We start from the raw sequence: 144179 nt of genomic DNA, 5'->3' as shown, positions 1-144179 counted from the left end.
CTGGAGGCTGGCGGAGGCCGCTGGCGTTGCTGGGCGGCATGACGACAAACACCCCATTGCTGGCGGGAGCTGCGGACATGGTGCTCGGAGGGCCTGGGAGACAAAGGCTCAGACGATGCCGCGGCTGCTTACACATTCGCATAGGGCCTTTTAGTTTCTCAACAACATGCCTGGGTAGCCCTGCTCACTGCAGTCCAGGAGCACGGCGCCCAAATCCCTGATTGTCGTGGGGCAGCTTTACGCGGAGCAGTGAGGGATGTCCTAGATCAAGGGCCTCTATTGGAACTCACCTGCCATCTCCTGTCCCTCAGCCCTTCTGAGGAGCTGGTGTCGTAATGCCCTGGGGTCATTTCTGGCTGTGGAGGCTTTCTCTTTGGTCACTCAAACAATTCTATTAACGTAGCCGAGAAATGCATGGATTATGGGAGCGCCGTGTGTGGCTGGCGCGAGCAAACACCTTGGGGAAAGGCACCCAGTTAGCAGAAGATGAGCTGACTAGGACAGAGAAGAAGGACGAATGAATCTGCCAGATCAGACAGTTAATGGGTTCAGTGCAGGCTGTGGAGATGGAAGTCAGCATTTGAATGCTGGCCCCTCTTGCTACTGTGAGATACGGGACAAGACGCCCACCTCCCCTTGCCTCAGTTTCCTTACTTATGAACTGGGGATAATGACACTGCTACCAATCTCATAGGGCCTGGCGTGAATTAGATCAAGAGAAGACACACGAACTTGATAAAAGCCAGTCTTCAGAGTGTGATTTGTTCTAATGCTACTTGCCTAAAAAGTTTTCTTAAAAGTAATGTGTATAAACCAGTCACGACGAGCAGTTCATTTTTTAACTGTTTAACAGTGCATGTCCCCCTGAGCTCCGACAGCTGTCATACCTGCTTCTCGGGGGAGAGTCAGCTCGCAGACCACGCAGCAAATTCTCTGTGGGTCTGCAGAGCCTCTCAGCCGACCAGGGCTCGAGCCCCCCTGTTCTGGGGAGACGATGCTCACAACACGCATGTCTTCCGGGGAGCCCCCGAGCCATTTATTTGTGTTGTGTCTGACCTACATCGGAGGATAGAGTGTTGGACTTGCTGCAAAGAAACAGAGCCAAGAGCACCCACAGGCTGTTACGCAAGTTTTCTACACCCAGGACTCAGCTGCGGGAACACAGGGTAAAAATGGGATGGTGTTTAGGGGGTGATAGACAGCATCTGTCATTTTGAAGGGCTTCCTAACATGGCTCCCCACAGCCTGGGAGGAGTGACAACGTGCAGGGCGGAGGACGGATCTGCACACGGATTATGCTAGGACTTCCCCATAAAGCGCCCACTCTGTTGGGGCTCTCATTTCTAGAAACTCACACAAAATGATTATTCCTAGACGTGAAAACAGCTTGGAACAGGAGCGGCAAACTTCGTCTGTGAGGAGTCAGGTAGTAGGTATTGGGTTCTTCTGTGGCAACTACGAGCCCTCGATAGCAGCTCGAGGCAGACACAGGTAACACCCCCAGGGCGTACCGCTGTGCCTGTCCGGCTGCGGTTACAGAGACAACACGCGGGCTGGATCGGATCCTCGGGCTGTCGTTCGCTGACCCTGTTCTTAGAACACTGCCTGGCATGGAGCTCGGCATAGGAAATGCTCAGTAAATCTTGCCTTAGAGCCTCAGATATTGTTTATACTGATTGTTGGCTGCAGTTTCAGGCAGAGTGTGAAACGGCACTGAGCCAGTCTACGTTCCCATAAAACAAGGATGATGATGGCTGTGCACTTGCCTCAGTTTTAGGGCGAGGTTGAAATGGGAACATGGATGAGAAAGTCCTGGAAGCTGGCCAAGTGCTGTGGGAGTGTTGGGGGTCCCTTTAGGGTTCCAGTTTCAAAGCAATGTTGGTATGATCCCATCTCATCATGAACTTCTCTGGAACTTTCTAAACAAGTTCACAGTGACTGAGTCCCACCCTGCTTCATGCTGCCAGGTACCAGGTTAACAAGGGCTTATAATAGACTTTTTCTTTTCTTTCTTTTTTTTTTTTGAGGACTTTCTCTTTTCCAGGCACTTCAAATATGTTATTTCTTATCCTCACAAGGATGCTTTAATAATTGCTGAAGGTTTATTTTATGGATGAGACAAACGAGGCTCTGAGCAGCCGAGGGATTGCTTGGGGTGACATGGCTGCTAGTTGGTGGAGCCAGGGTTCAAGTCCAGGTTAGCCCATCTCCAAAGCCTGCCTGGGTCCCCCTGTTGCCGCCCCAGGGGTTGCTATTTGCCCATTGTTCCAGCTCTTACATTCTGGGTGCCTTAACATTTGCGATGGACACTTGACTTGTTTTTGCTAAATAAATGTGATTGGAAGGAAATACACAGCTTCTGGGTGGAGGTAGTTAGTTGTCAGAGAACCCAGACAACACAATGATCTTTTTCTCTTTGTCCCAGTGACTCGCAATGTCCTAGACGGAGGCTGCTCCGTCCGCCTGGGTCCCTGAGTGAGGACGATGTGGAGAAGAGCTCCCAGGGCGCATGAACACGAGGAGGAGATTAACCTTCACCGTGTTAAGTCACAGAGCTGTTTGTGACGGCAGCATAACCTAGCTGCTCCTGACTGTGACACTCCCCAAAAACGATGTAAATAGGGGTCGGACACAAGAGTCCGTGTCCTCAAGGAGCCTAGAGGCTAACGGGGGAGCAAGAGAAGTTTGCCATTCAGTCCGACAGACGACTACTGAGCATCTCTGAGGAGCACCAAGTGTAGGGGCTGAGAATACAGAAGCGAATTAAGACCCACGTCGCGCCCTCCCCGCCCCTCACCAGGGGGAGCAGGGCCAGTGCTGGGAGAGGTCTGCAGAGCGAGGGGGAGGGATCTGACCCCGACTGGGGATCTCAGGGATGTCCCCAAGGAGGACATGGACCTAAGACAGGGGTCCTCGGAGGCGCTGCTTCTCTACTGTCACCTCCCTCACCCCAGGCCAATTGCTGTTCTCTTTCTCTGCTTCAGTCTCCTCGTCCCCACGCCTTGGCCTCCCCCGCCCTGCCAGGCATGTTTGGGAAGCAGACAGAGTTGCTGAGGACACTGCCAATGACGTTGTGGCCCGAAAGCCCAAGGCGACGGGAGAGGGAGTGAGATAGCAGGAAGACGGGGAGTTTGGGCAGAGGAGGACCCCCTGCCCCACAGGTCCTTGCCGAGTGGGCTGTGAACCCCGGATACTGAAGCCCTCTTCTTGCTCTAAGGGAGAGACAGGACAGGGCTATTAGCTGTACTTACAGATGAGGAAACAGTTTCAGAAAGGGTGAGGGTGTCTCCAATGGTCCCACAGCACCTCAGTGGAAGAACTGGGCTGCGTCCTGGACTCCTGCCTCCCGGGAGGAGGAGGGGGAGTGCTGACTTTAAGGACCTCACTCACTCTTGGGTTTGAACCCTGCCTTTGTCAGAGGGAGCGGGCCAGCGCTTGTGCCCCACTCCTGGGAGTAAGGGTTCTAAAACACTCGGAGTCAGCAGAACAGCACTGAATGTGTCTGCCGACTTTCCACCTCCTCCGGGAAGTTCATTTAAAGAGATCACTGGTGCCCTCACCGGCATCCAGAAAGAATATGTAACACCCGAGAGGGAAGAGGGACAGAATTTTAGAGTAAAAGGACAAAGGATTTCAATGGAACAAGTGTAACATGGAGAAAACCTCACTGCCTTGCCTGTAGAGCTGTCACTTCGCAGGGGGATGGGTGGAAACTGCCCGACACCCAGGGCAGGTTGTGGCGAGTTGCTGAGCCTTCCCTGGGGTCCATCCTGGATGTGGAGCAGCCCTGGAGGGGAGCGGTTGGAATTCGCAACATCTCTCCCGGGCAGGAGGTGAAAACGCACTGAAACCGAGACCTCGCTCTCCTCCCGAGAAGAGAAAACACCTATAAAAATAGGCTCTCTGCTGCTAAGGCGGGCTGGGCGGCAGCCCTGAGCACGACAGTGTGACATAGCTCCTGAGACCCACAATCTCCCCTCTCCACCCACCCCGGCAGCCAAGACAGCACCATGGCACCCTCGGGCCGGGACCACCCCTCTGTCGCATTCTGGGGGCCATTTGGCCCATGCCGCCGGCTCTGTGACACTCGGAAAGCAAACTCTTTTTTTCCTTACCAACCAATCAGCTAAACACTAAGGCATGTGAGCCAGAGTCAGGCAGGTGGGAAAGGTGGGAAGTCATGGTCCCCTGCCTCCAAGAGTTTATAGGGCACCCACCGGCAGACTAGCTGTGACAGACGCAGAAGGCACCCAGACACCAAGATAGGCATGGCCGAATGAGCAAGGGTGGTGCTGGCTCCTCATATGCACAGCGCTTTACAGTTTGTAAAGAACTGTCATCTGTATGGGAACCATGGACCTTACAACAGCCCTGTGAAGCAGGTGTTATTCAGCCCATTTTGCAGACCAGTAAAGTGAGGGTTAGAAATAGCAGTGTGGATCCTAAAACTTGTATGGAACCACAAAAGACCCCCAATAGCCAAAGCAATTCAGAAAAAGTAAAACAAAGCCAGAGGCATCACGATTTTTGATTTCAAGCTGTATTACAAAGCTGTAATCATTAAGACGGTATGGTACTGGCACAAAAACAGACACCTAGATCAATGGAACAGAATAGAAGACCCAGAAATGGACCCTCAATTAAATGGTCAACTAATCTTCGACAAAGCAGGAAAGAACATCCAATGGAAAAAAGACAGTCTCTTCGACACATGATGTTGGGACAACCAGACGGTGACATGCAGAAGAATGAAACTGAACCACTTTCTTACACCATACACAAAAATAAATGCGAAACGGATCAACGACCTAAATGTGAGATAGGAAACCATCAAAATCCTAGGGGAGAACACAGAAACCTCTTTGACTTTGGCGGCAGCAACTTCTTATTAGATATGTTGCTGGAAGCAATGGAAGCAAAAGCAAAAATGAACTATTGGGACTTCATCAAGATAAAAATCTTCTGACAGCAAAGGAAACAATCAACAAAACTAAAAGGCGGCCTATGGCATGGAGAAGATATTTGCAAACAACATATCTGATAAAGGGTTAGTATCCAAAATCTATAAAGAACTTACCAAACTCAACACCTGAAAAAGAAATAATCCAGTTAAGAAATGGGCAGAAGCCATGAACAGATACTTCTCCGAAGAAGACATAGAGATGCCAACAGTCACAGGAAGAGGTGCTCAACATCACAGGCATCAGGGAAACGCAAATCAAAACTGTGATGAGACAGCACCTCACACCTGTCAGAAAGGCTCAAATTAACAACACAAGAAACAACAGGTGTTGGCGAGGATGTGGAGAAAGGGGAACCCTCTTACGCTGTTGGAGGGAATGCAAACTGGTGCAGCCCCTCTGGAGAACAGTTTGGAATTTCCTCAAAAAGTTAAAAATAGAGCTACCCTAAGATCCAGCAATTGCAGCACTAGGTATTTACCCAAAGGATACACAAATACAGATTCAAAGGGGTACTATGGAGAGAGCCCAAATGTCCACTGACTGATGATAAAGAAGATGTGGGGTGTGTGTGTGTGTGTGTGTGTGTGTGTGTGTGTATACACATCCTGCGTCAGGCTTCTTGCTCAGCAGGGAGTCTGCTTGCGGATTCTCTCCCTCTGACCCTCCCCCCTCTCTAAAACAAATAAATCTTAAAAAAACCCAACAAAACAGAGGTCTCTGCTGAGATGATGCTAGGGTGAGCTATGCCACCAATGGGCTGGGGTGAGGGGGGACTTGCAAAGCAGGGGGCTGAGGACCTACTACGTAATTTGACACCCTCATCTGCAGGGTGGGGCGTGGAGATTGAGAGAGGGTTTGGGAGGGAACATTTAGAGGGATCTGGGCACTGTGCGTGTAAGGGAGGGGACACATCGCTATTTGTGAGTCAAGACAGAGAGCTGGCTTCAGGGAGGCTTGGAGAGACTGACAGGCATCCCCTGCATTTTGGACCCGAGGGTGGAGCTGTGGGGTTTCCCAGGAGATGGGGGTGTCTCCATAGATCCCGTAGGAGCCCTCTGCAGAGAGTGGGTCTGAGCACTGGCGACCTCAAGGAGGGTGAAAGCAGCTTCCTGGGGCAGGGGTCAGGTGCCTGTCTCCCTGCCCTCGCACCTCCTTCCCATTAACCAGAAACCGAGTTACACAGCTGGGGGGAGGCTGGAGGAGGGGAAACTGGCGGGCCAACCAGGGGAGGCCCACCAAATCCCTTGTTCCCTGCCCTGTGCTGGGCTGAGCACCAGTGTCCCCTAAATCTCGCCGTGACTTGACACAGGATTGGCCGCTCGGGTGAGTGAACTGGGGCTGCTCCTCTTGCCTGAGAGCCTCCGGGAAAGCCCTGATCCCCCCGCCCCACCCCGCCATAGTCGCTGTGAGTTTAAAAGAGAGAGTGCCCACCTAGCGCCTGGCACGGTGCCGGGCACACAGGCCATGCCGTCCAGCTTCCGCTGCTGTTAACAACCTTTCGAGGTGGGTACTATCATTCTTCCCATCTTGCTGGTCGGGAAACTGAGCTCAGAGACATTAAGTGAGGTCAAGTCACTTGGGGCAAGTCACTTATTCTTCAAGAGTCTCAGCTTCCCTGCCTGTAAAATGGGGCAGAGGGGTGGTCCCAGTGGGTCCCTAAATCCCCTGCCAGCTCTTGGACTCTGCTGCTCTGGAGCTTGAGGTGAGGTGAACTGTGTGCCCTTCCTGGGGGCTGTTTCCCAGGACCCTCCTGGACACGCAGGGGCACAGTGGCTCAGCACACTCCCTGTCAGCAGGGGACTTGCCCAGGGTCGCACGGTCAGGATGAGGCACAGAGCTGGGACACAAACCCAGGTCCTCTGACTCCACCCTTTGCTCTTCCCTTAACTTCCCACAGCCCCTCTGATCTGGGGTCACACTGTTGGGACAAAGGGGCTGCCCTGGATGGCTTCAGTGAGCTCCAGGGCACTGACTGCACTGGCTTCCCTGGGCTGACCGAGGTCCCCCAGTCTTTGACTGCGCTAACTCATGGACCTCATGCTGGGCTGAGCCCCCAGCAGCCAGGACTTGTCTTGTGAGCATCTCAGGGCATCATCTTTATTCACAAGGAGCCAGAAGCAGGTTTGCTCATTCACAGTTGGAACAGTGTGGGGAGGTGTTACCAGCTGGAGGAGAGAGGCTCTAAGGAGGAGGTCTTGGATAAAGTGTGCAGGATCACATCGGGGGTGGGGGTGGGGGTGGGGGGGCTGCACAACCAGGAGGAGGCAGCTTTGCTTCGTGGTTAAGATCATGGGTCCCAGGGTTAGCCTGGGAAGAATGCACCTGATCACTCTATGAGCTTAATCAGCGGCATGACCTTGGGCAAGTTGCTTAACCTTTCTGGGTCTCAGTTTCCCCATCTGTCAAATGGGTGGCTCTGATGTTGGTGGCACGTGAGGTGCTATAGGCCTTCAGGGATGCCCCGTCCACTTGCCCTGTCTACCAGCCATGCTTCCTGACCCCGACACTATGGACCAGGCAGGAATGTGCTCCTTCTAAGTCTCACCCTGTGACACTGAGCTGCCAGGAACCTGTCCCGGATCCTCCAATCCCAGCCCTCCAGGGCGGCTCAGACCTGCCCCACTGGTCTGCAAAGGATGCCAACAGACGCACAACACACGATGGAGGGGGGCAGGCCTCCCTCCCCGCTCGTCATACCCTCCAGCCTGGCCTATGCCCACTGCTTGGTCCCTCAGCAGGGTTCCACTCTGCTCTGCTGCCCACACCTCCCTGAGGTCCTGCGGGCCAGGGCAGCCCCTTCCCCTTGCTGGGCCTCCCTTTCCCCATCTATGAATGGGGGTCCAGACAATATTTTCCCCTCAACCCCTTTCCGGCTCAGTATCCCTGCACACCTGTCTCTTTCCCTTGGAGAAGCAAAAGGGCAAGGTGCCTACATCTGGGACGGAATCACCTTTCTGCCCCTACTTGGGGTCGGGGTCTGGGCAGAAAGGAAGACTCCGTTTCCCTGGGAGGATGATTAGGGTCCCAGGATCTCTAGAGGATACCGAGTCATCCCAGACTAGCTTTGCGGAGAGAAGACAGACGCCCCTCCTTCTCCCACCACTGGTGGGTTCTGAGCCGGCAGGTGCCTCTCAGTGGGTGGTCCTGGGAGCTGTCCTCCCCGCTCTTAGTGCCAGGTGGGGCGAGACCCCCAAGCCCCAGCATTCTTGGCCCAGTGGCCTCGTCCTCCATCCCTGCCGGATCCGATGCCCCTGTCCCCTGTCCCAGCACGCCCCAGGGACTGGAAGGGCAGTGGGTACTCACCGGGCTGCCTCTGCCGCTGTGCCCGTGCCGCCTGCTCCCCGCTGCCTCTGCTCGCCCACAGCTGCCTCCCCTGAGTTCACACATATTCATGTGAAAGCCTTCCTATTCGTGTGGGGCTTGGAAATCCACTCTGCAGGAGCGGCTGCCTCTGGGAAGTTCGCGAGCCCCTCCTGGCTCTGAGGCCTCCACCCACCTGGCCCAGCCGAGGGGCTGAGGCAGACGCTGGTGGAATTGCCCAGGAGAGCACTGAGCTCCTTCCTTCAGCACACAGAAGGGGAAACCGAGGCCCAGAGAAGCAAGTGGCCTGCTGGGGTCCCACCGTTAAGCACCAGAGCTGCGAGCGGAGTCCGCACTGGCCTTTGCCTCCCTGCGGCAGAGGGACGCTCTGACGGTGACCAGGAGGCTGCCTGACTTCCTCCCACTGATCTTGCCCCACATTAGAGGAGAGGGGCCCGGTGCACAGCTTTCCAACGGCGGGCAGCACGTGTGTGAGTGTAGGAGTGAGTGTGTGTGCAGGTGTGGGCTTGGAAGTGTGAGTGTGAGGCCATGTGCGTGCGTGCGTGCCGGTGAGAGAACAGTGGATGTGTGTGAGGGTGCGTATGTGTGAGTATGTCAGAAGCATGTGTGTGAACGTGTGTGAGTGTGAGCACGCGTGGCATGCATGAGGGTATGTGTGCGAGTGTGAGCGCATGTGATGTGTGCGTGTGAACGGGCAGAAGTGACTGCATTTGAATGTGGGTGTGAGTGCGGGAATGGATGGGTGCGTGAGTGGGTGTGAGTGTCCGTGGATGTATGTGAGCACCTGTGAGTGTGTTAGAGTGTGTATGTGCACGAACGGTGGTATTCAAGTAGCACACGCACAGACCACCCGTGCCTCCGTGTCCAGATTCAGGTTTGCACCACTACCAGCTCGGAGGCCTCTGCCAGGGCAGGAGGACGACACGGGACTTGCGGGCTCAGGCAGGCACAGGAGGTGGTTGGAGGGGCCCAGGCGGCGCCAGCTCTTGTCTAAACCAGCGACAGACCAGTGAAAAATGGCCCCAGTTCTCTACCCCTTCATGCACCCACGGTGATTCTAGATCTGGAGTCTGTGTCCCCAGGCCCTTGAGTCTGGGCTGCCTGGGGACATCGTTTGCCAGCAGAATGAGGCAGAAGCACCCTGGTGCCGGGTCTGACCTGAGGCCTCAGGAGGCCTTGGCTGCTTCTGTTCTGTCCTGGAAATCCGCAATGGACACAGAATGTGTCCAGGCTAGCCTGCTGGAGGACCAGACACGCTGTCCCCACCGAGGGCCCGTGCGCGTGAGACACGGTGTCGCCGAGGCAGGCAGGGCCATCTCGCTGACCCTCCACTGAACGCAAACGCACGCGGGAGTCCGGCCAAGCCCAGGTCTGATGAGAACTGCCCAGCCGACCCGAGTCCCGGAGCAAAGTCCGTGCTCCTTGTGATCCGCCCCTGACGTTTCAGCGCTGTTTGTAGGGCAGTCCTGTTGTGAGGGCAGCGGACTGAAGCCATCTGTGCCTGTTCCTGTCTCACATCAGCGACCAGAGGCCAGGGACCGAGCAAGCTGACCCTCTGAGAACTAGGAACAGCAGGGAAAATGGCAAGTCCAGGCTGAGCCGGCCGAAGCCGCAGCCAGTCCTTTCCCACGGCTCCCTGCTGTCACCCCTGCTGCCCACCTGTTTCCCTTCCTGACTGGGCCGCTCTGGACAGACCACAGTGATTCCTGTCCTTGCCTTTCCTTTCTCAAATGCTCGATTCTGTTAGTTGCCAGTTTTTAGAACAGTGGGTGCGGCTTTTGGCAACCTCTAACAGGTGACCGGTTTTTAAAAATATCTCGATGAGGCCACGAGTTTCCGCTCAGCTGAAATTGTTTTGTGAAGCTGATTGCTTTGTCCTTATCCTTGATGAGCAAACTGTGCCTTTCCTGGCCCGTGGGAGCCCCTTCAAACCGGCTCCAGCGTCCTTCTGAGCTGGGCCCCGTGGCCCCTGGAGGTTTCCTCTTTCCGGCACACTGTGCTCCTACACTAGGTCTGTTCTCCGAGGAGCCCGGCTTCTTTTTAGCAGGAAATACTTAGCGACTGCAACCTGGGCATCAGGCATATTCATCAAAACGAGTTCTTACTGTTTCTAGTGCATATTGAGAGGAAAGAGCTGTTTTTTCTTTTTAGAAGGAGAAAAATAAAATACGCTTTTGTATTTCTAATTCAAAATTTGTTTAATATTAGAAGACAGGCTCCTTTTGAGTATTTATGCTTTCCCAGTGTTGAACCCCATTTTGGGGGTGTATAGTTGTATGTAATGGGATCACATGTGTGCATTCCTGTCCCCGTCACCACGGTCAGGACACAGAACTGTCCCACTGCCAGGAAGAAGCTCCTGCATGTTGCCCTTTACCCCTCACAGCCTCTTTCTCACCCTAACCCCTGACAACCACTTATCTCTTCTCCATCTGCAGTCTCGTCACTTCCAGAGCGTCATAGAAAGGGACTCCTATAGGATGCACCCCTTCGGATGGGCTTTTCCCATTCATGATATGCATTCGAGACCCAAGTTGTGCGTGTCCGTGGCTTGCCCCTTTCCCTTGCTGGGAGGTATTCCATGGGACGGACATGCCACAGAAACTCCAGGGTTCCTCCGAGGGGGCACATGTGCATCGTTTCCGGTTTTTGGTTCTTCCAAATAGAGCTGCTATGAACGTGTGTGTACAGGTGTGAAAGTAGGATAAATACCCAGGAGAGAGATGGCCGAGACACAGAGTAAGCGTCCGTGTAACTTTGGGATAATGGAACAGACTGTTTTCTGGAGGGTCAGTGCCCTTTACATTCCCGCCAGCGAGGCGTGGCATTTCCAGGGGCTCGGCCCCGACATCCTGCACCTGGGCCTGCATCCCAGCGCTGTGTTCAGTAGCGGAGGGTGGGGCTGGTCTTTGATGGTAAACGACTTCTGGCAGCCTTTGGACTGGCCCTGGGGGGTGTCCTTTACAGAGTTTTATTGGCCTCTTACCTGGGCAAAGTCTAATCTTGTTGCTTCTGCCTTCATTGCCCTGGCATCTATTGACTCCTGGTTGCCAATTTAAATTTATGAGACATGAAATGTATACTTGAGGGCCCCTGGGTGGCTCAGTCGGTTTAATGTCTGCCTTCGGCTTAGGTCATGATCCCAGGGTCCTGGGATGGAGCCCCGCAGTGGGCTCTCTGATCTGCAGGGAGCCTGCTTCTCCCTCTCCCTCTGCTGGTCCCTGACAAATACATACATAAAATCTTTAAAAAAAGTGTGCTTGACTGTAGCCTCACCTGGGTGGGAAGTGGGGGGAAGAGGTGGCCAAAGGGAATGTGAGGGACTTGGGCCTATGGGAGGCTTTGGCAGGAAATAGACGGGCTGGGACTGGGTCTTAGCCAGCACTCTGTACTCAACTCCAAAGGGCCACCCTTTTACCTTCCAGGTGATAACTCAGGGGAGTGTCTTACCGGAATTTCTACTCACACATAGTTCATTTTCGGGCGGAGCTTCTCAACAGAGGTGTCTGAGGATGGCGTGGGCGGCCTTTGGAGACACCCGCATAACAGACACCACCATATAAAGTGCTCAAAATGAGAAGGAAAAATCATTTGAGAAGATTCTGTTGAGCATTCTCAAACTTGACTGAGTATCAGAATCACCTGGCAACCTTGCTAAAACACAGACTGCTTGGCCCTGCCCTCAGAGTGCCTAATTAAGCAGGTCTGGGGTAGGGCCAATAGGCTCCCGGGGGATGCCGATATTACACATATAGGGGCAATGATGGAGGGTATTCAAGCATCAAATGGAGGTTATCTTCAAGTTCTTGGCCACCTCCGGAATGGTATGCTCCTATAAGCTTTTGAGGACAATATTACTGAAATTTGGGTTTTCTCCTGAAGCTTTTTCTGATGCCAGCCTTCCCATTCCAGTAAATGGCTGTTCACCCTGTTACTTAAGGGAGAAACCTTGGCATTGCCCTCAATTTCCCCGTCTTCCTCCACCACCCCACACAGTGCATGAACCCTAGAGATCTCCCTGCCAAGCCATGTCTCAAACCCGCTTCTGGTCTCCACTGTCACTACCTAGTCCGGGCATTCAGTGGATTGTTAATGGGAACCTATCTCCCCGTGCACTTCCCCTAACTGTGGTCATGTGCTTACAGCTCCCATCTTAACTGATTTCATTGGAAGAGTCTAATTACTAAGGGCAAGAGAAGGTAAGTGGGTCGTAGCCAAATCTTTCCCACCGTGAGTGAATAGCTTGGAACATCGTGATTCCGGTACACAAAGGACAATAACTGTATCATCATCACCACCACCACCATCGTCGTCATCATCTATCTCTAGGGTCAGCACACTTCTCTGCCAAGGACCAGATGGCAAGTATTTTAGGCTTTTCAGGCTGTATGGTCTCTGTCCTGCTACTGAACCCTGCTGTTGTAGCACAGAAGCCACCAGGAAACAAATGGGCCCGGCCGTGTTTCAATAAAACTTTATTTACAAAAACAAGTGGTGGGCAAGATATGGCCGGCCCACCAGCCTTAGTTTGCCAGCCCCTGTCCTGGAGTATCACTAAATCTCCTCTGGGGCCCCCTGCTTCCTGCCTTCACCCTTCTCCTGTCCCTTCCCTACAAAGCAGACAGAATGATCTTTCAAACTGTAAACTGCATTACATCACTCTCCTGCATAAAGCCACCAAATGACTTTTAGCCCTAGAATAAAATCCAACGCCCTCTGTGGCCCCTGCCTGCTTTTCCAGCCCCTTCTTGAGACAGTCTCCATCTCCCTCACTAGATTCCAGCTGCACTGGCTTTCTTTCCAGTTCCCTGGACACTCCAAGCTCTTTCCCACATGGATGGCTTTGCACGGCTTCTTCACTCTGCCTCGTTTGTTTTTTACTGCATTTTCTGTGTGGCTAGTTATTCTTATTCTTCACATCTTCTTTTTAGAGGGGTCTTCCATTCAGAAACTCTGCCCTCTTCCCCTTCACTTTCATCACTTAACTGATCCTGTGACTCGCCTGTCACGCACTCAGGCATGAGCTCTCCAGGACGGCAGGAACTGCATCTGCTCCGATCACCACCGTGCACCCAGCACCTGGCATACAATAGGTACTTCCTATCACTGGATGATTGAGTGAGCCGGTATGTAAAGGATTCTTTTCTGGAAGCAAGAGGATACTTTTCATTCTAGGAAGTGTTCAGTGACAGCTGCTATGTGGTAAGTCTTATCCTGAGCCTGGCAAGAGAGCTAGGAGCTGTTGAAGATGGGTCTGTACCCAGGAAGACCGACTCCGTATGAAGGCTGTAAACTGTGGGCAGTAGGAGTCCTGGGAAGGAAAAGTCAGGGAAGTATGGGTTATAGCATGACACTGGGGCCGGGGTCCTGGGAAACAGGTCTTTCCTCGACACGACACACCTACTGACATTGTAATGCCCCTTCCAAAGGCTGAGCATCCCTCCCGAATGGAATGTCCCAAAGTTCTTAGGGAGGTCGGAGGAGGTGTAAGTGGTGCAAGTGTGAAGTCGCTACTGGCACACATAGCCACACTTCTATTTCTTTTTCAAGTATAACACAAAAATCAGATTTTTTTTCAGTCAAGATCCCTCAAGGTTAAACCCTGAACATCATCACTGCCAGGTCACATCGTACACTTCCCTCTTGCTCCACCACAGGCCTGCTTTTCCTTGGATGCTTCTGGCCATGGGAACCTAAGACAGCTTCCCTGTGGAAGTGGCAATCGAACTTGCCAATGGGGGAGATGGGGGCAGGCATATCAACTAGGAAATAGAATGACCTTTTTCATAAGAAATCCCCAACTGGGGAATGATGAACTGTGGGACTCAAGGCCTGACTGGAAAGCAGTATAAACACTTTATACCACTTTCATGCACTGATCGGCATATTTGAATCTCCATCTCCCTTGAGATTTGAATCTCAGGTTCCCAGGAGATGAGCTTGAGTACCTGGGCTGAGAAAAGGGGCTGAGGGCAGTGCCATATTGGAGAGCAATGCTCAAGGCCGAAGAGGAGAGAGAGGAACTCATCCAGGAGAATGAGGAGGGCATCTGGAGAAGCTGGTGCAGAACTAGCCTACTGTTGTTTTTTTTTTAAAGATTTTATTTATTCATTTGACAGAGAGAGAGAGAGAGCCAGTGAGAGAGGGAACACAAGCAGGGGGAGTGGGAGAGGAAGAAGCAGGCTTCCAGCAGAGGAGCCTGACGTGGGGCTCGATCCCATAACGCCGGGATCATGCCCTGAGCCGAAGGCAGACGCTCAACGACTGAGCCACCCAGGCGCCCCAGAACTAGCCTACTGTTTTAAGGAGACAGTGGTTTGTTGGGTTAAATCCTACAGAGGTCAAGTAAGATAAGGATGGAAACAGGAGGGTATTGGTGATTTGGGGGACAGCAAAATCGTCATTGGATAGGGGAGTTGGGGGAGAAAGCCAGGAGTGTGGTGGCAGCTCAGGAGGCAGGTACAGTGTCTCTGACTGTAATCACCCTATTTTCCTCTGATGTGTCCCTGCTTCCGCAAAGAGCCTTGGACGGGCCATCTGGGTTCTGGTTCCAGTCCTGCTTGGGCTCCTGGCTGTGATGGTGCTAAACCTCCAAGGTCTTTTCCAGCGTCTATGCCCCACTGTTTCGGGGAGGCTGGGAGTGAGCGGAGTCGTGCAGATGACCAGCTTGTGCAATGGTGCAGAGCAAGGACAAACCTTGCTGCCCACAGGAGGCCGTGAGCTGTCACTTCGGGCTGGTGAAGGGGCCATCTGGAACGAGCGGTCTAGCACCCAGGACTGATAGGGCAGGTGGTGGGATAGGAAAGGAACTCTGTTCCAACAAGCCCCCGAGTGATTTCAGGTGGCAAGGCAGTGGCAGGTGCCACCTATCCAGTGAAGCACCAGGTGTGCAAGAAGATGCACTCTCCAAGATGACCTGCACTGTGGGAGGTGAGACCCATCAGGAGTGTCTGCGCTAACTCACAGGTTGGAGAAGTCGGGAAGGAGACTGTGAGAACCAAGTGGGAGATCATAGTCGAGGGTTTGAGTTCTGTGGAGTGAGAAGGTATGGAATCAGATGGAGCAGTGAGACGCAGCAGGAAGGAAGAGGGTGGAAGGAAGGTCAGACTTGCTCTGCCCATCCAGACCTTCGAGAGTGGTCCAACCAGGTCAGTCCCTTTTGCGGAGCCCAATGGACTAACATCTCAGCTTACAGAACAGATGGGTGAAGGGCTGGTCTGAAGCCAGGATATGACATGCCCCATATTACATTTTTATTGTCCATGATTTCTTTCCTAAGACCTGTTCAGTTCTAGCAAATGAAAACCCACCCGCGGTCTTGGAGCCTCAGCCATTCCTGAGTTGTTGGTGCGCGTCCATAGGACCCCCGGTCAGAGAAGATGCAGGTGCAGGAGATGGAACTCTAAACTGCAAGCCATTTAGAAGAAACTTTCTGGATAAAGTCAGAGGCTAAAAATATTTCCAAGATGTTCCAATCATATTCTGTATTTAGCGACAACAACAGCAACAACAATCCTTGCAGGGCTTCTGTAGCAAAGGGAAATTTCATGGCAAGTGGATGCCAGAGATCACTGCTGTTATCTGCAGGGATACAACCTTTTCAAAGCCAACTGCCGTTATGTGTAACTATTTAAATTACTGTGGGTAGATCTAGAAGTTACAGATATTGTCATTTCTCTTTGAATTAGTCTCTATTCTTTTATGAATAAAGATATGTTAGCCTCATAACTCTGGGAGGTACCTTGTCTGAAGACAACGTTTATTCACAAGTACTGCTGCGTCAGTGGTAACAGCATATAAAAGGATTAATCATGGTAGTGGATGACTCACTCTTTTCCCAAGATCTCTCCAACAGTGTGGTTCCTTATGGCACTAAAAAACCCTCTTTAACGCCCCACTCAAATGTTGCTTCCTCAACCAGCCTTGTTCTCTGCTTTCCCCATCACTGCCAGAATAAATCACGGCCCTCTTTGTTCTCTCTCTGTGAGTCCCCACATTCTGCCCCGTGTGAGAGAAGATTGCTTGCGTAATTGTTCTGTGAGGCCAGAAGCTCCTTGAGGTCAGGAACTTTGTTTGTGTTCCCCAATGTTAACCTTTCTTGAACATATCAAATGTTCAGTACATATTTAATCAATGAATGAATGATTGAAAGAATGAGCACTGGGTGTTATACGCAACTAACGAATCATTGAACGCTACATCAAAAACTAAAGATGTACTATATGTTGGTTAAATGAGCTTAATAAAAGCAAAGCAAAACAAAACAAAACAAAAAAACCAGCCAAAAAAAAAAAAAAAAAAGACAGAATGAAGGTTGGGTTATCTAGACATTGGCTCTTCCAACCCATGAGCTCACACAGGTAAGCACACAAGGCCCCAGGCGTGAATGTCCTAGGGAGGATCTCTTTGTTAAAAACCACTTTAAATTTCTGCCTCCTTTTTAAAAGAGGAACCGCACAATTTACCATGCTGAACTGAATGAAGTCAGGATGCATGCAGTTAGAGAAACATTTCCCTTAGATTGTCAAGCAAGGGGGATCCTGGGTTTCAGAAGCCCAGAAAGGGGAGGTCTTCTTTTGGTCTCTTTGAAAGATGCTTCTAGAAGCTTTGGCTTTGCTTATCTGGAGTCCTGAACCTCGTTGGAATAAGTTGGTGGCAAGTTCACTGGTTCTGGGATGACCCCTGGGTTTGCCACACAGACATTCGGGGGGACCACGCCCACCTGGGAAACACGGGTGCACGGGAGGTGCACTAGTAAGGGTACAAGTAGGACCAGCCAGGCATGGAGGCCTTTACACCCTGCGAGACTTCTCCCGCTCCTGAGAAGGAAAGGAAGCATGGAGACCCCTCTAGTTTCCACCCTCTTTGGGGCATCTTCCCACCCACGGAGGAGCCCCTGGACTCACGTAGTTGTGTGGACAGCAGACCAGTTGACAGCCAAAGTGGGGAGATGCGCATGCCATACAGAACTCTGGGAGGCAGAAGACGAGCAGCACGCCGGAAGTAGCCAGGCCAGGGGGCTGCAACCAGAGAGGGCGGGACGGCAGGGGTGCTGGTCCAGGCGTCCGAGGTCTGGCTCCGAGTGTGGCTCTGCAGTGGACTGTCTCTATGACTTTGAGGAAGTCCCCCAACCTTGTCTTACCGGGTTTTTGTGAGGGTCAAGTAGGTTTGCAAAAGAATTGTTACTTTTTTAACGACTCTTTTTTTAAATACTAACATTTTTTTATTATATTATGTTAGTCACCATACAGTGAATTGTTACTTTAACACTTGCTGCGGGTACGCCTCCAAGGGGAAGGGTAGTCATCCTTTAGGAAAACATCTTGATCACGTGATTGGGAATGAGAGGATGGGCTGCCGGGCAGATGGAGGGACCGAGTCTACAAGGACTTGTCTGTAGCTCCACTCACTTGTCAGTGCCAGAGTCGCGAGTCTCATGTGGCTGTTGGGCGTTTGGGAGGTGGCTAGTCCCAAAGCGAGATGTGCATGATGCATGCCGGATTTCAAAGACCGAGTACCCCAGATTATCAAACTGATAATTTTTTTTACACGGATTACATGTTGAAATGAGATTTTGGATATATTGGGTTAAATAAAATATATTATTAAAATCAATTTCACTTGTTTCTTTTTCTTTTTTTTTTTTAAAGTGGTGACTAGAAAATTTAAAATCAGACATGCAACTCACATTATATTTCTATTGGTCAGCACAGGTTGGTACATTATGGTCCATGGGCCAAATCCTGGCTGCAGCCTATTTTTGTAAATAAAGCTTTATCAGAACACAGCCATGCTCATTGCTTATGTATTTTCGATGGCTGCTTTCCCACTACAGGATAGGTTGAGTAGTTGCAACAGAAACCAGAGGGACTGCAAAGCCTTGAATATTTATTTTCTGGCCATTTACAGAAAACCTTTGCTGACCCCTTCTCCATAGTCACAGGCAGGAAGGTGAGAATGTGAGCAGGGGTGCAGCTGGAGGCAGCTGTGTGTTATAATTGCATTTAATTCTGCCAATAACGTCAAAAGGTAGGTACTGTTTTATAAAGGTAGAAACTAAGAAAAGTCACATGCTTAAAGTAACACAGCAGTAAAGCTATAGGTCAGGGACTTTACACACTGTTCTGATTCTTTCCTACAGTGCTGGGTGAAGAAGCTTGGTTTTGGGCCTTCTAACAATTTTGTAAACCTAGCTAAATCAGAACTCAGAGGAGCATTGGTTCAGAGGGGTACTCACCACACCCCGATAGATAGAATTGGCATAAGTGGGGGCAAGACTCATATCCATGATGAAGAGTATGATTCCAACCGCAGAACAGATTGCACTGACGATGGTCAAGCCCAAGCTGCCATTCAGCTGAAGAAGACACAGAGGGTCAGGGTGGGAGAGGGAAATTATTGTGGCTGAGATGAACAGAGATTCAACAAGTGCTTCTTAATGTGAATCCCTAGAACCTTTGTTCTGTAGCAAGGAAAGAGGTGTTCTGTGCAAAAAAGTGTGCGGGTAAATCAACTTTGAGAAAAAGCTGGGCTGAACAAAGTTAAATAGGTCTTTGCTATACGACTTGTCAGAGCCTTTCACAAGGATTATGGATCTTCCAGAGAGAAGACTACTAAATAGAGGTTTCCCCAAGTTTACCTACTCATCTTCACAGAGTATCTTATGGGACAAGTGTCCCTAGGACGAATCTTCGGGAAACACTCAATCAACCTGCTTATCCCATATGAGATAGGTAGGAAGCGCTGCCCCTGTGTCTTGGGGTATGACAAGCTCTGATCCTCCATGATTCTGGGCCATGTGCAGAAAGACTGTGCAGAATTTTGAGCTTCCTTTTGGAGATTTTCCAATAGATCTCATGTGATATAGGGACCTGGCCATCCTGAGGCCCTTCACCTTAGACAACCTGCTTGTGAGAGAAACAAAGGTACTTTCTTCGTCTATTGCTAGGGAATCTTGTTCATGTGATTGGCAGAGCTCACCTGGTTGGAGTCCTTAGGGAAGCAGGTGGCTTCCCTGCAGAACTGGCTGGAGGCCTGCTCTGTGTGCCACAGGCACTGTCAATAACTGCTCTGCTGGAGTGGAGCCTGGGCCCCCAGGAGCTTTGTGTCTCCTCCTGTAGGCACCTCTTAGGGACACTGTTCTGACTCTGCCTTAACTCAGGTGGCTGCATTGCCCTTCCCTCCCCAGAATCCTCTGGACTCCTTCCTACCATGACTCTGGCCAGGTGCACGTGGTCCTGCATGTGAGTATGAGTGAGCGCGTGTGTCAGCGCCCCGCGTCTGGTTAGATGTACGTGCACGGGTGAGGGAGGGGTTGTGTGCTAACCCTCTTTTCCCCAGAGAGTGTCTCCTATAGGTCTCTGCTGGCAGAACCTGTGTCAGGAGGTGACTTACCAGGCAAGAAGACTTTGGCTGATTTTCTGCTGACACTGAGAGGGATCCTGAAACGATGAACTGACACAGAAGAGAGGGGATTTAGAAAGAGGCCCCCGGTTAGGGTCCCATCTTCCAGCTTCCAAGATTCTGGTCACACACATTCTCTCATACACACTAGGTTCCTGTGCTGGGGCCTCCAAGTCAACATGGGAGGAAGGAAGGAAGGAAGGAAGGAAGGAAGGGAGGGAGGGAGGGAGGGAGGAAGGAAGGGAGGGTAAAAGGGAGGGAAAGAAAAGAGGAAGGAAAGGGGAGGTAGAAGCAGACTGCCTGCTGAGGAGGGAGCCCAATGTGGGGCTAGATCCCAGGATGCTGAGATCATGACCTGAGCTGAAGGCAGACGCTTAACCGACTGACCCACCCAGGCACCCCCAGACCCTATGTTCCTAATCTTTACCCCACACACCCTCCCACTCAGGGTAGATGCATGTGCCATGGGGGGGGGAAATGGTTTATAGTGAAAAGTTACTCTAGCTTCCTATGCCTTTAAAGGGAATGGTACTTTTTCCTATATATGGAAAAATAAATCTCATTCTTACACCCTTCTGTTTATAGAGATGGGGAGGGAAGGGAACAATGGGCTGGCCTTCTGAGGTCCCTTTGGGTCCTTTTAAGGTGCCAAAGGAGATAGGCCTTTGTTTTGGAAGAGGACATTAATGATCTTTAGGAAATACATAGTCCTGGAGTCAAAAAGGCAACCAAGAACAAAACTGCCCTGCAGATATAAAGGAGGGGGTGTGGTCATGAGAGCTGATCAACCTGGTAGAAGGGAAGATACCAGGGCAATTGTCAGGCCCTTAAAAGTACTCAGTAGCATCATTGCTCAATAGCAAGCCATTCTGTGGCCATGGTGTTAGCCTCTCCATTGCCCCAAACTCCATTAAAGTGGGTTTTACAGACGCAAGGCTGGGGGAGAGGAATAGGGGCTGAGTTCCAAGTCTGGGTCCATGCAAAGCAGAGAGCGGACCACAGCCTCAGAAAATGAGACCCAGATGGATACAAGAAAGAGCAGGTACTCAGAGAAAGATCCTCCAAAGAACATGAGCCCTGCCATTTTGCAGGTGTTGTGTGGGTATGAGGGTGGGGGATAACACTAGGCGATTTTATTTAAATGTCATGGCATAAGGGCGGACTTTGCTTATCTAGGTTCCTCTAGAGTTTTGCAATTTGTGAGAAAAGTTGCATTTGAATCATAGATAGGTGCGTGAGTCCAGAGACAAAGACTGTGTAATAGCAGAGAGGAAAAGGAGGTGGGAGGGAGGACAGGGAAGAGAAGGAAGGAGTATGTGTGTGTGTGTGTGTGTGTGTGTGTGTGTGTAGCTGAGAGGATGCTAGGGAGAACGCAAAAGAATCAAAAAGGCAGTAAATTGGGGGCACCTGGGTGGCACAGCGGTTAAGCGTCTGCCTTCGGCTCAGGGTGTGATCCCGGCGTTCTGGGATCGAGCCCCACATCAGGCTCTTCTGCTAGGAGCCTGCTTCTTCCTCTCCCACTCCCCCTGCTTGTGTTCCCTCTCTCGCTGGCTGTCTTTATCTTTGTCGAATAAATAAATAAAATCTTAAAAAAAAAAGGCAGTAAATTGGAGAAGAGAAAGGATCTGTGGTTTTTAACCTTTTATGGAGTCACAGATCACTCCGAGAATCTATGAAAGCTATGGACTTTTCCAGGAAAACGAATACACATCTATCATACCAAATATTTTGCCAAAATGGGGACTCTGAAACCCATCTGTGGACCCCAGGTTGCGTGCCCGTTGCTTAATGACTGTTCTGTGTCTGGGCAGCTACTCTCAACCATTGGTGGAAGTGTTCTCCTGGAGCTTAGGCCGTGGGCATATGTTGAACAACACTTGAAGGCTATTACCAATATACCTTTTTACACATCGGCATTGTCGTATGAACTGGAAAAAGGGGCCACCCCTGGGTTGATGAGTGAGAAGAGAGTTCCCTGACCTGTGGGGTGAGCCAATTAGAAAATGTGCCCCCTCTGGTGAATGGCACCTTGTAGGGCTCTCACTTGGTGTTATGGCTGAATTGTGTCCCCTCAAAATTCATCTTTTGAAGTCCTAACCCCCCAGTACCTCAGAATGTGACTCTATTTGGAGATGGGGCCTTTAAAGAGGTGACTAAGTCTCAGTGAGATCATTAGGGTGGCCCTAATCCAACATGACTGGTGTCCTTATGGGAAGAGGGGATTGGGACACAGACACATTGAGACCATGTGAAGACACAGGGAGAAGGCGGCCATCTGCAAGCCAAGGAGAGAGGCCTCAGAAGAAACAACCCTGGTGACACCTTGATCTTGGACTTTCAGCCTCCGAACGGTGAGAGAATGCATTTACGTTGGGTAGGCCACCTAGTCTGTGCTGTTTGTCGCAGCAGACCTAGCAAACTAACATGCCTGGTAAGCAAGCCCTGGGTGGGATTCACACCCCGCGTATTCCCTTAGCTGGGAACCTGCTGCAGGGTGCAAGCCACACAACCTGACAAGGTGGCCCTGAGTGTGCTGGCACTTTCTGAGAACTCGCTTGTGGGGTGGGGTGACTCACATGACTTACCCAGATGCCTCCCCAGAAGGGAAAGCCTCCATAGAGTGAGACAGCTATATAGTTCCCGGAGAGGACGGTGGCCATGATGGAACCGAGGCCGATGTGTATCAGGCCAAAATCAGGATCTGGATGCCCTGTCAGGAGAGCCACAAGCTGAAGCCTTTGTTTCTGAGGCTGGATCCTGCCTCCCCTTTGTGCCTCCTTTTTATTTGAATAAATCTTTTGTGTTCCTGGTCTAAAAAGTAATATGAAAATATAAAAATGAAATGAAAACTTCCCACAGTTACCTTCTACTCAGAGAAAGCATCCCACTTACATTTTGATGTATAACCTTCCATTATTCTTTTCAAGTGTATGTATCAATAACACAAGATGGTTCTGGGAGGGAGAGGGAGAGGGAAGATGGAAAAGTGGGGGACCTGTGTTTCATCTCCTGTGAATTCAGCTAGACATCTATCGAATCATTCTGAACCTGTGAATTCGACCTGAGATCTAAGAAAAGAATTGCTTCAATTCTACAAATAGAAAAGCGACCACTTTTTGCAAGGTAGGAGGTGCAGAGAAGTGAATCTGAGGGGATCTACCAGAAGATAAACCACGGGAGGAGGAAGCCTGTGTAAACTGGATATGGGAAAGCGATATTGCAGTGGAACACAGAATCAGAACTTTTAGAAGTCTGCTTCTGTGAGGGACATCCCTGCCTGAAAGGTGCTCAAGTGACAAAGCAGGGCAGCATCCGAGGTGGGACAGTGTGGTCTCAGGATCCCCAGGGTCACAGAAAGAGTGGGGGTACCTGAGTGTGGCAGAGTTCCCAAGCATTGCAGCGGGAAGCTGGCTACAATCAGCGAGGCCCCGAATGGCCTCTCAGCTCGTGTTGCCATAAACCTCGAACCACGGCCTGATTGGGCAACTGCTCTCCACGCCTGGGCCCAGAAAGCAGCAGGGCCCCAGTGAGACGCCCTCCCTCCCCTAGGAGGATTGGTGCAGGTGTGCTCTGCAGGAGTCTATGGAGCTTGGCACACACAAAAGGGCCTGACTGTTTTTCACTGAGGTTGCCCCGAAGAGTGAGGCAGTGATCGTTCAGCTTCAGGGCTGGAGATTGGGGCACTGCCACTTTTACTTTTTTTTTCATCCTCTAAAGCAGCATGAAAAACCTTCAGGGAACAAAAGCCACATAGAGCAACCTCAAGCAGCTTACACTGAGCCCGGGCCCCTGGCAAGGGGTGGTGCAACTCTGCCCAGGTGAAGACGCCTGAGAGTCAGTGCACAGGCCCCGCCCCCAGAACACCAGCAGGATCTCCGGGGAATACCAAGTTTATGGAACACACAGAACGGAAAAACTCCTGTGCTAGGGGAGAATAGTATATAAAATTTGAGGGTTTTTTTCCCTCATGAGTCTTTAGTCTTTCAGTTTAAAATGTTCTTTTTCTTTTGGCCTGTTTTCTTTTTCAACTAGATTCTAATTCTATCGACTCTTTGTTTTTAAGTCTTTAATTTTCATTTCTACATTTACATTTTATAGATATATTCTTCATTTTTGGCTTTCTTTCACTGTATTCAATTTTATTTTTGTATATATATAAGTTTTGCTTTCTTTACAATTTTGGGATTTAGTGTCTTCTAACAGACCAACATACACCCAGGACCAAGTAGATCACCCTGTTTTGTCCAGCTGTGAGATTATATTCTCTCCTCCCCTTTTTTCTTTTCTTTTTTGGTTTCTGACCTCTATGTCTAGTGTGTATTTCACTGGGGTCATGGTTGATATTTTTAATTTTGTTCCCTTGTTCATCTATTCTTCTCTGGACAAATTCCTACAGGGAGAAATTCACAATAACAGAAAGAACCGGAGGTAATACTCTGCCACAAAAGAAAAGATTGGCATTATTCCCTGCGTATTTTCAGACCACAATGCTTCGAAATTTGAATTCAATCACAAGAGGAAATTTAGAAGGAACGCACATATTTGGAGGTTAAAGAGCATCCTACTAAAGAATGAATGGGTCAACCAGGAAATTAAAGAATTAAAAAAATTCATGGAAACAAATGGAAATGAAAACACAATTGTTCAAAACCTTTGGGATGCAGCAAAGGCAGTCCTAAGAGGGAAGTATATAGCAATGCAAGTCTTTCTCAAGAAATTAGAAAAGTCTTAAATACACAAGCTAATCTTACACCTAAAGGAGCTGGAGAAAGAACAGCAAAGAAAGCCTAAACCAAGCAGGAGAATAGAAATAATAAAGATAAGAGCAGAAATCAATGAAATAGAAACCAAAAGAACAGTGGATCAGATCAATGAAACTAGAAGCTGATTCTTTGAAAGAATTAATAAGATCAATAAACCCATAGCCAGACTTATCAAAAAGAAAAGAGAAAGGACCCAAATTAATAAAATCATGAATGAAAGAGGAGAGATCGCGACCAACACCAAGGAAATACAAACAATTATAAGAACATACTATGAGCAACTACATGCCAACAAATTAGGCAATCTGGAAGAAATGGATGAATTCCTAGAAACCTATAAACTACCAAAACTGAAACAGGAAGAAATAGAAAACCTGAACAGACCCATAAGAAGTAAAGAAATTGAGTCAGTAATCAAAACTCTCCCACCATACAAGAGTCCAGGGGTGGAAGTCTTCCTAGGGGAATTCTACCAAATATTTAAAGAATAACTAATACCTATTCTTCTGAAGCTGTTTGAAAACATAGAAATGGAAGGAAAACTTCCAAACTCATTCTATGGGGCCAACATTACCTTGATCCCTAAACAAAACCCCCCTAAAAAGGATAATTACAGACCAATATCCCTGATGAACATGGATGCCAAAATTCTCACCAAGATACTAGCCGATAGGATCCAGCAGTGCTTTAAAAGGATTATTCACCACGACCAAGTGGGATTTATTCCTGGGCTGCAAGGCTGGTTCAACATCTGCATATCAATCAACGTGATACATCACATTAAGAAAAGAAAGGACAAGAACCATACGATCCTCTCGATGCAGAAAAAGCATTTGACAAAATATAGCATCCTTTCTTGATTAAAACTCTCCACAGTGTAGGCATAGGGGGAACATACCTCAATAACAAAAAAGCCATCTATGAAAAGCCCACAGAAAATATCTTCCTCAATGGGGAAAAACTGAGAGTTTCTCCCCTAAGGTCAGGAACAGGACAGGGATGCCCATTCTCACCACTATTGTTCAACATAGTACTAGAAGTCCCAACCTCAGCAATCAGACAACAAAAAGAAATAAAACATATTTGAATTGACAAAGAAGAAGTCAATCACTCTGCTTTATGTGGAAAACCCAAAAGACTCCACCCCAGAATTGCTAGAACTCATACAGGAATTCAGCAAAGTCACAGGATATAAAATCAATGCACAGAAGTCAGCTGCACTTCTATACACTAACAATGTGACTAAAGAAAGAGAAATTAAGGAATCAATCCAATTTATAGTTGTACCACAGACCATAAGATACCTAGGAATAAACCAAACCAAAGAGGTAAAGGATCTATAGTCTAGAAACTATAGAACACTTAGGAAAGAAAATGAGGAAGACACAAAGAGATGGAAAAACATTCCACGCTCATGGATTGGAAGAATAAACATTGTTAAAATGTCTATGCTACCCAGAGCAATCTACACTTTCAATGCCATCCCTATCAAAATACCATCGACATTTTTCACAGAGCTGGAGCAAACAATCCTAAAATTTGTATGGAAACGGAAAAGACCCCCAATAGCCAGGGGAATGTTGAAAAAGAAAACCAAAGCTGGTGGCAACACAATGACAGACTTCAAGCTGTATTACGAAGCTGTGATCCTCAGTTATATAACATCCAGTGCTTATCAGAACACGTGTCCTCCTTAATACCCTCACCCATTTACCCCAACTAAGGAATCGTTGAACACTACATCAAAAACTAATGATGTACTATATGTTGGCTAATTGAACATAATAATAAAAAATAAAAAATTGAAAAAAACCAAACCTAACCAAACAAAACACAAAGCTGTAATCCTCAAGACAGTATGGTACTGGCACAAAAACAGACACACAGATCAATGCAACAGAATAGAGAACCCGGAAATGGGCCCTCAACTCTGTGGTCAACTAATCTTTGACAAAGCAGGAAAGAATATTTAGTGGAAAAAGGATAGTCTCTTTAACAGATGGTGCTGGGAAAATTGGACAGCCACACGTAGAAGAATGAAACTGGACCATTTTGTTACACCACACACAAAAATAAACTCAAAATGGATGAAAGACCTAAATGTGAGACAGGAATCCATCAAAATCCTAGAGGAGAACACGGACAGCAACCTCTTTGACCTTGCCCACAGCAACTTCTTGCTAGACACCTCTCCAAAGGCAAGGGAAACAAAAGCAAAAGCAAACTATTGGGACTTCATTAAAATAAAAAGCTTCTGCACAGCTAAGGAAACAGTCAAAAAACTAAAAGGCAACCTACTGAATGGGAGGAGACATTTGCAAATGACATATCAGATAAAGGGCTAGCATCCAAGATCTATAAGGAACTTCTCAAACCCAACACCCAAAATACCAAATAATCCTGTCAAGAAATGGGCAGAAGACATGAGCAGACATTTCTTCAAAGAAGACATCCAAATGGCCAATAGAGACATGAAAAAATGTGCCACGTCACTTGGCGTCAGGGAAATACAAATTGAAACCACAATGAGATACCACCTCTCACTGGTCAGAAAGGCTAAAATTAATACGTCAGGAGATGACAGATGTTGGCGAGGATGTGGAGAAGGGGGAACCCTTCTACATTGTTGGTGGGAATGCAAGCTGGTACAGCCACTCTGGAAAACAGTATGGAGTTTCCTCAAGAAGTTAAAAATAGAACTACTGTATGACCCAGTAATAGCCCTACTAGGTTTTTACCCCAAAGATACAAATGTAGTGATCTGAAGGGGCACTTGCACCCCAATGTTTAAAGCAGCAATGTTCACAATAGCCAAACTATGGAAACAGCCCAGATGTCCATCGACACATGAATGGATAAAGAAGATATGTTATATACACACACACACGCACACACACACGCACACACACACAATGGACTATTACTCAGCCATCAGAAAGGATGAAATCTTACCATTTGCACTGAAGTGGATGGAACTGCAGGGTATCATGTTGAGCGAAATAAGTCAATCAGAGAAAGACAATTATCATATGGTTTCACTTGTATGAGGAATATCAGAAACAGCACAGACGATCATAGGGGAAGGGAGGGAAAAAAGGAATGGGAAGTCATCAGAAAGGAAGATAAACCATGAGAGACTCTTAACTATAGGAAAGAAACTGAGGGCTGCTGGAGGGGAGGTGGGTGGGGGGATGGGGCAACTGGGCGACAGGCATTAAGGAGGGTACGTGATGTGATGAGCACTGGGTGTTATACGTAACTGATGTATTATTGAACTCTACGTCTGAAACTAATGATGTTGACTAATTGAATTAAAAAAAATAAATGGGGGATGAAATGGCCACTGGGGTGGGATGGAACACAAGCTGGTTCTGTATATTTAACTTAATATTTTATCAGGTACACATCCCCATGGTATTAAGTGTTCTTCAAACACATTTTTAAAGGCTGCCTGATTCCATCATGTGATGTTTTGTGGAGTAGTTGGAACAGAGATACTGAACAGCTAAGATTGTTTTTGTGTTTTCATATTATAAATAATACTGTAATGAACATGCTTGTGGATAAATCTTTGTGTTCATCTATTATTTCTTTAGCATATTTTTATGGATTGAATTGTGTCTGCCCCTTCCCCACCAAATTAACATATTGAAATTCTAAGCCCCAGTACCTGATAATCTGACCTTATTTGGAAATAGGGTTGTTTCAGTTGTAATTAGGTACTAGAGGTATTACCGGAGTAGGGAGGGTCCCTAATCCTATATGACACTGTCCCTTCAAAAGAATGACATGAAGAGACACACAAGCACACAGGGGAATTCCATGTGTACCAAGATTGGGGTTGTGCTGCCACAAGACAAGGAGATACCAGAAGTTGGAAGAAAGGCCTGGAACAGACCTTCCCCTAGTGCCTTCACCGGGAGCACGGCCTTGCGGACAACTTCATTGTGAACTTTTGGCCTCCAGAACTGTGAGATAATTTCTGTTGTTGTAAAGCCACCCAGTTTGTGGTACTTTGTTATGACAGTCCTAGGAAACTAACACAGATATACTCTTGCACAAAGGGTATGTATACATATACATAGATGTATTAGGTATGTGTATATACACGTGTTATATGCACAAACATGGCAGCAAATGCAAATGTATTATTTCCTTAAATTTGTACAAATGGTAACAGACTGTGCACAGTGTCTGCCCCTCTTTTCTTCTTTCCATCAAAGATATGTCTTGGGCTATGTCCATAGCATCACACAAAGATACCTTGTTCTCTTTAGAGCTGTCCTACATTCTGTCCTTGGAAAAATACATTGATTTAGCCAGTATTATATGGGTGGGTACTTTGTTTCCATTCTGTTGTCATCACAAAGCCTGCTGCAGTAAATAAGCTCGTATACATCACAGTTCTCGTGTGCACAGGCCTATCGGCAGGACAGAGGCTCAGAAATGGAATTAGTGGGTTTTTGCAAATTTGAAAGATACAAATTGCCCTCCTTACAGTCTGGATGCAATGACACTCCCATGAGCATTAAGTCGGGGTGGAGCTAGGATCTGAGCTTAGGCTGTCTGGGTCGGAATCTGTGATTGTCATCTTTCAGCGATGCAATGGAATGGGTCTCTCTTGGTCCTGTCCAGGACAGCCTGTCAGGGGAAAACCACCGTGAACTGTTATTTCGTTGGTTGTCTAAGATGCTTTTTCCCCCTAATGGCCAAAGATTCCATTCAAGCACGCTGGGTTTAGACTCCACCTTGAAGTTTGGTATGCCCCCTTTTTTCCAGAGGCCACATGGATCAACATGGACACTGGCGACAGGACCAACATTCAAAACAGATGAACGTAGAGGAAGGGAAGGAAAAATAAAGTCAGATGAAAAAAGAGAGGGAGACAAACCATAAGAGGTGCTTAACTCTAGGGAACAAACTGAGGGTCGCTGGAGGGGAGTGGTGGGGGAAGGGATAGTTGGGTGATGGGCATTAAGGGGGCAGGTGATGTCATGAGCACTGGGTGTGATATGCAACTGGTGAATCTCTAAACTCTACTCCTGAAACTAATAATACAGCATATGTTAACTAAATTGAATTTAAATAAAGAATAAAAAAATGTAACCCCATGCCCTTTACCTCTCACCCTCCCCCCATTCAGTCTCCCCTTGACACCCCCACCCCCAACCGTTAATCTACTTTCTCTTTGTGTGGACTTATCTATTCTGATGATTTAATTTAAATAGAATAAAAAAAAAGGACCAACATTCAAGTTTACCACTTTTTTTTGGTTGTTGTTGCTGCTTTTCTTCCTCTTTCTTTAAATGCCTAAGGCGGAAGATAAAAGGCCCCCTACCGAGACCCTGGTGATGTTGCACAGCTGAGATTTCTGGTGGTCCTGATTTGGCAAGGCTGGGTCAGCTCCAACCCTGCTCGCTGGATTTGGAGTTGCTGTATTTCCAAGGTCCCCCCCCTCCCCCCGCCCCGTCTGACTCCAGCCAGTGACCCCTGGCCTGCAGAGTGAAAGCTCCCTTACCCCCAAGGCTTTGCCTTCCTTCAAGGCTCTCCGGACAGGTTGCTCACTCACAGATGGCTTCAAACCCGGTGGGTTCACAGGAAGTTGGTGTACTTGGGGCTGGTTGCTTGGATACAGGGCCACCTGACACATGCCTTCTTGGGTCGCAGGATAGCTGTTGTGGGGTGCCACTACAAACACGGAATTGTCCAGGGGTCCTGCTGGATCCATCGGATTCATGGTGCTAAAACACAAAAGTGATAGACTCATCTCTCCCATAGGCACTGATGTTTACATGGAGAAAGGACTTCTGCCTCCAGTAGCTCATTTGAGCATCTTAACCACTTATGCATTTATTAATCCCATTTTAGAGATACTGTCATGTACCAGTTATGGGACACTTATGAAGTGCCAGGCAGTCAGTGCTTTACAAACACATCTCCTTTCATCTTCACACCGGACCAGCTTTACAGGTGAGAAAACAAAGGCTCGAAGAAGCTAAACTCTGCCAGAAGGCAAAGTCTGTGTCTTTCTCATTTTTGAATCCCTCAGAGTGCTTAGCATGGTACTTTGCATATAGTAATACCATCTGATTACAGAACTTCAGATATGGAAAAGCTCTTGGGGTGCATTGAGTCCGGTTCTCTCAATTTCTAGAAAACGAAGCAGAGGCTGGGAGAGTGGACATGAATTCCTCCAGGTCCCAGTCACATAAATACTAGTTGAATGGAGATCACCCTCCTCAGGAGAAGCCTGGTCGCTAGTGCAGGGTATATTCACTGGGTGTCCAATCTTCTAGGCTACTGATGAATTCTGACCCAGTTTTTAAAATTTTTATTTTTTGGAGCAGACACTTAAAAAGTTTGTACAATAAACCCTGCCACGTGCTCCACCCCATACCCAGATTCATCATGTCTCATTTGGCAGAAAAATCTTACCACCCTCCCTCTATTATTCATAGAAAACATTACACTGTACATACTCACTTTGCTCTGCCAGCGACTAAGGCTTTCTTGCTCCTGTTCCCAATTCTTTGTTGTAGGTAACCTGATTTCCTGAAAGAATGAACAAACTAGGCTCGGTTGGCTGATATGTTCAGAAAGATCCAAAGTCCTTTTCGCTTTTCTCCTAGGTGCAGGCCAGGTCACCAACTGCTTAGAGCTCAGTTTCCCCACCTATATTTGCTTCCTGTTTTGGCCAAGGAGCCAATTAAATGCAACTCAACTGGGCAAGTGTTTAATGGCATCTATGTGGAGAAGAAAGGGTTGTGCTTGATGCTCTGGGAGACACGGAATGAACCGGGCACTCTGGGGTAATGTAGATGGCTGTAGCACAAGACAGGATGATATAAATGCTGCAGTTAGAGAAACAAGGGGCCCCAAAGAAGAAGAGAAACTGATTTACTGGATTTGAAGAAAACAGGGAAGACTTTGAACAGAAGGTGGAATTTTGAAATCAAAAAACTGCAGGAGAAAAAGAGAGTCAGAGCATGTGAAGTGAGTGTTGCAATGAACTTAAGTCTATTTTTATCTATGCCAGAGCCTATAGAAAATCAGAAAGCACCTGTGATGTATCCAGGTGTATTTCATGTGAATTGCACAGGCAAAATGAAAAGGAACTGCTGCAGGAGGCGGTGAGTATCTTGATGGACTAGCCCATCACATTCACCTTTGTATTCCTACTGGCATATAATAGGCATTCAACGAGGCTTTTTGAATGAACAAATGAAGTCCGTGAGATGGCTAGAACTCTGTAAAATAGTCAACAGAAAGGACATTATTGCAGGCAGAGGGTATGGAGGGCAAAGGATGGAGGAGAGAGGTGGAGGACATATTTTGGGTATGGCTGAGAGTGGCAGAGCATTTTGTGGGAGAAGGGCTTTGAAAGTTATAAGGAGGAAAAGCCGATCTGCATGTCTTTTCCCATTTTTCTATCAGATTTCTGGACCTTTGTCTTTCAATTTTCAAGAGTCCTTTATATATTAGGGATATTAGCGAAAACACTAATGTGAAAAGATATGTGCACTTTTACGTTTACTGTAGCATTATTTTACAATAGCCAAACTATGGATGCAGCCCAGTTGTCCGTCCATAGGTGGATGGATGAAGATGTGGTATATATATGCAATGGAATATTACTCATAAAAAGGAATGAAATCTTGCCATTTGCAACAACGTGGATAGGATCTAGGGGTATAAATACTAAGTGAAATAAGTCAGTCAGAGAAAGACAAATACTATATGATTTCACTCACATGTGCAATTTAAGAAAGAAAACAAAGGAACGAATACAAATATAGAGAACTAGTGGTTGCCAGAAGGGAAGCAGCTCCGGGGTGGGGGGTGGGTGGGTGAAACAGGTGAAGGGGATGAAGAGTATACTCATCATCATGAGCACTAAGTAATGTATAGAATTGTTGAATCACTATCTTGTATACCTGAAACTAGTATAGAATTATATTAAGTATATTTATATTAAGTATACTGGAATTAAAAAAATAAAAAGATGAAAGATTCAGTCTCCTTACACTGATCCTACCCATTCTGGGTATGCTGATGGCTTATGTGTATCTTTGTTCATACTTTTGTGCCTTGTTGTACCATATGGGGTCTCAAAAGAAAACAAAAGGCAATCTTAAAGTGTTTAATTGTGTATTAATGAAGGGACTACTTACAGAAGTGCGGGCAGAGTTATGGGAGCCAAAGAGAATGCTGACGCAATCGGGAAGCTGTTGGTGTAGCAGTTCACCACCTTGAATGCCATTCTCATTTGGAAACACCCTTGCAAAACACCCAGCAGGGATGCTTAACCAGATAAACATCATTTGGCCTCCCGTGGCCCACTCAAGTGGACACATAAAATTCACCACCACAGATGGCAGTAATATGAACCAATTTGAGAACAACCTTTGTTATTTTTTAAAAATAATTAAACGAAATTAAATTAGCTCCCTGTACTTCATGTGTTTTTTCCAATTCGATGATTCATTTTATGTTAAATATGTCTTAGATCTCTTCTGTGACATGTTTGCATGAGACAGTTAGAAATGTAGGCTGATACAGGTGTGTCCTACTGGTGGCTTAAACGCCACAGGTGGCCTGGCCTTTTCTTCTATTATTTCACGTGGTCAGTCACTCTTCGTGAAGTCCCAAGTAAAACAAAGTACATGGCGGCTCCATTCCTGGGAACTTTGACATAGGATAAAGCCTGAAAGGTATTAAGTTCTGGGCTTAGATAATTATAAATAAGTTTATCTTCTTCATGAATGTCTGGTGGGACATTCAAAAGCCATGAGAGACAATTCATCATTGTCTGGGACTGTCTTGAACACGACAGACAATCTGGCATTCCTGGATATCTTTTCTAAATGTTTTTATTGACTTGTCATCTCCTTCACTCACTGTGACAAAAAATGACATGCTCAAAATTTTGCAGAAATCCCACTATGGGATGGTACTTCCTTGGCCCAAGATGGCTATGGTGTGCCTTTCCCAGGATGAGGGAAGCATGCCCACAGGCAGGAACTAACATTATGACATGCAGCAAAACACTTCTGAAAGTCTATCCTAGGTTTGGACTACCCTTTTCTGTTAATAGTAATCGAGGCACACGCTTTATAGGAAGATGCTAAGGGAAGATTATAAAACTGCAGAAACTCGTGAATGCTTTCAACAGTGCACGCCATCCAGGATCAGTGCGGGCAGAAAAGCATGCAAATGGAGTTAAAAAAAACAAACAAACCAGAGTGTGAGCAGAACGTGAGCTAAAATGAGGCTCTGCCCTCACCCTTACTAACTTGAGATAGGTGGCAAACACTACACTTAAATTCTTCCCACATGAAATGTTAATGAGCAGGCCTGGTGGCTGCTGATTCGGAGGTCACCAACGTATTCCCCATTTTTTAGGAATACCTATTTATGTGAGGGGAGAACTCACGAAAGGGCGGAGAATCGTGACCATGCAAGGTGGTGCGAAGGCCGGGCAGTGGGGCCCGGAAAGGGCACTCAGATTCATACGTTAGAATCCATGAGGATTTCTTAGAGTGAGTGGAGGCCACTGGATGGGACTCCCATTTTAGTGTTTCAGTTCTGGTTATTAAAACATCCTCATTTAAACTCTTAAGTCTCTGAATCGATGATTTTAAACCTTCAATTTCACATCTGAGTCCAAGTTTGCCCTCTGCCCTAAGGAAGATGGGCCAGTCTTTTGGCTCCGATGGCTTGTAGGATGGTTGCTGGGAAGGCTGAGGACCACCCTTTCCCCCATCTCATTTTTCTATTTGTAGTGGGCACCCAGGAGATACTGAACCATGGCTGCTCATGGAGAGGTGACCGTCTTTCCTACTTCCTATGCATATAGTCCCACGTCAGGATATGGTCCTCTTTCTGGAGGTTCTATCTTCAATCTAGGTGGATACATGAAGGCTTCTACTGTCTACAATAACAAGGCATTCAGTTCTGAGCAGCTCTTTTAGGGGGAGGTGGCCTCTCTTGCAGCTTGTCTTCACCTTCTTGCTGACGTCAGCGGCAGCGTTTTATGGAAGGGCTTTGATAGGTATTGTTCTCCATGCTGCAGCAACTGTCGGGAGATCTGGGGCTTCTGGTCTCCTCTCTCTCCAGGGTCTCCATGCTGGGGGGCCTGCCGGCAAGTGGTGGAGTCCTTTCTGCCTTTGCCTTTGAACTCAGGGTCTGGCCCATGGCCCTCGGCTTGCTTACGTAGGTGTGCCTTTCCTTAACATGGCTGACTCTGGCCCCAGGCGTTCTGGAACAGCTCAGCCAATCCCATCCAGGTCTCAAAGACTCTCAGCAGGGAAAGGGATTCTTCCTGTGGACACCCACAAACCTTACAGCTGCCTCTCTGCTCCCTCAGCTTCACAGAGTAGAGCCCTGCAAATGCCACACTCCTACTGTGGGATGCCTAGGTGAGGGTGTTCCTAACCCTAACACCCTCTAGGGAGTGGGGGCAATATAGTGCTCACTACAGTGAAAAGGCACCTGTGCTAGTTTTCTAGGCTAGTGTAACAAAGCACCACAAAGCCAGTGGCTTAGAACAACAGAAATTTATTGTCTCCTTCTTCTGGAGGCCAGACATCCAAAAACAGGACGTCGACAGGGTCGTGCTCCCCCTGAAACCTTTAGGAAAGGATCCATCCTTGCCTCTTCCTCACTTCTGGTGATTTCCAGCCATTTGGCATTTCTGGGTTTGTAGATGCAGACATCACTCCAATCCTCTTATTTTCTCATGATGTTTCCCCGAATCTTCACACTGTCTTCCCGGTGTGTATGCGTGCCTCTGTGTCCTAATTTCCCCTTTCCCTAAGGACACCAGTCATTAGAATAGGACCCACCCTGATGGTCTCATTTTAACTTGATTACCTCTACAAAGACCCCATTTCTGAATAAGGTCACATTCCGAAGTACTGGGGACTGGGACTCCAACCTATCTTTTTGGGGGGCACAATGTGGCCCACAACAGCACACCCCAGCAAGCTCTCCAGTGGTTTTTTGGACTTAGAATGTTGGGCACATCTTCTGCTTTCACAGGAGGACTTTTGTCACTAATTCTTAGAAAACAAAAATTCCATCCAGCCTCCTATATCATTGTGCAACAGATATAATAATAAGAGCTAATAAATGACAAATAATAATAATGTATTGAGGGAGTAGCATGAACTAGGAGCTCTTCTAAGTCCTTTAATGATGTATTATCATTTAGTATTTGCATCTACTCTGTGGGCTAGGTACTATTATTTCTGCTTTACAGGTGAGGAAATCAAAGCACAGTGAAATCACGAGTCTTGCAGTTGCTACATTGACGTCATGCCTGCCTCCGAAGTCAGAGTGTTTCCTTCTCTCGGATGAAGGAGTCCGTTCACTCAGGCTGATCTCCTCCACCCGGAGATAAAGTGGGCTGTATTCAGCCTTTACTTTCCCATGTCCCCTGGATGGGCTGTATTCGTCTGTGTTAACTCAGATTGTTTTTAAGAAGGGTGAAATCAACCTTCAAATCGCATCCTTTATTGAAGTAGGGAGAAGGTATACCAGAAAAGACTTCATTAGCATGTCTTTTCCATGAGGCCTCTTGAAAAAAATTACAGTTCTTCACTAATTCAGTTTACGTTTTGTTCATGACTGGAGTCGCTCTGGTTCTTTGACTGGAGACCCTGGATTCCGACAGTGAAGGACCTGTGGTGAATGGGTGAGAGCACACTGGTCACCATTGTATCAGAAAATAAGAGCCTCGCCCTGAGTCACTGAGTCAAAACAAGACAAAACAACAGCGACCACAAACAAACACATATGTAAACCTGGAATGTGACCAGGTGAAGCCACCACTCAGTCCTGGGGGAGAGGCAGAGGTGCAAGAGACCTCTGGCCCATCGGCGTTTCGATGAATTACAACCACCGCATTAAACTAAAATACTCCTCTTCAGAAAATGACTTTGACATTCAGCTGTCCTGTGGTGAGTGCTAAGACTCTTCTTGGGTCCTCTACTTCATATTCTAGGTCAGAAGGAGAAAGAGCCGAACAACCCATGGAGGGGAGAACTGTCTGGCTTAGACTACCGGATTTGGGGAGTCCCTGCAGAAGGCATTCTAATGGGAACAGCCTTTGTGAGGAGATGAAGAGAGGTGAACAGAATAGGCATCGTGAGGTAGCGTTAGGTTACTACTGACCTTCGACCGTCCATCAGAAGGAGGGTCATCTGCTTTCAGACATGGTTGACTGAGGGTAATTGAAACCTTAGAAAATGAAACAAAAAAAATAAAATAAGGGGGGAACTACTGTATATAGCCATAAAGTTTGACCAAGAAACCCTGTTGCTAGAAACCCTTTAGTAGCACCCCGGTACTTACAGGCTAAATTCCAAATTCTTTAGTAGGGTGGATGAGCCCCACTAGGATCTGGCCTCAGTTTGCCTCTCCAGCTTCATTTTCCTTCACTTTCCTCTAAATACTATCCTACAGGAATTCTGCAAACCTGCCCTGCCGGCTCCAGGCAGAGTTTTAGGCTGACTACCCATATGCAGGTTTTGTGGGGGATTTAATGGCCTATTTTGGAAGAACTTAGACAAACTCCATAGGTAAGGAGATAGGATTGTCATTACAATCAACCTCCTTCCATCACTATTTAGTGATTGTTCCCATCCTTTATTCTATTCGTGTAGTGTATTATATCGATGGATTTTTTCCAATTAAAAAACTGTGTTAAAATACACATAATATTGATCATTTTAACAATTTTTAAACACCCAGTTCAGTGGTAGTAAATACACATATGATGTTGTGTGACCATCACCACCACATCCATCTTCATAGTTCTTTACATCTTGTAAAACTGAAACGCTAGACCCGTTAAACAGTGACTCCCTACTCCCACATCTCCAGCCCCTGGCAACCCTCATTCTCTTTTCTGTCTCTAGGATTTTGACCACTCTAACTCTCTCACATGGAATGGAATCGCAGTGTTTGCCTTTTTGTGATGGCTTTATTTCATTTCGCATGATGTCCTCAAGGTTTATCTGTGCTGTTGCATATGTCAGATTTTTCTTCCTTTTTAAGGCTAATATTCTATTGTATGGCTATACCACCTTTTGCTTATCCATTCATCTATTGATGGACACTTGGCTTGCCACATTTTAGCTATTGTGAATAAAGCCACTATAAACATGGGTGTACAAATACTCTTTGAGACCCTGCTTTCAATTCTTCAGTCCTTTTGAGGAACAACCATATTGTTTTCCATAGCAGCTGTACCATTTTACGTTCTCACCAAGAGTGCCCAAGTGTTCTAATTTTTCCACATTCTAGCCAATACTTGTTATTTTCTAGTTTTTTATTTTTTGATAGTAGCCATCTTAATGGGTGTAAGATGGTATCTCATTGTGGTTCTGAGTTGCATTTCCCTGATAATCGGTGGTGTTGAACATTTTTGCTTATTGGTTATTTGTATACTTTATTTGGAGAAGTGTCTATTCAAGTCCTTTGCCCATTTTTGAATTGTTAATTTCCGTTGTTCTCTCTGTATGCTGGGTATTAACCCCTTGTTAATTTCCGTTGTTCTCTCTATATGCTGGGTATTAACCCCTTGTTAATTTCCGTTGTTCTCTCTATATGCTGGGTATTAACCCCTTATCAGATACATGTTTTACAAATATTTATCTGATTTCATGTGTTGCCTTTTTACTCTGTGGGTATTGTCTTTTGAAGCACAAAATTTTAATTTTCCTGAAGTCCAATTTGTCTGTTTTTACTTTCGTTGCCTGTGCTTTTGGTATCATATCCAAAAAATCATTGCCAAATCCAATGTCATGGAGTTTTGCCCCATGTTCTTCTAAGAGATTTATTATTTTAGGTCTTACATTTGAGCCTTTGATCAAGTTTTTGTTAATTTTTGAATATGGTATGAGGTAGGGATCCAAATTCATTCTCTTGCATGTGAAGATACAGTTTTCCCAGTACTATCTGTTGAAAAGTCTGTGCTTATACTGTTTTGATTATTGTAGCTTTGTAGAGCAAGACTAACATTTGGAATCTGAAAATGTTAGTCTTCCAGCTTTGTTCTTCTTTTTCGAGGTTGTTTTGGCTATTTGAGATCACTTGAGATTCCATATGAATTTTAGGATGGGTTTTTCTATTTCTGCATAAAAGGCATTGAGATTTTGATAGGGATTGCGTTGAATCTGTAGATTGCTTTGAGTAGTATTGACATCTTAACAACATTAATTCTTCCCATCATGAATGTGGGATACGTTTCCATTTACTTATGTCTTCTTAAACTTTTTTCAGTAGTGTTTTTTAGTTTTCATTGTATAAGTCTTTCACCTACTTGGTTAAGTTAATTCCCAAGTATTTTATTATTTTTGATGCTATTGTAAATGGAATTGTTTTTGTAATTTCCTCTAAAGGTTTATTCAGGATATATTTCTGGACTCTTGATTCTACTGCGCTGATTTTTATATCTATCCTTATGCCAGTACTACAATGTCTTGATTACTATAACTTTGTAGTAACTTTTGAAATTGGGAAGCATGAGTATTCCAACTTTGTTTTCTTTTTCTTTCTTTCTTTCTCTCTCTCTTTTTTTTTTTTGTAGAACAGTTTTAGGTTTGCAGCAAAATTGAGAAGAAGGTACAGAGAATTCCCATATATCCCTTGTCCCCACACATTGTTGACATGAATCACCAGAGAGGTACATTTTTTTTTTTTTTTACCAAGGATTAATCAGCATTGACATATCATAATCATCCAAAGTTCATAGTTTACCTTAGGGTTAACTCTTGGTGTTGTATATTCTATGGGTTTGGACAAATGTATAATGACATATATCCATCATTATAATATAGAGAGTATTTTCACTGCATTAAAAATCTCTGTGCTCTGTCTGTTTATGTCCCCTGCCCCTTGGCAACCAGTGATCTTTTTACTCCATAAAAAGTAAACATATCCATAGTTTTGCCTTTTCCAGATGTTGTATGTTTGGAATGATACAGTATGTATACTTTTCAAATTGGCTTCTTCCACTTAGCAATATGCATGTCTTTTCATGGCTTGATAACTGATTTATTGTTAGCACTGAATAGTATTTCATTGTCTGGATTGACCACAGTTTATTTGTCCATTCACCTACTGATGGACATCTTGGTTGCTTCCAAGTTTTGGCAATTATGAATAAAGTTTCAGTAAACATCTGTGTGCAGGTTTTTGTGTGGACATAATTTTCAACTCTTTTGGGTAAACACCAAGGGTCATGATTGCTAGATTGCGTGGTAGTATGTTTAGTTTTGTAACAAACCATCAAAACTGCTGCCTTCCAAAGTGGTTTACCATTTTGCATTCCTAGCAATGCAATGTGCGAGAGTTCCTGTTGCTCCATATTCCCACCAGTATTTGGTGTTGTCAGTGTTCCAGATTTTGGTCTTTTTAATATGTGTGTAGTGGTTTGTTTTCTTTTTTAAAGATTGGTTTGGCTATTTTGTGTCCTTTCCATTTTCATGTGAATATTAGGATAAGCTTATAAAAAAATCAGCCGAGAATTTGGTAGGGATTGTGTTGAATTACAGATTTAATTTAGGGAGTATTACCATCTTAATATTAAATCTTCTGATTCATGAACACAGGATCTTTCCATTAGTTTAAATCTTCTTCTTTCAATAATGTGTTCTAGTTTGTGGTGGACAGGTCTTACACTCCTCTTGTTTAATTTATCCCTGAATATACATTATATAAGCATTTTATTTTTTGATGTTATTGTAATTGTGCTTTCATGTATAGAAATAACAACTAATTTTCTTATATAGAGATCTTATATCCTACCAACTTGTTGAACTTGTTTATTGGTTCTACTAGATTTTTTTGGTGTGAATTTCTTAGCATTTTATATACACAGGATCATATTAGCTACAAAGAGAGTTAGTTTTACTTTTTCCTTACCAATCAACCTGATACTTTCATTTTTCTTTTATTGCCTAATTTACCTGGCTAGAACCTCTAGTACAATGTTGAATATAAATGGCAAAAGCAGACATCCTTATCTTGTTCCAGATCTTATAGCAAAAGGATTCAGTATCTCAACATCAAGTATGATGTTAATTGTGGATTTTCCCCCCACCACTAAATGCGCTTTTCAAGTTTAGAAAATTCCCTTCCATTCCTAGTTCACTGAATTTTTTTTTTAATCATGAAAGGGTGTTGGCTTTTGTTAAATGCTTTTTCTATGTCTATTGAGATAGTCATGTGCTTTTTGGTCTCTTATTTTATCAGCATGGTGTTTATCAGCATGTATTATATTTGATTTTCATGTTAAACCAGCTCTGAATTCCTAAGATAAATCCTAATTGGTTGTGATGTATGATACTTTTGTTATGTTGATGGATTCCATTTGCTAGCATTTTTTTCTTTGAGGTTTACACATTTATACTTGTAATGGATCCTGGTCTATACTCTCCTTTTGTTGGATATATTTGTCTGGTTTTAGTATCAGGGTAAAACTAGCCTCATAGAATGAGTCAGGAAGTATTCGCTCCTCTTCTTTTCTGGAACAATTTGTAAAAGATTAGTGTTAATTCTTCAAATGTTTAGTAGAGGGGTGCCTGGGTGGCTCAGGTCATGATCTCAGGGTCTTGAGATTGAGCCCCATGTTGGGCTCTGCACTGAGGATGGAGACTGCTTAAGATTCTCTCCCTCCCTCCCTTCTGCCCCTTCCCCCACCGCACCCCACTTGCACACATGTGCACTCTCTCTCAAAAAAAAAGTAGAGTTTACAATGTAGCCACCTGGGATTGGGCTTTTCTTTATGAGAAATTTTTTGCTTATTAATTCAGACTTTTAACATGTAATGAATCTATTCAGATTTTTATTATCTCTTTATTTAAATTTAAATTCAATTAGCCTACATATAGTACATCATTAGTTTTTGGTGTAGTATTCAATGACTCATTAGTTGGGTATAACACTGGGTGCTCATCACATCAAGTACCCTCCTTAATGCCCATCACCCACTTACCCCATCCCCCCACTCACCTCCCTCCACAACCTTCCATTTGTTTCTAGGAGTCAAGAGTCTCTCATGGTTGTCTCCCTCTCTGATTTCTTCCCATTCAGTTTTTCCTCCCTTCCCCTATGACCTTCTCCTCTATTTCTTATCTTCCACATATGAGTGAAACCATATGATAATTGTCTTTCTCTGATTGACTTATTTCACTTAGCATAATCTTCTCCAGTCCCATCCATGTTGATGTAAATAGTAGGTATTCATCCTTACCGATAGCTGAGTAATATTCCATTGTATATATGTACCACATCTTCTTTATCCATTCATCTGTTGAAGGACATCTCAGCTCCTTCCACAGTTTGGCTATTGTGGACATTGCTGTTATGAACATTGGGGTGCAGGTGCCCCTTCTTTTCACTACATCTGTATCTTTGGGGTAAATACCTAGTAGTGCAATTGCTGGGTCATAGGATAGCTCTATTTTTAACTTCTTGAGGAACCTCCATACTATTTTCCAGAGTGGATGTACCAGCTTGCATTGCCATCAACAGTATAAGAGGGTTCCATTTTCTCCACATCCTCACCAACATTTGTTGTTCCCTGTCTTGTTAATTTTAGCCATTCTAACTGGTGTAAGGTGGTATCTCAATATGGTTTTGATTTGTATTTCCCTGATGCCTAGTGATGTTGAGCATTTTATCATGTGTCTGTTGGCCATTTGTATGTCTTCTTTGGACAAGTGTCTGTTTATGTCTTCTGCCCATTTCTTGACTGGATTATTTATTTTTTTGGGTGTTGAGTTTGAGAAGTTCTTTATAGATCTTGGATACCAGCCCTTTATCTGTAATGTCATATGCAAATATCTCCTCCCATTCAGTAGGTTGCCTTTTAGTTTTTTTACTCTTTCCTTTGTTGTGCAGAAGTTTTTTATCTTGATGAAGTCCCAATAGTTCATTTTTGTCTTTGTTTCCCTTGCCTTTAGAGATGTGTCTTACAAGAAGTTGCTGCAGCCCAGGTCGAAGAAGTTGCTGCCTGTGTTCTCCTCTAGGATTTTGATGGATTCCTGTCTCACATTTAGGTCTGTCATCCATTCTGAGTTTATCTTTGTGTGTGGTGTAAGAGAATGGTCCAGTCTCATTCTTGAACATGTGGTTGTCAAATTTTCCCAGCACCATTTATTGAAGAGACTGTCTTTTTTCCATTGGATATTCTTTCCTGCTTTGTTCAAGATTAGTTGACCATAGAGTTGAGGGTCCACTTGTGGGTTCTCTATGCTGTTCCATTGATCTGTGTGTCTGTTTTCGTGCCAGTACCATGTTGTCTTGATGATAACAGCTTTGTAACATAGCTTGAAGCCAGGCATTGGGGGCTTCAAAGCCCCCAGCTTTGGTTTTCTTTTTCAACATTCCCCTGGCTATTCAGGTTTTTTTCTCTTTCCATACAAATTTTAGGATTGTTTGTTCCAGCTCTGTGAAAAATGTTGATGGTATTTTGATAGGGATGGCATTGAAAGTGTAGATTGCTCTGGGTAGCATAGACATTTTAACAATGTTTATTCTTCCAGTGCATGAGCATGGAATGTTCTTCCATCTCTTTGTGTCTTCCTCATTTTCTTGCATAAGTGTTCTGTGGTTTCCAGACTACAGATCCTTTGGCTCTTTGGTTCGGTTTATTCCTAGGTATCTCATGGTCTGTGGTACAACTATAAATGGGATCGGTTCCTTAATTTCTTCCTTTAGTCACATTGTTAGTGTATAGAAGTTCAGCTGACTCTTCTGTGCATTGATTTCATATCCTGCAACTTTGCTGAATTCCTGTATGAGTTCTAGCAATTCTGGGGTGGAGTCTTTTGGGTTTTCCACATAAAGTATCATATCATTTGCAAAGAGTGAGAGTTTGACTTCTTCTTTGCCAATTTGAATACCTTTTATTTCTTTTTGTTGTCTGATTGCTGAGGTTAGGACTTCTAGTACTATGTTGAACAACAGTGGTGAAAGTGGGCATCCCTGTTTGTTCCTGTGCTTAAGGGAGAAGCTCTCAGTTTTTCTTCATTGAGAATATCTCTGTGGGCTTTTTGTGGATGGCTTTTATGATATTGAGGTATGTTCCCTCTAGGCCTATACTTTAAAGAGTTTTAATCAAGAAAGGATGCTGTATTTTGTCAAATGTTTTTTTCTGCATCAGTTGAGAGAATCATATGGTTCTTGTCTTTTCTTTCATTAGTGTGATCTGTCACGTTGATTGATTTGTGAATGTTGAACCACACTTGCATCCCAGGAATAAATCCCACCTGGTCGTGGTGAATAATCTTTTTAATGTACTGTTGGATCCTATTGGCTAGTGTCTTGGTGAGTATTTTGGCATTCATGTTCATTAGGGATATTGGTCTGTGATTCTCCTTTTTGATGGGGGCTTTGTCTGGTTTTGGGATCAGAGCCATAACCAGCAAGGAAATCGAAGCAGTAATCAAAAACCTCCCAAAAGCCAGAGTCAAGGGTCAGATGGCTTCCCAGGGGAATTCTACCAAACATTTAAAGAAGAATTAGTACCTATTCTACTGAAGCTGTTTCAGAAAATAGAAATGGAAGGAAATCTTCCAAACTCGTTTGATGAGGTCAGATTTTTATTACCTCTTGACACAGTTTCAGTAGTTTGTATTTTTGTAGGAATTTGTCCATTTCATGTAGGTTAACTAAATTGTTGGCATGTCATTATTCACAGTATCCTCTTTTAGTCTGTTTTATTTCCTTAGGGTTGTTAGTCATATTCCTCCTTTCATTCATGATTTCTGTAGCTGAATTCTAATCTCTTTTTTCCTTGGTCAGCATTGCTAAAGATCTGTCTTTTGGGGGTGGGGGTTCTTTTGAAAGAATCAACTTTTGGTTTAATTGTTTTTCTCTGTCATTGTACTATTCTTTATTTCATTTTCCCCCCATCATAGTCTTGATTATCATTTCCAGTCTTCCTCTCACTTTGGGGTTAGTTTCTCTTCTCTTCTAGTTTACTTTTTAAATATTTATAAGTTTTAATTTAAATTCCAGTATAGTTAACATACAGTGTTATATTAGTTTCAAGCGTACATTACAGTGATTCAGCAATTCTGTACATCACTCAGGGCTTGTCATGATGGCTATACTCTTTAATGCCCTTCACCTATGTCACCTATCTCCCCAACACCATTCTAGTGTCTGTAGGTGGAAAGTTAGGTTTTTGATTTGAGACTTTTATCCTTTTTAAAAATATAGTATTTATAGCTATAAATTTCCCTCTAAGCATCTTTAGATGCATCAAATACGTCATGGTATGTTGTATATTTGTTTTATTCGTCTCAAAATGTTTTCTATATTTCCTTTTGATTTCTTCTTTCACCTTTTGGTAATTTAGGAATGTGTTGCTTCATTTCCACATATTGGTGATATTTTAAAACCTCCTTCTTTTACTGATTTCTAATTTAATTCCATTATAATCAGAGAGCATATTTTGTATGATTTCCATCCTTTTAATTTATTGACACCTATTTTACAAACTAAAATATGGTCTATCCTGGAGAATAATCTATGCGCACCTGAATAATCTATGCGAACCTGAAAAGAACACGTACTCTGAGTCATTGGGTGAAATACTGTACAGATTTCTATTAGGTCTAGTCGGTTAACAGTGTCATTTGATTTCTCCTATAGCCTTTTCCTTCTGCACAATTTTCCTGTAAATTATTGAATATGGGGTATTGAAGTTGCCAACTGTTGTTTTTAAAATTTTGTGTTTCTCCTGTCAAATCTGCCAGTTTTTGCTCCATGTATTTCAGGACTCTGTTGTTAGTGCATATGTGCTTACAATTGCTATGTGCTCCTGGTGGACTGAACTTAAAAACCATTATAAAAATGTCCTTCTTCATCTCTAGTAACAACTTTTGTCTTAATGTCTATTTTGTCTGACGTTACTATAGCTGCTCCATCTCTCTTTTGGTTTCTGTTTATATGGCATATATTTTTACATACTACGTTCAACCTATTTGTGTCTTTGAATCTAAGGTGTGTCTATTGTACATAGCATTTAATTGGAATACAACTTAAACATCCATTTTGCCAATCTCTGTCTTGTGATTAGTGTCCAATCCATATACATTCAATGTAGTTACAAATAAGATGGGGTTCACACCTGCTATTTTGCCGTTTTCTATATTGTATGTCTTTGTTATTCTATTTGTCCATTACTGCTCGCTTTTATGTTACATGAATGTGTTCTTTCATGCCATTTTATTTAATTATTTTTCTTTTATACCACTTTAATTCAATTTTTATTTTTTATTATTTTGAGTTATTTTTAATTTATTATCAATATTATTTTATTATTAATATTGTTATTATATTACATATAATTCTTGGTTGATGGTATTTTACTTTCAGTGCTCTGAAGATGTCAACCCACTTGCTGTCTTCTGGCCTTTATGGTTTCTGATGAGGAATTTTATTGAAGATTCCCTTTTCAGGATGAATTCCTTGTCTTTGGCTGATTTCAAGATTTTTTCTTGGTCTTTGCCTTTTGGCATTTTGTTAGTGATGTGTCTAGGTTTGGATCTTTTTTAGTTTATCCTTTTTGGATGTGTAGAGGAATGTTTTTCATCAAATTTTTGAAGTTTTTATCCAATATATTTTCAAATTTTTTTTGTGTAGCTTTCTCTTTCTCTACCTCTTCCCCTTATGTGACTTCCATTCTGCACATTTTGGTATGACTGATGGTGTTCAAAAGGGTCTGAAGCTCTGTTCATTTTTCTTCACTTGTTATCATTTTGTTCCACAGAGAAGATAATTTCAATTAACCTATCTTTAAGTTTGTGGATCATTTCTTCTATCAGATCAAATATTCTGTTGAGACCTTGAGTGATATTTTCATTTTAGTTATTATGTGTTTTTCTGCTTTGGAATTTCTACTTGATTCTTTTTAATAGTTTCTATGTCTTTATTGATATTCTTTCTCATGAAACATTGTTCCCATATTTTCCTTTAGATTTTTTTAGGCATGGTTTCTTCAGTTCTTTGAGCATACTTACAGTAGCTGATTTAAAGTCCCCCCCCACCCCGCCGCCCCGGGGCGCCTGGGTGGTGCAGTGGTTAAGCGTCTGCCTTCGGCTCAGGGCGTGATCCCGGCGTTCTGGGATCGAGCCCCACATCAGGCTCCTCCGCTAGGAGTCTGCTTCTTCCTCTCCCACTCCCCCTGCTTGTGTTCCCTCTCTCGCTGGCTGTCTCTCTCTGTCAAATAAATAAATAAAATCTTAAAAAAAAAATAAAGTCCCCCCCCAGTAAGTTCAATATCTAGGCTTCCTTCGATACCACTTTTATTGCTTCCCCCCCTCCCCCAGCGTTTAGGTCACATTTTTCTGTTTCTTTGCATATCTCACTATTCTGCTTATTTAATATAATATGATGTTGCAATGTTGGAAATCAGATCCTCCCAGAGGTTGCTTTTTGTTGTTGTTTTTGTTACTCTGTTGGGTGGCTTTCCTGAACGAACTGTGTAGAGTATTCATGTTTGTCCTGTGTGAGCACGGACGTCTCTGCTCTGTTAGCTTAGTGGTCGTTAAATGATTGGACATAGATTTCCTTAACTGTTTTGAACCAAGAAACTTCTCAGTTTTTGTTGAGAAGCTCTGCGTGTGTGTGTGTGTGTGTGTGTATGTGTGTGTGTGTGTTTAAAGCCTCGGAAGACCGGTTGCCACTCTGGCGTAGCTACCACTTACAGCTTGCGGACAGCTTCGGCTCAGCCAGAGGTGGGAGATTGGAGTACTGACAGGGCTTTCCTTGGCAGACACACATCTCTGCATATGCACATGGTCTTCTTTATTTCCAGGTACTGCCATAGTTTCAGGGTCCCCAGTGGACATCTTACTCTTCAGTTTTTTCTATTAAGTTTTCTGGTAAGCCTCTTGTTTTCCCCAACTGTTATCACTGCTTTAGACAAAGGCAATGGTAAATGCCACCGATTGTTCTGACAAACATCTCAGAAAAACTTTTCAGTTACTGAGCTTGGAGGTCAATAAGGAGGGCCTTGCCGGTGGGCATCTCCAGGGAGCTGCCAGACAAATCGATAACGATGCTCTGGGAATGGGGCTTTTTTGGGGAACTCCAATCTCAGGTTTCCTCCTCTTGTGGTTGTGAGGTTGGTGTTTCTCACAGGTACTGTGGTTGCAAGGTTATTTCATTTAAAGGCTACTGTGGAGATAGAGCAGGGTGGATGGGAACAGGAAAAATTATAACCGGAACGCCGGGATCACGCCCTGAGCCGAAGGCAGACGCCTAACCGCTGTGCCACCCAGGCGCCCCTCCTCTAGGATTTTGATCGTTTCCCTGTAGAGACAGTCCTTAACAGAAGTTTTTTATCCTGATCAGCCAACCAGAAGCAAAATTACTCACTCGTTTCACTGTACTCTGGATGACTCAATGCTACTGCAATCCATCTGATAGTTAGGCATGCACAGATTATTTCCGTGATGGTGGTGAAGAGCAAATATTGTAAAAGCATACTGCCAGCCAACTGAGTTAAAAAGAAAAGAAACATTTCCCATATTGATTCACCATTTAAAAATTATACAAGAACAATACTTAGTAAGAGGGAATAAATACCATTCACCATGGCAGTCTCACACGACCATGATTATGTATTTTTCATAAGAACAAAATATGTTTTAAATTTATCAAGTACTTATATATGTACCTTGTATTCTGTTAAGTACTACTTTTAGCAACAACCCGACAAGTTGGGGGCTTTTATTTCTCTTCTACACATGACAGGACTGAAAAGCAGAGAGCTTACCCTAGTACCACGGGCTGGGTGGAGTTCTTCAGGGTTTGGCACTGAATGCCCATCTTTATACTTTATCTTTTGGTAAGACTGACTGCATGATTTGTGTTTTATGCTTTTCCATTTAGTGCCCATATAATTTGCGTGTTCTAGTTTCTTTTGACCCCTGTGTCGTAAGCATTATTACATGTATGAGGTGGAGCCATTCTCCCTCCCTTCCCACATTTCTACCTTGGCCTGAAGTAGAAGTTTCTGCTTGAAGAGTGGCTTCTGGTGTGTCTCAATGCTCCTTCCTTAGAATTCCCCATTGGAGAAGCCGAGATTTATCTAATTGGTGATTTCACCTTCCTGGGTTCTTTCTTCAGAATCATTTGTCTTTATGACCCCAAATTCTGAGAATTATCTGGTCCCAGCACAGGGAGACCTTATCATTTATTTGTAACTAGGTAGATAAGTTTAATTCATGGAAGCAGGCTCATTTGGTCAAAGATTTAAAACTTGTTCTCCAACTATAATAATTACAATGAAACCGATAGTTTCTCCTACATCTGCTTGACTCTCGTATCTTATCTCAGTTGGTTCGGAACATGAAAGGAGAAAAGTGGGTGGCTATTTACTGGCTTCTATACTAGTTTCCCAGGGCTGCTGTAATAATGTATCACATCCACGAGAGACTGTGGACTCTGGGAAACAAACTGAGGGCTTCAGAGGGGAGGGAGGGAGGATCGGGATAGGCTGGTGATGGGTATTAAGGAGGGCACATATTGCATGGAGCACTGGGTGTTATATGCAAACATGAATCATGGAACACTACATCAAAAACTAGGGATATACTGTATGGTGACTAACATAACATAATTATTATTAAAAAAAATAAAGCATCACATCTGTGTGGCTCAACATGACTGAAATGTATTGTCTCACAGTTCTGGGGGGTAAGAGTCCAGAAAGAATGCATTGGCGTTGGCAAGAGAATTCTCCTTCCAAAGTCTTTAGGGGAGGACTCTTCCTTGCCTCTTTTGGCTTCTGGGAACTTCAAGTGTTCTTGGCTTGTAGCAGCATAAATACAGCCCCTTCTGCCAAGTTTATATGGCCAGCTTCCTTCCATGTCTGTGTCCACATTTCTTTCTTCTTATAAGCACACTAGTTATATTGGATCAATGGCCCACTCTACTCTTGTATGACGTCATCTGAACGAATTACATCTGCAAAGACCCTGTTCTCAAATAATATCATTTTCTGAGGTACTGTGGGTTAGGACATATCTTTTTGGGGGATGCAATTCAACCCATGACAATCTGTCTCTGCCTTGCCTCTAAGTTCCTGTCCCTCCCATGGACAAAATAATTCACCTGATCCCAATATCTCCAGAAGTTTTGACCCATTTCGACATCAACTCCGATGACCTGAATGTCATCAGATCAGAAAGCCCCAAGTCTCATCTAAATTATCTTCATTAGTTATGGATGAGACTCATAGTATTGTTCATTTCAGGGTAAAATTCTTCTCTAGCTGTGGACCTGTGAAACCCAGAAACGAGTTATCTGCTTCTAAGACATAACCGGTGGGACAGGTATAGGGTAGATATTCCCATTCCAAAAGGGAGCTATAAAAGAGGAAAAAAGGGGTCAAGGGCCACAAGCAAGACCCAAACCCAACAGGGCGATTGCTTAGCTTTTAAGGCTTGAGAATAATCTGTGCGGTGCCATGCTCTGTCCTCAGGGCCTGCCGAGGAGGTGGCCCCGCCCTCACGGTGGTCCCTTTCTTTAGACTATTCTTATCTCAGTCTGTAGCATATTGAAGATGTAAATATTCATGACATGAATTGTGTTTCTTTTTCCTTTTTAGTTTTTGGTTTTCTTTTTTATTTATTAATTTTTTTAAAAGAATATATTTACTTATTTGAGAGCAAGCGAGCAAGTGAGAGAACACAAAGGGCGGAGAGGGGCAGAGCGAGAAGGAGAAGCAGACTCCCCGCTGGGCAGGGAGCCCAGGACCCTCGGATCACGACCCCAGCCAAGCAAAGGCAGACGCTTAACAGATTGAGCCACCCAGGCACCCCTCTTGGTTTTCTTTTTTTGCTGTTGTAACTGATGTACTAATTCTATACTTTATGTCATTTTCCAGTGGTTTTTATGCTTATTTATTTATTACAGTCATTCATTTAATCTGTGATTTCTTTTTGCCCATTGGGCAGGTAGAGCCCATTACTATTTTCTTTGAAATGGAGAGCTCACTGATTTAAATTTACTTTATTAAATTTTGCCTTTTCCATATATATGCATATGTATACATATATATATATATATTTTGATTTCCTTCCTTCTTTTTTTTTATTATGATACGTTAGTCACCATACAGTACATCATTAGTTTTTGATGTGTTCCATGACTCATTGTTTGCGTATAACAACCAGTGTTTCATACCCATCACCAGGCTAGCCCCTCCTCCACCCCCCCTCCCCTCTGAAGCCCTCAGTTTGTTTCCTGGAGTCCATAGTCTCTCGTGGTTCATCTCCCCCTCTGCTTTCCCCCCTTCACTTCCCCCTTCCTTCTCCTAACGATCTCCCTGCTATTCCTTGTTCCACAAATGAGTGAAACCACATAATAATTGTCTTTCTCTGCTTGACTTATTTCACTTAGCATAATCTCCTCTAGTCCCATCCATATCGATGCAAATGTTGGGTAATCATTCTTTCTGATGGCTGAGTAATATTCCATTGTATATATGGACCACATCTTTATCCATTCATCTGTTGAAGGGTATCTTGGCTCCTTCCACAGTTGGCTATTGTGGACATTGCTGCTATGAACATTGGGGTGCATATGGCCCTTCTCTTCACTACGTCTGTATCTTTGGGGTAAATGCCCAGTAGTGCAATTGCTGGGTCATAGGGTAGCTCTTTTTTTAACTTTTTGAGGAACCTCCACACCTTTTCCATATTGACTGGTAAAGTAATCTCCCATAAAATAATATTTTTTGCCTATACTAGGATTTATTTCTCAACTCTCTGTTCTTCAATCAATTTTCCTTTTAGTGTATAAATACTACACCATTTTTATTATAATAGCCTAATCACATATTTTCATATCTGGTGCAGCAGATTATGTGGCTTCCAGACTTCCTTGGCACTTTTCTCACAATATTTTTTCCATCCATACACATTTTACAGGAGTTTTATTGCATCCCCTCCCAAAACTTTGTAGGGATTCTAAACGGAATTGTGTCACATTAATGTATTAATTTGCAGAATTTTGCAATTTTATGATATTGTGAATTTGCGTTCAAGAATGTAGTTTCTTGGGGCACCTGGGTGGCTCAGTTCTTAAGTGTCTGCCTTCGGCTCAGGTCATGATCCCAGCATTCTGGGATCGAGCCCCGCATCGGGCTCCCTTCTCAGCAGGAAGCCTGCTTCTCTCTTTCCCATCCCCCCTGCTTGTGTTCCCTCTCTCGCTGCCTCTCTCTCTGTCAAATAAATAAATAAAATCTTAAAGAAAAAAAAAGAATGTAGTTTCTCAACGTATTCAGTTCCTTTTTACAGTTCTCATATTTTTATAGCTATCTTGTTATTTTGATTGGGTTATTTATTGTTTTTTCTACTTCAATATCTAAGTGGTGATTTCTAGTAGAAAGAAAATATATTGGAAGCCTGGATGGCTCAGTTGGTTAAGTGTCTGACTCTTGATTTCAGCTCAGGTCATGATCTCAGGGTCGTGAGATCAAGCCCCACTTTGGGCTTTCCACTGGGCATGGAGTCTGCTTAAGATTCTCTCTCTCCCCCTCCCTTTCTAAAAAAATGTATTAATTGTCTACATTTTTCTTTTGGCCAGATACTTTCCTAAACTGTTTTGTTTCAGTAGTTTTTTAGCTGAATCTTTGGAGTTTTCTAGGTATCCTATCACTTTATCTTCACATAATGATAGCTCCGATCTCTCTCTGATGTGTCTAGTGTTTCTTTAGTTAGACTGGAAATGATTTTTAAATATTCCCATGGCAAAAATTTGGAGAAGATACAGTTTGTTTTTATATTTCTATGCCAAAGGTGCTTGTCAAATTTGGTTGCCTTTTCCATACCTTGCCCACTGCAACGTACATCATTTACCATAGTTTTTTCATTTGTATCTAAAACTTGGATCCAGTTGTTATTAAACTTGGTACTTACATGTGTCCAAATGTATTCGTTGGTGTCTGCATGATAGGTGAAACACGCAATACTTAACACTATTGCACCAAGTACAGAAAAGCAGACAGCTAAGATGTTCATAACAAGGCTAGAAATAAGCTGCAAAAGACAAACAAAGAAAACTGGTCATGGGCAGTATAAACAGGTTTTGATGAAGCAATCAGTCTGTTGTCCGTTCTAGGACATTCAAGTTGGAATTTTTTTATCTGATTCTCTGGAATCTTACTGTGGTTGATATCAGGACTCTGACTCAAATTCGTCTGGAACCCAACAGGATAAAAAAAATTTTTTTCCGATGAGGGGTTTATTTATTCAACAAATAATTAAACAGCGCCTGCAACATGCTAAATGTGCTGGGGATAAACTCAGCCTTCTACGCAAGCATCTCACAATCAAATGGGGGAGACAAGATGACAAACAGTTTCATTTAGTAAAATTTCATAAACGTCATGCTATGAATTAGCCTCAGGTCCAGGATTTGCCAGTGTCATTCCTACCCCAGTAAGGTGACCTTACTGCTTAATACCTTTCTATAGTTCCCAGCTTCCCTCAAGATAGCATCCATTCTCTTTAGAATGGCACTGTGGACCTTGCATGACTTGTGAAGAGAAACTGCCCCTTTGAGAAGGGACTCCATGGGTTTTGTATGTATGCATAAGGGACAGTTACATTTTAAAGAGGATTTTTTTTTTTTAATAATGGGAAGAAGGAGGTGATTTGATGCTGGACAACCAAAGAAAGAACTTAAGTGGGCATAATCCAGGTGCTCTCCTCATTGGGTTAGTCTTTTTCTTAAATTTAAATTCAATTAGCCAACATATAGTACATCATTAGTTTTTGAGGTATGTTCAATGATTCATTATTTGCATTTAACACCCAGTGCTCCTTACATCAAGGTTTAGTCTTTATGAAAGAAGTTTAAGAGACTTTACTATGACAGCCAGAAGAGGAAAGACCTACCTCCCTTTCTTTGATCTCTAGGAGGCGGAACCAGGGCATTGCCAATGAAATTCTCCTCCTAAGCGTTGTGAATCTTGAGCAAGTAACTTAAAGATGAACAAAAGACTGGAATTCATTCCTGGAACTGCAGTTGGGATGTCATCCAGTGGGGGCAGTGGGACCCTTGGGTGCTAGACAGAAGGTATGCTGTCTAGTAAAGGTAACAGCATGGCCAGATTCTCCTTGCTAAAAGACATAGCTATTGTACCTCTGGGCTTCCTGTTTCTGGCCTCTGGAACTTTCTCAGATCCTATGTATTTTCTTTTTTTTTTTTATAATAATTTTTTATTCTGTTATGTTAGTCACCATACAGTATATCCTTAGTTTCTAATGTAGTGTTCCATGATTCATTATTCATGTATAACACCCAGTGCACCATGCAATAATGTGCCCTCCTTAATACCCATCACTGGCCTATTCCATCCCCCAACCCCCTCCCCTCTGAAGCCCTCAGTTTGTTTCCCAGAGTCCACAGTCTCTCATGGTTCATTCCCCTTTCTGTTTACCCCCTCTTCATTCTTCTCTTCCTTCTCCTACCAATCTTTCTGCTATTTCTTATGTTCCATAAATGAGTGAAACCATATGATAATTGTCTTTCTTTGCTTGACTTATTTCCCTTAGCAGAGAACTTCTCAAACTCAATACACGAGAAGCAAATAATCAAATAAAAAAATAGGCAGAAGATATGAACAATTTTCCAATGAAGACATACAAATGGCTAACAGACACATGAAAACATATTCAAAATCATTAGCCATCAGGGAAATTCAAATCAAAACCACATTGAGATACCATCTTACACCAGTGAGAATGGCAAAAATTGACAAGGCAGGAAACAACAAATCTTGGAGAGGATGTGGAGAAAGGGGATCCCTGTTACACTGTTGGTGGGAATGCAAGTTGGTACAGCCACTTTGGAAAACAGTGTGGAGGTCCCTTAAAAAGTTAAAAATTGAGCTACCTTATAATCCAGCAATTGCACTACTGGGTATTTACCCCAAAGATCCTATGTATTTTCTAAGCTCGGTCCTTCACCTCCTAGATGCTATGACCCTGGCTTCTTTCCAGTAGATCCTATCTTTCCTTGATATAGCCAGATTCAGTTCACAGTGGTGGACAAAATTGAGAAAATGTATTATGGAAGAGACAACAGTGTATACGAAATTTCAGAAGCATGGGAAAGGAGGTCTTCAGGAAAATGAAGCTTTTGGTGTGGCTGGAATGCAGGGCATGAAGGGGAGCTGGTAAAATGTGGCTGGAGAAGTGGGTGGAGGATGGATTATGAGGACTCTAGCACGCTGTGCTAAGGATTTCAATTCTCTCTTTTTGAAGGGTAGAGCTATACTGCTGAGTGTGTCGGCTAGAAAGCCTCTTCCTTAGAACAAAGCCAGGTTGCGGTATGCTCCAGCGAACGCACACTTACCATGCTTCTGTACACTTACCCTGTGACCACTTATGAGGTCAGAGAGGCTTATGAACCAGGGTCACCTCTAGAAAGACATCTATGTTCCAAAAATATCCTAATCAAGCATTTTTTTTCATTTTTTAAATTTAAATTCAATTGGCCGACATACAGTACATCATTAGTTCCAGAGGTGGAGTTCGACAATTCATCAGTTGTATGTAACAGTGCTCATCACATCACGTGCCCTCCTTCATGCCCATCGCCAGTTACTCCATCTCCCACGCACCTCCCCTCCAGCAGCTCTGAGTTTGTTTCCTGTAGTTGAGAGTCTCTCATGGTTTGTCTCCCTCTCTGACGACTTCCCATTCAGTTTTCCCTTCTGTCCCCTATGATCCTTGGCACTGTTTCTTATATTTCAAATATGAGTCAGCATTTGAATTAAATATACAACGTTATTATTGTGAAGCATTCTGCTTTTGTCACGAGAGTGTGAGGAACTCCATGGATCAACTCCTCAGCCAAACTTGTGAAAATTACTAAAAAAACACCCCAACGTTTAAAATCTCTGAAAACAGTCCTTACGGCCTATGACAAATGAAGAAACATTTATTCAAGAAAATCTACTAAAGCTCCATCAAAACTGTAGGGGTCTGTGGTATCTGAACCAAGATCCACGCCCACTTGCCCCCTTCCCAGTGAGCAAGGCCAGTGTGGGTTGGTGTGGGATCCTTTCCCATCAGATCCCACTCAGAGAGCTAGCTAGTGCTGTCTCCCTTGGAGGAGGAGGTAATCTAATGAGCATTTCTAAACCTGCTTTCAGCTACTTGAAACTGAGGCTAAGTTGCAGTGAGTGCAGCCAAGAGAAGTGGACTCTCTTCTTTTGCCTAGCCCCCACTTGTGGGATGAGGGCTTGGTCTTGGTTGCAGTGCCAGCGAGAGTACTAGGCCTTGACCACACTTGCCCTTGTTTATGGGGTAGGGGTTCCACATCATGAGAGGCAAACAGAAACCTGGGGCAGCTCAGCTCTCAGCTATTAAAGTAGGGATGTCAGGGGCACCTGGGTGGCACAGCGGTTAAGCGTCTCCCTGCAGCTCAGGGCGTGATCCGGGCCTTATGGGATCGAGCCCCACATCAGGCTCCTCTGCTGTGAGCCTGCTTCTTCCTCTCCCACTCCCCCTGCTGTGTTCCCTCTCTCGCTGGCTGTCTCTATCTGTCAAATAAATAAATAAAATCTTAAAAAAAAAATAAAGTAGGGATGTCACTCAGAGAGAAGCACTCCATTGTCCCCATGCGCCCCCCTCCCCCCCAATCCTAGCACCAGAGCGTTGGCTCAGAGATTTTATCTGGGGGAGAAGTAGGTATCCTAGGGTGACTGTCGATATACCTAAAGCTGCACCCACCCCTGAGGAGCAATCTAACACTGAGGGGGAGAAAGAGACTTCACTACATTATTTCGGCCAGCTCTTAAAAAAAAAATCAAATAACAATAACAAGCCCTAGGGACACCTGGGGGGGCTCAGTCAGTCAAGCACCTGCCTTTTGCTCAGGTCAGGAACTCAGGGGCCTGGGATCGAGCCTTGCATTGGGCTCCCTGCTCAGTGAGGAGCCTGCTTTCCCCTCTGCCCCTCCCCCCTGCTCGCGCTCCCTCTCCCTCTCTCGCAAATTAATAAAATCTTTTAAACAAGAAAAAACAATAACAAGCCGTAGGGTTGAGAATGAGTGCCCAAAGTTGCAACAATATATTATTTAAAATGCCTAGTTTCCAACACCAAAAAGTTTATGAGACAGGCAGAGAAACAAAAGTGTATATACAGCTATACACTTTGACCTATAAACCAGGAAAAAAAGCAGGTAACAGAAACTGTGAGAGTGGCCGGATGTAATCTTTATTAGACAAAGATTTCAAAGGAGCATTATAAAGACGGCCAGAGAACTAAAGTAAATGATCAAACAAGTAAAGGAAGGTCTGTGGGCGATGTTGACTATGGACAGCTTAATGGCAACAAGTTAAATAACCCACAAGAAATGGACAAATTCCTAGCAACGGGTCAACCACTGCAACTGACTCAAGAAGAAAGAGAAAATCTAGGGGCGCCTGGGTGGCACAGCAGTTAAGCGTCTGCCTTCGGCTCAGAGCGTGATCCCGGTGATCTGGGATCGAGCCCCACATCAGGCTCTTCTGCTGGGAGCCTGCTTCTTCCTCTCCCACTCCCCCTGCTTGTGTTCCCTCTCTCGCTGGCTGTCTCTATCTCTGTCGAATAAATAAATAAAATATCTTTAAAAAAAAAAAAGAAGAAATAGAAAATCTGAATAGATCTATAACAAATCAAAAATTTGAATTAATTAAAAAAAAACCTTCTGTGAAGAAAAGGCCCAGTTGCAGGGGTACCTGGGTGGCTCAGTCAGTTAAGTGTCTGCCTTCGGCTCAGGTCATGATCTCAGGGTCCTGGGATTGAGCCCCGCATCGGGTTCCCTGCCCAGCAGGGCGTCTGCTTCTCCTTCTCCCTCTGCCTCTCCCCTCACTCGTGCTCGCTCTCTCTCATCTAAATAAATAAAATTTAAAAAAAAAAGAAAAGGAAAAAGTCCAGTTCCAGATATAGTTACCTAAGCGGCTACAGATTTTTTCCAGATTATAATGAAAATACATAGGTATGTTTTCATAAAATAAAAGTTGTTAAACTCAAATATCTGGACCGGAGTAAGGGGGCCATGTTTTGCATTTCATTTTTTAAAAATAATTTTCAAAATGTTCGTGCAGAAGACATATACCCCACATTCTTTTTCTGCTTTAAATTGGAAGGATACACATGAATAAAATATAAGTAACATTGTATTCTTTAGGAAATGACATTAAACTAAGACATTTTCTACTAAAAATATCATTTTCTCCTCTTCTTAGTCTTCAGGTTGGAATGCCCTCGGGCTCGGTCCTGTTTCTTGTTTCTTCTTTGCTATGCCCTCCATTGGAGACCTTGACAAGTCTCATCGTCTTAAATATTATTTCATACCTAAGATTCCCAATTCCATCCTTCCAATTGCTCAAGACAAAAGCTTTGCTTTAGTCCCTGATGCCTCTCTTTTTCTCTCACACCCTACACCCATCAGGAAATCCTGCTGGCTTCACCTTCAAATACATCCAGTAGCCAAGCACGTTTATCATCCCCTCCACTTGATCTACTCTGTCCAACCACTGTCCTCTTTTCCCCAGCGGATTGCAAGAGCCCTGTAACCAGCCTCCCTGCCTCTACCCTGGTGCCTCTTGCACACCGCCGTCAGAGAATTTCGGTAGGAATGATCCTTTCGAGACACAATCTTATCATGTCACTGCTCAGAATACTCTAGTCTCTCCATGTTTTCCTCGGGGTGAAAGCTTGTGTAAGAGGCCCTACAGGATCAGGGCCCTATACCCTGAGCTATGCAGCTGAGGCCTCACTGGCCTCCTCGCCAGAACATACCAGACTTGCTTGCACTCTATGGCTTTTCCAATGGCTGATCCCTGTGCTGGGAATGCTGTTCCATCTGCTATCTGCATGGCTAACTTTCTCCCTCAGGCTTAGCTCCAATGCCTCCTACTTAATAATGATTCCTACTTGGATCATCTTACTTCAACAGCCCCCAGTGGCAGCCCCTTTCATCTTTTCTTCTTTCCCCATGCTAGTTATCACCTTGTGAAGCACACTGTTATTTCCTTACTTGTCATGTTTATTGTCTTTATTCCCCTATTAGGATATAAGCTCCAGGGGGGTGATCAATCTTTGTCTGTGTGTTCACTGATACATCCCCCACACCCAGAACATGCCCGCAACTCGGAAAATATTTTGGATTGAATTATTGGAATTTGAGCACCCGATACGAGGTGTGTGGGGTGCATTTTGGTACTAAGTATAACAGACTGTTGTGCTGCCACTGGAACAGGTTTTCCAAAAAAGCATTTTTTTTCATGACTTGATAAATAATAATTTGATTTCTCCTTGTGAAGTTAAGCCACATTAGCTTGGGAATTTCCTGGACAAGTATCCCTGAGATAGAGGAGTCAAGTGCTTCTAGAGAAGGAAATAGAATTGCTCTATGTGAGACACGAAGAGGAGTTCATTTTTGCTTCCTGAAGTGGAGTGAGGAGAGGGGAAGGGAGGGCAGAAAACAGAGCAATGCTAGAGGTTGGGGGGCAAATTACAGGGGGAGCCAGATCATGGCTAGAACTTAGAAACTGGAGTTATAAGCTTACCCCACCATCCCTCCAATAAAAACAAAACAAAACAAAAACAAACCCAAAAAATTTTTTGTGAGGTTTTGGGAAAACCAAGCAAGTGGCCAATTTTGTTCACACTTGTTTTGTTTGTTTTGATGTCGTGGAGAAAAACTGGGGCAGTACGCACAAATACGGAAACCAAAGCCTGAGAGTGCTAGTTCCAGGGATTTGCAAAATCCCAAGGGCACTTCATGGGCTCTGAGGTCAACTGTACTTATATCCCCGGGTAACATCTGGGTCACATGTACACCCTGGAAGTACATCGAAAAGCTTAGGAAAGGCGTAGGATAAAAACCGATGTTAACAGTGGTAGACGTTAAAAAAAAAAGGGTATAAAAACTTAATGCCTATAGTTATGGCCACCAAGCTGCTGCTGAGCAAAAGAGCCTCTTGCGTCTCCTTGAGTCCATCCTTTTGGGAGGTGGGGGGAAAGTAGGCAGACCTTTCACTGAATTATGAAACAACATTTCTTCAGTTTCTTCTTTTCCCAGTCCCTGAGTCCCTGAAAGAACCGTCTTTTGGCTAGCAGAGCTAACACTTATGGAGTGCTCACTGTGTGTCGGGGGGCTGCTGCTTATTTGCTCATTTAATCCTCCCCACAATCCTTCGAGGTGGGGGTGGGGTGGGGAGGAGCCACTTGTTTTTCAGAAGCACAGAGCAAAAAGTCACTTGCCCGAGTTCACACAGTCAGTGGTAGGGTAGTCAGAATTTGAATTCAGGCAATGGGCCTCTAGAACTGTGATCCTAACCACCATGGGAGAAGTTCTAAAGGAAAACGTGACTCCTTCGTCAGCTCTATTTTAATAATACCCGATCTGTAGTCTGGGTTTGCTGAAGGCAATTCTCTTTTCACACATTATTTTGTCTTATGCCCTTATCCCTAATGAAACACTGATATCCTAAGCTTGCCCACCTGCTTTTCCTTCCTTCTCAGGTTTGACCCCAGGTTAGTTTTGTTTGGTTATATAAACCCCTTTAGATAGCTTGAAATGATTTATTCCATCAAAATCCTCACATCTGACACCTTATAAACCTTGTTTTCACACTGTACCCTCCACAATACCCACACTTAAACGTGCATTGGAGTGCATCCTTGCAAAAATTAAATGACTTCTTTCCTATCCAAACATTTGGAAAAGTTTTAAGCCCCCCCAAAACTGCTTCAGAAGTAATATTTTCTTCTCTTCAGTTTATGCTGGGTAATCTCTTTATCTTTGGCATTGCTCCAAACCGTTTCAACATACCTTGTACTTTGTGGGATGCTTCTGTGCTCCTACGCTGGTGGATCCCGAGGAGATGAACTGGGGATAGAAACAGGCATCTGTAAACACCCACGCCTGCTGATAGTCCCCTAAACAAGTACTTTTGTAATGCCAGAGACATCTTGAGATCTACAGTGCCTTCTCAGAGGAAGGAGGTTTTAACTACTTCTGCTCTGTGATGACCACAAGTAGACACTCCACAAAATGGAGTCACCGTTTCTCTGCTACAGGTGTCACAGAGATGAGAAGACATTTTTAACCTCTCTGGTCGTTAAGGAGCTTTTGTGTTGGTGATGGGACTCCGCGATCTCACAATGACTTTAGGAGGCATGAGGAGTAGGCAGTTCGTTTCCTTGGACTGTCATTTATTAAGCTCATGATATAAACTACTGCTTAGATCAGTAATCCCTACTGGCCAGTGGGGCGCGGCTCTCACTTGCCAGAACTTTCCCCACTAACAATGTAGAAGGAAGATTTCATCAATAGGAAATAGTTTCAGAAAGCATTTGCTCTGAAGAGTGACAGGTTGTCTTCCACAAACGTCATGTCCTGAACGCGAACATCCCCTTCCTGGCAGCAGTTGAAAGAATTGTTGTTTCTGATATAACAAGAATTTAATTATTTGCCCCGATGGTAGACCTTATACCTGCCTTCAGTCTGCCCGTGGCACTAACAGAGATGACTCATCTGAAGGGGGCTGGGAATCTCGCAGTCCAGGAAAATGAGTTCCTGTCATGGAAGCAGAGGCACCTTAGCCTGGCGCTTCACTTCTGGGTCACTTGGTAGAAGTTACATACATTTTCTAAGTCTCAGTTTCCTAATTTGTAAAATGGGGATCAATAAGAGCGATCATGGAGTTGCCGCGGCAATGTATAAAGCAGACCTGAAGCGCTTTCGGAAGGTGCCCGATACACACTAGTATGAAATTGAATAATTATTATTTGTGGCTAATTTCTGCTGTTAGCCTCTTTTCTAGATCGTGGACTTAGGATCCTTTCTCGGTGCCTCGTAATGGGTGATTCATTGTACTCTTTCAGCTTAAAGCATTTCTCTTTATGACATACAATTCTTTCCAGAATTGGTAAATGCCCTCAACTTGAGGACTCATGATTTAGGAAAGCTTCTAAGGAAATGTCTCCCATCCAGAGCCCTTATTACTATGTGTCAGAACCCTTTCACAAAAAGTTATTCATATCTTCTCTCCCTTGAAGCCCTGTTTTTGGTTGAGGAGTGCAAAAGGGTGGGTAAGGAACTAATAAAACTCTTTCTCCTCCAAGGGGAAATTTGGCTTTGGGTTAACTTTCTAGCTCTGTTCAGTTGGTCACTTGATACAATTGCAGTATCAGTTGTGTCACTAGGTCACGTTGCTAATACATATAGTGACCCCTGATGGATAATTTGCTTCTGGATTGGATGTAACTGTGAGCAAATAATAACTTGTGGAGAGCCATGGCTTTGGGCTTCCCTGAGTGTAGTGCCTTATAATTGGGCATGTCCCTATTGGGCACCTCAGCAACGATGACTATGGAATTATTACAGTGTCCTTACTTGAAATACCCACTTTAGAAATCTTGGTTTCATTTCCCCAAATTCCTGTTTGCCCTCTCATGTCTTTTCTTTTTTCTTTATGTAGCCTCTCTAAAAATCACTACTAAAGCCCCAGACTTTAAGTTCAGTCAGGCCTCTGGATTTTCACTCCGAAAAAAAAAACAACAACAACAACAAAAAACCAAACCAAACCAAAAAAACCCTTGTAGTTATCTGGAGAGCCACTCTCTTTGTTGCTCTTCAAGCATACTCTCTCAAAATCTCTTCTGGATGCACACCTTACCTCCTCAAGGAACCCATCAAAACATGCAACAAACATAAACAGACTCTTCCTACGTATATACTCTCCACCCCCACCATTTTGTTAAGGCTGTTTCCATAGTAAAATGAGCTCTATGGAGTCAGCCGCTGGGTTTTTACCCATTGCTTGATCTCTTGAGTAATTTACTGGACAAATTAGAAAACAATATAAATTAAAATCGGTAGCACCATGGTTTACTCACAAATGGCGATGACCAAAATACGTAAATTAGTGTAACAATGACAGGGATAGAACCAGTATTTTTTCTGTCCTCTTCTTCGAGAAATAATGCGTAACAGAGAAACCCCAACGCATAGTAAAGCAGGCCGTTCATGATTTGCACAGCCTGTGAGAAGAGAGAGTCATCATTATTACTCAAGTAAAATCTATCACGGATGATTACAGTATGGTGACTGAAATGTCATGGCAATACCCAGCTTATCCTGGTATTTCTCAAGCAGTGATGAAAGAACTACGTGTCGGGGAAGGACCAAGATGGATAAAGAAAGGACAGCCACAAATGGATGGTGAGGTCTCCATGTTTATTTAAATAGGGAATATGTGCTTTTGTTTCATAGACGTCTTCAGAGATATTTAATATCTAATTTTCTAGTTGGCTCTGCTTAAATAAAAAGCAGGGGCCTATTTGTCTGTTTGGTTCAGGAGGACACGTGACCCAAAGACAGGGCTATTGGCCTTGAGGATCACTCAGGCTCTGCCTCGACATCCCTCTCCTTTGTACCGTTGGAGCTGTGAGATCAACTCTGGCTGGCAGGCAAGTTCTCGTTCTCTACCACCAACCCAAAAGGGTACTTTTGGATCTTGCCTTCATTCTTCATCCTCTCTTGTCTGAGACTTGAGCTTCGGTTTCCTTTTGCTCTGCCCACTCTCATTCTCTGTGCTGACTTTTGTAACTACACTCTGGACCAGAGCCCTAGGCTTTGTTCAAAAAAAAAAAACATGAAGGAAGACTCTCCAATGACCCCTGACTTTTCATAATTCTTATGTGAAGTCTTCTCGGGGGCTTGGTGTGGAGTTGGGCCTTATTCTCCAGATGGAGTAGAGCCATGGTCACACACCAGTGACAAGGGTGCCTGCAACTGCCGAAGCAGGCAGGGTGAAGGTTAGTCTTTTGTTCTAGCCAGGCCTTCACCTGATTGGATGAGGCACATCCACATTATGGAAGGCAATCTGCCTTACTCAAAGTTCACTGATTTAAATGTTAACCTCCTCTAAAAACACCTTCACAGGAGTGGGTGGGGAAATGGGCAAAATGGACCAAAGGGAGTGGGAGACACAGGCTTCCAGTTATGGATGAATAAGTCACAGGAATAAAAGGTACAGCATAAGGAATATAGTCAGTGGTATTATAATAGTGTTGCAGGGTGACAGGTGGTAGCTCCATTTGCAGTGAGAATAGCATAAGGTCTAGACTTGTCCAGTCACCATGTTGTACACTTGAGACTAATGTAGCATTGTGTGTCAACTGCATGTCAATAAAAATAAATAAATAAATAAATAAATAAATAAATAAATAAATAAATAAATAAAATAAAGACGTATTCACAAAAACACCCCAAATAATGTGACCAATGATCTGGGCACCCTATGGCCCAAGTAAGTTGACACATAAAATTAATTGTCACAGAAAGTCAAGAAGTGGCTATTGGGTGATGAGTTTCCTCTCCCTTAAAGTTTACACTGAGACAACACAAAAGCATGCATTTATTGGTTACTCATGCCTTGATCTGGCACATTTTTGATGGCCATTGGGATGGGATCAAAGGACTTGCCCACTATTGTCACACTCTTCAGAATCAAGCCCTTTCTGGGCCATGAATCCACTGACTTACTCTGAGTTCAGTGGAGGACTCAGGAGGATTTCGTAGGAGGAACTCAGTAGAAGATCCTGAACCCTTCATCCTCTTTGAGGTGGTGGATCTCACTGGTAGGCCAGCGATGGCCAGTGACAGGCCTACCCCTTCTCACACACATTGCCATGACTGCCGTGCAGGCCAGATAAAGAGACAAGGAACAAGCAATCCAGCTGTAAACCCCATGGCGATGGGGGATGAGGTAGAGAAAGCCCGGTGTCCTGCCCCTGCTCTACGTGAGGCTCTGCTGCATCAGGTCGTGCCTTGCATTCTAGCAGTGGGCCAAATAGCTCCCAGCCAGATGGAGGTAATCATAGATTTGTTATATTGGAAATTTTCCAAGGACAAGTTTAATTTTGCTGGCTTATACTGAAGTGTGCTTCAAGCCCCCACAAATATTAGTGGTGAATACGAAAGGGTACAGCATTCTAAGGTTGAGGAGAGGTGAGAGGGAGAACATCGATATGGAATATGACCTCAGACCTAAATATAAGGGGAGCGTGTTTTAAGCCTAATGTTATGAAATGGCCAGTGGCTACAGAGCCCCAGCATCTCCAGCCCCTTCTGGTTTTGTGTCCATTGCCTGAGCCTGACCATCCCATTTATGATCTAGAAGCTTGTTTCTAACTGTTTAGAAACAAAGGCAAAATGGACCTTCTCATTGCTTACAAGATTCATAATGAATCTCAGAGTGTATTTGTTAAAATCCTGGGTAGACTGTGATGCTTTTGAACTATTCAGAAATGGTTTGTGGATCCATAATTTGTGTCCAATTAGCTACGGCCTCAGAATACTTTAACCACTTTCCTTCCTTTGGGGAGCTCATTGTAGATGTGGGCAATGTCTTCCCTTTTATGTTAGGAAGATGCAACACTCATCATTTATTAACCTAAATAGCACTTAGTTCTTACCCCCAATGCTCTGGTCTCCAATCTTAGGGTATAACTTCTTGGCATTTTAATTAAGATATGGTATAGAAATTGTAGAGAATGAATGGACTCCTTTTCTGTAGACAAATACAGAGAAAAGGTAAACTATTATATTTTAGATAAGACACTTCATATTGCAGCCTCTGGTTTTCTACTACTTTCCTTGAAAAAAGATTTGAGTCAACTCATTGATATTAGTCTCTGTTACATACCTAATAACCAAGAGATACTTCTCAGCTTTCATGTTGTCATCATGGTCTTTAAATGAGACTGAGAAGTTTATCTTTTGATATAAGTGCCCCACTCCCATTATTTTCACCTTTTCTAAGAATTACCTCCTCCCATAAATCCCTAGGGTCACCCAAGTTTGGGATCCTGGTTGCCACGTTTGGTCTTCACAAGAATATCTCTCAATCTAGTCACAATTGCTTCGATAAGTTGTGGACATCTTACTGTAATTGAGCCAATCATAGCTCCCTTCCCAGGAAATTATATTTAGCACTAAGGGAATATAGTCCCAACCTGGGCTTGGAAAGAAGAGTGAAGGAACCCCTAGAGTAAAGAGATGGAGGGAGAGTATTACCTAAAGATTCTGATGGTTCTCACTTCCCCGATTCTGGTTGCTTTTTTAGACCGATGTATGAGCCACCTCTGCCTGCATCTTTAAGACAAATTCCTCTTTATTTTAGTTAAAACTAGTGTAAGAGGATGTACATCAAGTGAGAATTTTCCACAATGTTCCAGAAAAATGGCTAGGTACTAAAAAAACTTGGGACAACAGGCAGTATTTTGCATCTTAGGTTGATTAAATTGCCAGAGGTTGTGCCTAGTAGCTTTCTCCAAGGGCTTATTGGTAGGTGATGGTTCAGAGAAGTAGCTACAGTCAATTGAATTATTGTCCCTAATTATTGTTTCCCTTTTCTCTGTTACAGAGTCCTACACCTTCACATGCTGCCTTGTAATTTGCAGTGTCCACCCTCCACTCCATGGAAGGAATATATCTCTATATTTTGCTGATATTGGATGTGACCCTGGACCATGTTTTGACCATGCTGATCCAGTGTGAGGAACATGACACATGCCAAGCTTGAGCCAAAAATCTGCTGAGGTATTGTAAGTTTCTATCATTTCCCTCTGTTGTGAGGTTAACATTTCCGAGGATTTTGCTGTATTTTCGTGTAGATCCCAGAATGAAGACACATGGAGGCAGGCCCACAGCTGACCTGCAGCATCGAACAAAACCCCAGGAAGTGAAAAATTAACATTTGTTCTTATAAGCCTGAAATTATGTGGTTATTATATCTACAACCCTGGCACCAACCAACACCTCTGGTTTGATAAGAGGAGGAGAGGGGAGAGAAGACAGAATTTTGGGAAATGAAGTGTTGGTAAAGCTTCACATTCAGAATAGGGGGTCTTTCAAGATTGTGAGACTAGCTTTAACTTCTCTGTTGGTGTCTGTTTTCCAGGAGATGCAGTGGCTTGCCCTTGTGTTGGCTAAACAAAGGAAGAGAGAACTGGAGAGAAATTACACAGAGGGAGTGACTGCTTAAAAAGAGAAGACCGGGGGTGCCTGGGTGGCTCAGCTGGCTAAGCGGCTATCTTTGGCTTAGGTCATGATCCCAGGTACCTGGGATTGAGCCCCATGTCTGCTCAGCAGGAAGTCTGCTTCTCCTTCTCCCTCTGCCTGCCACTACCCCTGCTTGTGCTCTCTCTCTCTGTCAAATAAATAAATTAAATCTTAAAAAAAAAAAAAAAAAAGAAGGCCAGGACCAAGCCATCCCTCTACAATGCAGTTGCAGGCATAAAGTTTTAGGTGAAAGATCTCTCTGGTGGCCCTGGGCTGACATGAGATTGGGGCTACAATTTTGCAGAGAATACTGTTAGTATGAGGGGGAAGGATGGCTGGCAAAGACAACAAAAGAGGGGCTCACTTCCAGGGAATGTGGCGGGATTCCATGAATTTAGATGTAATTAATAGGGTAGAGAGTTTTGATAGTTAATAAAGTCTAAACCATAAGAATACATATGAACTCAGACCCCTCCAAAATAAATGTTTCTAGCCCTGTTCCCCAAATTTGCCCAACAGAAGAAGTAGAGCTTTTGTTCACTGTTTAATCTCCTGTGTAACCCTAGCGCTCATGCTCGGTTCTCTAATTGTCTTTTCTTTCACAAGGAATCAGGAGGGTAGTTACTGCAGAAAAGCATAATGTGTATGGACATCCTCTCTTGAAAGAGAACAAGGATGCTGTTGAGAATGTTAGAGACAGTGCACAAAGGACAAAGAAACCAGGTTAATGGGGCCTTCACTGGCTGAGTTGAGACAATTTGAACAACCAAAGAAGAATAAAAATCATGACCATTTAAAATGATCTGTCTGCAAAAGGCCATGAATTCATCATGATACACAAAAGGGAATTTGAGGTGTTAATAAAGGTGATTATAATGCCTACGAAATGTGAACATGTTAGGATGTATTTCATTTTTCATTGATTTGAGGGGTAGGAAGGTGTACATATGCACATGCGTATTTCATTTCTTCCTTTAAGGGGATATCCATTCGTAAAGCACAAATGAGTGTATATAGATATAGATATTTACATGAATAAATAGGAAAGATAGACTCGAATATTATAAGCTCTATGGTCCACTGGTGGCTATTTCTGGTATAAGGGGCAGCCAAGAGTTGATTAACACCACAGGTTTCCTTCATTTCCCAGGTAGAAAAGATGGGCAGTGATTACCACTGAATGTTATTTGCAAATGATCGCTAATTTAAAGATAGGTCCACACTACATTTCAAGATGATCAATTAGCCAAACGTCCCATAGAAGAGAATTAACTGCTCAGACTCAGTCTGCCATCGCTTATTCAATGTAAACCCCATTACACTGAAAGTTTAAGGGAGCACTCATGCATTGTGATAAACACTGATCATACAAAACAGCTGAAGTCCAGACTCAAGAATATCTCGTGCGGAGATTTGAAGCATTAGGATAAAAAGAGAAAACAAACGGTTTCAAATGGGAACCCAGATCGGGTGGATGCTGAGAACTGCAGGTCTGGGTTTATAACGGTGCTGCAACTCACAAGGTCATCTCTCCCTCCGGCGATTACTTACTTCAGCGATACAAGGTTCTCCCAGGCAATGCTTGGTAAGCCACCTAGCCGTCCGAATGGGGCTGAAACGCGTAGGATGAGCATGGATCTTCTCAACTCAAGTATTGTTACCGGTAAAACATTCCTAGCGATGGGAGAACCCAGGACGAGGCAGTCCAGGGAGCCAGGGCCTGGCAACCTCTGCTTCAGCGTGACCGGGTCTGAGTCCTAGAGGCAACCCGGCCAAGGCTCCCTACGTGGATGTCATGCCCTGATCACAGGGCCAGAGGAGCGTGATCCTACAGGGGGCGCCCTCAATTCGGGGCCTTCCAGCCCGGGGAGCCGGGTGGGCGCTGCTTCCTCGGTTGTGGCCCTCATCCCCTGCCTCGTGAGTGTGGTTCCAACGCTGCGGTTGTGGCCAAGAGCGCGGCTGCGGGGGCGGAGGGCGTTGCGCGAGGAGCCCCGCGAGGACCCCCCGGGGGCGTGGTGAGACCCCCGCAGTTCCGTGGAGCCCGCAAGCTCCCATGATGAGGGTGGGGCAGTGAATGAGCTAAGAGCGATGCCACCCTTAACTGGTTGTGTCAGCATCATACTTTGTCCTCCGGCTTGGGAACACCCAGGGGGAGGAGGCCATGCTGGACTTCACCCTCTGGCTGGGTAACTCTGCAGAGACACCCCTGTGAAGAGGCGACATCATGGAAGCTCCCGGACACCAAGAATCTTCTACATCCCTCCTTCCCCCTAACCCTTGGCAATCAGCTGTTACCAGAGTACAGCGCTGTGTCTAGCATGTAGTAAGAATGAATGAATGAATGAATGAATGAATGAATGAATGAACCATAGAACCATCCGTTTATTTAAATATTCTCTTTTATACTTGGGCTCTGCCTAAAAAGTTTAAATGGCTTGCATGGGAGGACTATTAAAAACACGGGTAGGAGTAAGGATTTGTTGTGCTTTGCATATTAATGAGTTAATTAACAGGTATTTATATGTACCTACATGTGTTGATACGGTCCTTGATACTGGGAATGCAGCAGTAAGAAAATATATAAAGACCCCTGAGCTCAGTTGAACTTACATTCTAGAGGCAGTGGACTGATGAAAATAAACAAGACCTACGAGTGAAATATGTAGTACGTGACCAAAGAAAAGTGCTATGATGGACAATAAAATAAGAAAAATAGGGAGGCTGGGAGTGTGTGGTTGCATTTGTAAATGATGCTGGTAGGGGAGGCCTCATTGCAGATGTGATATTTGAGCAAAAACCTGAAGGAGATAGTGGTTAGAGCATTTCAGAAATCCGGAAAAAACAAGCATCAGGCACAGGGCAGAACTAATGAAGACACAGCTTCACAGGTCTTTTGAAATCAAAGAGGGCTCTGGGAGCGATACAACTGACAAGAACTTTTCAGAAATAAAACCATAAATCCATTGAAAGCTTTGCCTTTAAGGAATTGAAAATACAAGAGATGACAAAATCCGCTAACAAGAGAGGGGAATGTCATTGTGGGAGGTAATAAGGATACAGGTGGTCTTCATGGGTTGGGGGGACTTGCAGCACATTTTGAAATGAAGGAAGGATTTTGAAATGAACCAGTGGAGACTCTGGAATTGCTACATGGGAGGCGCTCGCAGAGACAGACTGGTACAAAAAGATTGGAGAAAGAGGGGTGTGGGCAGGCTCCTGGTAGAGCTGTCCTGAGGCTCGTTTGCTTATCAACACCTTGATTAACTGATCAGAACGCGATCCACTTAGTGCTTCTGCCCAAGCTCTGTGACTGGTCTAAGAATGGGCATATCCAAGAACCCTTTCTGGAATCTAGGAGTTTAATGGAAAACGGCCTTAGACGTTGCACATTCTTAGAAACCCTGGGGTGGATGCAGGGGGGAAAGAGTATAGATTATTTTGGGGTGGGACAGACTCCCTAATGCATGATTTTCCAAGAAAAGAAAGGACAGAACGAATGCATGCCGGTAAAGCACTTACCTAGCACAGAGTTAATGCCCAATAAGGGGTGTATACACGCATATTTTAATTATTAAACTGAAGAAGTACATGTGCAAGACTTGCAAGTTTGGACTCTGGAAAAATAATGGCATCACAGTAGCCTAGTGTGAAATACAGGACGACGTCCTTCTTATCAGTCTCATCTCTCTGCTTTTAGTGAGTCTGTTCACTGAAAACGTGTAAGACTGCAACAATCTGTATTGGCAGGACTTCGGGGAACATGTGTGGGAAGGGGTTCTAAGTTCACCCATGGTGCCTCCGATATTTAAGGGCCGGCATCAGCCCTCTGCCACTTTGGGATCTCATCATTCCCACTGAGATCAGGGTACGTGAGCCTGTTGCTGCACTGCCCACTGCTGTCTCTGGCTTAGGAACGACAGCCACCTCAACACTCTTCAGTAGGCCACTGCTTTTTCACCAGGGCATGACTTACTGCCCGGGTGAAGGTGGTGCCTTCTGGAACCTCCTAGAGGAAGTCATTAGGATGGTTTGTTGTATATAATAGTTTCATTGCATGTCCCCATTTTCCTGAATCTTCAGACTCCTTTTTCTAACATATACAAAGGAAGTTCTAATATGTCAGATGCCATTGGCTCGCAAGCCAGCCTCCAGTTAATAAATGACGGACTAGTAAGTCAGTCCCAGGTGTGTGAGCTAACACATTATTTTAACTCAGGGATAAGTGCACCCCTTGCCGATGAAGTTGACTTAATAAATTCCTATATTTCTGGAATGTTCTCCAGACCCTTGCCAAAACATGTCTTTGCAGTCTAAAGGAAACTTCTTTAACAGTGAAGAACACAATCTAAATTTACACCAAATATTATACAATATGGGGAAACTTGAGGTTTATTTCCTTCAAGATTGGGAGAATCCAAGGATGTCCACTATTACGTTATTTATTACTGTACTGGCCAATGCTAAAAGATAAGTATATTAAGTAGTGAAGTTCGGGATGAAAATGATTAAATGATATGAAGGATATGATCATTTACTTTAAAAAGTCAATGGTATCTGCCGAAAAGACTATTAGAGCTAAGAAAATTGTTTATCTGGGTTTTCAGACCCAAAACAAGCCTAGAAAAACCATTATCATTTTTCTACACCACTAATAGCCAACTACAAAATGTAATAAGAATAAAACAACATTTATAATAATAAAAGGTATAAAGTTTCCAGGGATTAATTTAACCAAGTATATATAAAATCTTGATGAAGAAAACTTTAAAACTCCAGTAACAGACACAGAAGATGATTAAGATGATCTGAATGAAAGGAGAGACAGTCCACGCTCTTGGATGGGATGACTCAATATTACGCAGATGTCAATTCTTCCAAAATTAACATATTAATTTGATGAAAAATTTTAGTTCACTTTTTTGAGAAACTTGATAAATTAACTCCAAACTTTGTATAAGGAGTAAAGGCTCATGAGTACTAAATTAACCTTTAAAAAGTGGAATAGGGTCATTTGTTTTGTTTCTTAAATTTGACATATGAGTGAAATCATACAGCATTTGTCTTTCTCTGACTTGCTTAGCATTACGCTCTCTAGCTCCATCTGTGTTGTTGGAAATGGCAAGATTTCATTCACAAAACAAATGAACAAAGGAAAAAACACAAAGGGAGAGAGAGAGACAAACCAAGAAACAGAACTTTTTTTTAAAAAACATTTATTTATTTGAGAGCGACAGAGAGAGTGATTGAGAGCATGAGCAGGGGAGGCAGAGGTAGAAGCAGACTCACTGCTGAGCAGGGAGCCCCATACGGGGCTCGATTCTAGGACCCTGAGGTTATGACCTGAGCCAAAGGCAGACGTTTAACCGACTGAGCCCCCAGGCGTCCCAAGAAAGACTCTTAATTATAGAGAACAGATGGTTTACCAGAGGGGAGGTGGGTGGGGGGATGGGGGAAATAGGTGAAGGGGATTAAGAGTACACTTATCATGGGGCACCTGGATGGCGCAGTCGTTAGGCGTCTGCCTTCGGCTCAGGGCGTGATCCCAGCATTCTGGGATCGAGCCCCACATCAGGCTCCTCCGCTAGGAGCCTGCTTCTTCCTCTCCCACTCCTCCTGCTTGTGTTCTCTCTCTCTCACTGGCTGTCTCTGTCAAATAAATAAATAAAATCTTCAAAAAAAAAAAAAAAAGAGTACACTTACCATGATGAGCACTGAGTAAGGTATGGAATTGTTGAATCACTATAATGTATACCTGAAACTATACTATTTAACACTGTATGTTAACTATACTGAAATGAAAATACAAAACCTAATTAAAAAATGAAAAAAAGTAGAATAAGAAAGGGTGGGCTTGCTGTATTGGTTATTAATGTGTATATGTGAGAGCTTAATGTATGACCAAGATAATGACAAAAATCAATGGTAAGGGAGGACTTGTTTAGTAGATATTGTTGGGAAAACCGTCCTGCTACACAGAGAGAAATAAAACTAGATCACTCCCTATCATCACATATTAGATGGATTCTAGAGAGATGAGAGATCTAAATGCACAAGATAACACTCTAAAGTTCATAGAAAGAAATGTAGACTATCACGTTCCTAGATGTATAGAAGGGCTTCTAAAACAAAACCGGAAAATTTTAACCTTATGGCAAGTAATCAGAATTTGAGTCCATTAAAATATGAGAAAAGTGAAAAAGTTAATCACATGAAGAAATGGTCAAAATTCTTGATACTCAGAGAAATTCAAATTGTAAAGTACTGAGACACAACCCTTTAGGCCTCTTAGACTGCCCAAAATTGTAGAGGTGGGTGGTTGTGTTAAAGAGCATGTGGAGTTTAGGATTGCTCATGCTCGGCTTGTGGCAGTGTACACTCTATCAGCTTTTCTGGAAGAGCCCTGTTGCACTACTCAAGTAAACTAAACGTATGTAAACTATCAAACCTACCCTTTCGCTCACAGAATTTTCCATAAGAGAAGAATGGATGAATATACAGTGTAGGGTTGTTCTAGGGGGCCGGGCATCGGAAGTACCTGGGGGTTCATCCCTGAGCACGTGAATACTTAAAGGTGCATTTCACGGAGTAGCATGCACTCTAGCTGTTCTATTGGCAGCATGGATGGATTTTTAAAATATAGTGCCAGGTAAGAGAAGGACACCCGTCTGTGCACAAGCACACATGTGTGCCTGCACACACGCTATACCACGGACACGATTTAAATGTATGCACACAGAAGAACACCATGGTTTTAAAAATGCTTACAAACAAAAAGCTTCTGCATTAAACCGAAGGCAGTGGTTCTTCATGAGGGGAGACAACTGAGAGTGGAGTGTAGAGATGAAAGAAAATATTTAATAAAAATACGGTAAGAATTATCTAGTGATATAATTACAGTAAAATGTTTTATAAGGTTCATATTGTGAGCAAAGTATATGGCACCCTGATTTATAGTTAGGGTATTAGGCATAAAGGATACCGTAACTTAAAGAGGCCATAACTTCATGGACCTTCTGGAAAACTAAAGGCTACACTGTTGTTAAGAGGAGGTTTGGTGTTAATCCAGTGGGCACTAATTTATACAATCTCAGTAAAGATATGGATAATTGAAACATGCCTTCTCCCTAGTAGTAAGCTGGGCAAATTTCAGGTGTTCATTGAGGAGAAATCACATGGAAATAATGTATTTAGAATACAATATGTTTAGCACTATTGTGGACCCCAAAAAAGACTACTCAGGCTATGGATGCTTATACTTTATGCTAAGTTTACTCTTAATAATGAAATAATGATTTCCTTAAGTCAGGATTTAAAATATTACCCCATCAACATTGTCCTTCCTCCCTGTCTCAATCTTGTTATGATTAAGCCTACTTTGGAGAATTTATCCCTATCCCTATCTCCTTCCTTCCTTCCTTCCTTCCTTCCTTCCTTCCTTCCTTCCTTCCTTCCTTCCTCCCTCCCTCCCTCCCTCCCTCCCTCCCTCCCTCCCTCCTTCTCTCCCTCCCTCCACCTCTCTTTCCTTCCCTCCCTCTCTCCCTCATTTCCTCCCTCCCTTCTCCCCCCCCCTTTTTTCATGTGGAATTTGAGCACACGTTATTACTCCATATTCAGGCAAGCCTCATTGTAATAATTCCTCTGTCTGAGGTTTAAGAACTTTATTTCTTTACAACTTATTTCTGGAAAACAGAGTAAGGTACTGCTAGCCCTAGGTTTTCATTCTGACCTGGTGTTTGCAGAAGCCACCGTGTGTGAGCCACTAAAGCATTGGTATTGTTGCCACCTTCTTTCCAGCCTGAAGAAAGTCTTTTCAAGGGGATGGGCTATATCAGTGCTTTTTCCCCCCAGTCCCTCGGGTCATGAGTGTGTGTGACACTTGGGATCACCAGTGGATCTATAAATTCCTGAATACTAAGTAAAACAGACTCTGGACTCTTTCCATAGGCAGCACAACCCACAGGAAGGAAAATGTTTCTTTGCCCCCCCCAGTTGGAGAAAAACCATTGTTTCCTGTACTGATTTTCATAACCATAAACGAGAGAAGTGCTACTAAGATTCTCTTCCTGTTTGGAGATCAGTGTGTCTTTAAGCTCTGAAACTTCTTTTTCTGTATCATGGTTTAAGCACAGATTCTCCACAACTCAGATTTGCAACTTGTAAAATACAATTCTGTTAATTGATCCTTTTGCTTAAGGGATGTTAGATATGACCTTGGGGTTTTGGGAAGATATTGGCAAGACAGGACTGGCCCCTCCCATAGTGTATATTAGTCTAAGAAGAGAAGGGTGATTTAATAAGGTAAATGCCTACGAAGCATTAAATTCACATCCATATTAAACATGAACACGCTCAATACTCTACTGGGGGAATGACTTCAAGCTAGAGGTTTTTGTTCCAAATGTTTATTTTCCTCCAAATTCATGGTGTTCTCTGTAATGTGGTGAAAAGTCTTTGTTTCCCTTTTCCCAAGTGTTAAGATTCAAAAAGCCAACCCTCAACCATAGACTAATCTTCATCTCTTCAATGTCTTATATGTCAATTTAGTTTTGTATGTATTTATATTAATGTTCCTCAGATGTTTACATTTTTTTATCTTCATTTTATCACTTGAAGATCCAGCTGTGTGTTTTATACAACTGTGTTGTGGTCAAGATTATCTGCAAGAGCAAGTGGGTTTCTGGAGAAATCTTGTTTGGTGGGTGAAGGATCCGTTGAGGGTTTCTCATGAGTTTTTTTTAAACCTGTATTCTGATCCATTAAACCTAAACTTGGAAATGGAAAAGCTTTGATGTCACCACCAGCCACAGGGACTACAGAAATCTTCACTGGTTGCATTCCCATTTTTCTTTTAAAGAGCTTTTTAAGGAGCTGAGAAAGCCCCCTTTCTGGTCTTACCTGGGGTTTTGATTGCTGAAAGATATTCGTTCACTTTCTCTTTCTTCCTCTGGACAGAATCTGGTGGGGTCTTCTAAATGCATCTCTTCCAAACAGGTCTGCTTTTCTCTTTGGGACTCCTGTTGGGGGAAGGTCCTGGGCACACCTTGGGCAGCGGCCCCTTGGGTTTTCTTGAAATAAAGAAGTAAAATAATTCCTTAACTCAAGACAACCAGATCCAAATGGAGAAAACTTTGCACTCAATGTCCCCCATACAGAAAATATAACCAGAGTCATTCATTTTAATTTTTATTTACAGAACTGGGAAAAAGAAACATTGGGACAAACTTTACTAAAATGTGTTTCTAGAAAGTTGCTTGAACAAAATGATGATGCTCTTCCTTCATTCACCATTAAAATTTTTCATTCTGGGCTGAGGCCATGATGGTTCTGTTCTTTAATATGTAATAAAAGGATTCTCTTGTATCATGAACCTGAGATAAGTGGAGTGTTAGTAAATTGATCATTAATGCATTTTAAAAAGTGGTCTTATTCTATGTCATTGAATTTTTCTACCAAATGACTTTCCAAAATCTTCCCAATTAAAGACCTACTCTGACTTGGTAGATGGACTCAGAGACATAGCGTGCAGGGACTCCGAAAAAGGACACAATCAGGCTGAAATAAACATTACTCATTTTGGCATATTTTCTTCTCTACTCTTCTCTCAGGTTATTCTTATTTTTTTAAAAGATTTTATTTATTTATTTGAGAGAGAGAGAGAGAGAGATGGGGGTGGGGAGAGCACAGAGGGAGAGGGAGAAGCAGGCTCCTTGCTGAGCAAGGAGCCCAACATGGGGCTTGATCCCAGGAACTTGAGATCATGACCCAAGGAGAAGTCAGCCACTTAACCGGCTGAGCCACCCAGATGCCCCTCTCAGGTTATTCTTGAATGAGAATATTAATTCTTGGACTCTGAGAAACACCACACCTCTTCTTGAGTCATCTCTTCTCTGGGCAGACAAGTCATATCTGAAAAACTGATCAAAGAGGACTGTCTATGTCAGACCACAGGATTTTTAGTGGACATTTTGGAAGGGATGTTAATAGGAATATTCTCACCATTCAGGACCCTCCTCCCACTACTTCTTCCCCCCAGGAATCAACAACACATTTGCTTTTGGTGTTTTCTTTCTTTTTCTTTTTTTTTAGTTTAGAAACTAATGACCATGCTTCATAAACACTAAACACCTAGACTAAACACACATGAATGCTTAGTTTTCTAGTGAAACTAATAAAATTAATTAATTAATGCTATGCTTAATGGTTATTATGTGATGAAAGAATTTAGTATACGTTTAAAGCAGGTTATTACCTCATTATAGTTAACATAAAACTGTATTTTATCCAGTGTCACTTGTTATGGTGTAACTGTAAGTGAGACACAAAACACAGTTTCATGTTCAAAGTTTTCTTGACGCCTCTCTTGTCCCTCATTTCCCACATCCCATTCTCTATTGGTCCTCTCCTTCCAGAAGGTCAACCCTTCAGCAAAGGGTCAAGACAGAGGGCCAAGGGGGTGCCTGGGTGGCTCAGTCGTTAAGTGTCTGCCTTCGGCTCAGGGCGTGATCCCGGCGTTCTGGGATCGAGCCCCACATCAGGCTCCTCTGCTGGAGCCTGCTTCTTCCTCTCCCACTCCCCCTGCTTGTGTTCCCTCTCTCGCTGGCTGTCTCTCTCTGTCAAATAAATAAGTAAATAAATCTTAAAAAAAAAAAAAAAAAGACAGAGGGTCAAGACTAAAATTACCTGGCAGACTTGGGCATTTGTTGTTGCTGTGTATATGCTGTTTGTTTTGGTTTTGGCAAGAGCACAATTTCTGTCTTTGACTGTTTGAGTGATGATTATAGAGACTACCTTTTAATTATTCCAGCCACAAAAAAGAAAAGATAATTATGTGATATGAAATAGAGGTGCTAATTTTTGCTTCAATGGCAATCATATTACAGCACCTAAATATATTAAATCAACATGTTGTACACCTACATTTACAAAATGTTATATGTCAAACATGTTTTAATTAAAAGAAAGAGCACCATCACCCATCACTTGATTTCTCTGGCCAGGGAGTTGAAAGTTACTTTCAAATTGAAATGACCAGAGAATCCTTTTGATACAATATCCTAAACATTTTTCAATTCTGTCTTCTCTTTCACTATTCCCCTCCCCCCCCCCCCCCCCAGTCTAGTTGAGGCAGGTTATCATGGCTAGTGTGAGAGCCTGGTAACATGTGGCTACTCAGACTCATTTCCTCTCACTCATTCCCTCCAAACACTGGGATTCGGCCTCAACAAGCTCCTTACCTGGTTTAGATTTTCATCTCCTCATCAACACTTTAAAAATTAAATCATTTCCATCTTGAATTAACCTGATATATTTGGTAAATGTAGGTAGGGAAATAAAATGATCAGATGTTAACATTTGTTTCTTGGGTAGGGACTCAGCTATTTCCCCCTTTTCCTTGAGGTTTGGAGGCCTTATCTTCACTTACATAGTGAAAAATACTTTCTCATCTCAGAATGCGTGGATTGAATTTCATTCCAGAGAACATGGAGCTTTAAGATCCAAGATCTCTTGCTCACTGATGGCTTTTAAATTGTTACCTAAATCTTTATCCTCATTGTTAATAATTTTTACAGTCTTATGCTAAGTGTCCCTTTGAGAGGTTTTCCTTTCTATCAGATTATTTTAATATGCATCAGTCAGAGTCCAGAGGTCTTGGGTGGGTTTGGTAAATGATGAGAACCCAGAGTTTACTCCTGCTTTTCCAGCCACCTGTACACACCTCTGACCTAAGTCTCCCTGCACTTCTCTCATTTCATCACCCAATTTCAGTTCTTTATTTCCATTCCTTCTCTCCTCTCAGATCAAAAGTTAGCCTACTTTCGGGGCGCCTGGGTGGCACAGCGGTTAAGCGTCTGCCTTCGGCTCAGGGCGTGATCCCGGCATTATGGGATCGAGCCCCACATCAGGCTCTTCTGCTATGAGCCTGCTTCTTCCTCTCCCACTCCCCCTGCTTGTGTTCCCTCTCTCGCTGGCTGTCTCTATCTCTGTCGAATAAATAAATAAAATCTTAAAAAAAAAAAGTTAACCTACTTTCAGTCAGTTGTGAGTGAGCTTCAATGCTAAGGCTGCTATTGGCCTATTTCCCAGGACATGCTTGGAAAATTATTTGGGCATCACTAATTTCCAGGACCAGTGGTGTTTGATAATAGGACCTGTCATGACCCATTTCTCCTTCCTCCCAACATGCTTGATCTTCCTGCTGCTCCAAGGCTCCTAGATCTGAGGGACCTAAGCTTTACTTGGTAACTAGAGGCCAGAGATCTAGTGAATTGATTTCCATAGGATTATCCTTCAAATGACATAGATCCGAGCTGGAAAATGATATATCTCCTACTGTATTTTCTCATGAGGATATGGACACATACCCCTTTAATCCTAAAATTTTATCTTGAGAGAATTATCTACATTTGCACATAGGCATATGCTGTCTAGACTGTTTGAGCTCATATTCAGGGTGTAGAGGCAACACTAAAAGCAATTACTACTGAAACTTTAATCTCTTTAGCAGGGGTTCATAACAGAAGCCAATACGGTACTTCCTAATTTATCAGAGAAATGAAATACTTACATTATATGCGATTATTGCCATGATAAAATGCTTGGTTCCCCCAACTGATCACTGTATTTGCCAGGAAGAACTCCAACATGGAGAATATCCACAAATACATAGAAAGCATCATTCCACTTTGCTAAATACAAAAAGAAAATCTACATTCTTCACAGATCTTTATACTTCTAAAATTTTTAGCATCATAAAGATCATATAAAATTGCAAACTGTTTAGAAAATAGAAAACTTTATCTATAATATCCGATTATCTTAATAATACAATTGTGATGATTTTTACTTGTTTACATGATAATAATTGTAACAACAGACATTTAGTGAGCACTTACTACATGGCTAGGCATCTGTGCTAAATGTTTTATATACATTATCTTATTGAGTCCACTCAACGACATTTTGTGGCAGGTGGCATTCTTTTTTTTTTTTTTTAGATTTATTCGACCGAGATAGAGACAGCCAGCGAGAGAGGGAACACAAGCAGGGGGAGTGGGAGAGGAAGAAGCAGGCTCATAGCAGAGGAGCCTGATGTGGGACTCGATCCCATAACACCGGGATCACGCCCTGAGCCGAAGGCAGAGGCTTAACCGCTGTGCCACCCAGGCACCCCAGCAGGTGGCATTCTTATTCTTATCTCAGAGCAGAGGAAAATGTACTTGGGAGGGTAAAAATAACAAAGTTAGTATTATTAACGTTAGAGTTGCTCAGAACTTGCTTCCAGGTCCCCCTTCTTCTCTTACCCCACTCTTGGTCTTGGACTCTTGGGGGTCTTCCATTTGAGTTCTGACAGTCTCCCAGCTTCATGATCTCTGTTTTCCCCATATGTGTTTCTATAATACTGTTATATTTGTAAAAGGTATACTCTATTCATCTCATTTAAAATCAAGTGTAATTTTACATTTATATATAATCTTTATAATTATAATAATGTCTACATAATATTTAAGTGGAAATATAATTTATTTAAATTTGCTACACAGTCTTGTTTCATATAACTCTATCTTTTCTGGAAATGGGTTTCCAGAAACCTGGCTTGTGGTAAATACTACCAAATTGTTTTCCACGGGTATTTCTCATGCCACTCTGTTAGTATTAACATTGAAGAGAATTAGTTATGGTTTCTTTTCTTTCTCTGTGAATTGGAGCAAATATGGATTACACTACATGTATTTATCATAATTAGTGATTCTAATGAAAAATTTTCATTTGAATATGAGGATAAGGATGAGCAGAAATTGATCTTCTGACAGATAATCAAGATCTGATACAGAGTGGCATAAAATGGGCTGTGTATAGTCTCTCTTGGGTTTTAAATGATATTCTAATTGGAATACCTTCTGGAAGATCTTCAGGCATACTTTGCCTAGAGCAGAGGACAGGTATTCTCTTAAACGCAAATGACATTGTTTAATTATTACAAAGTAAGAGTGGCCTCCCTAGATAACTAGTTGTGTTAAAAAACAGCTACCACTGGGGCGCCTGGGTGGCCCAGCGGTTAAGCGTCTGCCTTCGGCTCAGGGCGTGATCCCGGCGTTGTGGGCTTGAGCCCCCACATTAGGCTCCTCCGCTATGAGCCTGCTTCTTCCTCTCCCGCTCCCCCTGCTCGTGTTTCCTCTCTCGCTGGCTGTCTCTAACTCTGTCAAATAAATAAATAAAATCTTAAAAAAAAAAAAACAATTACCACTAAGCATACTTGATATAAATTATTTTAAAACAAGAGGATTAATTTGGGTAAATGTCCTTCAATTCATTGTTTTTATTTAATAATCTCATAACATTTCCTAAGTATCAGTTTCTTTAGTTACTGTCTTTTAGTATATATGCTGCTGAAATGAGCACTCTCTAGTTAAATTTAGATTAATTTTTGATTAATTTGATTAATTTTGATTAATTAACAATCAATTTTCCCAGTGAGATGACTAGTAAGTTATGACACTTAAATTACGAAATTTTTAAAAATAGTGTTATTATTTCCTTAAGATTGGTTTGGGCAAAATAATTTTCCTCTAAATATTCCAGTTAAAATATTTTCAAACAGGAGTGTAAAAAACTTAAGAGTGTAAAATATTTGGAATCTGATTTATGTGCTGGAGTAGACTTAAAAAAAAAAGAAGTCTCAGCTATAACTGTAACTATTTCAGGGTGAATGAGGGCTGACCATTCATCTGTGTGAAAAACTTGGTCTTCAAATAGGATTAAAGACTATAACACTTAGTATCTGCTTATTTAATTTGTACAGTCTTCATGCTGTTACAAATATCTTCAAGTTTCAGTAATTCCTGAATAACATATACCTGAGAATGGTCTGATAGCCAATTCTTTTTTTTTTTTAAAGATTTTTATTTATTTATTCGACAGAGAGAGAGACAGCCAGCGAGAGAGGGAACACAAGCAGGGGGAGTGGGAGAGGAAGAAGGAGGCTCCCAGCGGAGGAGCCTGATGTGGGGCTCGATCCCACATCACGCCCTGAGCCGAAGGCAGACGCTTAACGACTGGGCCACCTAGGCGCCCTGTGATAGCCAATTCTTATCAATGACCCAAGATTTATTTATGAAGCATTGTTTGGTGTATACCATCTCATTAATCCCCTAGGTCTATAGCCTGTATCTCTTGATTAAACAAGACCACTAACAAGCACCATTCTTGGTTCAAAATTTCTTGGCTCTTTACAGAAATGGTTCTTAACAGAGTTTCCCTAGTATTTCCTTAAAAGTCTTTTTTTTTTTTTGAATAAGAAATAGCTTTCTGGAAGTTGCTCTAGGCTTTCCTGTAGGAATGCTGACTATTCACAACTAGTGTACAGTTAACATATGTATAACGAGTGCCTCTTCTGTACCAAGTCCTGTCCCAGATGCTGGGGAAGCAGCATTATCTGAGACAAATACCGTTACAGCCTCCACGAAGTTTACCTGCTAGTTCACTTCATGACATAGTGTCGATTATACTTAACTCCAGTATATTATACCAAACTCTACACAAGCAGTTGATTTCAGAGCGAAGTACTATTCTAGGAATCACTTTATCTATGACACGCTGAAACATTTCTGCCTGATAGATCATTATAATCATATAATGATTGAGTTTCCTTTTTGCTTTGCTCATTAGAAAGATTAGAGCAGGGGCGCCTGGGTGGCACAGCGGTTAAGCGTCTGCCTTCGGCTCAGGGCGTGATCCCGGCGTTATGGGATCGAGCCCCACATCAGGCTCCTCCGCTATGAGCCTGCTTCTTCCTCTCCCACTCCCCCTGCTTGTGTTCCCTCTCTCGCTGGCTGTCTCTATCTCTGTTGGATAAATAAATAAAATCTAAAAAAAAAAAAAAAGGAAAGATTAGAGCAAAAATTGTGGCTCAATTTTGGTAATACAGAGGATCCTAAAACCTACATATTTACATTATCATTTTCCTAATGAGTTCACAATGAGCATATTCCAAATTGCATATGTTGGAATAGCTTAATATAGTTGATTGAGCCATATGAAATTGACATTTTTGCAGATCATAAACCGTCTAATATCAACAATTTTATATAGTTCAAACTAATATATATGACTATACTACATAGTTAGAGCAATGTAGGCTAATGCATATTTCTTTAATACTCATTTTAAACTTGTTTTAATTACATTACTACACATATGATTTAAGTGCTTTCAAATCCTATGTGGAATAAGGCCAAATATTAAAAAGTAAGTAATTCATTTATAATTTATTACATATATTAAATATATTATTATATACACATCTTCAGTCAAATTTAGTATAAAAATACGTAGCTGTGTGCCTATGGAGAAAGAAAAGAAACTGAAACTTTTTATCAAGATAAGCTGCTGCCCTTTCCTTGTCTAGAAAGATTCAGTAAGTTCCTGATATTTTCTGATTCTTTGTTGGAACACATTTCTTTAGGAGATTAAGTGCAGAGTGCCTCACAAATTTGCTTGTTTTGGTAGCTTTTAGTAAGCCTAGTTGGTTGCTGGGGATAATGCGGGCGAATTTTCATAAGGAAGCCTCCTGGGAGAAAAGGAAAGGCGACCCTGTAGTTTCCAAATTGGTCTGCCATAGGGGAAAGGCTGCGGTGGCCCTAGCCTCAGAGCTAGCTAGTCTGCCACACCAGCCCTGTACAACGTACTTACTAAGTCTGAGACTTCTGGCATTTGGAAATGAACCTATTATGCACAAAATGGTGACGCTAGCAACTGAGAACACACAGTATGACCTCCAGTATGGCATGTTCCTCTATCAGTCATGAAAGAAGGCTTTCAGGGGTAAACATTTGACAACTCGTACTAGAGGTTTTCTTATGCCCTGTCTGCCCCTACAGGGTTTCAGTTCTTACAACTCTATAATAGTTTCAGGCGTGAAAAGCCACCAGACCTCAAAACATTCTTGTCTTTAATTTTCTTGGTAGGGTTTGTGCACAATGACTAACATAATGGACTTCCAGGGCGGGTGGCGGGCTGACCTCTGAGTGTATCGCGGTGGACACTTTTGCTCCATATCTTCTGCACTTGTGCGCATTCAAGCGGTACCTTCTAAGACCTACCAGTCAGGTGCTCAATCATGTATTCTAAAATATTCTTATTTATTCCTATTATCTATAAAAACAGAACCTCCGTGTATGCACCGAACTGACATATATGTCAGCAGGACACGAAAAAAGAAATATAAACACTTGATAAGCCCCAGGTAGACTTCTTAAGGACTTGCTCCTACTCCTTAAGGCATGCGATACACATGGTGTCATCAAATCAAGCCCTAAGATGACAAAAATGCTAACAATGTTTATGATAGTAAGAATACTGGACTGTGTCTATTTGTCCTGACTATCCTGTCATTTTGAAAATTTGCTGAAAAAGAATCAGACTTCTTTTTTTGGTCCTAATTTCACCAGGTCTTTGAAATCCTGTAGCGCTGGCGTGCTAATACAAATACTTCCATAACCTTAAGAAACTGGCAATCTGAAGCAAATTTAACCAATGATCAGTATGTTGGCTTTTCTTCCATTTCAACTTACATATCCATTATATTTAATAGTTTAAAATCAAATGGTTAGTGCTGTGTCAAGAAAATTCGGTGAATTTATGGCATATTCAGGGGACTTAGGACTTATCTGATTATTGTGTCCAAAGAATTTCTGGTTATCAGGTCTCAGGAATGTTTTATATGGTAATCTGGAATACTATCAGAGGAATGTTTTATAAAGAACATTCATTCAATTAACATTTATTAGACATCTATTAATTTCCAGGAATTGTAATAGGCACTGGGGAGACATAGATATCTAGGATGAGTCAATGAGCCTATCAATCTCAGATCTATCCTTAAAAGATATCTACTTATTTAAGGTCTTCTTGTCTTCACCAGGATCCTTCATCTGAATCTTATTAATGTAGATATTAGTTATTTTATGTAATGCCCTTTATTCGATTTCTTGAAATTTTGGTGGTCACAGGTTTAGAGACCTATTCAGTGATTTGAATTCATTTTTGTGGTCATGCCAAATGTGAATAATTTCTACCACCTCCACATTTGTCCAAAATCAAAATATTCTCAGCTCATTTACAAACAAAATTAATGTGTAAGTCTGTAATTGTGAAAAAATTATAAAATCTTGTACTCACCTCTACCCATACAATTTTTTCTTGTTTTGTTAAAAAGAATATAACTTCAAATGCAATTAGAAATAGGCCAGTTACTGCCAGGACAGAACTGTAGGTACTTGTCCTTATGGTGCACTTCAACTGGAATAGATACAAAATGTCAACCAGTCATATGTGGAACAAACAAGTTGGAATGAAGTTAGTTTGCCTTACTGCCAAGTATGTTAAAGTGGATGATTTATTTTAATTTCTAACCTTTCCAGAATCTTAGGTTACTCTATGGGTTCCCTAATCTCCAAAGTTACCAGGATCCAAATAAGACTCAATGTTTTTTTGATGTTGCATTCATGCATTTCAATACACTCCTCCAATACAAAATTCTTAAATGTTAAAGCATAATAGTGATTGGTAATTTAATATTTGTCTAGACAATGCAAAGGCCTTAGACCATTTCCCTCTACCTCTATTTCAGTGTTTTTCAATGTCTTTGTATATTTTGGAAATAACAAAATGCCTATTTTTAGTATTGTATGGAGTCCTTCCTTATTCATGTATATATACCTATCTGACAATTTCTTTTATTTTTGTCATCAATGACAAAACATTTAAGTAAATTAAACCTGGGAACTTGTGATGAGCACTGGGTGTTGTATGTAAATGATGAATCACTAAATTCTACTTCTGAACTGAATATTAAAGTGTATGTTAACTAACTGGAATTTAAATAAAAACTTGAAACAAACAAAAACCAATATACTTCTGTAATAGGAAAAGCAAAATTAATTAATTAAATAAGCCCATAAATGTAAAATGACTTTTTTTTTTTTTTTTTAAGTAGGCCCATGCCTAGTGTGGAGCCCAATGCAGGGTTTGAACTTACGACCCTGAGATCAAGACCTGAGCTGAAATCAAGAATCAGATGTTTAACTGGCTGAGCCACCCAGGTGCTCCAAATGAAATTTTTAAAATCCTGTAAAGATTTCCATTTCTGGCAATGAGGTAAATTTTGAACTTTAAAAATTTATACAGTGTGTAAAGTGTGTACTGTATAAATTTTTAAATATAATTATAATTAATTATACATGCATAATACAATGTGTATTAATTATTTTCTTTTTGGGTTCATTCATTCAACATTGTCAGATTCATTCTTATTGTAGTGTAGTCACTATTGTTTGTTCCTTTTTATTGCAACACAGCAGTCTTGTATTTATATGTCACAATTTAATAAGTCGTATAACATTTACCTTTAGAAAGAAGAGAGGGTAAAGTTTCTGAAAGAAGACATGAAGGGGGCTTCTGATACGTTTGATTTCAAAGGGAGTTCCTTACGCATTCACTCTGATAAGTCATTGATATGGATATTTATGTTTTGTATGTTTTCTGTACTTGTGGTAAATTTCAATTTAACAGTTTGAAAACAAAAAATAAATTACTGGACTTTGGGAAACACTGGTTGGTCAACAAAGTAATATTTTTGGGAAAAATTACTTTGGAAATTGTAAAATATTTTAGCTGAATAATGCTGCAATAACCAAATAGTAAATTTTGAGAGATGCAACAAATCTGATGATGTTATAAAAATAGCAAACAAAATCCAGAGAAAATAGAGAAGGAAATACAAAGGCAAAAATAGAAAGTAATGCCATAGAAAACAAATATACATGAGAGAGGACTAAAAAACCCAAAATGTGGTTATTTGAGATAATATACTTAATGTAACCATTGTATGATTGGCTAAGAAAAAGAGAGGACAAAATAATCAATATTGGAAATATAAAAAAAATAAGATTCTATGGACCTCAAAACATTGTGGAGATTTATGCTTTGGTATGATCAAAAAGCTATGGCAGACTAATGTTCCTTCTGACGACAGCTAGAAAAACAGGTTATAATACCACCAGTATTTCATCTACGTAATAGCATGAGAAAAGCATCAGTGCTGAAGCACTGAGGAATACACAGGGGCCAAGAATGCTGAGAAAGAAGACCACAGAGAGGTGAGCAGATGTTCTACACCTAATTTTTCCTTGGGAGCATTGGTTAGGGCAAGAAGCTGAGGTTTCAGATTTTGCCTAAGCAGAAGGTTATTGCTAGGGGAGAGAGCAATCATCATAGCTTTTGGTGTTCTTGCAGGGCTGGAAAGATAAAATTGTAAACCTGAGGAGACAAGTTCTATGGGAAAGAGAGGGCCAAAGAAATGAGCCAGCCCTATGACCAATTATTCTATTAAGATGCTAGTCAGATTTTGAAGTTTTGTGGGTCAGTAGGCTAAGTAAGAAGAAAGCATCTGAAAAGCAGAAAAGAATTTTTGGCCATGTCATTGTGCTGTGGAAACATGAATCGGACTTCTAGGGGAAAGTTTCTTGTAAACATATCAGGTTCTCAACTGCAAGGCCTGGAGGGCTCTATGTCATAAGTAGAAGGTGCATGAAAGGTATATGTATTCTTATTCATACTACCATCCAGCCTTAGTCCTGGTTTATCAGCTGAGGGGAGGAATGGGTGAACCCTTTCTGGAAGAACTGAACACCAGCTGACATTGCTATGCTTTTCTAAACACAATTTCTGGCACTCAATCAAAAATTACTAGATAAGTTAAAAGAAAAGATCACATTCTTTTAAAAAGACTAGGAAAAGCCAATAGAAATAGTCTCATAAGTAATCCAGTTATTGGGATTATTGATATAATTTTTAAAATAAATATTAATATGTTCAAGAAAATAGGAACGAATGGAGGAGAGAGGAGTTTCTCAGCCAGAGGGAAGGGAATTCCAAACTGAAATGCTGAAGTGCAAGAAGAAATGAAAAGAAACAAAAGGTAGATAAGTGAATCTGTCTCAATAAATAGCATGTTTACTCTACTTTGTTTGACTGGGTTCATGGAATGCTTGCATACTATCTTATTCTAAGTCAGGACTTGCTGCTCACCCTCTCTCTTCTGACTTTTCCCCCTAGGCTTCGTAGCCTAAGCATTTGTTCCTCTTGTCATATCCTCTAAGCAATTTTAGATTCTGAGCTAAGCTGTCTGGGTTCAAAGTTCAACTCTATCATGTACAATGTACATTGAAATTAGGTCTTTAAGAGACAATCTACAGGAGCAGAGACTTTGCAGGTAATACATGGCATTAAATTCATATCTCCCAATAATTACTCTGAATGTAAATGGACTAAATGCTCCAATCAAAAGACACAGGGTATCAGAATGGATAAATTAAAAAAGAAATAAGACCTGTCAATATGCTGCTTATAAGAGACTCATTTTAGACCCAAAGACACCTCCGGATTGAAAGTGAGGGGGTAAAGAACAATTCGTCATGCTAATAGACATTAAAACAAAGCTGGAGTTGCCATCCTTGTATCAGACAAGCTAGATTTTAAACCAAAGACTGTAATAAGAGATGAAGAAGGACACTATATCATAATAAAAGGGTTTATCCAACAAGATCTAAAACTTGTAAATATTTATGCCTCTATCTTGGGAGCAGCCAAATATATAACCAATTAATAAAAAATTAAAGAAATACATTGATAATAATACAGTAATAACAGGGAACTTTAACATCCTACTCACAGCAATGGGCAGATCATCTCAGCAGAAGATCAAGAAGGAAGCAAAGACTTTGAATGACACACTGGATCAGATGGACTTAACAGATATATTAAAAGCATTCCATCCTAAAACAGCAAAATTCACATACTTCTCGAGTGCATATGGAACATTCTCCAGAACAGATCACGTACTAGGTCACAAATCAGGTCTCAACCAGCACAAAAATATTGAGATCTTACCATGCATAGTGTCAGACCACAATGCTATGAACCTTGAAGTCAACCTCAAGAAAAAATTTGGAAGGACCACAAATACATGGAAGTTAAAGAACATCTTACTAAAGGATGAATTGGTCAACCAGGAAATTAAAGGAGAATTAAAAAAATACATGGAAGTAAATGAAAATGAAAACACGACAGTTCAGAACCTTTGGGATGCAGCAAAGGTAGTTCTAAGAGAGAAGTATATAGCAATACAGGTCTTCCTCAAGAAGCAAGGAAAGTCTCGGATACACAACCTCATCTTACACCTAAAGGAGCTGGAAAAAGAATAGCAAGTAAAGCCTAAATCCAATAGGAGGAGAGAAATAAAGATCAGAACAGAAATCAATGATATAGAAATAAAAAAAAACCCAGTAGGACAGATCAATGAAATTAGAAGCTGGTTCTTTGAAAGAATTAATAAGACTGATAACCCCCTAGCCAGAATTATCAAAAAGAAAAGAGAAAGGGCTCAAATAAAATCATGAATGAAAGAGCAGAGATCACAACCAGCACTGAAGAAATACAAATAATTAAGAGAACATTATGAGCAATTATATGCCAAAAAAGTAGGCAATCTGAAAGAAACGGATAAATTCCTAGATCCATAAACTCCAAACCCAAAACAGGAAGAAATAGAAAAATTGAACAGAACCATAACTAGCAAAGAAAATGAAGCAGTAATCAAGAATCTCTCACCAAACAGGAGTCTAGGGCCAGAGGGCTTCCCAGGGGAATTCTACCAAACATTTAAAAAAGAATTAATACCTATTCTTCTGAAAATGTTTCAAAACACAGAAGTGGAAGGAAAACTTCCAAAGTCTTTCTATGAGGCCAGCATAACCTCGATCCCAAAATCCAGACAAAGACCCCACTAAAGAGGAGAATTATAGACCAATATCCCTGATAAACATGGATGCCAAAATTCTCACCAAGATACTAGCTAATAGGATCCAATAGTACATTAAAAGGATTTTTCACCATGACCAAGTGGGATTTATTCCTGGGCTGCAGGGGTGGTTCAACCTCTGCAAATCAATCAACGTGATACATCACATTAACAAAAGAAAGGACAGGAACCATATGATCCTCCCAATGGATGCAGAAAATGCACTTGACAAAATACAGCGTTCTTACCTGATAAAAACTCTCTGCTATGTAGGGATAGAGGAAACATACCTCAATATCATAAAAGCTATATACGAAAGACCATAGCAAATATCACTCTCAACAGGGAAAAACGGCGAGCTTTTCCCCTAAGGTCAGGAACATGACAGCGATGTCCACGCTCCCCACTCTTCTTCAACATAGTACTGGAAGTTGTAGCCTCAACAATCAGACAACAAAAAGAAATAAAAGGCATCCAAATCAGCAAAGAAGTCAAACTTCACTCTTCACAGATGACAGGATACTCTATGTAGAAAACCTGAGAAGACTCCACTGAAAAAGTGCTAGAACTGATATAGGAGTTCAGTAAAGTTGCAGGATATAAAATCAATGCCCAGAAATCAGTTGCATTTCTTTTTTTTTATTTTAATGTTTTTTATTATGTTATGTTAGTCACCATACAGTACATCCCTGGCTTCTGATGTAAAGTTCGATGATTAGTTGCATTTCTATACATGAACAGTGAAGCAGGAGAAAGAAATCAAGGAATCAGTCCCATTTACAGTAGCACCAGAAAACTATAAGATACCTAGGAATAAGCCTAATCAAAGAGGTAAAGGATCTGTACTCTGAAAACCATAGAACACTTACGAAAGAAATTGAGGAAGACACAAAGAAATGGAAAAACATTCCATGCTCATGGATTGGAAGAACAAATAATTTAAAATGTTTATGTTACCGAATGCAATCTACACATTCACTGCAATACCTATCAAAATACCATCACCATTTTTCACAGAGCTGGAACAAACAATCCTAAAATTTGTATGGAACCAGAAAAGACCCCCAACGGCCACAGTAATGTTGAAAAAGAAAACCAAAACTGGAGGTTTCACTATTCCAGACTTCAAGCTGGATTACGAATCTGTAATCATCAAGACATCATGGTACTGGCACAAAAACAGACACATAGATCAATGGAACAGAATAGAGAATCCAGAAATGGCCCCTCAACTCTATGGTCAACTAATCTTTAACAAAGCTGGAAAGAATATCCAAAGGAAAAAAGACAGTCTCTTCAACAAATGGCATTGGGAATATCGGATAGTCACATGCAGGAAGAATGAAACTGGACCACTTTCTTACACCATACACAAAAATAATCTCAAAATGGATGAAAGACTTAAATGTGGGACTGGAGTCGATCAAAATCCTAGAGGAGAACACAAGCAGCAACCTCTTCGACCTTGGCTACAGCAACTTCTTGCTAGACACCTCTCCAAAGGCGAGGGAAACAAAAGCAAAAATGAAGTATTGGGACCTCATCAGGATAAAAAGCTCTTGCACAGCAAAGGAAACAGCCAACAAAACTAAAAGTCAACCTAGATGCATTTAAAGAGCACTGAGTGTTATATGAAATTGATGAATCACTGAACTCTACCTCTGAAACTAATAATGTAGTATATGTTAACTGCATTTAAATAAAAAATTAAAAAAAGAAATCTAGATCTTCAAAGATTGTTGTTGATACTCTTGGTATATAATATTATCCACCCTGATAGCTTTTGTTGTGAGGTAATAGACAAAAACTCTGAGTGAGGCATCTGGCACAAAGAAGCCATTTAAAAAATCTTAACTTATTGTTATAATCACATTTTTTTCTCTCTCACTGCTTCAAGGTATCCACTTACATGTTTTCTATCATATTTGACAATTAATTTGGAATAAATGACATATCCTATTTAAATTTCCACCTCTGATTTCCTGGTTTGCTTCATACATTCTCTGTTACTTCAGTATTTTATGAAATTAACAAAGAATTTTGTTGGAGTACATCCATTTAAAAATATTGTAAAGTATTTAAAGCAATATTTTAAATTTTAGTATTTTGAATAAATTTCTACTGTTTAAGAGGCAATGACACCCCTCCTTACTGGTATCCTTGTTTTTTTTTTTTTTTTTTTAAAGATTTTTATTTATTTATTTGACAGAGATAGAGACAGCCAGCGAGAGAGGGAACACAAGCAGGGGGAGCGGGAGAGGAAGAAGCAGGCTCATAGCAGAAGAGCCTGATGTGGGGCTCGATCCCAGATCGCCGGGATCACGCCCTGAGCCGAAGGCAGACGCTTAACCGCTATGCCACCCAGGCGCCCCATGGTATCCTTGTTTTTGACAAGTTAAATTCTTATCCTTGAAATTGCCTCAATTATTCTTACCAATTTTGGGGACCGTGTCTTCTCTGCTTCTATTGCAAAAATTCCTGATATGACAAACTGAGAACAAAAAGAGGCACGCATAAGTATCTTTTTTATCACCCAAGAAATTCCTCTGTAACTTCAGTAACATTTAAAAAAAATTAATAAAATGTAACATCATGTCAACTTCATTAACTGCTAAATTTAGAATCCATAACAACTTTATTACGTTTGAAAATAATTCATAAGTTAGATTTTTTTCACTTCTTGGGATTTCCCCAGTATCCACAATGATTGCTGAGAAGGTATAATGAATAACAAATTAAATGAGTTATTTGTAGATAATTTTCCAAAAACAGAATCATAAGAAGCCTTTTAATTTTTCAAAGCAAAATGGTATTTAATATGAGGATATGAGACCATTTAACTATGTTTGATGGGGTGTGAGATGAAATCCCTGAATTTCTAAAATTCCTAAAAGTTTCCTGTGCCTCCAGCTCCTTCACTTCCCTGGCAGTGTCCTGGTCGTCTCTGCTTTGAGTGTAATGCAGTTTTAATGCCAACTACCGAGTCAGCTCAGACTTCACAGGGTAAAGGCACAGTTCCCAATAAGACTGCATTCACTTCAGACACCAGCCACAAGCTTGGGGATTTCCAGACCACCTGGACTTCTGACCAACTGGCTACAAATATAAGCTTTCCCAGTATCCATCTCAGGTTTGATAATTTGCTAGAGTGACTCATAGAACCCAGAAAAGTCCTATACTTACAATTTTATCAGAAAAGATACAAATCAGGGCCAGTCAAATGAAGAGATGCAGAGGGTGAGGTCTAGAGTGGTCTGAAGCACTGAAGCATGAAGCTTCCATGTCCTCAGCATGCATCACCCTCCTGGCATATCAATGTATATCACCAACCAGGAAACCTACCTGAGCCTCAGTTTCCACAGTTTCATTATGGGGTTTTGTTATGTATCTGTGTTTGGTCATTCTGGCACGACCAGCTCCTGAACACTCAGCTATGAAGGGGCCCAGGAATAACAAAGACACTCTTATCACTTGGGAAATTTCCCAGGAACCAGGGAGTCAAAGCCAGCCAAATTACCTATTATACATCAGAGAGCTATGGATGTCACACTCATTGAAATAAGTTAGGGCTCTCTCCCCACTTTCGTCCCAATTATTTTTTAGATTCCTCAAAGAGTAATGTAGCTTTTAATATTTCTTAAAAGTCCTCTTTCTTGAGGAAACTGAGCTAATTTCTTTCTCTTTTTTTCTTTTCCTTTCCTTCCTTCATTTTTTTTTTCCTTCTCATCCAAAGAGCAATTGAAGTTTGAAAAGAATTTGGTTGAAACACCAAAATTCCTATTGTAGTTCTATGGTAGCCTCTGGAAAAATCACCTAGTAATAAATCCATGGTTTTCTATTAAAGAGATGGAGGGAATGGTTATTGGATTGTTATACTTGTATTTAGGATGGAATAAAGGAATACTTTTTAACATGATTTATGGCATGGAGGATAGATACAATTTTATTGGTTTCATGTAAGAACTTGTTGATTTCTTTTAAAAATCTTTTTATTTAAATTCAACTTAGTTAACATTTACTGTATTATTAGTTTCAGGGGTAGAATTTAGTGGTTCATCAGTTGCTGTAACACCCAATGCTCACTACATCAAGTGCCCTCCTTAATGCCCATCACCCAGTTACCCCATCCTTCCACCCCCACACCCCTCCAGCAACCCTCAGTTTGTTCCCTATAGTTAAGAGTCTCTTATGGTTTTCCTCCTTCTCTGTTTTCATCTTATTTTATTTTTCTTTCCCTTCACCTATGTTTATTTTGTTTCTTGAATTCCATGTATGAATGAAATCATATGGTATTTGTCTTTGTCTGACTGACTTATTTCACTTAGCATAATGCCGTCTAGTTCCATCCAGGTCGTTGCAAGTTACTGTATTTTTAAGAGTCCTTGTCTTTTAGAGATGCATGCTGAAATGTTTACAAATAAAATTATGTGATGTCTAAGAATTGCTTCAAAATAATCTGAGTAAAATAAGGAAAGTGAATGGAAGAATGGATGAAGCAAGACTAAATATGAGTTGATAATTGTCTAAACTAGGTAATGGATACCAAGGGGTCAATATACGATTCTGCTTTTCAGTGTTTGAAATTTTCCATAATAAAAGTCTTCGCATGCTAAAAAAAAAATAAAGGAACTTCTTGTGGAGTGCATGAGCTTTTATTACTAGAAAATACATACTGTTATAGTGAGTCCACCCACATGAATGTTTAATAGAATGCTATTGAAAACTATTTTATTAGCAGAAAATAGAATTGTTGAATCATTATATTGTGCACCTGAAACTAATAGAACACTGTATGTTAATTATTTATACTTGAATTAAAAATAAATGAATAAATATTTTAAAAAGATAGTTGTGCATAGTTGTGCATCAAGAATGGATTTCTCTTCCATTGGCATAAACTGCTGTATGCATCAACCTTTCTAAGAAAAGACTATCCACATCTGAAATGAGGGCAGCAGAGCATGTTCCTTCCTCAGAAACACAGGGCCTTTGACCAACAGAAATGTTCATGTCTTATCAAAACATGAAGAAAATAAAATGGTATGATATGATAGAGGATAACTTGGGGGTGAATTTTAAGAGGTTTTTCAAAAAGGTCTCTCAGAGAAGGTGACATTTAAGCTGACAATAAGCATCAAAACTTGGGGGATGAGCGTCTCCAGGAGAAGAAACTGTTACTGTGAAGGACCTAAGCCTAGTGCAAGTGCACTTCCCTCTGGGAAGCCTTCCTCATCTTTCCCAGTTGTTAATGGCCAGCTGCTGTACGTACCTATGGTCCATGTTTCCATAACTCTCAAATATGTTGAAAAAAATTACACACATGTTCGTCTGCCTGTTTACTTATTTAAACCCCCTTAGTTCAAAATTGAATTTAGATAACTTGCATAAATGCATACATTAGATTTAAAAATTAATAAAAATAATTGGTAGGTAAAGACACTAAGGATAAAAAGAGTACGTAATCAGCTGAGGCCAGGGGTAATTTTAGTCCAGTGAAACTGTAGTATGGGTCACTGAACAATCAAAGGACTGGACAGAACTTGTCTTCACTTTGACTCTGAGGTTAGTGGTGGCTTTCTCACTGGATGGTAACATAATAATAGGGCATGTAAGTATATGAAACTCAAGTGTGGCTCACCACATTGGGAGACAATGGTTTCAACCTCCTATTGGATTGCCACCGAACTCTGAGGACAGACTCAGTTAATCACTCACTGTGTCAGAACGAAAACATACACTGCACTTGCTCTGTCAGCTAACACCACATTATTTTTCTTTTTTTTAGGAAAACTCTATGAAAGTGTTCTCTAAACTTGCTCTGTCTTCTGATTCTTTTAGAAAATCATTTCAATCAGGTTTTCAGCTCCACCTGACAATGAACCTCTTCTTGTCAAGATCACTTGTGACCTCAGTGTTACAAAAGCCAATGGAAATTTTAGGTCTTATCTCATCTAACTTGACTTATCTATAGTCATTGAGAGTTGACTGCTCCCTCCTTGACTGTGCCTTCTTCAGCTGGCTTCCATGATAGTATACTCTCTTCTCTTGTTTTATTCCTCAATTTTCTTTGCTTGCCCCTCTTCTTCAATCTGAATTCCTAATACTGGAGATGCCCCAGAACTCAGGCCTTAGTCCTCCTCTCTACAAATGAAATAACTTCTTGCTAATTTCATCTTGTCTCATTGCATTAAATACCATCAGTATGCCAATGACCTCACATTTATACTTTTCCCCCCAAACTCCAGACTCATATGTAAAAGCAGGATACTTGGTATCTCTAATGTCTAAGACATCTTTGATGTCTAAAAGGGATTTCAAACCCAACATGCCCTAAATTGAACACCTGAAATTCCACCTCCTTTAAACTCACAGCCTTACCCATTTCAGTCAATGATAAACCCATTCTTTTAATGGCTTGACCCACTAGTTTGAAGTCTCCTTTACTTCCTTCCCCCCACCTCACATCCCATATCCAAGCCATTGGAAATCTTTGGGGCTTTAATATAAAAATATATCCAGAATTAACTTTTCCTTTTATTACCTCTGTGGTTTGAGCCACTATACTCTCTCACCTGCATAATTATAATCAGATTTTTTAAAAGGCTCCTTGCTTGAACATTTGCTCCTTTATAATCTTTTAATGGTTCTTTAATACTTAAGTTGGATCATGTCATTCCTCTGTTCAACACCTTGCAATGGCTCTCAGTTTTATTTGGAGTAATAGTACATCTAATGACTGCAAGTCCTTAGATTATCATACTTCCTATCATATAGCTGACCTCTTTTCCTCCTGATTTCTCTTAGCCCAATTTGCTCCATCCAAACTGGCCATTTGTTCAGTAAATGGTCCACACTTGCTCTCAGCCTAGCGTTTGCTCTCCTTGTACACTCTTTCTTCAGATATCCCTTGTGGTTTATCACTTCAACTCCTTCAAGTCTTTGTTCAAGTGTCTTTTCTCAATGAAGCTTGAATATCCTATAAAAATTACAACCTGATACCTTTTTATCCTCCTCTACATCATTTTTTCCCACAGTCTATTTCATCTTTTAACACATTATCTTTCACTAGAAGGCAAGCTTTACACAGGTAGGGATCTTGTCTTCTTTTGTTCACTACTGTAACTGAAATACTTAGAACAGAGCCTGGCCCCAACTAAGTATTGAATATTTGCCAAGTGAATGAAAAATATTTTTGTGAGATAGGCAGATATTTTTGAGAAGTCTGTGGGAAAATGGAAGGAGGTGGAATATTTTACCCCATGCTATAAGACAATATACATCCCTTAGGAAATCCTTGTTGAATTCTTCCAAATTCCTCTTGGGTCAACAGCTCCCTGCTCTTTCTTCTTTTCTCTTTTGCCAAACTACTTTTCAAAGTCCCTTCTATCACCCCAACCATTAAGCTCTGGCTCTCAGCTTGCCTATATTATTGGCAAATGAATCTTAAGTAAACATTTACTACTTATCTAAAATGCCCTTTGAGAAACTTACCATTCCTTGTCCCTAACATTCATTCAACTAAATAGAATCTTTGTATGGAAGAATTTTATAAATAAATTTATCATCTTAAAATAGCTTGAATAGATATGAGAATGAATTTCTTGACAGCAGGAATTGTATCTTTTCACCTGTGGTATCTCTATGTTACTGGCTGGCCACAGAAACTGGCACAAATACATTGAATAAATGAATGCGTGATCATCAGTGAGATAATTTACTCACAAACAAGAATGCCCAAAATGGGTATCCTGATATCAAGGTTATAGGCAGGTAATTTATTGAAATTGAATCAAATTCTCTGATATATAAGTGTATCCAGAAATATCCCAGAGAACAGTGGATCAGACCAACCATTACTTGGGCAGCCTGTAAGAAAAGAATGTCATAATCAATTACCCAGGTATATAAAATTTCAAGAGAGTTACAAATTGAGTGATAGAAGGGGCATGGGGGGAGTACAGCTTCTGTGTTCTGAATCATAGGGGTCTCTGCCACTACTCTTGTTCAGTACTAGAAATTATCAAAACCGGGGAGAAGCCAAGGTGATGGAGGAAGGTAGCAGCCATAGAAGCACTTGGAATCTCTACATGTACCTCATACAGGGGGTATTCATGAGGATTTCCCAGCAATTTGTAGAGGTGTCATTGCTCTTAAGTAAATGAAGGTGTCTAGGGACTTACTTATGGATGAGGATACTTAGCATCCTCTAGTTCTGAGAGAAGAACTGTAGTCTCTGCAGGCCCTTCTGCCTCTTCCTCTTGCCTGTACTCTCAGTGCCAGTTCTTTTCTCTGATACACTTCTACCATCTCCATCCCCCTCAACCAGTTAATGGGACAATGATTTTCTTCTGTTAGTAATTCTGACTTTTGGTACCATGAGGAAGAGAGGATCACTTGCAACCACACCTGCTGAATCCTAAGACCCTGGTCCCAATGGTCTTAGGCATTTTCCTAAACCAAGATTTATCTTACAGTTCTGGTTTTTAACCTGACTCAAGAGCCCACTAATTAGGGTATATGATAGAGAAAGATGTAGCATGCTAGGTTTGATTGGGGTGGAGGAATAGGAATAGTGTTCCAGAATATCACCTTCCCCAATATAAACGTACAAGAAGTATGCTGAGAACACAATGCTGTGAGATGATCAATGTCTACAAAGCCCTGTGATCTAGATTATCTCTTGAATATACTCCTGACCTCATCATCTTCTTTAAGACCCACAGTCTCAGATTTACTTTAAATCATAAACATACATTGACAAAAGAAAATAATAGGGGTAGGATTGCTGGGACTCATTCCATCAATTCTCTTTCATTAGGATGTTGAGACAGAGGAGTCACTGTCTTCTTTTAAAAATATTTGGAACTTGCAATATCAAGGTAATTTATCCACTCAAGTAGCACTTAGTCCTTACCCCCAACATTCTGGTTTCTTTTTTCAACACAAAGCGGGATGATGTCATATAACCTAAAATATAGCATAAACATTAGAGAGAATGAATGGAATATATTTTTAGAACAAAATGTAAAAGAATAAAAATGATTTTGTCAGATAAGACACTTAAAAGTTATTGAGAAATTTATTCTTGCATTTTCTAATTTTTCAAAATGAAACAATTCTCTGAAATAATCTAAAATAAACCCATTGATATACTCTCTTTTTTTTTTTTAAAGATTTTTTTTTTATTCGACAGAGATAGAGACAGCCAGCGAGAGAGAGGGAACACAAGCAGGGGGAGTGGGAGAGGAAGAAGCAGGCTCATAGCAGAGGAGCCTGACGTGGGGCTCGATCCCACAACGCCGGGATCACGCCCTGAGCCGAAGGCAGATGCTTAACCGCTGTGCCACCCAGGCGCCCCCATTGATATACTCTCTTGAACATAGCTGATGACCTCTTAAAAACTCTAATGGTCCTATTAGATTTTATTCGTCTTTTATGAACTTAAAGACACCCTGTGAGTGTCTTAGGATTCTTAGGGGCAGACAACAGAATTTAATCTGGCTGGTTTAAACAAAACAGGATATTAGTGAGCTCAAAGAATCATTGGTAAGGTTAAGTTTGTAGGCCAATGCCCAGAGGCAAACCACTGATCTAGATTGAGAGGGTGTCTTTGCTACTTCCCACCCCAGAACTCTGCTGCAGATGGCCAAACCTTCCTTGCCTCCCTGGACCATCATCTGTGTAAGCAAAATTGCAGTTCAGTGTAGGGTCTATTTTGTTGTTTTCTTCTAAATCAAACTCCAGTGCAAGAGTATGTGATTTGCAGAACGAGAGCACATGACCACCCTCTGACTGCAGGGGAGGCTGGGGAACATAATTTTTTTGGATTCAACTTTGAAAAGGTAGCTTTCACAACTTAGCAAATAATAATAATAATAATAATAATAATAATAATAATAAAAGGATGTTCAAAGGTATGGCACTCATCTCTTGAGTTTAGTACAGGTCAGCATGAATTTACTCCTAGGTTACTTCAGCCGCAACTCTGAATTTGGAAGTGTGCTTCCAAATTAATCCGACTCACAGAAAGATGTCTAGAAACTACTACTTGTCAAATACTGTAGTGGCTTCTGCCATCTTTATGGCTCCATCAGGCTGGGAGACTGAGCTTTGTCTGCCTGCATCTGCCTTACAACTTGTGCAGGTGCTTCTCTTGAGCCCTCAGTGCAATTGTAGCAGCTTCATGACCCCCATTTGTCTAATGGTCAACGTTGGAAATGCCCCTAATTATAACTTGCTAAAGGATAAAAAAAATACAAAACAATAATCCAATAATCACAGCTAAGGAACGTAAATCCTTCAATCCAGTCTCTATTCTATGACCACAATGACATTTCTGAACTGAGAATCAAATGTGGAAATCACCTGCTCAGAATCTTTCACTGGCTCCTTGTTGCCTTCAGGCCTCAGTGAATGTTCTTTACGTGGCACATTAGAGTTGGGTAGGATTTGACCTCAACTTCCTTCTCCCCACATACTACACCATCTATTCCTGACCACTGACATTATTATCACGTGGATTTAACTCATGTTTTTAAAGTACCTTCCCATATACATCTTCGCTGCTGTAAGACCTCACAGTGTCAAAATGTCTGGCTCTAGCAATGTATGTTTAAATTGTTGGCACTTGATAGTTGCTTGCTAAATCAATCTGACAATAAAATTAAATTTCTATCTATTGATCAACCATACAACCATATTATGTATAAGTGAATAGATTTGTTTACATCAGTCATGTATCATATGTTTGGGAAGGTCAGCCTTAAAGCATAGATTCTCTGGCATTTATTGAGTTAATTTTGGATAGACCCGGAGGTATCACAAAAATAGAGTCATTCATCAGAGCATGTGAATCCAAGAGAAAAAGAACAGGCTGATCAGGACATGTGGACCTTGGGTAAGGACAATGAGCTCTGGTTTTGACGTTGAGAGTCAGACTGAATTTCTAGAGGCAGGCCGTAGGAATTGCAGGAAGTGATTCCCAGAAGAGTCACTTCTCACATGGAGAACTCTCTGCGTTTTGCTCCAGGTGAGCAAAGGAAGAATTTACTTATTTAATCGGGTTAAAGATTCTCCCAAGTAATACTTGCCAACCCAGCTAGGAAAGAATACACAAGCAGAGAAACTCTTAACTCACAGTTCTTGGAAATCAACCATTCCTATCATCAAGAATGTGGTGTTTATATATTTTCTGTTGCACAATCTAATGCACGTCTTCTACTAAACTACCAAAAATATGGGAATATGATCAAAAGGTGGGCGGTGGGAGTCAGTATTGCCACTACTTGCTCCATGACCCTGGGATCCCCAAGTCACTACACTCTATGTTCTCCTTCTGTAAATTAGCCAACCTACCTTCATCTGAGAGGATGCTGTGTGTATAAAACAGGTTATTGGAAACACATCGTGGAAGAGGGGATATTGAAAGGAATAAATAAAAAATAGGATGATGTATTAATTGGGGTTCTTCCCAACTGTGTTTGGGAAGCACTCTGGCTAGGGGGTCGTTGAGAATACCTGCCCCCTAGGGTAGTTTCTTAGCAGCAGTGACAATCTGGTTAAGGCTCTCTACACTCACGTGCAGGCCTATTCGTTCGTTTTCTCTCACGTGGTGCTCTTGGTTCAGGGCCTTGCAGCTCCGATATCTGGACGGGCGCTGCTTCCTCGGTTGTGGCCCTCATCCTTCCTCGCGTGATTCCAACTCTGCGGTTGTGGCTGAGAGCGCGGCGTCATGGGCCGCTGCGCGAGGAGTCCCGCGTGGACTCCCACAGCGTGGCGAGATCCCTGCAGTTTCACGAAGCCGCAAGTTCCCACAATGAGGGCGGGGTAGCGGGCTGACAGCAACGCCGCTCCTAATCGGTGGTGTCAACATCATACCCTGTCTTTGGAGACTGTGGTCGACGCTACCTGCAGGTTGATTACATGGTGGTCCTATCCCTAACTGCAGAGATCCCTCCTTGGAAGAAGCCTCGTCTTCAGAAGCCCCCTGCAACCAAGAATCTTCTATAAGATGTGGTGCATACAATTTCTATGGTGCTCAGGTCATTCCTTTGTAAAGTGGAGATGATACCAGCACAGCTACCTCACAGGCTCATCACAGAGAATGTTGAAGACTAAGTTGTTTCACGAACATATTTCATTGTTACAAACATATATAATGTGTGTGTGTGTGTGTGTGTATACCTTCATTTTGGATCCGACAGATTACTATCTATGCTCAGTGTTTAACAACTGTCCCAACACAATAAGAACAAATGAATGACTACCAAGCCTGGCCTAAATTGCTAAATTATTTGCATCACATGGCTAATTATGAATAGTAGAGGGGACTAATGTTCGTTGAATTCCTTTATGTTTGTGTTTTACCAGTTAGTTAATTCAAGAAAGTTTCACTGAGCATTGGTATGTGCCAGGCACTGTTCTCAATGTTGGGGATACAGCAGTGAAGAAAACAGATGAAGTACCCTGTCCTATTGGGGGCTTGTACTGAGAAGGGGGAAACCAATAATAAGCAAGATCCATAAGGAAAATTTCTACTGTAAAAGTGACACAAGCTAAAGAGAACAATTAAGTACAGAGGGAAATACAGTATGTGTATGGATGGAAATGTAAAGGAGGGCATTCACAAAAGTCCTCCTTACAAACAGGACATTTGATCAAAAGCCCTAAGAAAGTGAAGGAGAGAAACTTGTAAATATCTGGAAAGAGAAGGTGCCCAGTATAAGGAATGGCAATAGGACAGTGTCTGAAGCTGCTCAAGGAAGAGCGTATGGCTAGAGTAGGGAGAAGAGGAAGCCAGATCATACAGGGCCTTGTTAGGACTTCGGCTGTACCTGTGAGTAGGATGAGATGCTACTGAAAGTTTTACATTTAACATTTTATCATGGAAAATTTCAAATATGCAGAAAAAAATATGATAGATTTCACAGAGCCATCATCCAGCCTCAACAATTATACTTTGCAACCTTCTTTTTCATCAATTACCCTTCTTGTTTATTTTTTCTGGTCCAGGCAACATATAATTTCACCTTTAAATATTTCAGTGTGTGTTCTAATAGTCAAGAGTTTTTTTTAAAAAATATCATTATTAAACCCAATAAAATTATCAATAGTTTCTTGATCTTATCTAATATCTAATTCATACTAAAATTCACTGATTATCTTAAAAATGTCTTTTTATAGTTGGTTAGTTTGAATCACTATTCAAATAAGGTCCATTTACTGCACCTGGTTGCTTTATGTCTTAAGTTTTTTAAAAACTTGCGGTTTTCCTCCTTTTTAAAATGCTGTATGTTTACTGGAAAAAGTAAATAGATCATCTGTCCTTTATAATTTCCCGTATTCTAAACTTATCTAATTGCTTCTATGTGGTGTCATTTAACTTGTTTCTCTATTCTTCATATTTACTATAAACTCATAGTCATATATAGAGGCTTCATTAGATTTAGGTTCAGATTTTCTGGCAAAATGCTGGATAGTTGGAGCTATGTACTTCCTTTGCATCACCATGGAAGACAGTTGATTGACTGGTTGCCTTGCTTTAGTCATAAAAGTTGAACAGTGCAATTAGGTTTTGTCTTGATTTTCCCACTACACATTTGCTCACCAATTTTTCTGTAATGAATTTTAGAATCTATTGATGGTATTTGCTTAGATCCATACCATTGGGGATTCCAAAATCATGGTTTTCTTAATCCTGTTGTTTTTCTTAATTTATTGTCTGATATTCTTCTGCAAAGAGTAAATTCCCTTGAGGAATTATTTGATTCTCCAAAAATAGTTTGTATAAGAAAGTCAAAGGTCAAAGGCATTCTGGAATGGCATAGTAAGGACCTCCAAAAATCTGCTTCTCCATAAAAGCAACGAAGACATTGAAAAAAAAATGGTCAAAATCAACTTTTAAGAATTCTGGAAATTAATCAAAGGCTTGCAACAATCTAGGAAGTGTTTATTCAAGAAAACTGGTTGACTTTTGGTAAAAACCTTTGTGGTGTTTTAACTTGTCCTATTTCCACTCTCATCCTCTTGGTATCCTCTAAAAACACAGTTTCAAAATGATGGTAACTGTGAAAACCAGCAGCCAAACAGCCATTGGAGAGGGTAGAACAGATTCAGAATTCTCCCAAAAGCACTCCTCCCATAGAATTGCCACTATTTGATCAATATGGCAGCTCCTTAGAAAAGCCCTGTTCATAGTGCTTATCTTTATTTGATCTGACCCAGAGCTTGTTCAATGAGAAAAGCCCTATTCCAGGGTGTTTGTGAAACCAATAGCTGGCTTTTTAAAAACTGCCAATGCCAGCCATCTGGAAGCAATACAAGTAATAATATCAGCAAAACAGACTGGATGAAAAACTTAAAAGTGAAAGTCTAGGACACTGTAAAGCTCTGACATATTCCTTCACATCTAGTAGGCCTCATGCATGTGCAGGGTGTGCACATGCCAAGAAAAGACTGAAGAAGCCTCTAATCTCTGGCTGACCTTGAGGCTGTGTGTGAACAAGAAGTGAAGGCTAAGGCAGAGTTTTAAGCTCCCAAAATATTGAAGGCATTCTCTGACAACATACGGATCCCTTCAGTAAGGAGTGGGAAACCCGTAGCCTCAAGCAACTTAAGTATATGTCACTCCAATCATCAGCTGACAACTAAGGTAATCAGGCAGAAATTCAGTGATTACACATGACAAATACAGACTTTACAAAATTAGCCCTGGAAAGCCACTAAACAAACAGCAACAACAAATACTAGAACTCTGATAAAAACTCTCAGGATCTGATTTCCCAAGTTTCTCATTATATTGTTTAGTATGTCCAGTTTTCAACAAAAAACTATGATACATACAAAGAAACTGGAAAATATGGGCCATAGGGGGAAAAAAGGCAATAATAGAAAGTGTTCCCAAGGATAATAAGCCTAATAGACAAAGACTTAAATCAACTATTGTGACTATATTCAAAGAGCTAAAGAAAACTATATCTAAAGAATAAAAGGAAAAGTATGAGAACAGTATCTCACAAAATATAGAGAATATCAATAAAGAAACTGAAATTATAAAAATAGAACCAAATAGAAACTCTGGAGTGGAAAAGTACAATAATTGAAATGAAAAATCCCTGGAGAAGCTCAACAGCAAATTTGAGTGGGCAGAAGAAAGAATTAGAAAACTTGATGCTAGGTTAATTGAAATTATTCAGTCTGATGAAGAGAAACTAAAAGAATAAAGAAAAATGAACAGAGTCTCAGTGATCTGTATACCATCCTGCATACCAATATAGGCACAATGGGAAAGTGAGAAGAGAGAGAGAAAGGGGTATAAAGAATAGTTGAAAACATAATAGCCAAAAATTTCCCAAGTTTGATGAAAAAAAATTTGTCCAAGAAGCACAAATTCCAAGTAGAGTAAACTCAAGGGGATCCATATCTAGACACATCAAAGACAAAATGTTGAAAGCCATCACAGAAAATCTTGAAAGTAGCAAGAGAAAAAGCAAGTTATGTTCAAGAAATTCTCAGTGAGATTAACATCTGATTTATCATAAAAAAAAAAACAATGAACAAAAACATCTGACTTATAAACCATGGAGGTCAGCAGACAATGGAATGGTACCTTCAAAGTCCTGAAAGAAAAGGAATATCAAAATGAATTCTATATCCAGCAAAAGTAAAAGTAACTTTTAAAAATTCCCAGGCATATCTTGAAAGAAGTTGCTGTGGCCGATGTCGAAGAGGTTACTGCCTATGCTGTCCTCTAGGATTTTGATGGATTCCTGTCTCACATTGAGGTCTTTCATCCATTTAGAGTTTATCTTTGTGTATGGTGTAAGAGAATGGTCAAGTTTCATTCTTCTGTAGATAGCTGTCCAATTTTCCCAGCATCATTCATTGAAGGGATTGCCTTTTTTCCACCAGATATTTTTTCCTGCTTTGTCAAAGATTAGTTGACCATAGTGTTGATGGTCCATATCTGGACTCTCTATTCTGTTCCATTGATCAATGTGTCTGTTTTTGTGCCAATACCATGCTGTCTTGGTGATCACAGGTTTGTAATATGGCTTGAAATCAGGCAACGTGATGCCCCCAGCTTTGTTTTTCTTTTTCAGCATTTCCTTGGTGATTCGGGTCTTTTTTGGTTCCATGCAAATTTTAGGATTGTTTGTTCCAGCTCTTTGAAAAATGCCATTGATATTTTGATTGGGATGGTGTTGAAAGTATAGATTGCTCTGGGCAGCATAGACATTTTAACAATGTTTATTCTTCCAATCCATGAGCACGGAATGTCTTTCCACCCTTTTGTGTCTTCTTCAATTTCTTTCATAAGTGTTCTGTAGTTTCTAGGGCATAGATCCTTTACCTCTTGTTTAGGTTTATTCCAATGCATCTTATGGTTTTTGGTGCTATTGTAAATGGAATTGATTTCCTCATTTCTCTTTCTATAATTACATTGTTAGTTTATAGAAAAGCAACTGATTTCTGTGCATTGATTTTCTATCCTGCCACATTACTGAATTGCCCACCATTTACATTGACATGGATGGAATTAGAGGGGATTATGCTAAGTGAAATAAGTCAAGCAAAGAAAGACAATTATCATATGGTTTCACTTACATGTGGAACATAAGGAATAGCATGGAGGACGTTAGGAGAAGGAAGGGAAAAATGAAGGGGGGAATTCAGAGTGGGAGACGAACTATGAGAGACCATGGACTCCAGGAAACAAACTGAGGGTTTCAGATGGGAAGGGGTTAGGGGGAGGGGTTAGCCGGTGATGGGTATTAAGGAGGGCATGTATTGCAATGAGCACTGGGTGTTATATGCAAACAATGAATCATGGAACACTACATCAAAAACCAGTGAAGTACTGTATGGTGACTAACATAACATAATTAAAAAAATTAAAAAAACAGTAAAAAATAAATAAATAAAAAACAAATAAAAAATTCCCAGACATATAAAGCTAAAAGAATTCATTGTTACCAGACCTTCCTTACAAGAAACACTAAAGGGAGTCCTTCATGCTGAAAGAAAAGACACTAGATATTAAGTCAACTCTATATGAGGAAACAAAAAGCATTTATAAAGGTAACTAGATGAGTAAATATAAAAGCCAATGTAAATATATTTTTGTTTGTAACTCTTTTTTTTTTTTAATAATGATTTTTTATTATATTATGTTAGTCACCATACAGTACATCCCCGGTTTTCTATGTAAGGCTCGATGATTCATTAGTTGTGTATAACACCCTTTGTTTGTAACTCTTATTCTCCTGTTTTATTTAAAAGACAATTGTATAGAGCAATAATTAAGAGAAGGGAGAAAATCCCAACTCATTCTGTAAAGCCAGTATTATCCTGATACTAAAACCAGACAAAGACAACACACACACACACACACACACACACACACACACACAAAAGAAAACTAAAGACCAATATGCCTTAGAAATATATACACAAATCCTCAACAAAACAAATTCAGCAACATGTAGAGAGGATTATATACTATGACCAAGCAGGTTTTATTCTAGAAATGCAAGGTTGGTTTGATGTCTGAAAATCAATCAGTATAATACACTTGTTAATTGAAAAAGCACACAAAGCAAATGATCATCTTAACAGATAAAAAAAGATTTTGAAACAAACAAATAAACATTCTTTCATAATAAAAATACTAAATAATATAGGGATAGAAGAAAAACTCAACTCGATGAAAGTCATCTATGAAAAATCCACAACTAACATCACACAATGGAGAAAGACTGAATTATTTTTCTGTAAGGGCTGGAACAAGACAGGGATGGTTATTCTCCCCTCTTCTATTCAATGTCATACTGAAGGTTCTAGCCAGGGAAATTAGGCAATAGAAAGAAACAAAAAGCATCAGATTAACCAAGAAAGAAGTAAAACTACCTTTGTTCACAGACGGCATTATAATATATATAGAAAATTCTGAAACACAAAAATGATTAAATCTAATAAGCTCAGCAAGTTGGCAGGAAACACAATCAATACAGAAAATCAATTACATTTCTATACATACATCATGGATCAGAAGACTTAATATTATGTAATATAGTAATCCTCACATTGATCTGTAAAGTCAACATAATCCTTATCAAAATCTCAACTAATTTTCCTGCAGAAATTGACAAGTCAATCCCAAATTAGGGAAATACAAGGGACACAGACAGCTTAAATGATTTTGAAAAAAAGAAAAACATTGGAAGGTTCATAGTCTTCTTGATTTCAGTACTTACTACAAAGCTACAGTAATCAAGACAGTGTGATATTGGCACGAAGACAGACGTAAAAATCCATGGTACAGAATTGAGATTCCAGAAAAAAAACCCTTACATTTCTGGCTGATCAATTTTTGACAATGGTGTTCAGACGATTCAATGGGAGAAAGTATAACCTTTTCAACAAATGGTGCTGGGAAAACTGGATATCCACATGTAAAAGAATGAAGTTTGATTCTTATCTCATAACATATATAAAGTTAACTCAAAATTTATCAAGGACCTAAATGGAAGAGCTAAAACTCTAAAATGCCTAGAATAAAGCATAGGTGCAAATATCCATGACCCTGAATTGGGTAACAGAGTCTTAGATATGATACTAAATGCACAAGTGATAAAAGAAAAAATAGATAAATTTGACTTCATCAAAATTGAGAATGTTTATGTAGAAAAGGACACCATGAAGAGAGCAAAAAGCAGTCCACCTAATGGAAGAAAATATTTGCAAATCATATATCAGATAAGGGACTTGTATTGAGAATATGTAAAGAACTCCTACAACAATAAAAAAGAAAATCTAATTAAAAATTTGGCAAAGGTACATGAAAAGGTGCTCAACATCACTAATCAGCAGGGAAATACCTATCAAGACCACAGTGAGATACCAGCTCATAACCGTTAGAATGACTGTTATTGAAAAGATAAGAAATAACAAGTGTTGGTGAGGGTGTAGAGGAAAGGGAACCCTTGCACACTGTTAGTGGGAGTGTAAGTGGGCATAGCTACTTTGGAATACAGTATGAATTCTCCACGAAAAATTAAAAAACCAAACAAATGAACAAATGAAGAAAAAAGAGACAAACTAAAACCAGACTCTTAAATACAGAGAACAAACTGGAGGTTGCCAAAAGGGAGGTGGTGGGGGGGTGGGTGAAATAAAGGGAATTAAGAATATATTTATCTTGATGAGCACTGAGAAATGTATGGAATTGCTGAATCATTATATTGTATACCTGAAATTAATATAACACTATATATATAAATATATATATATACACACACACACACATATATATTACATATATATGTATATATATGTATATACATTAATACATATATGTGTGTGTGTATAAATATAATTAATTATACTTGAATTTAAAAATTGAAAATAGAACTACCATGTGATTCAGCAATTTCACTGCTGGGCATTTATCTGAAAGATATGAAATCACTATCTTAAAAAAATATCTGCACCCCATGTTCATTGCAGTAATATTTACAATAGCCAACATAAGGAAATGATCTAAGTGTCCACTGGCAGATGAATGGATAACAAAAGTGTCACACACACACACACACACACACACACACAGGGAGGAATATTATTCACCCATAAAAAAGAAGGAAATCGTGACATTTGTAACAACATGGATGGCCCTTGAGGCATTATGCTAAGTGAAATAAGTCAGAAAGAAAAAGGCAAATACTGTATGATATGACTTATATGCAGAATTTAAAACAAACAAACAAAGAGACAAAAAAAAATCCCTCATAGATACAAAGAACAGAGTGGTGGTTGCCAAAGATAGGGGCTGGGGCTTGGGAAAAATGGGTGAAGGTGGTCAAAAGGTACAAACTTCCAGTCATAAGATAAATAAGTCCTGGGGATGTAATGTATAACATAGTGACCACAGTTAACAATACTGTATCATGTATTTGAAAGTTCCTAACAGAGTAGATCTTAAAAGTTCTCGTCACACACACACACACACACACACACACACACACACACACACACACACACATTTATAACTATGTGTGGAGATGGATGTTAATTAAACTTATTGTGGCAATCATTTCACCCATATATACATATATATCAAAGCGTTATGTTGTTCACCTAAAACTAATACAATGTTATATTTGAATTATATCCCAGTTTTTAAAAATTGGCAAAAGATTGGAATTGACCGTCTCCCACAGAAGATACACAAATGGCCAGTAAGCATGTAAAAGGTGCTCAACCTCATTAGTCATCAGATAAACGCAGATTGAAACCACAATGAGATACCACTTCACACCCACTAGGATGGCCACGATTCAAAATCCAGGTAATGAGTGTTGGTGAGGATGTGAAGAAATTGGAACCTACAAACACTGCTGATGGAAATGTAAAATCATTCAGCTCCTTTGGAAAAGTTAAGCAGTTTTTTAAAAATGTTAAACACAGAGTTCCCAAATGACCTAGAAATTACACTCCTGGGTGTATACCCAAGAATTGAAAACACAAATCTATACAAAAATTGTACACAATGTTTATACCAATGTTTATACAATGTTTAAACCCATGTTATCCAAAATAGCCAAAAAATGGAAACAACCCAAATGTCCATCAGCTGATGAGTGAATAAACAGTATGTGGTATATCCATAAAATGAAGTATTTGGCAATGAAACAGAACAAACTGCTGATTCATTCTATAACATGGACAAGCCTTGAAAATATTAAACTCAGTGAGAAAAGCCAGTCACAAAAGATGTCCATATGAAATAACCCAAATAGCAAACCCACAAAAATAGAAAGCAGATTAGTATTATCCTGGGGTTGGGGTGAGTAGGTCAAGAATTGTTAAAATGACTAATAGATTTGGGATTACTCTTTTGAATGATAAAAATGGTACAATGTTAGGTAGTGGTGTATTGGCACAACTCTGTGAATATCCTAAAAACTACTGAACTATATACTTTAAATAAGCGAATTTTATGATATATGAATTATCTCTCAGTGAATTTTTTTTTTCTTTAAAGCAGGATGCATGCTTGATTTTCTTTCTTTAGTTATGAAGTTTGGGATGAGCACCCTCCAAAGATGACCAGTGATTCTTTCTTCTTTTTTGGAGGTGGGGGGGGGGGAGCAGGACTGGCTGTTTAAATTTTTACATGTTTGATTTGCTGACCAGAGTGTGACCCAAATAGTGCTGCTGTCTTCCTTTCCCTAGAATACAAGCTCCATGAGGAAGCGGTCTTGACTCTTTTGTTTACATCTGTGCTCCCAGAAGCAAGAATTATGTCTGGGTCATAGTAGGTAGTCAATGAGTAGTTTTTGATAAATGAATGAATTAGTGACCCTGTAGTTTCTGACCACTTGAAGCTAATTTTCTCTGGTTTCTTAATTCTAGTATCTTGCTCTGTGATCACAAGCAACCATTCTCTAGTTTTCACATATTATGACTTTGTCTAGAGCTACTCTTTGTGTTAATCTAGACCAGACTGTGCAGCTGGGGCCTTGTGCTAGGGTGCAGGTCAGTGAGGGCAAAAACTGAGGCTGAAATCCCACCTGGGCTCCACGTGCAGAGCTGACTCCCCTGGTGCTGAAGTTGATCGGCCAGGAGAAAGGGGCCTCGATTCCTCATTTTACTGTGCAGAGGGGTACTTATCTTCTAATTCAACCCAGAGGGCTTGCCATTGAGCAATTCGACCTCTTTCTGGAAGCGGTGCTTTTTCCTAATTCCTACAAAGGCATCTTACGTGCTGGTAAGCCATGTTTGTAACTATTGGCCCCCTGAACCCTACATTCTTCCAAAATTATTGGCTCTTCCCTGGCATCACATCCTTCCTCATTCATGTGGGATCCCACAGATCCAATTAATTACCTTCTTATTAGAACTAACAAATGCAAGTTTCCCACACTGTAATTCTACTATCTCTGTGTGGAATATTGTAGGAAAACCTTCACAGTCACATGGTCAGGCAGCACAACAAATACATGGTCTCGAATCTCACTGGCTTCATCTGTGCTTTTCATCAATTCTTTGACTATGATTTGATCATTTCTGTATCTGATTCCTATCCTATAACTCTTTTTTTTAATGATTTTTTATTATATTATGTTAGTCACCATACAGTACATCCCCGGTTTCCGATATAAAGTTCGATGATTCATTAGTTGCATATAACACCCAGTGCACGTGCCCTCCTTACTACCCATCACCGGTCTATCCCATTCCCCCACCCCCCTCCCCTCTGAGGCCCTCAGTTTGTTTCTCATAGTCCATAGTCTCTCATGTTTCATTCCCCCTCCTGATTACCCCCCTTTCTTTATCCCTTTCTTCCCCTACCGATCATCCTATTTCTTATGTTCCACAGATGAGAGAAATCATATGATATTTGTCTTTCTCTGCTTGACTTATTTCACTTAGCATTATCTCCTCCAGTGTCGTCCATGTTGCAGCACATGTTGAGAATTCGTTCTTTCTGATAGCTGAGTAATATTCCATTGTATATATGGACCACAACTTCTTAATCCAGTCATCTGTTGACCACGATTTAGCTATCCTATAACTCTTAATCCAAACAAGTACTTTACTAACTACCACCTTTCTCTCTTAGATGACTGCCTCACCACATTTTTTTGAAGGGAAAATAAAGTCTATCATTTCTTCCCTTATCTTTCCCTAATATATGTATTTACATGACAATTATTCCCTGTTTACTTGCTGAGAATTAGGTGTCCTTCCTCTGTTCTAAAGTGTATATCTATATGTCCCTGTGCTATGAACTTCACTTCCTTTCATGGCTCATGATCCTTATTCCATCAACTACCTCTTTCTTCCCAATATGTTCAAACCTAACTCCCTATTTTACATTTCCTCTTAATCTATGCATGTATTCAAGTTTCTCTTACAGTTGTAGTTTCTAGTTCATGAGGGTTGACTAAACAGAGGCTACTTCTCCCTCATACCAACTCCAATAAAAAAAACCGCCTTGCTACAATGGAAAATAGGAAGTGACATTATTGTTGAACCAGAATATTTGAATCCCTAAGGAGCAAAAAGTATAGAGACTATACTGAAGAAAGAGTGCCTAAACTAAAGGACCTGCAACAGAGGACTGTTCTAAATGGTGGAAATTCTTGCACTTCATGAGCAAATGACATATACATAGAGCACACAGATATTCCATTCCTGAATTCATTTCCCAAAGAAATTATATTCAAGCAGTAAAGAATGGTAGGCAACCTAGATGTCTATTTAGGGGGGAGTGAATGTGTAAAATGTTCTGGATGCATGCCGTAGAGTACTGGGCGGCGTTTAAAATCAATTGATGTACTGATAAGCAATGTACATGGATCTTAAAAACATACTACTGAGAGAAAAAAAGTACGTGTGCATGTATGTGTGCATATAATCTACATGAATTACAAACACATGCCTACAGTACAATGCCATGCATTGTCTGGAGATACTTAAAAATACGCACATTATATACAATGGAACAGTTGCTCATGGAGGGAGGGAAGTGGGAGTGGGGTATGGGATATGGGGTATGGTATTTTTTAAAAATAGAGGAGTTCTTACAGACATAAAAATTTCTAACAAGATAATGTACCTAAAATGTTTATAAAATTCAAAGTGTGATCAAACTAAAGTAAACTTCTGGACAAAAAGATGTAATATTTTGGGAATTGGACTTCCGAGAAAAACTAAAATCCAGGAGACATTCATTTGTGTAGCTTCAATAACATAAAGAGATTTTAAATCATAATATACTTTTCTCTACTCTAGGTAGGCTATGCAAATTTTAATAACATCTGGTAAGAAAGAATCAGAATTTGTGTTTCAAGCTAATCTGTTGAGAGACCTTCATAGGCAATAGGGCAACTTTTTATAATTTAAGCTAATTTCCTTTTCGCAATGAAATGATTTCCTTGAGTCAGCATTTAGCATATCATCCTATAATATTAGATCTAAATTCCACTCCAGAAACATGTAACCATTTTTAGAATTTCTCTTGTATGGGAGAATCTCCGACCAGATTCAACTTGAGATAAATTTATGCTCACCACCCCACACAGAAGAAAAACCATACTTACCAATTTAAATTTTTATTAATGAAATGGGGGAAAGAAAATACTGAGGTGGACTTAATTAAAATGAATTTTTCCAAGAAGCCTCTTGAACAAAATGAAGTTCTTCCATTCACCACTAAACTTTTCTCCTTGACTGAGGTCATAATGGTTCTTTAATATGTAGGAAAAGGATCCCCTTCTGCCATGTACCTGAGGTAAGTTGGATGTTAGTAAATGGAATCATTAATATACTCCAAAATAAAGAACTTCAGGACTTGAGTAGAATTTGGAAAGAATGCTCATTGGAAAGTTCTTATCCTTGAGTTTTAAAAATTAAACCATGTGCTTTTGCTGCTTAAAAAAAATTTCCTTCCTCCCTTCTTCTTCCCTTCCTCCCTCTTTACCTTTCTCCTACTCTTTCTTTACTTTCTTCCTTCCTTCCTTTTTGTTTCTTTAGGATGATAGCCAAAAACAATGCTATATGAATAGATAGATCCCTAAATACAGATTGATCATGTAAGAACATATAGCTTTCTACTCAAACTAAATTGCATTATTTAGTGTACTGTTGAATACCTATCAGTTTAAATTCTGAGTAGAAAATTATACATTCTTATGTGTTCAATTTATACTTTTTCTCTTTCAATCTATTCATAGAATTATGAATTTGATATGTGTGTGTGTGTGTGTGTGTGTGTGTGTGTGTGTGTTCATGCGGATGTGGCTATTTACCTTCCTTTTGGCTAGAACCATAATTTCTTTTTCAATTTCTTAGTTTGAATCGTTTTTGATATAACTAGAGGCATTCCCATTTTACTGCTCCCCATTTTACAGCTTCCCATTTTACTACTTGGCCATCATTTTCTAGTCTCACAAACTTGACCTTTACCTTGGCTTTTTTTTTTTTTTTTGAAGATTTTATTTATTTATTTGACAGAGATAGAGGCAGCCAGCGAGAGAGGGAACACAAGCAGGGGGAGTGGGAGAGGAAGAAGCAGGCTCCTAGCGGAGGAGCCTGATGTGGGGCTCGATCCCATAATGCCGGGATCACACCCTGAGCCAAAGGCAGACGCTTAAACGCTATGCCACCCAGGCGCCCCTTACCTTGGCTTTTTACCTGGGCCTTAATCTCCTTAGGCTCCTATTCTGTCCCTTAACTCTTCCAGCTATACCTCTACAGTTTCTCCATGGGCAACACCATTTATACCTACAGCTTGGTCAACCACATAAATTTACAGCAATCCTAATGCTGAATCTTTATCTCAGACCACTCTAGTTCTAGGCTTATATTTCCAGCTTCTTACTAGAGGTTTCAACCTAGATGATCCCAAAGCCCTTCAAATAAATATATTTCAAACTGAACTTGTCATCTTACCCACAAAATTATTTCTTTGTCTTTTTTCCGTTTAAGAGCACAACCATCACCTAACTGCCCTGGCCGGGTTGCTGAAAAGCTCTCTCAAATGGAAAAAAAAATCTGACAGTCCTTTTGATATGATATAAATATATGTATGTCCTCCTTTTCTCCATCTCCCAAAATTAAAATTTAGGCAGGCAACACTTACAGCATGAGAGTTTGATATTATAGCACAACATTCATTTCGGCAATAATTTAGACTTAATCCACTTTCTTGACTCCCATTTCCCACAACTGACCCCCACAAAGATTGTGTTCCATTAATTTACTTACCATTCCATAAATATGCCTCGTTTAGTTTACCATCTTAATCTGCAGATTGCTTTGCTGAAATAATCTCTATTTTGAATTAATCTGATAAAACTATTAGGCATAGCAATGGGATTATCAGCAAAAATTTTTCCCTTTAGATTTTCCACTCTCTCGATACTCAGAGGCTACATCTCCATTTGTACTGCAAAAGGCAGTTCCTCTTGAGAATATGTGAGTAAGATGTCATTCCATAGCAATTAGGGTATCGGAAGCCTGACATCTGGGTCGCTGATTGCCTTTCAATAAATTTTCTGTAAAGTTTCCCTCCCCATTGCTAGTTTTTGATATCCTAAGAAACACGTTGCTTGAGAAAGTTTTCCCACATTCTGGTGTTCTATAATTTCCATCATCATACATTCCACACATGACACTTTCACTAGGAATAAAAGCCAATAGTCTTGGGTATCGCTTTCAAAGCTGGGATTTACCCATATCATTCTTCCTCACCTCATAGCTTTGATCAAAGGTCTCCTTGGGCTTTTTCCACTTTTTTCACATATTTGGGCAATTTGTATTTCCATACTCCTATAAGAGCAATGGTTGACTTGATATCAGTCATTTGTACTTTAGTATGATTGTTTCAAATGCCTATCCTTAGCAGATGATTGAAGTGGGGTGATATTATCTGGGTATTAATGGCCTCATTCAAGTACCTATGAAGTTTTAGAACCAGGAATATTTGAAAACAGGAGCTGTAAGGATCTCCTTCCCTCTTTTCTCTCTGATATGTTTTTCCTACATCTGCTCTAAGACCCCCAGGTCCTGGGCATTCTGATTCTTACTTGTCATTTCCTAAATCTCCCTATGTATCTGGTCTAGAATTTAGGGACAAACCACTCTCTCCTCCACATTAACTTTGTGCTCCTTCTGAATTGTTCTTATAATTGCATTGATCCTTAAGCCTGGGCCTTTGCTATGGGCACTGGGGAGGAAAGGGCAGATATATCTTTTACTAAAGTTCTCAGATACAGTGATGTTGAGGTCAGTTGGAGATAAAGTTTGTCTTTAGCCCTGAAGTAGCCAATGTGGAGGAAGTAGAAGAATGGCTCTTACTAAAAATGGCGTTTTTACCATCTTTTGCAACTTCTCAGTTACTTCAAAATCATGGTTTCTGAAAACATTAAAGGTTCTGCACTTGGATACGCAACATGTTCTCTCAAACTTTGAAAATTGTGAGACTTAAGCATCCCAAATCCCTGCACCTGGTCACAGCCTCCACAAAGCTTGTTTTTGTTTCCAGTGGAAATGTTTGTCAGACTAAACAGACTCAAGCCAGCAAATCACATATCTTCTAATCCTATTCTCTCACAAGGTGTGAACATAAAAAATATGTAATATGACACACCTTTGGCTAGGGCAAATTATTTGTCCTCAATTATAGAGAAACCCGTGTAGTACACAGGAGTGCAGAGTGTTTTCAGCTACCTATAACACAGCTTAGAGAGGACACTAAATTCTTATCAAAACCTTAGTTCAGTTCTTCAAACAGGGTTCATAACAGAAGCCAATATCTTCTAATTCACCAAGGAAGAAACGAGATACTCACCACATCTTTATTATGTGTGATATTTTGCTTTGTATCCCCAGTGGGTCACTGTACACGTCAAAAACAACTCGAGGAAGGTGAATAGGAACAGATATTCTGAAAGAATTTTACCATTTCTCTGTTTCCAAAAATAAAATATACAATTCTTACAGATCTTTATATATTAACATGTTAGAAATAATAAAGGAATTGTACAATAGCAAGAAGATGAAAAATAAAAGAGAAAAACTACCCAATATATCCCCATCCCCTAAAGCCATGGGTATTTATATGTAGTTTTCTTGGTCACAATGATAACTGGTCATTATTGAGGATGAGTATAAGTTGACAAATTTCTGCCAAATGGCTAAGGAGAATCATCGATTGTGTTTTCCTGTGTGCTGTTGTGGATAAGGTCAGCGCATTTTCACTGAGGCCAATGAGCCTCTGGAGAAGATGGAACCGGGACACTTTTGAGGTTGAGTGCGACAGAACTTATTTAACAGAGAGATGTTCAGAATTAGGCCTCTTGTGGGAAAGTGCCCTATAGAGGAACTTACAGTGGAGGAAAAAAAGATTTGGGTTTGTGACCCAGACTCAGCAGAAGGGCTTATGCGTCCTGTGGGGAGGTGGTTTCCTCCTGGGATTGTGCCCCTGACTATAAGGACCAATAGACCTATATCCTTGCAGGATAGTTGGATATCTGCAGGACAGAATACTGGAAGTCTGAAGCACACAAAGCACTTTTGTGACAAGGCCACCATGGGCTACTGGGGCCAGTTTTCAATCCTGATACCATTTAATACTAACCGAAGCCATGGCAGTGAAATTATGGGTATGCTGATAGACTACTGAGATGCTCTGAGATTCTATCAACTAGAAGTCTGGAGTCCATACAGAATCTTTGGTTCTCAGTGTTCTTGAATAACTCGAGAGGGTCAACAGGAAAGGGACCTCAGGAGGAAGATCTTGGATTTCTTGCTAATATGAACATTGGTGGTTCAAGAGATGAATTGGAAAAACGAAAGAATCAAGATTATAATTACACTCCAATCCAGTAAAATGAGACATTCTTGTTATGCAAATATAATCTTAAGCAATATCTGGAGGTTTATATTTATTTAAGATTTTACTTTAAGGTATCCTTCAGGATATGTGTCCTAAAATATAAGCATTTCCTGCAGCAGTAAGATGGCTCTTTGATGTGTCATTTAACTGATTTCTGCTAGAGCTCAATTTTGTGTGGTGAAGTAACTTGAAATTTAGACCATTTTTTATTAGAATGAATGTTCTGCAAATAAATAGCTCTAAACCCTGAGCAAGTAGCTTAACGTTTCTTAGCTTATTTCTTTAATTGATTCAGAGACACAAATAATTCCTTGAGGAAGTTTATAATCCCACTTGGTATAAAATCACTTTCAAAGCTATGTAGAAATAAGAAAAATCAGCAAAATGCAAAACAACATATACTTTGGAACAAGCTGATTAACCAAGAGTTTGGGATGTCGAAGTAAGGAGAGCTTGCTGTATTAGGCTAAGAATTTAAAAAGAGGCAACATCCAATGGGCTCAATTAGAAACTGAGAAAGAAAGTTGGTTTCTAGGTCTTGGTCAAAGGCCCAGCTCTTTTGACCTCTGTCAAGCTCTGGGTAGGATAGAACAGAAAGACAGGAATCCACAGAAAAGGCTTTAGAATTTATGGTTTTAATTTCTACCCGACTTGCTCAGCACTGATTCTCATCTCATCTCCTTGACCTCCTAGCTTCTTCTCCCCTCCACATGAACAAACCTATATAGTTAAGTGCACAGATATCCACAGTCCCACATGGACAGAAACACAGAAATACACACAGATACTGAAACACAAGCACGGACACACTTAAACAGATTCCCATAGACAGGCAGACTGACAGACACAAAGCAGGCATTTAAAAAATGTCCGTATAGTCATGTGCATACAGAACTGAATATACATACATTCCAAATTACATACTTCTATAGAGTACAGATTTATTCTGTCTGATGATTACATCCCTGATGAACATAAGTTCCTGGGCCTCACAAGTACATAAGGTTGTTATTTCCTTCTTTGAAAATCAAATCTCGCTATAATAAACTTGATCATTTAAGGCCTAGGAAAACTGACCTCAGAGATGCAGGTACCACGAAAGAACTAAGCTGCCTTTTGTAAAAATATCTTGGATACCAGGTGGGACCAGAATTGAATATAATGCTAGATCACTGAAAATATATCTATTAATATTTATAGTACAGTCCATTTGCTTACTTGAGGATTTGGGTGATCCTAGGTTTAGAAATGTAACCTGTAGTTTGAACCACATTTGTAAGTATGTACATACACCAGAGTAAACTAATGGTAAAGGTCACTGTCATAGCTTACATAATACTTAAATACTTTGATTACTCACCAAAGAATTTAAACGTAATTCTAAATTTGTGATGAGATTTTCGTAGAAACCTGGTACTTACCTCTGGCCAAATAGGAGTTCGTGTACTCAAAGTATATATGATAAACTCAAGTGATAGTAAAAGCAGACCGAGCACGGCAATGCAGGCGCTCAGAATGTTCACTATTATGGTATAGGATAACTAAAATAGATAACAAAAGTCACCGGGTCACTGGAAGTTATCCATATACACCACTGTCAAGTATATTTAAGTAGAAGATTTACATACATTCTGATCTTTTCTGAATAGTAAGGTCATTAAAAGGACTGTCAGAACTGCAGATTTGTCAGGATCCCAATAGAACTGAACAATCTTGGAAAAAATAAAACTTTTGATGTAGCATGCTTATATTTATTCCTTCGCTGACAAATAATTATTGAATGTTAGTTCTGTAGCATGCGACCTATTGCCTGTCTTACTAGATAAAGAGAGAGAAAAGAAGTGGTCTCTGCACTCAAGGAAGACTATTGGGGAAGACTAGCGAGTGCATATTAAATATGACTAGAATGTAAAAACATGCTAACACAACAAACAAACAAAAATGCTAACAATATAGGCAAATTCATAGCGCCATACAGGGTCAGGTTACCAGAGACCCAATATTCCAGGAGTTTGCCATGGTTCATTTGACAGTGCAAGAAGGTGAGTCACAGGGAATTTTGTTGGAGAGATAGGTGCTATCTAGATAGATATTTAGGATTTTATCTTGAAGATAGTGGGGAATGACATCACTGAAGGTGCCTACTCTGTGTTTAGGCCACACTCCTGTCAGGCTACGTACTCGGGACAATACATATATATGTAATGTTGCTGCATAATTACACCTTGTCCATATATTAGGGCAGAGAGGTGATAAGCCCTATGATACTGCTTTGGGGGACATCCTTCTCTTTTACTTATTTCCTTGTTCTCATTTGCACCAGTAGAATTCTTTCTATCTTATATAAATTAGATAATTAATAAGAAAACTTAAACTGGATTCTGAAACCTATTTCACTGGATAAATCATATGTTTGTCTATATGCTATTCATTGTTGTACAGTGATCTTAATTTATTCTTTTGGAATAAATCTCCCTTAAAGAGAAATAATCACATTAAAATAAAATGTTTATTAACTCATTTTTACCACCTAAACACCTAACATTATTGGTTAGTAAATTGTAGTATGTAAATGTAATTTCATCTTTAAAGTGAAATATTTTATGAATTTTTAATTAGATGAACAAATGGTTATGACACCATAATATTATATAGAAAAGGAGCCACCCTTATTGAGGAAATGCATTGATAAGGCCACATGGAACAGGTGTTCTGTGCAGCATGGGGTTTTACAGGCAAAAATTGAAGAATTAAAAGGAGAAATAGAAAAATCCACAATCATAATAGATTTTGACATGTCTAAGTAATTGATAAAACAAGTGGACAAAAACTAGGAGTAGAAAATTGAAACATTTGATCTTGTTAACCTTTGTAGATGTATGTACATGTATATACATATTTATATATTCCAGTGTGTGTGTGTATATATATATATATATATATCCCTGTGTACAAGCTGGATTAAATACACACGTGCACACATACATGCAGTAATATTGTCTTGATTGTGGTAGCTATATAAGTCTTAAAATCAAGTAGTATTAGTTTTATACTTTCTTCCCAGGATTTTGGCTATTTCCATATAGATTTTGAAATCAGCTTATCAATACTGAGAAAAAAATCCTTTTAAAGTTTTGATTGGGATTACATTGAGTCTATAAAATGATTTGAGGAAAAACTGACATCTTAAAAATGTTTGTCTTTCCATCCATGAACATACCCATTTATTTAGATACTGTTCAGTTTCTCTCTGCAATGTTTTGCTGTTCTCTATGTAGAGGTCTTAACAATATTTCATTAATGCTTAGGGAAAATAACTTCTAAGTGTTTTATTTTTGAGTGTGATTGTAAAGGTGTTTCTACAGATTTCATCTCCAATACATAGAAATGCAATGAATTTTTTATATGAGTTTGTATTCCTCAATGTTGATAAATTCTTATTAGTTGAATTTTTTTTCATAGAGATCTTAGGATGTATAAGGGCGTCTATGATTAAAGCAGGTATTACTGTTAACTTTTTAAACCTTATGCCTTTTAGTTCTTGACTTATTGGACTGGACAAGAACTCCTGCACAATAGCTCTCTCTCTCTCTCTGACAAATAAATAAAAAAAAATTCTTAAAAAAAGAAAAACAAAAACCTCCTGCACAATATTAAACAAATTTGGTGAAATGGTAATTTCTTGCAACACTTCTGATCCAAAAGGAAACCATTTAGTCTTTCACCATTAAGTATAATACTAGCTATAGTTGTTGTTGTTGTTGTTTGTAGGTGCCCTATAGCAGTTTGAAGATGTTCTCTTCTATTAATAGTTCAATAAGAGCTTTTCAAAAACATTTTTTTAAAAGGTTTATTTATTTATTTGAGAGAGAGGGAGAGAGAGAGAGCGGGGGAGGGGTAGAGGAAGAGGTAGAGAGAATCCCAAGCAGGCTCCATGCCCAGCTTGGAGCCCAATGCAGGGCTCGATCCCACGACCCCAAGATCACCACCTGAGCCAACACTAAGAGTCAGACGCTTAACCGACTGTGTCACCCAGGTGTCCCTAAAAAAAACCCAAACACACCCAAATATTTCAAATGATTTTCCTTTGTCTCTTTAATTACCCTAATATATTGAATCACATGGGTTGTTTTCTGAATGTTGAGCTAAGCTTGCATTCCTGGAATAATTTCCACTCCATTATGCTTTTAAAAATATACAACTGAACATGATTTATGATATTTTAAGCATTTTGACATCAGCATTCATTACGGATAGTGATCTCCTATTTTTTTTTTCTTTTAAGTAAGGTTCTTGCTAATTTTTGGTGTCGGGATTATGCTGGACTCCAAAAAATCAGTTGGGGATATTCCTTCTTCTTTGTTTTCTGACATATTTTGTGTACCATGTGATATCATTTGTTTATTAAATCCTTGGTAAATGTATTATTTAACATGTGTGTCTAGAATTTTCTTCATGGAAAGATTTTTAATGATTAATACAATTCCTTTAACAAGTGCAGAGATTATTATGTTTTCCATTACTTCTTGTTTCTGTTTTGGTAAGTTGAATCTTTCACAATTTCTTAATATAGTGTCATTTGTAGCATTTCCTTGTTATTTCTTACCATCTTTAGTATCTGTAGTGATATTTCATTTTCATTCCTGATACAGTAATTTGTATTTGATTGTTTTCTTGATCAGTCTTATCAGAGGTTTATCAATTTTATTAATATTTTCAAAGAATAAATTTTCAGCTTTGCTAGTTTCTTTATTGCTTATCTATTTTCTATTTTATCGACATCTGCTCTTTATTGTTTCTTACTTGCTATTTACTTTGTTTTAAATATGCACATTCTATTCTAGCTTTTTAAGTTGGAAATTTAGATAACTGGATTTTAAGCCCTTCATCTTTTCTAATATATACTTTTATTTATTTATTTTTTAAAGATTCATCCATGCATTTTAGAGAGAGAGAGAGAGAGAGAGAGCATGTGTGCACATGTGTGCGGGGGCTGGGGGCAAAGGGAGAGGGAGAGAGTCCTAAGCAGACTCTGCCCTGAGCACAGAGCCCAACACAGGGCTCAATCTCACCACCATGAGATCATGACCTGGGCTGAAGCCAAGAATTGGACGCTCAACTGACCATGCCACCCAGGAGCCCCTCTAATATATACTTTCAATGTGGTAAATTTCCTTCAAGCATTGCTTTATTTATCTCAAAAATATTGATATGTAGTGTTTCCATCATTCAGTTCAAAATATTTTCTAACTTTTGTGATTTCTTTTTATCCATGGGCTATTCATTAAATGTGTTGTATAATTGCCAAATATTTGGATTATTTCTTGGACATGTAATAATTGATTTTTAATTTAATTCTATTTCCTCTGAAGTTATTTCTATTTCCATTCAGCGGGTTGTCTATAGTAAGACTAGTAAACCTATTCTATAATATTTCATTCAATCTTGTGAAATTTGTTACTTTTTTTTCTGGTTCAGTGTATGCTGTATCTTGATGAATATTCTATGTACAGTTTATTTTTTTTTTTAAAGATTTTATTTATTTATTTGACAGAGACAGAGACAGCCAGCGAGAGAGGGAACACAAGCAGGGGGAGTGGGAGAGGAAGAAGCAGGCTCATAGCGGAGGAGCCTGACGTGGGGCTCGATCCCAGAACGCCAGGATCACGCCCTGAGCCCAAGGCAGACGCTTAACCGCTGTGCCACCCAGGCGCCCCTCTATGTACAGTTTAAAAGAGCACCGCCAAGACCAATGTCAAGGAGCTTATGGCCTATGTTTCCTTCTAGAAGTTTTATGTTTTTGGGTCTTATATTCAAGTCTTTAATCCATTTTGAATTATTTTTTTTTAAGATTTTATTTATTTATTTGACAGAGAGAGACAGCCAGCGAGAGAGGGAAGACAAGCAGGGGGAGTGGGAGAGGAAGAAGCAGGCTCCTAGCAGAGGAGCCTGATGTGGGGCTTGATACCAGAACGCCAGGATCACGCCCTGAGCCGAAGGCAGACGCTTAATGACTGCGCCACCCAGGCGCCCCTGAATTAATTTTTTGTACGGTGTTAAGATAGTAGTCTAGTTTCATTTCTTTGCATATGGCTGTCCAGTTTTCTTAATGTCATTTATTAAAGAGTCTGTCCTTTTCCCATTTTATATTCTTGGCTTCTTTGTCATAAAATAGCTGACCATATATGTCTGGCTTTATTTCTGGGCAGTATATTCTGTTCCATTGATTGATGTGTCTATTTTTATGCCATTATCATGCTGTTTTGATTACTATAACTTTGTAATATAGTTTGAAATTAAAGATCACAATGCCTCCAGCTTTGTTCTTCTTTCTCAAGATTGCCTTTGGCTATTCAGGGGTAAATTTCTTGCTTTTAGTAGTGAGTAAAGATACTAAGAAATAAAAACCACAATATTTTACCTTTGCCCATATGTGGTAGGCTAAAAAATGGTTCCATCATAGATACCCAGAAACTGTGAATATGGAAATATGTGGCAAAAGGGAATCTGCAATTAAGTTAAAGATCTTGAGATGGGGAGATTATTCTGAAATATCTGGTTTGGCCTAATGTAATCACAAGGGTCCCTTAGTAAGAGGGAGGAGAGAGGATAGTAAAGAAAAGACAATGTGTTTATGGAAGCAGAGGAGAGGAGATTAGAATGGTATGGTTCCAGCCAAGGAATGTGGCAGCCTCCAGGAGCCAAAAAAGGCAAGGAACAAAATCTTCTCAATAGATTCTGGAGGAAAGTAGTTCTGTCAACATCTTGATTTCGAGATTTTTGATCTCCAAAACTGTAAGATAATACACTTATATCGTTTTAAGCCAATAAGCTTATGGTAACTTATTGCAGCAGCAATAGTGGACAAACAGACCATGTATTTATCATTTCTGGTATTCTTTATTTTTTCTTGTGTGTCCAGATTTCCAAATATGTTATCATTTCCCTTCACCCTGAAGAACTTTAGCTTTCTTTGGTAGTGTAGATCTGATAATAGAAATTTTATTCAGCTTTTGTTTATATGAAAAGGAATTTATTTTACCATTGATATTGAAGGATATTTTCAGTGGATATGGAATTCTAGTTGACAGTTTTTTCCCAGTGCTTTAAAAATCCCATTATATTGTTTTCTTGTGTCTTTTTCAGAAGATATGTCTTGCATATATTTTGGTATATTTGTTTCTAGGAGTCTTAACAATTTTAATATTAATGTAAATGGTATTTTAACATTAGTTTATCCATTAGTTTCTGCAAGCATATAGAAAGATAACTGATTCGGATTTTATATGTTGAAAAATATTCATAAAATTCACTATTTCTTGAAGTTTGTCACCTAAAAATATTTTTTCTTCTTTCCAATCTTTATATAATATATATCCTTTTTCTTTGACTTACAGCAATGGATAGGACACCTTAAATAAAATACTGAAGAAACATGATGATAGCTTATATGCTTCTCTTGCAAAAAGGTAGCAAAATATTAGAGGAAATGTTAAAATTTTCACCATTAAGCATGATGTTATTTCTCCCTCTCTCTTTTGATAGGGTTCTTTTATTGATTTTATCATTTTTTGCATTCATTGAGTTGATCATTTAGTTTTTATGTTTTTAATGTGGTGGATCACATTGGTCTTGCCCTTCCTTCCTTCCTTCCTTCCTTCCTTCCTTCCTTCCTTCCTTCCTTCCTTCCTTTCTCTCTTCCAAGAGGGAGAGAGGGGGAGAGAGGCAGAGAGAGAGGGAGAATCTTAAGCAGTCTCCACACCTAGCGCAGAGCCCAACACAGGGCTCAATCTCACAACCTTGAGATCATGACCTGAGCCAAAACCAAGAGTCAGATATTTAGCTGAATGAGCCACCCAGGTGCCCCCACATTGATTTATTTTCAAATGTTAATCTAACTTTGCATTTCTGGAATTAGACATGATGTATCATTCTTTGTATTTTTCACAATAGTCTATATTTTATTTTATATCTATATTTAAAGATTTTTACATCTATGGTCATGAGAGATTTTGGTCTGTAATTTTCTTTTCTCATAAGATCCTGGTAGAGTTTTAGGATCAATGATATACTATCCTCATAATGGGTTTGGAGGTATTACCTTCTTTTTTTCTATTCTCTGGTTTGAAGGTATTACCTTCTTTTTTCTATTCTCTGGTAGAAACTTGCATAACATTTCCAAACATGATTGTACATTTCTTTTTCTTTTTAATTGTGTCAATTTTTATTGTCTTATGTTGAAGCTACATTAATACATGAATAGATATTTAGGATTATTATACATTATGTTGAACTAAACCTTTTATTATTTGCAATGTCCCTTTCTAATAAAAATCTTTGATAATTTTTGCTTTAAAGCCTACTCTGTATAATATTAATATAGTCTTCTTTTGGTTGGTATTCACAAGAAATATCTTTTTTCCAACTTCTTCTTAGACCTGTCTGTCTTTATTTAAAGTGTGTTTTTAAAATAAGTAACAGTGGTATAAGATGGCGATCCAATTTTATTGTTCTGCATGTTGTGTATCTGGTTTTCCTAGCACCATTCGTTGGAAAGATACCCTTTCCCGATTGGGTATTCTTGAGTCGCTTGTTGAATATTGGGTGACTGTAAATGCAGTGATTAATTCTCGATTCTGTTCCATGGGTCTGTGTCTATTTTATGCCAGTACCATACAGTTTCGATTACTATAGTTTTCAAGTATAGTTTGATATCAGGAGGTGTGATGCCTCGAGCTTTGTTCTTTTTCAAGTGACTCAGAGACAATGTTACCTCCTTACTGACCCTCTTTCTTTTGGCAAATAAAACTGTTATCTCTAGAGTTACTACAAACATTCTGACTTACCAAGAACGTTGAACGCCTCCTCTCTACTATTATTGCAAAGATTCCTGAGAAGATAAACTGGAAACAAAAATCATGTTTATTAATACCCAGTCATTAAGTTTATATATAAAGAGTAAGAGAATTCTGGAATGCTATAACATGAAGAATAACATCTTAATTCTTTAGTGGGACCATTGTGAAAATCATTCAAAAAATAATTCAAAGGTTCTATAGTAGAGATGGGGAAGGCACGAAGTCTCTGTTCAGTAATGTAACACATGCATTGGAAATGGAAGTAGGGGCACCTCAAGTTGACTTCAGAGGGCAAAAGGAGTGTCAAATTTTACTTAGATCTTTGTCAGTAATAATTTATTGATCCCATAAGGTGAATTACAAGAAAATATATCCAGTTAATGAATTTACTAATAGACGATGTTATATCTTGGTGATTTCACATGCAAGTACTTTTAATACAATGTTTAAAACATTTTAGTAATGGAAAATATAATTCAGAAAATATTTAAGTTTCATTCTACATATTTAAATGTAAGATCACATAATGTCTTCCATGAGTTGCTTGTTCTGAAACCTTCCATCATTTCCTAAAACTTGTTAGAAACATGACAGGGGTATCAGAAATTTATTTTTTTCATTGATGCAACTTTATGCATGCATGGAAACTTCCCACAGATTTAAAAAATTAACTATTCAGTTAGTAGTAAAGGGAAGGAATGTGCTTTCCCCAGAAAAATGGGGCCACTAACATGTCAATACTATGTAGCCTTTTGGGGTCTGGAGGATCTGAATTTGAATTCTTTGCACTTTGCTGTCTATGTGACTCAGTAGGAATTACCCACCCTATCATTAGTTTTGCTCTTTTCATTGGTAAGATGGGGATTTGTATTTTATATCTTTCTGTGTTACTGTGTTGTTGTTGTAATAGTTACATATAGAAGAATTTGCTGAATTATTTATAGCCAGCTTGGTCCTACTAGCTTGCACCTAAGGCTCAGAACTATATTTTCCAGAATTCCTTTCCTTAAGTGGTCCTTGGAAGTATTACAGTCCTCCAAACTGGAAGCAACCTTAATGTCCATCCATTAGATTACTTAAACATGGTAGAGTAATATAATGAAATGTTAATCAGCAATAATAATGAATGTCTGACAGCTGTATCAATAACAAGGATGGGACTCAATCCTAAATTGAGCAAAAAAGCCAGATACAAAATAATACATACTATTTGATTCTACTTATATAAAGTTTAAAAACACTTAAAAGGAATATATAATATCTGAAGTGAGCTTAATGCTTAGGGTAGGAGGGAGAAAGAAGGGACATGAGAGAGACTTCTGAGATGCTAGAATTTTGCTAAAAAATCTTTTTGACCTGGGTGTTGATACACTGATATATTAATTTTGCGATAACTGAGATGTACAATTATGATTTTAGGTTTTTGCGTATGTTTTATTTATACGTTAAAAAAGTTAAAAACAAGGTAACAAACAATAGCACCTAACTCACAAACATTCTCTCCAACAGCCTTAGATAATTAAGAGAATTAATATAGATGTTAATGTACCAAATCTGATTCACTGGCAGCAATTTTCTTTTGGAATATCATCCACTGAGTGGCAAAACTTAGAGTTTTTTCTCTCATTGAAATTTTGATTCAATGTTTTAATAACTCCGTGCAAGTAGTAGTGATCTAACGTTTTCATGGTTGTAATATTATTTGAGATATTAATACAATTGACTCTTCACTTAGAACTTACATATTTGGTACTTTTAAAATTGAATAAAGGCTCTCATTTTTGTTATGTGAACTAGGGTGGCCTCCTAGCTTTCTCACATCTAATCTCTTACTACTCATAGAATGACGACAGTAAAACAATCTAACCATGGCACTGGCTTCAGTCAGAATACTCTTGTCCAGCGCTGCCCAATAGAAATATGATGCAAGGAATACATGTAATTTTAAGTTTTCTAGTACACACTAAGAAAAGTAAAAAGAAATAAGCAAGTGTTGGCAAAGATGTGGGGAAAAGGGAATCTTTGTGCACTGTTAGTATGAACGTAAATTGGTACAGCCACTGTGGACAATAGCATGGATGTTTCTCAAAAAAATAAAAATTAGAAATATCATAGAACACAGTAATTCCACTACTAAGTATTTACTCATAGAAAACAAAAACACCAATTCAAAAAGACATAGGCACCCCTATGTTTACTGCAGCATTATTTACAATAGCCAAGATATGAAAGCAACCCGAGTATTCATTGATACGTGAATAAAGAAGAAGTGATGTGTGTGTGCACTGGTGTGTGCATGTGTGCACGCACACACACCCACTCACGCACACACACTGGAATATTACTCAGCCATAAAAAAGAATGAAATTTTGCCATTTATGACAAGATGGATGGATATAGAGGGTATTATGCTAAGTGAAATAAGTCATACTGAGAATGAAAAATAGAAATGATTATACTTATATGTGGAATCTAAAAAAGAAACAAGCAAAAAAACAAACCGACTCTTAATACAGAGAACAAACTGGTGGTTGCCAGAGGAGAGTTGGGTGGGGGGTGGGCAAAATAGATGAAGGGGATTAAAAAGCACAAACTTCCAGTTATAAAATAAGCCACAAAGATGAAAAGTGCAGCATAGGGAATATAGCCAATAATACTGTAAGGATGTCGCATGGTGACAGATGGTGACTACACTTATGGTGAGCACTGAGTAATGTATAGAATTGTCAAATCAGTATGCTGTACACACAAAACTAATATAACACTGTATGTCAATTATACCTCACTAATAAAAAAAATAAGGAGATTTACAGAAGTGTAAAAAATTGCAATAAAATGATTATGTTCATTTTTAATTTTAATGTTCAGGTTTAATTTTACACAAATATACCAAGAAATAAAAGTAAAATTAAAAAAGTAAATATAAACATGTGAAATTTATTTTAATAATTTGTTTTATATAACCCTACAGATCCAAAATATTATCATTTCAACATAGAATCCGTTCAAAATTATGTTATATTTTACATTCTTTTTATGCATATTAAGTTTTTGAACTCTGGTGTATATTTTATATTACAGCACTTCTCAGTGTGGTTTAGCACCATTCTGAGTGCTCAGTAGTTACACGTGCCCCGTGGCTGCTGTACTGGACAGTGTAACTCTAGTCCTGGGTCATCTTCTCTATTTTCACCCACTTCCTTGGTGATCTCAACCAGTTTTATGGGTTTCAAACACCTACCTGCCAGTGACTCCCAAGCTCATATCTGAGGCCTAGCTCTTTTGTCTGAACTCTAGATTCCATATCTAACAAGCTACTCAAGATCTCCAGTTGAATATTAAGTACATATTTTAAACTCAACACGTTCAAAACAAACTCATTATCTTCCCTGAAAACCAGCTCTACCCACAGTCTTCCCCATATCAGTTGATGACAATCCATTCCTTCCATTAGCTTAAACCCAAACTTGAGCATTCCCCTTTACTTCTTTCTCTTATATTCCACACCAATCCATCAGGATATTCAATTAACTCTTAAAAGTATGTTATTTTTAACCACCCTCACTACTACCAACCCTGTCTGAGTCTCATCTGGATTTCTTCAGTAGCTTTCTAAAAGGTCTCCTTGGCCCCCTTCATTATCTTTTCAACATAGCAGCCAAAGTGATCCTTTTAAAACTTGAACCAGATTATTTAACTCAGCTCATCAAACACTACGGCAAGTCCAATTTCACATACACTAAAAAGCCAAAGTCTTACAATGGCTCTTGGAGTCTGTTATTTGGCCCCCATTATTTTTCTGACCTTTCTTTTGCTACTCTTGTTCTTTCTCACTCAGCTTCGGTAATCCTGGCCATACTCTTTTTTAGGAGCATTGTAGGCACATCAGTCATTGAAGACTTTGTCCTAGCTGTTTCCTGTCCTAGAATGTTCTTCACATTTGGCAAAAACTCACTTTTTCAAATATTTGCTCAAATATCACTGTGGTATTTTGAATTCTTGGCCACAATTCTTTACTTCCAGGTAGTTAACATATTTCCATACTCTTGCCATGGTCTCATGGTGGTTGGACTATGTTTTCTGTCCCTCAACTTACAACTTGGTCATTTTATTTGCTTTGGTTGAGGTGTTAGCAGATATGAGCTGAGCCAGGACTAGAAATGTTCTTATATGATTAGGCTTGTCCTCTTGTGTTCCTTCATTTTAGTGTGAGAAGAATATGCCTTCAGTAGACAGCAGTCTAAGGAGAATGAGATACAGGTGAAACAGATCCGTATTTGGCCTGTAGCTTGAGCCAAACCTGATTGGTACCAGCCTAGATCACCTGAATTTCTGCCAGCTTACAGATGCAAGAGCAAGAAACAGATACAATTGGGGTGCCTGGTGGCTCAGTTGGTTAAGCATCTGACTCTTGATTTTGGCTCAGGTCATGATCTCAGGGTCCTGAGATCGAGCCCCGTGTTGGGCTCCACACTCATGAGGAGTCTGCTTGAGATTCTCTCACTCCCCCTCCCTCTGCCTCTCCCCCCTCCGTGCTCTCTCTCTCTAAAATAATAAATAAATCTTTAAAAAAAATCTTAAAAAAAATAAATATAGTTGACCCTTGAACAAGATGGGTTTGAACTGTGCAGGTCCACTTAGATGTGGATTTTTTTGGATAAGTACAGTACAGTACTGTAAAAATAGTTTCTCTTCCTTATTATTTTCTTAATATTTTCTTTTCTCTAGCTTACTCTATTGAAAGAATACAGTATATGATACATATACAAAGTACATGTTAATTGATTGTTTATGTTACTGGTAAGTCTTCTGGTTAACAGTAAGCTATTAGTAGTTTAGTTTTGGGGGAGTCAAAAGTTATACAAAAAAAGAAAAATATTTTCTTTTTTATTTTCTTTGAGTATAGTTGACACACAATGTTACATTAGTTTCAGGTGTACGACGTAATGATTTGATAAGTCTATACAATATGCTATGTTCACCACAAGTCGTAGCTACCATCTGTCACCATACATCTCTACTACAGTGTCACTGACTATATTCCTTATGCTGTGCCTTTTAGTCCCATTATTTATTCATCCCATAACTGGAAGCCCGTATCTCCCACTCCCCTTCACCCTACCTTCCCCGCCCCCACCAGCACTCTCTCCTCTGGCAGCTATCAGTTTGTTCCCTGTATTTATAGGTCTGAGCCTGTTTTTTGTTTGTTTATTCACTTTTTTTTAGATTCCACTAATGAGTGAAATCATATGGTATTTGTCTTTCTCAGTCTGACTTATCTCACTTAGCATTATACCCTCTAGGTCCATCCATGTTGTCTTATATGGCACGATTTCATTTCTTTTTATGGTTGCATAATATTTCTATGTGTGTGTGTGTGTGTGTGTGTGTGTGTACCACATCTTCCTTATCCATTCATCTACTGATGGGCACTTAAGTTGCTTCCATAGCTTGGCTATTATAAATAATGCTTCAGTAAACATAGGGGTGCTTATATCTTTTTGGATCAGTGTATTTGCTTTCTTTGGGTAAATACCCAATAGTGGAATTATTGGATCATATGGTATTTCTATTTTTAATTTTTTGAGGGACCTCCATATTATTTTCCACAGTGGCTGTACCAATTTACAATGCAACAACAATGCACAAGGGTTCCTTTTTCTCCACATCCTTGTTAACACTTGTTATTTCCTGTCTTCTTTATTTTAGCCATTATAACAGCTATAAGGTGATATCTCATTGTGGCTTTGATTTGTATTTACCTGATGATTAGTAATGTTGACCATTTTTTTCATGTGTCTGTTGGCCATGTGTATGGCGTCTTCGGGCAAATTTTTATTCAAGTCCTCCACCCAATTTGTTATCAAATTGCTTATTTGTTGGTGTTAGGTTGTGTAAGTTCTTTATATATTTTGGATATTAACCCCTATCTGATATATCATTTGCAAATATCTTCTCCCATTCAGTAGGTTGTCTTTTAGTTTTGTTGATGGTTTCCTTTGCTGTGAAAAACTTCTTATTTTCATATAGTCTGAATAATTTATTTTTGTTTTTGTTTCCCTTGCCTTAAAAGACATATCTAGAAAAATGTTGCTATAGCCAATGTCAGAGAAATTACTGCCTGTGCTCTCCTCTAGGATTTTTATGGTTTCAGGTCTCACATTTAGGCTTTTAATCCATTTTGAGTTTATTTTTAAAAAATGGTCCAGTTTCGTTCTTCTACATGTAGCTGTCTAGTTTTTCCAGCACCATTTATTAAACAGACTGTCTTCTCCTCATTGTATATTCTTGCCTCCTTTGCCACAGATTAATTGACCATACAATCATGGGTTTATTTCTTGGCTCTCCATTCTGTTTCATTGATCTATGTGTCAAAACAGTATCATACTGTTTTGATTACTACAGCTTTGTAGTACATCTGGAAATCTGGAATTGTGATACCTCCAGCTTTGTTTTTCTTTCTCAGGATTGCTTTGGATCTTCAAGGTCTTTTGTGATCCCATGCAAATATTAGTACTACTTGTTTCTAGTTTTGTAAAAAATGCTGTTGGTATTTTGATAGGGATTGAATTGAATCTCTAGATTACATCAAATCTATAGACAACTTGACAATTTTAATTCTTCCAATCCATGAGCATGGTATATCTTTCCATTTGTTTGTGTAGTCTTCAATTTCTTTCATCAATGCTTTAAAGTTTTCAGAGTACAGGTCTTTCACCTCTTTTGTTGAGTTTATTCCTGTTGTTTTTTTGGGGTCCAATTGTAAATGGTGTTGTTTTCTTCATTTCTCTTTCTGCTACTTTGTTATTAGTATATAGAAATGCTATTGACTTCTGGGTATTAACTTTGTATTCTGTAAGTGTACTGAATTCATTTGTTACTTCTAGTAGTTTTTGGTGGAGTCTAAAACTTTCTATGTATAGGATCATGTCATCTGCAAATAGTGACAGTTTAACTTCATATTTACCAATATGAATGTCTCTTATTTCTTTTTCTTGTCTGGTTGCTGTGGCAGACTGGAAGTCTCCAGTACTATGTTGAATAATGTATACAGATTTCCAATGCACAGGGGGTCAGTGTTCCTAACCTCCACATTATTCAAGGGTCAACTGTACTTTTGGTTGTGTGCCACTGGGTTTTGTCATGGTTTGTTATATAACAATGGATTACTAATAGTAATTTTTTCAATGAGGAGAACCTCTGCTCTCCAGTTTAAAACAATAACCTATATCCTTTTGCTACTTTCCCAGAACCTTCATTCCCTCTTACTCTACTTTTTATTTTTTACTTCTATAGCCTTATCATCTTCTAACACACTACCCCTGCTAGAATAAAGCTCTCTAAAATCTGGGATCTGTTTTGTTTGCTGATATATTTCAGGCACCAAGAACAGGACCTGACACATAGTGGGTACTCAGTAAGTACTGGTTGACTGGCCAACTTTCAAGTATATTATTGTTATTATTATTAAGATTTTCACTCAGGATTTTGTGGGGACAATGTTGCATCATCCATCATACTGTCAGACACAATAAAATTTTCTTTAGAGATTTCTTTTCAATTCTGCCAAATTCTTCTTGGACCAACAGAACAAAAAGATTTCATTTTTCTTTCCCTACATAAATTCTATATGTCCTACATTTCCTTAGCAATTATACTCTCTCATCTTACTTGCCCCACTGGCAAAATAAATGACCTATGGTAGTGGAACATTCATCAACCATTTTCTATTTTCCCCGAATGCCCCTTGTGCATCTTCTTATTATTCCCCTTATCCAAGGAGCATGTAAAAAGTGTTCCTTTAACAAAGACATACTCTTTTTTTTTTTTTTAAAGATTTATTTATTTATTTAACAGAGATAGAGACAGCCAGCGAGAGAGGGAACACAAGCAGGGGGAGTGGGAGAGGAAGAAGCAGGCTCCCAGCAGAAGAGCCTGATGTGGGGCTCGATCCCAGAACGCTGGGATCACGCCCTGAGCCGGAGGCAGATGCTCAACCGCTGTGCCACCCAGGCGCCCCATCAAAGACATACTCTTATTATAAAAGAATATTACTGGTCAGAATCTAGGTTTTTTTCATACTGATATATTCCTTTTCAACTAGATATAAGAACTCATTCATTGAGAATAAGGATTGTGAATTTTTTGTGTTCTATCTCTGACACACTGCTTGGTTCAGAAACAGTTATTAAATGTGATGAATAAATTAATGAATAACAACGAGGGATTAGATTATTCACTTACACATGCAGATGACCAATATGGGTATCCTGTTGCTGCTGAGAGGGGAAGATAGGATTTTCCAAATGCAGAAGGTTGTGAGAGAAACAAATATGTCCAGATCAATCCCACGCCATGAATATTCAGACCAGTCATTATTTGCACGGCCTGGAGAAAAGAATACCACTAATTACTTACTGTTATTCTGGTCCAACCTTTGAAAGGAACAAACATCAAGGAAAAGTAAAGATGGAGAAGGAAGATGACAACCTAACATGATTTTAGGATTCTCAACATTTAATTCAAATGAGGAGGCTTTGTTATCATTTCAGAGCAGTTTTCGACCATTTACATGCCCCATAAAACTGTAGTAGGAGCTTGTTTATTTACTTGGTTCAAGAGATCACATGGTATGAGCCCTGGAACACTGGAAGAATTGATCTCTCTCAATATTCATCAGTCGCTGTGCAGCCAACAATCCATATCTGCAGATACACCTCTTATGTTCTATACGCTACCAGGCTTAGTATTTCTGACCTTACCTGCCCTTCTCTCATCCTCCCCAAATTGGGATTTGAACCCTTGGGATTTCTGGTTTCTTATAACTCTCCCTAGGAACCATTACCAGGTGTGGAGTTTGAGGAGGATCTCTTCCCACTGAAGCCAGACCAGCTGTGATAGTTTCTGAGTCAAAGGAGGAGGAATATTTGAAGCTTACTACATAGAGCCACAACTCATTGTATTGGTTTTCATATAGATGTTTCTCAGGCATGCTTCCTTCTGGCACAGCTGAATAGACCACCCCTCCCTACATCCCTACCAACCAAACACAGGAGTTAAGCCTGAAAAAAAACCTGAAGTAGTTATACGGTAGTTCGGAAACTAGCATCTCTTGCCTTACTCATATTTCGATGATGCCTGGGGACACTGACATCTTTTTTCTCATAGATCCTCTTAAACAGGATAACTTTAACTTGAAGTTTGCAATAAACTTCTGTTCTGGTGTGTGATCATGAAGCAAGCCAAGAAGTGGCTAGTTGGTGGGGATATTTCTCTCATTTGGAGAGTACTCTGCCTTCCAGGCAACACACAACTATGCATTTAGTGCCACTTCTGACAGGTTGTGGCATGGGAAGGAAACAAGGGGACATTGGGGTAGATAGGTGGTACATAGTTTCATAGAATACAGTGAATTTGTTTGAAGTCTGAGTTTAGTGAAGGATATAGGATCTTTAAAAACTTTTATTTTTAAATATTATAAATTCACAGGAATTTGCAAAAATAATACAGAGAGGTCCTGTGCACCCTGAACCTGGATTCTCCCAATAGTTACATCTTACGTAACTTATAGTACAATATCACAATGAGGAATTAGACTTTGGTATAATGTCTGCCTCAGGGAGAAACATGTTTCCTACCCTCCCAAAATCACTGTCAATAGACTGGGATGACACAACAAACTCTTAGTAGAAAATATAGAGGAGAATGCTTCATGACATTGGATTTGGCAATGATTTTTGGAAAAATGAATGAATTGAAGTATGTCAAAATCTAAAACTTCTGTGCATCAAAGGACACAATCAGCCGGGTAAAAAAGCAACCCACAAAATGGTAGAAAAATTTGTGAATCATATCTGACAAGGAGTAAATATCCAGAAAATATAAAGAAACTTCTACTGCTCAACAGCAATAACAAAAACATACACTCCGATGAAGAAATGGGCAAAGGACTTGACATTTCTCTAAAGAAGATACACAAATGGCCAACAAGGACATGAAAAGATGCTCAACATCCTAACTAATCATTAGGGAAATGCTAATCAAAACCACAGTAAGGTACACGTTTTAACCATTAGGATGGCTGTCATCAGAAAAGAATACAAGCCTTGAAGAGGATGTGAAGAAATTGGACCCTTTGTGCAGTGTTGATGGGGATGTAACATGCTACTACTGCTATGGAAAGTTTCTCAAAGGTTAAACATAGAGCTATATGACCCAGCATTTCCATTCCTAGGTGTATATATATAAAAGAACTGAAAGCAGGGACTCAAAGAGATATTGAGTTCGAACACCTATGTTCGTAGCAGCATTATTCATATTAGCCAAGTGTCTACTGATGGATGAATGGATAAACAAAGTGTAGTTATACATACAATGGAGTATTATTCAGCCTTGGAAAGGAAGGAAATTCGGACATAAACTACATCATGGATGAACCTGGGAGACATTATACTAAGTGAAATAAGCTAATCACAAAAGAACAAGTGCTACATGATTCCACGAATCTGAGGTACTAGAGCAGTCAAATTCATAGAGAAGGAAAGTAGAATTGTTACTGCTAGGGGCTATGGAGAGGGAGAGGGAATGGGGGAGTTATTGTTTAGCACCTATAGAGTTTTAGTTTTGCAAGATGAAAAAAGTTCTGTGGAGGGACGGTAGTGATGGTTGCCCAACAGTGTTCATGTACTTAATGCCCACTTAAAAATGGGTTTGATGGTAAATTTTATGTTTATGTATTTTATTACAGTTTAAAATACGTATCACTTAAATGTTTTGCTTCAGCAAATCTTCTCCTGTACTGTGTTGTCAAGGACATGGGGGCATGGCTTGTTACTGCTAGGTGGGAGTCTGATACCCTATTCTGCCTCTATTGACACTGTGGGGGAGAGGGGCACCTTAGGGCTCCCTACTAAGCTTCCGCTGATATCACCATGGCTGGTTGGGGTAGGGTCACCACATTATTGCTTCCCCATGTGGCCTCTACTGACATTGGGGAGGCTGGGGTAGAGGGCTCATTCCTGCTGAGGGATGATGAGGGTCTTAGCCTCCCACTGAGCTGCCTCCTGACACCACCCTGAAGAAGGGGGGACTTGTTATAGTCAGGTGATGGGGTGATGGTGGAAATCTAGGTTCCTGAATGGCCTTTGTTTATGGAGGTAAGGGTGGGGCTATAGTTTTCTCCTATGGTGTCTTTGGCTAGAGTAGGGCAGTTATTGCCTAAAAGCTTTTCTGCTTTTCTAGGCTGTCCCTTTCTTCAATCTATGATAGGCTTTTTTTAAAGCCTGTGCTTATTAGTGTTTCTGGTTATAGGCTTCTTGAGCACTCAGTTTTGGATAAAGCAAAAAACCAAAAACCAACTAAACAAACAAACAAACAAAAATCACAAAAAAACCCACCATGTCATTCCTTGGATTCCAAGGTCTCTAGCTCTTCTGCCTCCTCTGTACCTTTCAGAGTCATCTTTTAATGCCCAAAGTTTTAGCTGTAATTAGTGACAGAAATAGGGAGAAGCGCGTCTACTCCCTCTTGTCCAGAACTGGAAGTTGGAATGTTTTATGGAATGAAATCAGACCTGAACCCTTGGATAATGGTAGATCTCATTAGAAGAGTGGTAATGTGGTAAGTAACAGACCTATTTATTCTCAGACACACTTCATTTCTTCTCAATACCCAGACCAGATAAGTGGGCAAGGGGGTTAGGAATCAAAATCTTTAATATCATAATATTGGGAACGAGGAGAGAAAATTTTGGGTTCATTGCTTGCTTTAATGTAAAATTTAGTTCAATTCTAGCAGGGGATTGGGTAGATCTTAAATAAGTGAAGGCAATAATAGACTTGAGATGTTGGGAATATCCTTGGACCAAGCTTTAATCCTGTTGGTTGGTTCCTAATCTGGCTCTAACACCCAGCAATACAGGTAGATAAAGCAAAAGGATATAACCTGCTACATTTGATGGGAGTTGATTGGGAAAACAGTGGCATGTCTGGGGGATGAAGTCAAGAACATAATGACATTTTGATCACTGTCCACAAAGCCTTATGTCTGCAGGTTCTGAATATAGTTTCAACAATCTGACCATCTCATTTGGGACCGTGTTATCATTAGCTTAGTGTAAAATAATTTATAGATACCCAAAAGGATTTTCTACCCATTTCCAGACTCAGAGTATATTTTCTGGGAGTATGATGAGGTTGTGATGGGTTGGGGTTATTTAAATGTAGTTGATAGATTAATAAGCTCTGCTTTATTTAACTGTAGCCTGATATACAGCTTATCTGATCAGGCTGCATGTGGAAATGCAGGTATGACATAACTCTTAACTCTCTTCCATTTGGAAAGGTCATAATAGAGGTGATTAAAGTCTTCTCATTAGTCTGTAGTCATTTACTTGCTCAAGTAGCATTTAGTTCTTACCCCCAACAATCTTGTTTCCTCTCTTATCCACAGACGACGTCTTGGCATTTTTCACTAAAGATACAGAAGAGAAATGAAAGGATAAATATGTTTCTCTTCTGTAAGAAAATATGAGGACAAATTAATATTAATGATTTTCTTGGGTAAGATGCTTAAAATCAAGAGGAAAATCTATTTCTAGAGCTGCTAATTTTTCACTGTTTTGTAGTCTCCTAAGAGATGTTTTTCATCAAACCATCACGTTGGCTATCTTGAAAAAAATCCAATAATTATTTGATATTATTTGCCATCCTTGAATTGGACTTTAGCAAATTGTATGGGGTGGCTGCTCCGATCCATCAATCCCTCTAGAAAATACCCATATCCCTGCATTCATGGGGTCTGGGAAATTGGATTTTTGTTTGCTCTGCTTTCTTCTCTTACTCCATGCTATTTCTTTCCAAATTATCTCTGGCGCCGGGGCACCCAACTGACAGAATCCATTCACATGCCTATATCGGCTGGGAGGGAAGCTGAGAAATAAAGTGTTATATATTCTACTTTGGAAAGGTGGCTTCACAAGGTAGGGACCTACAAAAATGTAGGAGAGGTGTTCATAGGCAAGCCAATTAAAACTCATAGATATCTATAATTAAAGTTGTGGATAACCTTTAAGATTTCTGGAATCCTATCAGTCCTCCCTAGAATGGACATTTAATATCCATGAGAATTTTTCCTGATTGGGTGTAAGGTGAACATCTAACTCAGACTGGGTCCATAACATACTCTTTCCCGGGTTGTTTGAGCTGGTCTAATGAGAAGATCTAAAACCTTGGGAGCAATGGTTTGTCATACTCCACCCAAATGGACAAAATGGTAGAGAAGATGCATTTTGAGTGTGAGATGAATGGAAATGACACTCAAAGACACGAAGACAGAGAGAAGGAGCAGAATTTCCTGAGTTTCTGATGGCTTTCAATTTTCTCCTTCCTTTTGGAAAACCAGCTGACTTCTTGCCCTTACATTATGTACACATATCTGTTCATATATTACAATAGTTATATCTTCATTTTGCTGGAACTAGTAAGAGATAGTTTCCAATTCTTGCAATGCAAGTCTTTTTATTTTTATTTTTTTTAATGGCTGTGTCTCCTAACTTTCCTCACATGGCTTTGAGAATCTGCTCTCCAGAATCCCTCATGTCTTATGGCTCTTCTTTTTTTCTTCAACCTCTTATCTATAGCCATACCTTAAGGCTAAGACCTGTCTTCAAATTTCTCACTCACAAACTTTTCCTTCCATTTACATAAACCAGCAAATCTTACAGTTTGAGTTGAGTCCCTGAGATGGACTATTGACGCCTGAAACTCAGAAAATGTAGAAAGGTAGAGTGGAAAGAAACGGAACTTCAAATTTTGTCCTTAACCAGTTACTACGTGGCCTTGCCCGTATTATTTATTCTTTCAAAGGTTGTTTTCTCAGCAGCAAAAACAAAACAAAACAACCAAAACCCCAAAACCAAATCAAAACAACAACAACAACAAAAAAATTCCAAGCCAAAAAACCCTGTAGGATTGCGTTGGGGAGCAAGAAAGAGAAACTGGCACAGCACTGAAACTCACACAAGAACCAGCACTGGCAGCGCCTGCTTCAGAGTGGTCCTCACCGACCAGCCCGGACCCCCGCGGTCCCTGGATCACAAGGCTAGAGGGGCGGGATCTCACAAGTGGTGCCCTCAGTGCCCTACCTCTCGGGCTCCTCCCGGAGGCCCGGCAGCAGCGCTTGCCCAGCGGGCGCGGCTTCTTCAGCGGCGCCCCTCATCCCCCTCGCGCGGTTCCAACGCCGCGGTTGCGGTGGGAGCGCGGCTGGGCGGCGCAGCGCGAGGAGCCTCGCGCGGCCAGGGGCGCGGTGCGGACGTCCCAGTTCTGCGGAGCGCGGGCTCCCACAATACTGGCTGGCATGAGATGGGGAGCGGAGGGGAGGCTGACACAGACTCAGCCTGTCCCGGCCGTGTTAGCACGGCGCTCCGAAGACGGGTCTGGGCTGCTCCTGCTTTCCCCGGCTGCCTCGGCAGAGATCTCGCCATCAAACAAATACCCTCCTCTCCACTCTAGTGCTGGGTCAGCGTCAGCAAAAGTCCTTTCTACCTTTAATTTCCACACAGCGTAGAGGAAAGAGTACTGGTCAGCAAACCTGGGCTGTGGTCCTTAACGCTCCTTCTTTAGATACGTGAATGCCTGGGAAGAATATTTCTCTTCCCCGTTCTTTAGATTGTTTCTCTGCACAATGAGATAATCTGTGTTCCCTGTACTTCCCACATTCACCATTTACTCTGAAAACCAAAATCAGGTCATACAAGCTCAAAATTTGCCGTAATCAGTTCCCGACAACTAAGATGTTAGAGTCCTAACTTGAGTGCCATCTCCGTGAGGCCAGGTATCATTTAGAAACTTTTTTTTTTTTTAAACAAACAAATCACTGAACACTCAGGTAAGGGCACTCTGGCACATAGTAGAAATGAATAAATGAATCAAACGTCATCCGCTCAAATTCCCTTGTTTATACCTAGTCCCAGTTTACCAGAATAAACGCTTTGCTTTAACTAAAGACAACCTTATGACAAGGACAGGAACTAACATTTGTTGAGGCTTTAAGTGTCAGCTGTCTTACATGTTGCATACTTTATTGAGTAAATTATTCGTTAAGCAACACTTTGTGTCAGGTATGTTCCACATATTGGGGCTAAGTCCTGAAGAAAATACATGTATGTCCCCGAACCTCATGGAGCTTACCTTGGAGGTAGGTATGGATGGAGGAGACAAGTGCCTACCTTGGACGTAGGTATGGATGGAGGAGACAAGTGCCTAACTTTTATGCCAGTGTTAGGAGGTCAGGGAAATGAATACGACTCAGCATAGGAGATGAAAAGCATGGCCACAAAAGGACCTGAGGAGTTCTGCAATCTAAGAAAGAAAGTGCAAAATTATGGTAAAGCCTTCTGGATGGTCAACTAAGATGAGCACTGAGCATTGGTCATTAGATTTTGCAATATGAAGGTCACTGTTGTCATTGACAAGAGTAATTTTAGGGGAAAGGTGGAGGCCAAACTAACTGGAATGGATTAGAGAGAGAGTAAGAGGAGATAATTGGGGAATAGTTAATACAGACAGTTCTTTTGAGTTTTGTTTTTAAGGGAAGGAAAGAAGTGGGGTCATAGTGAGGCAGAAAGGATCAAGAGATTTCTGTTTTGTTTTGTTTTACATAAGAGAAAGAATTACACATTTATATGTTGGTAGGGGTCATCCAGAAGAGAGGGAAAAACTGAAGTCATCAGCTGAGATGAGGGCGGAGTGGGAAGTCTTTCGACTGTGTCCTCCGGAACCTGCTTTCTAGTGCACACAGACTCCTGTACATTTCTCCACCACTTTCTTTTTTATTTATTTATTTTTTAATTATAATAATATTTTTTATTATATTATGTTAGTTACCATACCGTACATCTCTGGTTTTTGATGTAAAGTTCCATGATTCATTAGTTGCGTATAACACCCAGTACACCATGCAATACGTGCCCTCCTTACTATCCATCACCAGTCTATCCCATTCCCCCACCTCCCTCCCCTCTGAAGCCCTCAGTTTGTTTCTCAGAGTCCATAGTCTCTCATGCTTCATTCCCCCTTCTGATTACCCCCCCTTTCTTTATCCCTTCCTTCTCCTACCGATCTTCCTAGTTCTTATGTTCCATAGATGAGAGAAACCATATGATAATTGTCTTTCTCTGCTTGACTTATTTCACTTAGCATTATCTCCTCCAGTGCCGTCCATGTTACAGCAAATGTTGAGAAACCGTTCTTTTTGATAGCTGAGTAATATTCCATTGTATATATGGACCACAACTTCTTAATCCAGTCATCTGTTGAAGGGCATCTTGGCTCCTTCCACAATGTAGCTATTGTGGACAATGCTGCTATGAACATTGGGGTGCATATGGCCCTTCTCTTCACTACATCTGTATCTTTGGGGTAAATACCCAGTAGTGCAATGGCTGGATCATAGGGTAGCTCAATTTTTAACTTTTTAAGGGAACTCCACACTGTTTTCCAGAGTGGCTGTACCAACTTGCATTCCCACCAACAGTATAAGAGGGTTCCCCTTTCTCCATATCCTCTCCAACAACTGTTGTTTCTTGCCTTGTCAATTTTTGCCATTCTAACTGGCGTAAGGTATCTTAGTGTGGTTTTGATTTGAATTTCCCTGATGGCTAATGATTTTGAACATTTTTTCATGTGTCTGTTAGCCATTCGTATGTCTTCATTGGAAAAGTGTCTGTTCATATCTTCTGCCCATTTTATGATTTGTTTATTTGTTTCTCGTGTATTGAGTTTGAGAAGTTCTTTGTAGATCTTGGATACCAGTCTTTTATCTATAGTATCTTTTCCAAATATATTCTCCCATTCCGTGGGCTGCCTCTTAGTTTTTTTGACTGTTTCCTTGGCTGTGCAGAAGCTTTTTATCTTGATGAAGTCCCACAAGTTCATTTTATCTTTTGTTTCTCTTGCCTTTGGAGATGTGTCATGAAAAAGGTTGCTGTGGCCGATGTCGTAGAGGTTGCTGCCTATCTTCTCCTCTAGGATTTTGATGGATTCCTGTCTCACATTGAGGTCTTTCATCCATTTAGAGTTTATCTTTGTGTATGGTGTGAGAGAGTGGTCAAGTTTCATTCTTTTGCATGTAGCTGTCCAATTGTCCCAGCACCATTTATTGAAGAGACTGTCTTTTTTCCACTGGATGTTTTTTCCTGCTTTATCAAAGATTAATTGCTCAAAGAGCCAAGGGTCCATTTCTGGGTTCTCTATTCTATTCCATTGGTCTATGTGTCTATTTTTGTGCCAGTACCATGCTGTCTTTGTGATCACAGCTTTGTAGTACAGCTTGAAATCCGGCATTGTGATGCCCCCAGCTTTGTTTTTCCTTTTCAACAATTCCTTGGTGATTTGGGGCCTTTTCTGATTCCACACAAATTTAAGGGCTGTTTGTTCCAGTTCTTTGAAAAATGTCATTGGTATTTTGATCGGGATAGCATTGAAAGTGTAGATTGCTCTG

The 144179-nt window shown here is 40.7% G+C and overlaps 5 protein-coding genes across 5 annotated transcripts in view; all 5 read right to left on the bottom strand.

Annotated features, from left to right (window-relative positions):
• LOC123785360 (membrane-spanning 4-domains subfamily A member 15) overlaps positions 1-79 on the bottom strand; it is a 7380-nt gene extending 7301 nt beyond the window's left edge. The window contains exon 1 of the mRNA XM_045787105.1: positions 1-79. This exon is cut by the window's left edge and continues 146 nt beyond it. Coding sequence (XP_045643061.1) covers positions 1-79 — 79 coding nt within the window.
• Positions 80-16902: 16823 nt separating this feature from the next.
• On the bottom strand, positions 16903-30188 carry LOC123785359 (membrane-spanning 4-domains subfamily A member 8-like). The gene is given in 7 exon segments (XM_045787104.2): positions 16903-17007; positions 17192-17305; positions 18523-18642; positions 19680-19739; positions 22274-22378; positions 22381-22398; positions 29970-30188. Coding segments are annotated over 7 exon segments (741 nt in total).
• Positions 30189-47471: 17283 nt separating this feature from the next.
• Positions 47472-65016, bottom strand: LOC148107877 (membrane-spanning 4-domains subfamily A member 12-like). The gene is made up of 6 exons (XM_087855211.1): positions 64972-65016; positions 62389-62532; positions 60320-60376; positions 52402-52521; positions 47852-47972; positions 47472-47617 (listed from the first exon to the last, which is right to left on the bottom strand). The coding sequence occupies exons 1-6, from the start codon at positions 65014-65016 to the stop codon at positions 47472-47474; spliced, it is 633 nt and encodes a 210-aa protein (XP_087711337.1).
• A 14109-nt stretch (positions 65017-79125) lies between these two features.
• LOC148107876 (membrane-spanning 4-domains subfamily A member 12-like) lies at positions 79126-101107 on the bottom strand. Its single transcript, XM_087855251.1, has 6 exons — positions 100996-101107; positions 98332-98384; positions 97140-97283; positions 91852-91908; positions 84737-84856; positions 79126-79245 (listed from the first exon to the last, which is right to left on the bottom strand). The coding sequence occupies exons 1-6, from the start codon at positions 101096-101098 to the stop codon at positions 79126-79128; spliced, it is 597 nt and encodes a 198-aa protein (XP_087711377.1). The 5' UTR covers positions 101099-101107.
• A 15678-nt stretch (positions 101108-116785) lies between these two features.
• Positions 116786-139145, bottom strand: LOC148107875 (membrane-spanning 4-domains subfamily A member 12-like). Its single transcript, XM_087855210.1, has 5 exons — positions 139098-139145; positions 134925-135068; positions 126669-126725; positions 119244-119363; positions 116786-116893 (listed from the first exon to the last, which is right to left on the bottom strand). Exons 1-5 carry the CDS (start codon positions 139143-139145, stop codon positions 116786-116788), a joined length of 477 nt encoding a protein of 158 aa, XP_087711336.1.
• Between the last annotated feature and the right edge of the window lie 5034 nt (positions 139146-144179).

Source organism: Ursus americanus, chromosome 24 (genome assembly GCF_024610735.1).
Source record: "Ursus americanus isolate L20-20 chromosome 24, mUrsAme1.1.p, whole genome shotgun sequence".
Lineage (NCBI taxonomy): Eukaryota > Metazoa > Chordata > Mammalia > Carnivora > Ursidae > Ursus > Ursus americanus.
The sequence above is the reverse complement of the archived record's forward strand: the minus strand, read 5'-3'. Positions and strand labels throughout refer to the sequence as shown.

Excerpts from the sequence above, each read along its gene's own strand:
- LOC148107877 (XM_087855211.1), bottom strand. The coding sequence starts at position 65,016 with ATGCCAAGAAGTTATACCCTAAGATTGGAGACCAGAGCATTGGGG. Across the intron at positions 62,533-64,971 it reads TGGAGACCAGAGCATTGGGG|GCTGTGCAAATCATGAACGG; the intron begins GTAAGAACTAAG and ends CTCTTCTCACAG. Across the intron at positions 47,618-47,851 it reads TCCAGAGTACAGTGAAACGA|TACCTGTGAGAAACACCAAC; the intron begins GTGAGTAATTTT and ends TTGCAACCACAG.
- LOC148107876 (XM_087855251.1), bottom strand. The coding sequence starts at position 101,098 with ATGAGGGCCACAACCGAGGAAGCAGCGCCCGTCCAGATATCGGAGCTG. Across the intron at positions 98,385-100,995 it reads ACGAACGAATAGGCCTGCAC|GTTATATGACATCATCCCGC; the intron begins GTGAGTGTAGAG and ends GCTATATTTTAG. Across the intron at positions 91,909-97,139 it reads CATTTTGGGCATTCTTGTTT|TTTGTCATATCAGGAATTTT; the intron begins GTGAGTAAATTA and ends TTTTGTTCTCAG.
- LOC148107875 (XM_087855210.1), bottom strand. The coding sequence starts at position 139,145 with ATGCCAAGACGTCGTCTGTGGATAAGAGAGGAAACAAGATTGTTGGGG. Across the intron at positions 126,726-134,924 it reads CATATTGGTCATCTGCATGT|TTTATCTTCTCAGGAATCTT; the intron begins GTAAGTGAATAA and ends TTTTGTTTCCAG. Across the intron at positions 119,364-126,668 it reads GGAGGCGTTCAACGTTCTTG|TTATCCTATACCATAATAGT; the intron begins GTAAGTCAGAAT and ends TATCTATTTTAG.